General features: G+C 31.6%; 12 protein-coding genes, 1 long non-coding RNA gene, 4 other non-coding genes and 2 pseudogenes across 24 annotated transcripts in view; 6 read left to right on the plus strand and 13 right to left on the minus strand.

The window, feature by feature from the left end:
• The window catches only part of LOC114395315 (protein TPX2-like), a 3260-nt gene extending 1786 nt beyond the window's left edge, over window positions 1–1474 (plus strand). For 2 of the 6 annotated variants that reach the window (XM_028357056.1, XM_028357059.1), the window contains 6 exons: window positions 41–76; window positions 165–200; window positions 289–387; window positions 470–529; window positions 633–727; window positions 1024–1474. In XM_028357056.1, coding sequence (XP_028212857.1) covers window positions 41–76; window positions 165–200; window positions 289–387; window positions 470–529; window positions 633–727; window positions 1024–1153 — 456 coding nt within the window. In that variant the 3' untranslated portion in view covers window positions 1154–1474. The remainder of the gene's footprint in view (window positions 1–40; window positions 77–164; window positions 201–288; window positions 388–469; window positions 530–632; window positions 728–1023) is intronic. The other 4 variants (XM_028357058.1, XM_028357061.1, XM_028357057.1 and 1 more) reach the window with 2 other exon arrangements.
• Window positions 1475–2085: 611 nt separating this feature from the next.
• LOC114396228 lies at window positions 2086–4173 on the plus strand (annotated as a pseudogene).
• A 1796-nt stretch (window positions 4174–5969) lies between these two features.
• Window positions 5970–14861, minus strand: LOC114397625 (serine/threonine-protein kinase rio2-like). Its single transcript, XM_028359760.1, has 13 exons — window positions 14669–14861; window positions 14517–14563; window positions 14372–14442; window positions 14142–14255; window positions 13871–14046; window positions 13680–13768; window positions 13414–13531; window positions 13224–13297; window positions 12324–12371; window positions 10261–10429; window positions 9884–10000; window positions 6979–7065; window positions 5970–6425 (listed from the first exon to the last, which is right to left on the minus strand). Exons 1-13 carry the CDS (start codon window positions 14750–14752, stop codon window positions 6237–6239), a joined length of 1383 nt encoding a protein of 460 aa, XP_028215561.1. The 5' UTR covers window positions 14753–14861; the 3' UTR covers window positions 5970–6236.
• An 11491-nt stretch (window positions 14862–26352) lies between these two features.
• On the minus strand, window positions 26353–29069 carry LOC114395915. Its single transcript, XR_003663148.1, has 3 exons — window positions 27346–29069; window positions 27155–27264; window positions 26353–26632 (listed from the first exon to the last, which is right to left on the minus strand). It is a non-coding gene; the product is annotated as an uncharacterized LOC114395915 (long non-coding RNA).
• Window positions 29070–33275: 4206 nt separating this feature from the next.
• LOC114395124 (L-type lectin-domain containing receptor kinase VIII.1-like) lies at window positions 33276–35946 on the plus strand. The gene has a single exon (XM_028356831.1). The coding sequence runs from the start codon at window positions 33660–33662 to the stop codon at window positions 35715–35717; it is 2058 nt and encodes a 685-aa protein (XP_028212632.1). The 5' UTR covers window positions 33276–33659; the 3' UTR covers window positions 35718–35946.
• A 2271-nt stretch (window positions 35947–38217) lies between these two features.
• Window positions 38218–48935, minus strand: LOC114395982 (glutamate decarboxylase 4-like). The gene is made up of 7 exons (XM_028357862.1): window positions 48780–48935; window positions 48086–48290; window positions 41937–42137; window positions 41621–41835; window positions 40152–40405; window positions 39961–40013; window positions 38218–38951 (listed from the first exon to the last, which is right to left on the minus strand). The coding sequence occupies exons 1-7, from the start codon at window positions 48863–48865 to the stop codon at window positions 38454–38456; spliced, it is 1512 nt and encodes a 503-aa protein (XP_028213663.1). The 5' UTR covers window positions 48866–48935; the 3' UTR covers window positions 38218–38453.
• A 7653-nt stretch (window positions 48936–56588) lies between these two features.
• On the plus strand, window positions 56589–58329 carry LOC114395236 (glutathione S-transferase F11-like). Its single transcript, XM_028356958.1, has 3 exons — window positions 56589–56819; window positions 57046–57094; window positions 57626–58329. Exons 1-3 carry the CDS (start codon window positions 56673–56675, stop codon window positions 58069–58071), a joined length of 642 nt encoding a protein of 213 aa, XP_028212759.1. The 5' UTR covers window positions 56589–56672; the 3' UTR covers window positions 58072–58329.
• A 603-nt stretch (window positions 58330–58932) lies between these two features.
• LOC114397808 lies at window positions 58933–59039 on the minus strand. Its single transcript, XR_003663431.1, has one exon. It is a non-coding gene; the product is annotated as a small nucleolar RNA snoR100 (small nucleolar RNA).
• A 534-nt stretch (window positions 59040–59573) lies between these two features.
• Window positions 59574–59668, minus strand: LOC114397801. The gene has a single exon (XR_003663424.1). It is a non-coding gene; the product is annotated as a small nucleolar RNA Z103 (small nucleolar RNA).
• Window positions 59669–60011: 343 nt separating this feature from the next.
• On the minus strand, window positions 60012–60105 carry LOC114397800. The gene has a single exon (XR_003663423.1). It is a non-coding gene; the product is annotated as a small nucleolar RNA Z103 (small nucleolar RNA).
• A 142-nt stretch (window positions 60106–60247) lies between these two features.
• LOC114397802 lies at window positions 60248–60359 on the minus strand. Its single transcript, XR_003663425.1, has one exon. It is a non-coding gene; the product is annotated as a small nucleolar RNA Z103 (small nucleolar RNA).
• A 5507-nt stretch (window positions 60360–65866) lies between these two features.
• On the plus strand, window positions 65867–70626 carry LOC114394565 (annotated as a pseudogene).
• A 2645-nt stretch (window positions 70627–73271) lies between these two features.
• On the minus strand, window positions 73272–75062 carry LOC114396231. The gene is made up of 5 exons (XM_028358134.1): window positions 74922–75062; window positions 74355–74558; window positions 73694–73873; window positions 73477–73583; window positions 73272–73401 (listed from the first exon to the last, which is right to left on the minus strand). The coding sequence occupies exons 1-5, from the start codon at window positions 75060–75062 to the stop codon at window positions 73272–73274; spliced, it is 762 nt and encodes a 253-aa protein (XP_028213935.1).
• A 2275-nt stretch (window positions 75063–77337) lies between these two features.
• Window positions 77338–84090, minus strand: LOC114395069. Its single transcript, XM_028356766.1, has 11 exons — window positions 83767–84090; window positions 82886–82988; window positions 82629–82642; window positions 82284–82502; window positions 80891–80962; window positions 79590–79676; window positions 79245–79283; window positions 78887–78985; window positions 78289–78454; window positions 77817–77926; window positions 77338–77731 (listed from the first exon to the last, which is right to left on the minus strand). Exons 1-11 carry the CDS (start codon window positions 84085–84087, stop codon window positions 77645–77647), a joined length of 1317 nt encoding a protein of 438 aa, XP_028212567.1. The 5' UTR covers window positions 84088–84090; the 3' UTR covers window positions 77338–77644.
• A 4455-nt stretch (window positions 84091–88545) lies between these two features.
• LOC114396232 (uncharacterized mitochondrial protein AtMg00810-like) lies at window positions 88546–89823 on the plus strand. The gene has a single exon (XM_028358135.1). The coding sequence runs from the start codon at window positions 88546–88548 to the stop codon at window positions 89821–89823; it is 1278 nt and encodes a 425-aa protein (XP_028213936.1).
• A 2507-nt stretch (window positions 89824–92330) lies between these two features.
• LOC114395992 (NAC domain-containing protein 86-like) lies at window positions 92331–97160 on the minus strand. Of its 2 annotated transcripts, XM_028357872.1 has the most exons (7): window positions 97074–97160; window positions 96649–96942; window positions 95637–95914; window positions 94846–95217; window positions 93808–94278; window positions 93281–93362; window positions 92331–93174 (listed from the first exon to the last, which is right to left on the minus strand). In XM_028357872.1, the coding sequence occupies exons 2-7, from the start codon at window positions 96809–96811 to the stop codon at window positions 92504–92506; spliced, it is 2037 nt and encodes a 678-aa protein (XP_028213673.1). In that variant the 5' UTR covers window positions 96812–96942; window positions 97074–97160; the 3' UTR covers window positions 92331–92503. The 2 variants fall into 2 exon arrangements, with proteins under 2 accessions (XP_028213673.1, XP_028213674.1); XM_028357873.1 differs by lacking the exon at window positions 97074–97160 and having other exon boundaries at window positions 96649–96982.
• Window positions 97161–102180: 5020 nt separating this feature from the next.
• Window positions 102181–113885, minus strand: LOC114394521 (PH, RCC1 and FYVE domains-containing protein 1-like). 2 transcript variants are annotated; one of them, XM_028356126.1, is made up of 10 exons: window positions 113663–113885; window positions 109782–109918; window positions 108741–108827; window positions 108169–108258; window positions 107960–108046; window positions 107669–107863; window positions 104740–106821; window positions 103992–104138; window positions 102885–103225; window positions 102181–102565 (listed from the first exon to the last, which is right to left on the minus strand). In XM_028356126.1, the coding sequence occupies exons 2-10, from the start codon at window positions 109836–109838 to the stop codon at window positions 102439–102441; spliced, it is 3213 nt and encodes a 1070-aa protein (XP_028211927.1). In that variant the 5' UTR covers window positions 109839–109918; window positions 113663–113885; the 3' UTR covers window positions 102181–102438. The 2 variants fall into 2 exon arrangements, with proteins under 2 accessions (XP_028211927.1, XP_028211926.1); XM_028356125.1 differs by having other exon boundaries at window positions 109782–110010.
• Window positions 113886–134198: 20313 nt separating this feature from the next.
• Window positions 134199–137064, minus strand: LOC114395722 (expansin-A13-like). The gene is made up of 2 exons (XM_028357561.1): window positions 136394–137064; window positions 134199–134705 (listed from the first exon to the last, which is right to left on the minus strand). The coding sequence occupies exons 1-2, from the start codon at window positions 136927–136929 to the stop codon at window positions 134396–134398; spliced, it is 846 nt and encodes a 281-aa protein (XP_028213362.1). The 5' UTR covers window positions 136930–137064; the 3' UTR covers window positions 134199–134395.
• A 1593-nt stretch (window positions 137065–138657) lies between these two features.
• On the minus strand, window positions 138658–142054 carry LOC114397599 (protein REVEILLE 1-like). Its single transcript, XM_028359714.1, has 6 exons — window positions 141221–142054; window positions 140490–140624; window positions 140268–140379; window positions 140052–140113; window positions 139475–139867; window positions 138658–139366 (listed from the first exon to the last, which is right to left on the minus strand). The coding sequence occupies exons 1-6, from the start codon at window positions 141230–141232 to the stop codon at window positions 138995–138997; spliced, it is 1086 nt and encodes a 361-aa protein (XP_028215515.1). The 5' UTR covers window positions 141233–142054; the 3' UTR covers window positions 138658–138994.
• Window positions 142055–144179: the final 2125 nt, after the last annotated feature.

Below are 144179 nucleotides of genomic sequence, written 5' to 3' on the forward strand. Positions count from 1 at the left end.
CTTATTTCAAATTTGGTGAGCCATTTTTCTTTATGTCTAGGCTTCACGAAGGTCTCCACCCAAAGAAAGTAACATGGTATAGTATATACGAATTAGTATGTAAATTTCTACTGAATGTATATTTCTGTTTTCAAATTTGGTGAGCCATTTCTCTCTTCGTCTAGGCTTCAAGAAGGTCTCCACCCAAAGAAAGTAACATGGTATAATATATACGAGTTAGTATGTAAATTTCTACATTATGAAATTCTTTTCTTTCAAATTTGGTAAGCCATTTTTGTTTATGCATAGGCTTCACCAAGGTCTCCACCCAGAGAAAATACTAAGCCACAAGAATTTAAACTCCACACCCAAGAAAGAGCTGTCAAGCGTGCAATGTTCAATTATGCTGTAAGAAATTGTGAACAACCAGTGCTGATATTAGCAATTAGCTTTTTAAGATTAACGATGGTGGTTTTGCATGTATGCACAGGTGACGACAAAATTCTATATCATGGAGCTGCAAAAGAAACAAGAGGAAAAGCTGCAAAAGGTAGGCACATAATAATGATGATAAATTGGTCTATTTTTGAGCACGAGAGTAACATTTGAGTGAACTTCATCTTTATGAAATTAATTGAGTTAATCTGGAGCAGTTGATTGAAGAGGAAGAGGTTCGTTTGCTGAGGAAGGAAATGGTTCCAAGAGCTCAATTGATGCCTTATTTTGATAAGCCATTCTTCCCACAAAGGTAAAGGACAATGGATGAAAATGACAAGGATATATATATATATATATATATAAGAGCTATGTAAGATTGGAACAGAATTTAATTTCTACATACGTTAGTCTAAAGTTTTACGTTGTCAATCAATCAGAAATAATTATAAGTGGTGTAACTTTTACACCATCTATGCATGACTAAATAATAGATTAAGAGTTTATCTATGAGGAATTCAACTATACACTAACTTGGTTAATGACTAAAAGAATAAAAGTATTAATAATGGGAAATGTAAAGAACTACATATAAAATTTGACATGCAGATCAAGCAGGAGTATTCCAAGAGAGTCATGCCTCCACATGATGAGCAGCAAGTGTTGGAGCTGCTCGGTTGGCAATGAAATCTACAACTTGCACCACTATGGTCATCAAACTCTCAAGCCCATTAAGTAGAAAGCTTTGAGGGAAGGAGCATGTAAAATGTACACTATCCATGTATTCATTCATCCTTGTATTTCAAGCATGTTGTACACTATCCATAGGGAAACTTAGAGTTTTGTACTATACCATGGGACAACCTAGCTCCTTGATTAGGCGGGCGGGGAGATGTTTTGATGATGTTTTCTTTGTCACAAATAAAGATCAACCGTGTATTTTTGGTGTGTCTTTTGATCTTGGGTGTTTCCACACCAATGCCTTGTACCATTTTTTCCATACCAATGCCTTGTACCATTTGGAAATCAATAGAATAGAATTATCACTTTGCATGTGAAACTATTAGAATTTTTGAGATTTTTCCTTTATCTTTAAAATTAATGTGTTTTCTCATTTTGGGTTGCTTGTAAAGTTGGTTTAACAGTTGCTTATACTCAAGCAAACGAAACTGCAACTCATGTGCTTGCTTCATAACTTTTTAATGAGTGCTTTTTCTTTTGCCCCATACCTTCGTATAGCGAAGAGTGGGCAATGGGGTACGAAGTTTTTTTTTTTCTTTTGCCCAATGAAGGACTTCTTAGTTTGCTTAAATAGGCTCTCATTTTATATGTTGCATTACTGAAATATATCAAGTCAGTTTGCTATCTTTCGTATGAGGTTTCTAGTTTATAATTCGCAACTGATATGATTCTGTTCAGTATGATAGTTTATAGCTTCCATCTGATAGCATAGTCTGATCAGACCGTTGTACAGTTGATAGCTATTTTCGCTCAATCTGAAAGTAGTTTTGCTTCAGTCTGATAGCATTTTCGTTTCAGACTTACATCCTTCTTTCATATGCCATATTCCAAAATGGTATCTAGAGTTTAAATGATCTTTAAGGGACTATGAAGGAGTGAAAAACCAGAAAAAATCATTGAGATAGCCCACACAAACTTCCAAACACAAAAATGGCTTCAAGCAGTAGTTCTTTATCTCCACCTCCTATATTTGCAAGTGAAAACTTTCATCTGGGGGCCGCGAAAATAAGGACTTAGAGCTCAAAGTTTTTGGGATATAGTTGAAAATTGAAGTAACCCAACTCTATCACCAGAAAACCCAACAGTAGCTCAAATAAGAAGTCACAATGATGAAATGGCAAAGGAAAGCAAAGCACTTGTCATTATACAGGCAGAACTACATGATGACATTTTTATGAAGATCCGAACTCTTGAGACTGCAAAAGAGGCATGGGATCAGTTGAAGGAGGAGTTCCAAGGGAATGAAAGAGGAAAAAGAATGCAAGGGCTGAACTTGAGAAGGGAGCTTGAAGCAGTCAAGATGAAAGAAAGAGAATCTGCCAAAGAGTTCAGTGTCAGACTTTGAAGGTGGTTACATGAATCAGATTAGTTGGAGAGGAGCTAAGTGATAAATGTGTAGTGGAGAAAATCCTAGTGTGTCTTCCAGAGATGTTTGAGTAAAAAATCTCCTCTCTAGAAGAAAATAAAGATTTTTCTCAAATATCTATTGTAGAGCTTATGAATGCTCTGCAAGCCACTAAACATGAGATCTTTGAGAATGGAAGGTGCTCTTGTGACACACACCAAAGGCAAAGCCCAAGGGTGGAGTAGCTCTGGGGAAAATCTATTTGGTGGAAAGAAAAGAAAATGAGAAAGAAGGCAATAAGAAAGGAGGAGGTTGAAAGGACAAGTATCCACCATGCCCTCACTGTAAGAAGAAGAATCATACAAAAAATATTTGCTGGTTCAGGCCTGGAGTTAAATGTAGGGCCTGCAATCAGCTTGGTCATGTGGAGAAGGTATGCAAAAATAAAGCAAACCAGCAGGGGCAGTCAGCTCAAGTTGTTGAGCATCACCAACAGACGAAGGAGAAGTTGTTTGTTATTTAACAAGCAAAAGCAAAGAAGAATGACTAATTGATAGTGGATGCACAAATCATATGACCCACGATGCCATCTTTAAGGAGCTAGATCAAACTTACTTCTCCAAAGTCACCATAGGCAATGGAGATCATGTTGATGTCAAAGGCAAAAAGGAGTTGTTGTTGTTGAAACTCCTTCGGGTATCAAATATGTCACCGATGTTTTATTTGTGCCCGAGTTAAGCCAAAGCCTTTTGAGTGTATGTCAAATGCTAGAAAGGAATTATTCATTGGGTTTTGAAGATATAAAGTGTTATATAAGTCTGATTGGGAGTTTGGTTGTATTTGTGTGCCACCAGACCAGACTTAATGTTTGCTACAAGCTTATTGTCCAAATTCATGAAATCTCCAACTCAAGTTCATCTTGGTGCAGCAAAGCGAGTCTTGAGGTACATAAGTGGAATTACAAACTATGGTCTTTGGTTTCGGAAAGATGAAAGTGAAGAACTTCAAGGCTATGCAGACAGTGATTGGGTCGGATGTTCAGACGATGCAGAAAGTACCTCGGGCTATGTTTTCTCATTTGGAAGTGGCACTTTATCATGGGGTTTAAAGAAACAAGATGTGATTGCTGAAGCTGGGCATATTTCAGCAGGAGCAGTATCAAATCAAGCCATTTGGTTGAGAAATTTTTTATCTAACGTTAGACAGGTTCAAAGTGAAGCAACCATTTTGAGGGTCGACAACAAGTCAGCTATTGTTATAGCTAAAAATCCTGTTCAGCATGGAAGGACTAACCACATCAATGTTAAGTATCATGCCATTTGAGAAGCAGAGGAATCAAAGAAAGTTAAGTTAGAGCATTGCAGTTCAAAAGATCAACTTGCAGACATCATGACCAAAGCTCTACCAAAGGGCAAGTTTGAAAAGTTAAGATCAAGGCTTGGGAGTGTTGGAGAAAAATCTCAAGGAGGAGTGTTAGAATTTGAGATTTTTCCTTTATCCTTAATATTAATGTATTTGCTCATTTTGGGTTGCCTGTAAAGTTGGTTTAACAGTTGCTTGTACTCAAGCAAACTGAAACTGCAGCTCATGTTGTTTGCTTCATAACTTTGTAATGAGTTCCTTTTGTTTTTCCCAATGAGGGGCTTCTAAGTTTGCGTATATAAGCCCTCATTGTATCACTCTAAATATGTTGCATTACTAAAATATATCAAATCATTTCGTGTAAGATTTCTGGTTTATAATTCATAACTTTTATGTTTTTGTTCAATCTGATAGTTTATAGCTTTTGTCTGATAGCATAGTCTGATCAGACCGTTGTACAGTCTGATAGTTATTTTCACTTAATATGAAAGCTGTTTTGCTTCAGTCTGATAGCATTTTCGTTTCAGACTTACATCCTTCTTCTCATGTCATATTTTAACAGAAACACTCCTATGCATTGCCATTAACCCTTTAGTATTATTCTATTATTTTGACGCATCTAATTCTAGAGTCAGGTCCTTTATTTATAATTGAGATAGATTGACCCTTAAACTATCACATAAATATTTTGTTATCACAAACAATTTCTCTACTAATTGTTTTTTATACACATTGCCATATTTAAAGGAATTAAATGGAAAGTAGTGAGTGTCAAGCAAACTTTCAACTTAGTACGTAGCATATAATTAAATTAATTATCTAATTATTTCGAATTTCTCTTGTGCTTTAAAATCATATTATCCATCTACTCAATGGTATATGCATGTCAATTTTCAAGTGGCTAATTTGAAACTACAACAAACTCAGGTTTAACATAGCTTTAATTAATATATAAATTAAAAAAACTATGGTATCACGTCACTCGCTTGACAGGAAAAAAAAAAAACTCAGTCAACCAATTGAATTTGACAGTTGGACCAAAATTTTAAATTTTAAGAAATTGTTGATTAAATAAAATAGGGACATCAAAATTATATTTCAGTATAAAAAATTATTATTGAACCATCGTGATTGATTTTTTATCACTATAGTTGCAATAATTGGTTCTTGAGTTTATATAATCAATTTTCGGCAATGTGGTCCACTTCATTCTGTACATTTGCTCAATGTGTTTGCATTTTGTCCATATCACTCATCATACACATCTTTTTTTAGAAATTATTTATATAAAATATATAAATGTGTGCATGTCAGCTTATAGATATGTAATCTGCGAAGAGTGAAATTTGAGGCACATTACTTTAGCCTTCAAATTGCTCTTAAAAGGGCAACAACACGATCCTATGGTCAGTAAATTATAAAAAGAACTAGATACAAAGGGTTAGACTGGGACCGACATCCTCTACCATTAAGAAATTTGTCTCATATTATAAATAGATCATAAAAAAATTGTACACGACCGAGTAATTGGTTTATTGAACAAAATTAATCAAAATTCCAGAGAAGGAAATACTGGTCAAACCAAGTATCATTTTACAGTTCTTGAGGGTTTGATAAGTTCACATCTATGTTAACTGAATCCTTGAGTGAAATCACATAGTAGCAGACATCTTTGCGGCTGTGTTTAATTTATTTAAGTCCTTTGAATAGTCCAAGGTGAAAAACCAAAGGATTAGTGAGAGCATAATCACTGGCACCATCTTTAGGTTGGATAGTATCAATTAAATCCACATCTGCTTCACCAAAAAAAAATTAAATCGACATTTCCTTGGAGATGGAAAGATTGCTAATTTTAAATACTATCAGCCCAAATTCTTGTTTCACCTATGATTCTCTATTCTCTCCTTTCTTTCTTTTTTTCACTAATAACAAAGATGATTTTTTGTTCTTTTTTAATAAATAAAAAAATACTTGCCTAATTAGGTGTTTTCAACAACAAAACTACATTTAAAAATGAAAAGGCACGGACTAGATAGGTGTAGTCTCCTGCTGCAAGAATCAGGCTTTAAATAATAACAATTAATAGCAGTTTGAAAAGTCAAATATAAAAAAATGGGGCAATGACAAAATTTTCCAATATAGAGAAGGCAAAATTTTCATTCCAAATAAATATCGGAAATAATATGATTATCCTCCGCAGGAAAAGGGGGTCGAGACAATAACCTATTTGCTTTCCTATTTCTCAACTTTACACATGTTTGAACTTTTGAACAGATAAAGGCCACCTACAATTGCCTACCTATCTGATAGATGTCACCGTTGAAACTATATATAAAGTCCTTTTCAGTTCACTCCACAACAAGGCCTCATATTTTCACCAGCTGCTCAACTGTTTCTGGATTTTAGAATTGTGAGATGATCTACCACCTTTGTCTTTGTAGGAATTTCTGGCTGCAACAGTCTTTCGTCCCTTATGAGCTTTCGCTATGGCATGTCGTCGTTGCTTACTCAAGTTCTTAACGAGTTCAGCTTCATTTTGCAATGTATCTTCATTGCTTTCCCCCTGTGAATCAAAATTACTTCTACTGAGGCTTCATGCAAACGCCAAATAACAAGGTTTCTATATAGAAAAATAAAAAGCTCCGTTGTGCCCTTTAGATTTTGACAGAAAATAGATCTTAACGAAAAACTAAATCAAATTTATAATGGTCTACCACTACCCTTCTGAACTAAACCAAGGAACCATGCAAGGTACCCTCCACATCACAGTTTTACCAATTTCTTATAAATATATGCCTGTAACTTTTTAAAGAAGCAATACAAGGAAATAATGTTCTACACTAAACGAAGTTACAGTAATAAAATGAGCATATGACTGAAAAATCTAGATTCGGATTTACCATATAAGTCACATCAAGATTAGAGAAATGCACTAGAACTCTAGAAGAGCATAGGCATAACATACATACACGCTATCTCCCAAAAAAAAATCATCATGGCTCAGCCTTTACGACAATAAATTCTTTGAATTGAATATTATGCAGAGGGAAAAGAAAGCTGCACAAACATAGCATTGGGATAACCACCCACAATAAAAAGAATCAAACATTGCTTACATTGTCACTTGCATCTTCCTTTTCAGATCCACTGCTTTCACGTGCTTCACAAATCTCCTCTTTCCCTTGACTTTCGGATCCCTCATTCTGGTTAAAACATAATGACAAATCCTTCAATAAGATTGCAGAAAACAGAATTTCACAACTAATCTGAAAAAATTATGACAGAATATATATGCCCACCAGCCAACGGACGAACTAAAAAAACAAACTTCAGATGACCTGTTGGATATTAAAATTTACATATCACAGCTCACTTATCATATTACAGAAGATACCATATTTAGTCTTACAATCAGAACAATGAAAATATCAAGCTCAACCATCTCAAGCCCAGAAAGTAAGTTTGATATTCTTCCTATGTTCAGCACAGGTTTGCTAAACAAATACCCATAACCTTCCATCAGCATAAAGTATATGTTGTGCATCCATGTATTAGAGTCAAGGGTAACAACAGTTTGATTAGGGGTGGCAAATGAATCTAGTTATCCACTATCCATCCACAATAAATCCACCCATTACAAAAAAAAAAGGATGGATCCAAATCCATCCATTTAATTTTATGGATGGTTAATGATCCATCCACTTATTTTCAAAATCCAATGGATTCTCTAATCAATGATAGAATAAAAACATTTAAACAGATTACATGTTGCACATAAAAGGATTAAGGATGACTAACCTCCCGCCATTGTGCTTTCTATCTCAGCAGCATGCACAGAAATGTTAGACTTACTTTGAATTTTAAAATTAAAATATTAAGTGATCCTAATATTTCTTAACCACTACTCCTTCTGTTATTCTCACTAATGTATTTGGTCATGTTATTTTCTAATAACAGTTCTGTTAGTGGGATGTAACCGTTATCTACATATCCTGATTATTAGGGGTTAGTTTCAATGATGAATAGAACTGACTCTATAAAAGCCAGAGTCCCCAGTCTAAACATATCATCAGAAAATGCCCACTTCCATCGTGTGAGAGGTGTTAAAGGCCGGAAGCACAAGTAAGGTGGAAGCATTTTGTGCATGAGTTTATGTTGAGAGCTGCTGATATAAAAAGCGTAATGGCTGGAGGTTAGTGATCCTTAATCCATTTATGAGCAAAATGCAATCTGTTTAAACGTTTTTATTCTATCAAATGAATCCATTTATCCACTATCCATCCAATCCATCCACAATAAATTCATCCAATCCATCCATTACAAAAAAAATTAAACAAATGGATGGATCCAAATACATCCATTTAATTTTATGGATAGTTAAATGATCCATCCACTTATTTTCAAAATCAAATGGATTCTCTAATCAATACTTAATGGATCAAAATTGATCCAACTTAATAATAAAATAAATTGTGGGCAATTTTCAACTGTCGGCTAGGATTTCTTTCAGTCGTTATCGGCTGCAACTATTTTTTGGCAGATATCGGCCTGGGTTTTTTGGCCAATGATGTTTTTTCACCGACATCGGTCGAGGCTATTTTCGACAAACGTCGGCCGATGAAATTTTTTGGACAATGTCAGCTAGGGTTTTTTCAGCCGACTTTGGTCAGAGCTATTTTTTTGCTGATGTTGCCAACTTTTTTCAGCTGACGTCGGCTGATATTTTTTTCCTACGTTAGTCGATGGTATTTTTCGGACGATGTCAGCCAGCAAACATCATCGGCTGACGTTGGCCAAAAAATAATCTCAACTAACGTTGGCCAGAAAAATTCTTAGTTGACATCAACCAAAAAAAGTCATGGTTGATGTCGACCAAAAAACCCTAGTTGGCGCTGGCCAAAAAGTAGCCCGATCGATGTCAACAGGAAAACCCCTAACTGATGTCGACCAAAAAATTACACCAACTAACATTGACCAAAAAACCCTAGCAAACCTCGACCAAAAACATATTCTTTGCCAACATCGGCCAAAAAATAGTCCAAGCCAACGTCAATAGTTGATGTCGGCCAAAAAACATCGCCGGCTGAAAAATAGTCTTGGTTGATGTCGGCAAAAAATTAGCCTCAATCGTAGTCAGTCGAAAACAAAATCAGTCGACTTTTGTTGGAGCTATTATTATTTTAGAAAGTATTGTGATGTTTTTAAAATATATTATTTCTAAACTAAAACTAACTAAGTTTTAAAATATTTTTTTTTTGTGTGGATGGATTGGATGGATATCCATCCATGAAAAAAGTGTTAATGGATGGATCGGAGAGATTTTTTTATCAAATGGATCAGATCCATTAAATAATATTTAATGGATCATTTTGATTTGATCCATTAGGATACGAATTAGGATTGATCCGATCCATCCATTTGTCACCCCTAAGTTTGATTTCAGAAGGTCCTTATCCTTTACTTCATAATTATATAACCTATTCTACCAGTTCTCCATAGATGGGATGCAAGGTAAAAAACCTGGCTGTCATGGTTTTTTCTCAAGTTGTCCCATCACCTAAGTGATTTATATGTTGATGTGTAATGTTTACAAATCATGGTTCAATTAATTTGAACTCTTGTCTTTCATTTGCAGAAAAAACAGATCTCCTTATCAATCTCTGTCTTTATCTTCTTCACTGCTATATATCACATACTTTTTTTTTTGCCAGACCTTGGTTTGTAGATATGTTACTTTTATTTTCACAACACATTGGACACACGCATAATGCGTATTTTATTCGTCTGATTCTCAGATAATATTATTATATTATAGATATTGGCACCATCCACTCTAACCAATGCTGATGAAACCAGCTTCCCTATTTCCACCAGGCTTTCACGGATATATACCTAAGCATCAATAATGTAATAATAAAATCTTCCTTTCTGTTCCTATTACCATTGAACTCAATCCAATTCAATCATTCAATCTTAGGTTCAATCCTCAGTGCTTCAGTACATAAAAAATAAAGACATTACCTGTTCTGACAAATGTGAAGAATCATCATCTACAGTGTCTGCTTCATTCAGGTCTTCCACCAAGTCAACCCCTTCACTATCTGAATTTGTATCACTTTCTGCCCCACCTTCAATGAACTGCACATAGATTTGAAGACCTTTGAGTCTGAACCAAATATAAGATGCGCTTGACAGTCTATAATTATAACTAAAAACAGACAATTCTAATCCCCATGTGTGATGATGATATTATGCTTCACCAAATGGAGATTCCATGGTTGGTGTTGGCAGCTAAGCCAAAAGCCGTGGAAAATATAAAAAGAAAAGCTATGTTGCCTTTTGAAACACGATCTCCATTTTTTTTCCCCATCCCACATAGAACAAGAAAAACACTATACCCTCTGAATATCTTCTTCATTCTTTCTAGTAAAGCCACTGGCAGCAAGCTCCCTATCTAGAAAACCAGCACTTCTTTCTATTGAAGAAAAACTTGGCTTTCCAGCTTCATCTCTCCCTTCATCAGAACCATCAATATCATCTATGCTTTCTTGAAAAGAAAGATTGAACCTGAAACAGAGAAGAGGGACTAAATATGAAGATAACTAATTTACAGCCACATACTAAATCTAAAATCATTCGACAAGTTCAGCAATCAAAGATATATCAGCCATTCAATGATTCAATCAAAAACAGGAGATGAAACATGCATAAGAGTACTATCTATGTACCAAAAACAAATGAAAAAAAATTACTAAACTCTTCAGGTAAACTAAACTACTAAAGACATAAAACATATAAAAGAAATATAAGGCATAGATAAAGTAAAATATCATAAAAAAAAAGTCAAACTTATTAGTATTACTAAAAGAAATACCAAGACAAGAATTTATTATTTGATTAAGTAAGCAGCATGAAAAAGGCAAGGAAACTCTAAGTTCTAATGAACAAACTTCACTTTGTTTGAAAAACAAGTGTTGCAAATATTTCTTCACCAAGGTGAGTGACTTAAAATGTGCTTCTTTTTCTTTCTTTGCTAACTTGGGAGAATGAGAAAATAGCATTAGCATGGCAGGGGGGATAGAATCCCCGACCCAACATCAGGCCTTCTATCTTCTTTTCTATTTCTAGGGTGACTCTTAAGATGGGTTCAGTCTGGCTGATTGACAACTTTTAATCAAAATTGATTATTCAGATAAACAAATCTGAAATCACTACCGATATATCATCACACAATATTTCAAATTTTCAAGTTTTTCAGATGACTTTAATGCTAGCTACATTCATTGTAATATTAAAGCTGTACGCAAAATAGAGGAAAAAGGAATCAGATAAATACATCTCCCGAGTCAGAACAGAATAGTTCATAGTAACAACTAAAAACTGCAAATTCGGTTTAAATATGTTTTCGGTCCCATAAGTTTGCACTTTTCCACTTTTGGTCCCTGTAAGTTTATTTTTCTAATTTTAGTCAATGCAACCTTTTCCAATTTTGGTCCCTGTAAGATATTTATTATTTTGCTCATTTTTAGTCTCTGTAAGTTTGTGTTTTTCCAATTTTGATCTATCTAAGATTCTAATTTTTTCATTTATAGTCTCCATAAGTTTGCACTTCCAAGGACCAAAATTGGAAAAATGCAAACTTACAAGGACTAAAAATGAGCAAAATATCTTACATAGATCAAAATTGAAAATGCACAAACTTACAAGGATTAAATTAGAAAAATGAACTTACAAGGACCAAAAATGAAAAAGCGTTAACTTACTGGGACCAAAAACATATTTAAGCCTATTAATTATATAACATTGAGATAGATGCAAGTTAGACTCAAAAGATTCAAGAGCATGACCTTAGAGGAATGGCATTATTTAAGCCAAAATGAAGGGCATGACCTTAGAGGAAGCTCTTTGTTTGGTGAAAGAATGAGATAATGGAAGGCATACTTTAAATGAAATAACCCTGAGAATCATGAGTCCAAGTCCGCTGAAAATGTCTTTGATATCTTTTACTAAATGCACTTTCTAACAAGCTATGCCAACTTGTGATAACAGACACACCTAGTTACTTAGTAATATCATTTCTTTGACATCTTTTATTAAATGCACTTTCTAACAAGTTAAGCCCACAGGTTGGGCAAGCGACATGAGAATATCATTTCTATTTTTTCCTAACATCATTTTGAGTTACCAAGACAACAATAAATTAAAAATAAGGGTCTTGCTAAGCAATGCCCTTGGGACATTAGTTAAGGAACAAAAAGAAGAAGTATTAATTGTATAAAACATAAGAGAGGGTAAAATAAAGTTATGGGGAGCGCAATTTTGCATATTCCAATAAAAAATCTTTCTCCTTTTAGTTTCTTAACCAATACCCTAATGGCACTAGTTAGCATTTACCTAAAAATAATATGCAAAAGCAACTCTAGAGTTGACAAATACATGATGCAGAAAATAAAAAACCTACCTTTTCCTGAAAAACTTAAAGATGCATTCAACATCACGGTCAAAGTACCTGAAAACAAGGATAAATAATATGCTGTTAGGCCAGAAATAAAACATATGTGGCTTTTCCATTAATACCTTATATTTAAGGCGTACAACTTATGCATTTCTGTTACTAATTATAAATTTTCATTTTTATATTTATACTATGAATATTGATTTTAAACATAAAAAATATGAAACTTATATGCCCACATACTACTTTCAATTTATAATATAAAACCTTGTACATGTAAATTTAAGGTATTAATCCACAAAAAATATTTTCATTTAAAAAAAAAAGTTATATAAGCATATGCTAACTCAAATTGTTGTGCCAAAATTAACAGTTAGTTAATTATATTCTAACTCATAATTAGTTAACAGCTGAGTCATTGTTGACTCAGTGTAACAGTTAGTTAGTTGTACAGACAATTAGTTAGTTAGCAGCTAAGTCATTGCTGACTCAGCATAACAGTTAGTTAGTTAAACTAACTGTTATGTGGTTAGAATTCTCTATAAATATGCTGTTGTGCATTCAGTTGTAACTAACCAATTTCATAATACAATAACAGTTTCTTAGCTTTCAGTTTTATCTCTTTCTCTTTCACTGATATGAATTTCTTCAAGAAACATTCCTTTTTGGGGGAGGGGGGTAAACTACAGGAGAAAGATTCATCACTTATGTGCTATATGTTAGCCTAATAAATTCTCAATGAAGTGTGATTACAATGCAAATGACATGCAAATTTTGTAAACTTTATTAGCAAAAAACAAAACACAACAAAGTGAAGTGCCAAAGTGACAGGCTTGGCTAGGAATCGTGATAACAAGTCAAAAGAAAATTATGAGAAAGACTATCATACAAGGAGGAGAATCTTACATCTGTGCATTACGGTGTGACACAGATACCATTTGTGGAAAATCAATCATTGTAATTTTTTCATCATCATTAATCTACAAGGAATAGAATTCAGAGTGTAAACTAGAAGCAAAAGCCAACACAATAACTGATTTCATGAAATAAAAATTAGAATTCCTTTAATCATTTATGCTGGCATGTTAAAGCATACCATGATGTTAAATTCATTGAAATCACAATGAATGAGACCATGCTCTGCCAACCGAACGACCTGACCAAGAATTGCCTCAAAAACTGTCTCTGGATTCAGTAACTGCTTAACCTGAACACTACATTTGAAAATCAGGCAATTGTTAGCAAAACCAGAAAAAAAAAGTGAAAGAAATACTACAAACAAGAAAGCCAGCTTAATAACAACGGATAAAAGGAGAAAACTTTAAAATTTAAATGTTAGCAAAATTAAAGAAGGAAACTTACAGAGGATAACCTTGGACGAGTGACATGACTACACAATGTCTATTGCTTTCTATTGCATTTGGAACAGGGAAGCCATGTGTTTCCAAAGCCTACTCAAGCAAATCATGAGTCACCAGCAAATCAAACAAAAAATATAATAATTCAAGTATACAGCTACATAGACTAAAAAGGAGAGGAAGGTGAAACAAAACCTTCATGAAAGCAAATTCTTTAAGTGCAGCGAGGCGAGACAAATAGAGCCAATTATAACTACTGCGATGTCTCAAGTAGTCACGCTTAGATTTGACGGCTCGGAAAGAGACTCTTCCAAGCCTATGCAACTTCATAGCCAGAACTGTTCCGTCTTCACGGGCAACCTCAAATATATCTAGCAGAGCACAAACACCAACATAAATAGCAGAAAAACGTGTGAAATGTGATTGAACAAAGGGCACCCAATCAGAAGAACATCAACTAAAATACCAGATTCCTTTCCAACACCAATCTGGCGTCCAACAGCTACAAACACTCCTTTGTTCACCATAGTCTTAATGGCAAGAAAATCATAACCAAGGTAGGTAAGGCGGAACCCATCATCTAAAATCAAATTAAGCTCTCACATATTAGAGGGTCATTCAAATGAACTTCTATATATTTATATTAGATTTTCCTTTTTACTAAATATAATAATAAACAGATTAGAAGGTACTAACATTTAGAAGAGTCGTGATGCAACAACTTGTGTTTGAGCAAGTTTTTCAAAACCTTGTACGTGCCTCCATGCCTACAAACAGTAACATAAAAATTAGTAACAACGATAAAAATAAAAAGTGAATATGGAAGTGGGTTGAAAGTTACTTGAGACGCGCAATTCGGTCGATGAGTTCGGTGGGTACGATTTCATGCTGCAACAGAGGGAGGAATCTCATTAATTTCAGCTCAAGAATTCAGAAAATAATAATAATTATAATAAAATTGGAATTTAAAAGGAGGGGAAAAGAAAAACGCACATTCCGCATCCCCAATTCAACGGCTGTGAGAACCCTAAAATCATCTTTGGAGAGATATCTCAAGACATCTACGTCGAGCTTCATTCTTAATTAGATTGGTGAGAAAGTGTGGGGAATGAATAAATCTAATGCAGAGGACTTACAATATATTCGTGAGGGTTAGATGAATCTAATGGTGAATAAAACCAGTTCACCATAAACCACCCACATAGCTGGACCACACAAACATCTTTCTACAATTCATAGTAGTCATTTATAAGAATGTAAATCTATACATATTTTTTTTTGGCGTCATAATATTTTTTTTAATACATTGATGACAATAAATTTAAAACTCCTAATACGAATTATCAAGTTCTCTAAAGTATCATATTATCGTCTAGTTTAAACGCTCCTTAAAATAATAAAATTATATATATAATCTTCAAGTATTAAATATTTGTCAAATGAATCTAATTTAGTTAATTAAATGAGTATTATAAATTTTTTAATATCATATTTTAATCTATAAAAAAGGTATTAAATATTTATAAATTTAATTTTTATGTTGATATATACCAACGTTTAGTAGCTAATAATTTGAAAAATCATTTAGTATAATTTTTAATACTTAAGAGGTTATTTATATGATTTATATATTTTAGGAACTAATTAAGATAGAGAATAATATTTTAGGATGATCTATTTACAAATTATCCCATCTCCTCAGCTACGCAAATCCCAGCCTAATTGGTAGGTGGATACTAAAACGATTCGTCTCTTCCCAAACACTAGAAATCGTGATTCGAAGCTAACGGCTAGGGTGAAACATTTTCAATATTCTTATATTATATTTGTTTCATTTTAAAAAAAATCAAAAAAAATATTTAAAAGATATTGAATTTGTTATTTATGTTTAATATTAAAATCATAATTAAAAATAATTTAAATTAAGATTAGATTGCTAAAATTATTTTATAAAATTGTTAATCCGACTCTTTTATATGATCCTTAAAACTAAAATGAGATTATTAAAATTAAAATTAGATTGGTGAAAAAATAAATTTTTAATATTATTATATTATATTTGTCTCATTTTAAAAAAAATCAAAATAAATATTTAAAAGATATTGAATTTGTTATTTATGTTCAATATTGAAATCATAATTAAAAATAATTTAAATTTTTTAGTTACAATAAATATTTAAACGGAAATTTTTAATAATTAAAATTTATTATAAAAATATTGAAACATAATTTTTAACTGTATAATAAATTTATTAGTTATAAAAATTATGAGACCAAAATTTAAAATATGATATGATTTTTTGTTTAAGATAATGATTGAAATAAAATTTAAAAATATATTTCTATTTTTTTAATAATTTAAAATTTAAGATTAGATTACTAAAATTAAGATACATTTTTTTAATATATATATATATATATATATATATATATATATATATATATATATATTAGTTATTACTAATATTAGATTAGATTGCTAAAATTAATATTAGATTGGTGAAACAATTAATTTTTAATATTGTAAATTTTAAATATGATAAGATTTTTAGTTTAAGATAATGATTTAAAATAAAATTTGAAAATATATTTGATTTAATAGTTATAAAAAATATTGAAACCAAAATTTAAAATATGATACAATGGTTAGTTTAAGATAATGATTGAAATCAAATTTAAAAATATATTTGATATAGTAGTTATAAAAAATATTGAAACCAAAATTTAAAATTTAAAATATGATAAGATTGCTAGTTTAAGATAATGATTGAAATAAAATTTAAAAATATATTAAATGTGTTAATTATAAAAAATATGGAAACCAAACTTTAAGATATAATAAGATTGTTAGTTTAAGGTAATGATTGAAAATAAATTTTAAAATATATTTGATTTTATAGTTATAAAAAATATTGATAACATAATGTGTCATTTTTGTAGTCATTTTTATTTATAATTTGTATATGTAAACAAGTTAATTATTATATAAAAAATAATCATCACAAAGTTTATTATGTAAATTTACATATACATTAAATATAAATTAGAAATTTTAATGTTATATATAACGACACTATTTATTTATAATATAATGTATTTATTAGCTCAGTTGATTTGAGTATTATATTAATAATGCAGATGAAGGTTGTTCGATCCCTTGGAAAATCAACCAAAAATCACTGTATACTTCTAACAAATTCACGTACACAATCGGAGACCAAATATGCTTTCAAAATGTCCTTAACGGAAGCAACTTACACTAAGTTATAGAAAATTTGCGAATAAAAAATGGTGCTGCAAAAATGAAAAAATGCAACTACTATTTATAACTGAAAATACCATAAGGGTATTTTCGGTGTTTTGGAAAGTTGTTGGGTGCCCCAAGCAACTCCCTTTCAGTAATTACCATATACACTTCCTAATTTTCTCAAGTTCAAACTTCATGGGAGGGTGGATTGGAGGTTAAAATCTTTAACGCACCCTAATTTTTACTTGGTGCACCCTTAAAATTTGTAAGGTTTCCATTTTACCCTTTTCATCCCACTCACTCTTTTCTCGTCTCTATCTTCCTCTTCACCTTAGGCAACACTTGTGTGGTCGTGGTCGAGAGACTAGGACAGTGGCGACTCTAATCATGTCACGATGATAATTTTTCAAGGACAGTGGCATTGCTAAAACATGAAGTGATGTATATTATAGATTGAGCAATTCGTGATAAATTTCTATTACGAATTGCTTAATGTGTAATGCATTTTTTGTATTACAGATTAATCAACCACCGTTGAACTAGAAGATTTGAGTGAAAAATTATTATCTTGAAAGTTGAAAGTTATGTATTCTATTGTATCACTTAACTATGTTTCTCTTAGTATATTTTAATAGTGTATTTTATTTTCTGTGTGTGTATATATGTGTATGTATGTATGTATAGGGGATGTTTCAAATGAGAAAGAATGAGAAGAACTAATAAAATCCATCAAATTAAGATTAGAAGAAAAAAATAGACATTTGAGATTAAAAATACTTTAAAAATTGAATTAGTTAATGTATCAATCAAAATTCTAAATGATTTACCTAACAAAAAATAAATCTATAAAAGATCTCAATTATCACATATTAAAATATTCCAATTAACTCATTTGTTGCCACCATTGCCATGACGGTTGTTGTTTCTGACACGATGACACTCATAGTGTCAATGATAACAACAACAATTATAATGACAATGACACATGGTAGTCATGATGGTGACACTGACGACGATTATTGTAATGACAATCATGATGTTGATGGTGATAAGTTGACGAACAAGACTCACATGATAATTAAAATATTTTAATGGGTAATAATTAAGATCTTTTTATAGATTTTGATTTGATTTTTTTCAAATGAATTTTTTAGAGATTTTATTTTTACATAGACTTTAATTCAGAATTTTTAACTATTTTTTCAAATTATATTGGTATAATTTGATAACTATTACATTATTCTATATTTTTAAACGAAATAATATTTTCTTAAAATTCACTATTAAGTTGAAAGTTTCTTTCACATAGATCATAGAATTTTCAAAATATACTAAAATATAAATTAATTGATTACTTTCTTATTCAATTTTGATAAAATTTAACACAAATAATCCTAATAATATGTAAATATAACTCAACGGTTGGATTAATAAAAATCATATTATATATCAAATTATAAAAATAATATAATAATTATGAAAATTACATGTGCGTGCGTATGTGCACGTGCGCGCCCAACAAGAAAAGCAAATTTTTGGTTTGCATGAGCCCTGCAAGAAAAGTTAATTTTTGGTTTGCACTAGCATTTTTATTTTCTTATTGTAGAGGGTAACATTCCTCTCGGGGAGGATGTTCCTCGAATGTACGTTTTGTTCATATCGATCCTAAGCGACCTCGGAAACAAATCTCGTCGTGTCATAGGGTTCTTGAGGTCTGGAGGCGGTTGATTTTCTCTTTCTAGAGACCATCTGCATCAAAAGAATCACAGGGAAGAAAATTAGACAGATTTTATTCAAGACTGAAAGCAGAAAAATAAAACAGAAATAGAGATTGAGCGCTTAGCGAGACTGACTCGCTTAAAGCGCCTTAAGAAAATAACATGATACACTTAGCGCGAAGGACACGCTTAGCACGACTACTGAAAAATAAAGACTCTAGCTAAGCGAGATACCCTCGCTTAGCTAAAACAACACAATGGCTAAGCGAGCATGACTCATGCAGACAGAGAAGAAATTGCGCTTAACGAGCCATATAAACAAAATTTCAGAACTTCTAATTTGCCTTGGGCCTAACGAGACAGACTCGTTTAGCCCAGGCTTATTTGACTTCAAAGGCATGGTGGCTTAACGAGCGTGGCTCGCTTAGTTGCAAACAAAATACCAAAAACCTCTAAGACTCGGACCTAACTAAACTAACTCGTTTAGCGCCGCATGCCGGCTTAGTGAGTTCATTCGAACTCAGAAATTAAAACTTGCAATTTAAATACTTACTAAGCTTGAGTGCAGTGGCTTAGCGAGTTCATACATATGAACATAAATTCAAACATAAATGATGAACACACTTAGTGGAACAGGGTCGGCTTAGCAAGTTCATCAAAAAACCTAGAAATTCATCCAAAATTGATGAACTCGCTTAGCGAGTACATCGAAGTTTCAAAAAAAAATTCAGGAATACTACAAACAAGAAAGCCAACTTAATAACAACGGATAAGGAAACTTACAGAGGGTAACCTTAGACGAGTGACATGACTACACAATGTCTATTGCTTTCTATTGCATTTGGAACAGGGAAGCAATGTGTTTCCAAAGCCTGCTCAAGCAAATCATGAGTCACCAGCAAATCAAACAAAAAATATAATAATTCAAGTATACAGCTACATAGACTAAAAAGGAGAGGAAGGTGAAACAAAACCTTCATGAAAGCAAATTCTTTAAGTGCAGTGAGGCGAGACAAATAGAGCCAATTATAACTACTGTGATGTCTCAAGTAGTCACGCTTAGATTTGACACCAACATAATTAGCAGAAAACATGTGAAATGTGATTGAACAAAAAACACCCAATCAGAAGAACATCAACTAAAATACCAGATTCCTTTCCAACGCCAATTTGGCAACCAACAGCTACAAACACTCCTTTGTTCACCATAGTCTTAATGGCAAGAAAATCATAACCAAGGTAGGTAAGGCGGAACCCATAATCTAAAATCAAATTAAGCACTCACATATTAGAGGGTCATTCAAATGAACTTCTATATATTTATATTAGATTTTCCTTTTTACGAAATATAATAATAAACAGATTAGAAGGTACTAACATTTATAAGAGTCGTGATGCAACAACTTGTGTTTGAGCAAGTTTTTCAAAAAATTAGATAAGATGTTGTAGTTCTTTATATATAGAGACTAGAGAGAGAGAGAAAAAAGACTATATATTCACCGTGTAAAATAATTTATAATTTGATTAACAGTGTAAAATAATTATTGAACTCTTTTTAATAAACATGTTCTTCTTAGCCAAATTAGCATGGGACAAGAGGCAATTGAATGAAGATGATTACCACGTGTCTCAAATTTTTTATATAGGAAATAGTAAGTGAGGTTACCTTTTTATAAAGAGTTACAACTCGTATTTTTTTATGAAATGCTTGTAATAGTGTCACTCATTATAAATTTATTTAACTATAAGTTAAAATATTAAAATACATTTATAAATGAATTTTAAATCTTTTATCATAAAAATTAAAGGGATATAACTGAGTTATTTAAACAGAGTGTATTAGTGATTATAAATCTTTCAATATATCTGTTTATGATTTCTAAGACAAAAGAAATAAAAATCATTCATGACAAAGTGAATACTCCAAAATATGTTGCCATATCATTCAAGTAATATTTATAAATCAATGAAAAAACAACAATTTAGAAAATAATTTATTTTAGCGTTTCTTTGATTATGTGGCAATATTTTTCATCAAAATAAAATTTGATAATGCAGCACCTTTTTTGTTGATTTTATCTGCATAAAAATGGCATATTACAGGGTCACATTGACGCAAAATAGACAATTGCGGCATCAATTTCAAGTTTCAACAGTGAAGCAGTAACATAATGCCCTTGTATTGTATTTTCCAGAAGTGAGCTTTTATTTATTTTTATTTATTCAACGTTTCAAATATTGTACTCATGAACTTATTTTTGTGTTGGACAAATAAAAAGGAATCACATTTCTTCCATCTCATTACACTTTTGCAAGTTGCAGTCTAATGAAAGTGCCATTAAAAGCCTCTTCAAAAGAAGGTAGAATTCAGATTTATTTAATTATTAGCTAAATAAAAGTCCATGAACGTGTTGCTCCTTTTTTGGTCAAACTGAAATCTATGAATTGATAGACATAATGAAAATGAATCCTGGACATTTCACGGAACAAATGAATGAAAGAACTTTTTGTTGGCACCAAGACCAAAAAAAGTTCCATGTTCATCAGCTTCATGGGCTCTATATGATGCGTACAGAGCTTATGAGTTATGGCTAGTCACATTGTTCAAGCCCACTTCTAAAGCTGCTTGTAAACAATATAAAATATAAAATAATGTTACTTTGGATTAGATTGATTTTGGAAAAAAAATTGGATTTAATTACTTTGATTTTCTTAGTTTTCAGGTTTGATATGAAATTTAAATCTATTTTTTTTCATCCATTTGGTGGTTCAGACTTCAGAGTTTTGGTGGACCCAAGTTTGAGCATGCTCTGAAGCATGTAGTTCAATTGTTTTTCATTGACATTTTTTTTTGTTTGCTTTCTTGGTGATTATGATTCATCCCTCGTGCTTTAGAGTCACACAGGAACCTGATACAACTTTTAAAGTACAGTATTAGTCTAATTGTATTTAACAAACTAGACATACCTTTTTCATTTCATGCTATTATTTAAATCAAAGAATCCATTGGATTTGTCTCATAAACTTAAATTTAATCTAATCGAATTTAAAGTGGTCTGAATTAAATCGGTTTTTTATTTTAATTTTACTTTTACTTTTATTTTTTGAGAAGGTATTGACATCTAATAAAATAGTGAAAGATAATTAAAAAACATCATCTGTAAGACATTATATAGCTAATAATAATATAAATATTCATATATAGACTATTAAAAATAAATTTACAGAATTTAATAATTATATATATAGAGAGAGAAAATAAAATAAAATCAACAATAAGTTGATAGAAAATGAGATAAATAAAAACATAAAATGGATGAAAAAACAAGTTGTAAAAAAAATTAAAATTGTAATGAAAAATTATGATACGCTACTAGTAGAATATTGCATCTCATGATATGGATAAAGCAAATTAATAAAAGAAGCCAAAGGACTGTGTTAGAGTCCTTTATGTTTTCTCTCTAGTTAGCATGGGGATTAAAGCCAATTAATTAAAGACACCATGTAGGACTGAATTAGAGTCCTTTATGTTTTCTTTCTAGTTGGAATGTAAATTGGAGTGATATTTTAATATTGTTTTGAGTTAAAGAACCGTAAAGTATGCGAGTTAAAGCCAAAACTCCAAAAATTCAGCCCCACTTTTGCAAAACTTTTTGGGCAGTTATGGTGGAATGAACATACATGAGAAATATAATAATGCCAAACATTGAAAATTAGTGACTTCTGTTATGAAAAAAAGAGAGAAAAAAATAATGTCTTTGACTTTTTCTACAAAAGATTAACAAACGGATTATTTGTCTCATTACTATTAATTATTATAATGGTTGAAAAAAAAGTTTCTTGTACATCAATTCTCAACGCAGTATTCATTCATTTTTCCATTTTCAAACCATCTCATTCAAAGCAACATCTCTTTAAGCAAACTGCTTGTGTTTTGAGCACTAAACTGTTTCAATTGTGAATTTATAATGTTGAAGCTATGATCTGCACATAAAAAATGAAATACCAACCAGTCATGCCTAATTAAAACATGGTTTAAACGAGTTGATAAAAGACGAAAATTCAATCCAATTGCAATTCTGTAAACTAAAACAAAGTTAAATTGAATATTGTTGGAGAAATAATTCTTTAACTGTATTATTATATTCGGAGTCGACAGTGGAATTAGCAAATTGTATTCTTAAGAAAAAATGCATTCAGAAATGTATCTTTAAGATAATAATAATCAATGTCATAGTTTTTTTAAAAGCAGGTTTTGCTAAACAATATCTATTGAGTATTGATTAAGAAATTAAAAGATAAAAATATTTATTGTATAAATTATAGAAGAGTAAAAGATCATAGGAAGCTTAATTTTTTGTCTTCCAATAAAAACATGTTTTTAGAGCTATGATTAACATTTGTCAAAACAAAATTAATGCAAAAATAAGAATTTTGATATGTTGGTAAGTCGACTTTTGCCTCAAACATAATTTTGAAATGAATTTCTAAACATGCTCTAAAAAATAACAAAAAAATAATATATTCTAAAAATTATAGGAGAGTCTAAGATTATAAGAAACACAATTTTTTGCCTTCCAATAAAAACATGCTCTTAGAGCACTAATTAACATTTATCAAAGCAAAATTAATACAAAAATAAGAATTTTGATACGTTGGTATGCTGACTTTTACCTCAAACATAATTTTAGTACGAATTTCTAAACATGCTCTAAAAATAACAACAAAAAAAAAATCACTGATGTGAGTGTAAGTGTTCATAGTTTTATATATACTGGTTATAACCGATATTGATCTGAAACTTAGAAAAAAATATTAATGTTATTCCAAATGATATTTGGAGTTAAGGAAACAGGACACTAATATCTAATGATGGTGGTGACCCATTCAATTAAGGTACAACAACTTAGTCATTCAAAAGGAGCAACTTGGACAGGGTGAAGCACATGGTGCCACAATGTTGAAATCTAATAGTTTCCGGGACATGGCCAATGGGTAACATGAACATTATGGGAGTTTTTTTCCCACCCATAGGTTGTTGGTTGTAAATCCTAGCCATATATTTTTTTTTCATTATTATTAATAGATGGAATATTTTATAAATTGGATAAATGGTTGAGTTGGTGAAATCATGAAACACTTAATTATGATTTACTAGATGCACGTTTTGATTAATATACATGTTATTTTATTGAAAAAAACAAAATTCACTTCAATAATTTTTATATTTCAAGGATTAGTCTTATAATTTTTTTACTATAATAATATGTTTTCAGCAACAAAAAAAATGAAACGGTCATTCCTTGCCGTTGTGTCTTTTTCTTAGATTTGAGACACCGAATCACATATTTAACGTTGATATACACTTGCTTAATTGTTCATCGATGCAAAACTAAAATCCAACCATTCATAATTAACTGTGTCTTTGGATAGGTGATGTGTAGCTTGGATACAAATTACTTGAGATAAATAATAAATGTTTGTGTTATATTTTAAGTAAATTCCACATTGAACTAAACATGTTATAAATTTTTAACGTTATATAATATATTAATCAAATGACTATTTTTTTTAAGGATTTTGATTGGTTATGCCTATTTTTAGTAAAGTCTGTTTTCTTAATTCTTTTCTTTTTTTTAAAAGACCCGAGTTTAGTTTTACTTGTATAAGTGAATCTATGTAATTTTTATTTAATTTTTAATTGATTTTTGACTATTTTTTTTTGTTTTTACCAAAAATAACTCCAACCAAAAGTCCACCATTTACATGATTAATAATTAAACATCTGATAATATAATTAAGAAACTTAACTATTGCTTATTCACCAGCTATACTAGATCACAATTTTCCGCTCCATTCATTTTGAGTTATGTGAACTACTACTAATACCTTAATTGATTCTCTATCCAATTGATTGAACCCGGGGGATTCAATCTGATTTTTAAAACTATAATTAAATGGTCAGCTAAATTTGGTTGAACACACAATACTCCATTTTTTTTTTCTTTGGTGAGATTGAAGTCAAGATCCTCATTATAGTGCCCGTGAAGAAGAGTACTAATGTTTCTAGAGAGTATAGTTGTTTATTTCTTTAAAACACAACATGACGGGGATGTGCCTCACGTTAACGTTGACTTTTGATGACAATGCCAAAATATCTGAAATTTGGATTTTTTTGCTATGCTTTTGTTTCACTATTTTCTTTTCGCTTCCTTTGTTTGTTTGAAGGTATATCCTCTAAAAATACTTTAAAATTATTAATATAAACAATTTAATTGGAGTTTGTAGTCTGTATAATAATGTAGGATTGTTTGTTGATTCATACATATATGTTAATAATTTGGAAGAAGAAGGAAGGGAGAGGAAAGATATCAAAGTATTACATTTTTATCGTAAAACTACGTACTATCCTATTATCATATAAGTACTTTTCAATAATAATAATAATAATAACTACTTTTAAATTCATATTTTTATTAACAAATTCTCATTTTTTATTTGAGAATGATTATGTCATTCTTTATATATATGTTTTCTTTTTCTTTAAACATGAATCACATAAAAACATATGCAATTTTGTTATATTTACTATTGCAAAAAAGATGATTCTACATCTATTAAATGATTCTTTTAGACGGTTTTGAACCGTCTTTGTAACGAAAAACATTGAAAATTAAATTTTTTTATGACAGTTCTTAAATAATCGTCTTAAAAAAACTGCACATTCTAAGATGGTTTTCAGGAAAATAACCGTCTTAGAATGAAAATCGTCTTAAAATATAATTTTTTTAAAAAAAAATTTACGATCCTAAGACGGTTTTTTTTTTAAAACCGTCTTAAACTATCTACAATTTAAAACAGTTTTGAACCGTCTTAAATGATCCGTTTACAGACGATTTTGAACCGTCTTTGTAACGAATGACGTTGAAAATTAAAATTTTCTACGACGGTTCTTAAATAACTATCTTAGAAATACTGCATATTCTAAGACGATTCTCAAAAAAATAACTGTCTTAGAATATAATTTTTTTAAAAAAATTTACGATTCTAAGATGGTTTTTCTGAAAAACCGTCTTAGAATATTTACAATTTAAAACGGTTTTTTCAGAAAGAACCGTCTTAAAATATATTTTTTATAAAAAAAAATTTAAAAACCCCAACAGCATATTCAATTCCATTTGGCCCCAAATTTTAGTTTCAATGCAGGTTGCTACTCACTTTTAATTTATTTACCCTTTTATTACATAGAACATTCTTTCCTACCCTACCCGTTGCTATCATAGTACCATTCACTATCAAATTTATTTACTTCATATATCATATATCCCTAAACTATCCAATCCTAAAAAGCACCAAGTATATCTCATTTATTTGGGGAAGGGAGCAATTGAAGATTCCACCAAGTATTTGCAAAGTGCCAAATTAACAATAATAATCTTATCCTACTAGATGAGGTCAACTATGCATAGATCAACAATGTCATTAAACCCAATTAAAGACCAAATCTTCTAAGATTTTAATTAATAAACATGTGCAAATAAATAAAACGATCAATCCAATGTATGCATAGCGGGTTTATCATTGAGTGCTTGTTTTTATCAAATGAGAAGAAGATATAACACCTCGGCAAGTATGAAACAAAGTAAATTAAATATGTTTTCTTGCTTTATACTAAAATATATATAATGAATTTTAAGAAGATAAAACCCCTTTACACTTGAAAAGGTCAAGCTTGACACAAATAGAATGTGTATAAAAAGCTTATGCTCAAACAAAAAAATAAATTTCTACCCAAATAGACATCGTCACAATATAACAGGAGTAGTTTAAACTAATAACCCACCAAAAGACAGTTTAATTTAAGTGGGATTAAACTAGATTTCTAGTTATTTAGATTAACTACAGTTCAATACAAAGATGTTGCTTAATACTTACATCTTTAGGAGGAAACACTTCAATTCTGGACTCCATTCTTGAATTTATTGCTTCAAGCTTCATTGACAAAAATTGTGACAAAAAGGTAAAATTATATATATATATATATATATATATATATATATATATATATATATATATATATATATATATATAACAACATATAACAACACAATTCACACTTCTGCTTGCCACTGAAGCAATTGGATATAATTAATTATCTAATCAAGGACCAATGTTTTCCCAATAACCTGAATAAAAAAAAGTGCCTCGATTTATGATTTCCTTGAAAACACAGTATAACATCACCTATGAGGAACAATTTTCAAACTTATTATGAATAGGGTCATCTTAATAGAGACTTACATACATCCACAGATGGCTTTGTTCTTTTCATTTAACAAGTAACATTTTTTTTCAGCCTTCCATGTTTCAAAATGGAATCCAAAATTCTATGGAAAAAGAAAAGAACAAAATCAATCAATGTTTGTGCAAACTGCCAAGCATACATATTGAAACATTCAAGCAGTGCAAAGGGGTAATCAAGTCCAAATTTGAGTACTAAAGCAAGGTACTAACCGATAATCCAACAGCAACACTAAGAAGTGCTATTTTATTAGTTCTTGCATGTAGGTTGATAAAGACATTAAATGTGCAACTTCTATCTTCACTTGTCCCAAAAACAGAGCCTATAAAAGGAAATAGGAATCATATCATGTTAAGTTGAACTTTGATTGTAAACATAGTAACTACCAAATTTAACTACTAACCTAAAAATTGACCATTAACAAACACATGGACAACATGGCCTGCAGAATGCACAATAATGCTGGGTTTGTTCCTTCCTCTAAGAAAGGATTTTGATGAACTTATGTCAACACTGTGGCATGCAAACCAGAAAATAGTTAGATTTCAACTGCTGAGAACTAAGAAGAGAATAAGAACTTATGTCTTAATTAAATTTAAATGGGAACAAAACTAATATATAAAACAAAAAAGATTAAAAAATGTGTTTAATCGCCCCTATGAGCATTTCAATCTTTTTTGCATAACATTGACAAATATGCTTGACGAGTGGCTAGATTCAATCTTATGCATCATCATTCACACAATATGAATTTAATTAAGAACGAAGAAAGTGTATTTCTGCATTTGCATTGCATTGATCCCGCAAGTTTCTCAAAATTTAAGCATGTATAACTTTCCCATATAAATATTAGCTTGATCTCTCTGCATATAATATTCTCGCTTAGTCATAAATCACACATACACACTATACTACTTAGACTGTACAAATCAAAATCTGATGTCTTTGTCTCAGTGTGTGTGTGTGTACACACACACACACACACACACACACACATATGAAACTTGGACTTGAAGAACTTCCAAACCTATAACGCCATACAGAACAATACAAAATTACAATAAAGTATAGTAACATATGCATACTTAGTGCCTTTGGATCTTTGAATTTTGCTCCCTTTAGAAATACCATAACAGTCAAATGCAATTAGAATTTAGTACAAGCTAAAGCAAAAATGAACAAAAGCATTTGGATACACTGAAAAGGAATTAGAAACCAATGTAGTATTTGATCCATCAACTCCAAACACTCCTCCACCATTCTTACAAACAACATCATCGCCTCAAAACCTTGCTCGTTTTGACATAACCCAGCCAGAATCGTGTTATAAGACACAAAATTCTTCTCTGGCATTTCATCGAACACCTTCAAGGCCAAATTGACCAACCCAAACTCCATATACGCCATGACCATCTCAGTCCAAGTTATAACATCCTTGACTTTCATCCCCTCAAGCAACCACTCCACATCATCAACATTTCCAACCCTAACTTAATAGCGTGTGCGTGAACCAGTTGACCTTCCATCAACAACGTAGACGCGATGGGAAGTATGGATAAAGTGAAGTCATTGACTCTAAACGCGTCTGTGGCCTGCATGTTACGAAACAAGTGAAACGCGGTGTCGTATAAGGAGTCCTGAAGCGCAGTAGAGATATAGGTGTTCCTCAAAGCAATGTCCCTGTGTGGTATTTGGTTGAAAGAGGCATACTTGGCATAGAGAGAGACGAGGGCATTGGCAACGAAGGGGGAGTCGAAGTGCACCATTTTGAGTACGGCGGCGTGAACTTGGAGGCCAAAATGGAAGTGGTGGAGGAGTGAAGAGTAGGTGTATGTGTACTCGTTGGGGGGGGGGGAGGTGGGAGCCAGTGGTCATGCGGAGGAAGAGATGGAGCGCGTGGTGCTTGGAGAGGAAGGAGATGAGGGTGGCGAGAGATAGGGTTGAAAGGCAGGGGCACAAAAAGGATAGCTAGGGCCGAAGGGCATGAGTCAAAAACTTATGTTTTCACTTAACGACGGTGCTAGTTAAAAAGCGTATTAAATTAGTTGGCACATGGTATTCCAAGACGGTTGTGATAAAAACTACGTCGAACTCTTCATTCAAATACACGTTTTTTCAGTTGTGTGGTTTCTATGACGATCTTTAATGTAACCGTTATTATAGACCTCATTCAGGAGCGCTTATATTTACGATAATGCCACTGTACTTTTTTCTAAGATGATTTTCTCACGACCGTCGTAGAAAGGGTGTCGTAAAAAAACTTATTTTTAGCAGTGATTCTTATATTATTTTATCTTGTTAATGCATTAAAATATGTTAAAAGACTATCTCTCTCTCTCTTTATATATATATATATATATATATATATATATATATGTGGTGTAAATTGAGAAACGCAAGAAAGGAATGCAAATGAAGGTATTTTTGAAAAATAAGGGTGTGTTTGGTTTGTATTTTCATTTTCTGAAAACTATTTCAAAAGATTAAAATTCTGAAATCATGTTTGGTTTGACTTTTTATTTTATGCTTTCAAGAAATAAAAAACACTGAAAATGCGTTTTCAAAAGGAAATGTATTTTTAGATTTGCTTAAAATTATTGCTACCGCATTTTCATTTTATCCAAAATGAGATTCCTGATTTCAATTGAAAACGAGATTTTATTGTTTCCAGATTTTGGTTCGTTTCAAAAAATATTTTTACTGAAAATGAAAATAGAAATCCAACCAAACACATTTTCATTATCATTTTTTATTTTGAGTGAAAATAAAAATAGAAAACAATCAAACCAAACAATCTGGATTCAAAAAAGAGACTAACCATCACAATAGATGACGACAATTTCATCTTTTAATTGAGAAACGATTCTCTCCCTTCATTTTTCATCCAATCTTTGGACAAACCCAATTCTAACATGAGATCCACGTTAACTTTTCATTTGTCTCTTTGAATATGTTAAGTTACAAAAGATAAAACATGTGATTTTTTAAAACTTTTCCTTCCTCATTTATTCCAACTTTCAATTTCTATTGAAACAAAAAGATTTAAATACTTTTTAGTTCTGGTAATTTAGTTCTTTTTTGTTTTAAGTTTTTTTTAATTTTTTTTTTAGTCTTTATAAATTATATTTATTTTATTTTTTATTCTTATAATATTTTAAATAATATTTTTTTCATTATCCAAAACATTATCTACGACTGAAAACAAAACAAAGATAATTTATAAAAATAAAAAATATAAAAAACACTAAATCACAAGAGCTAAAAAAATATTAAAAAAAACAATGAAAGTGTGTTTGTAGGGAAACACTTGTCACTATCATTTATTTCATAGGCGATCACTGTGTAAAAAAATTGGTAAACAGTGTTCTACTTTTTTCAATTAATTAATTTGAATTTTTAATACCATTGTTACTTAAAATATTTTTCCTAATTATGATCACATTATAATTATTTAATAGTTAATTATTACAATAGAAATATTTTTTAAAAATAAGTGAAATAAAAAACTCCATTTACTATATGTGAATATGCTTTATAATAAAATTATATAAATATTTTAAATTATATAAATTTGGTGTTTTGATCTTTTATTTCATTTTTCTCTTTTAAATAATACCTTAATTTACTGGTGAGTGCTATGTCGTGATGAATATATATTTAGAATCAAAACTTAGACACAACTTAAAAAATAATAATAAAGTTTATATCTAAATCGTAATTTAGAGCTTTCCAAACTCAAAATTAAACATGCATGTTAGCAAGAATTTTCAAACACTAGACCTCTTGAATCAGTTGAGTGCATTTGCACATACGTTGCCTTCAGCTTTTATTTAATATAAATAGTACTACTGTATTGTGTCATTATACTCCTTATGCCATACAATATATTTTCTTTTTCTTTTTTAATTTACTTTTACTTTTTTGCTGAATTATATTGATACAAATGATACAACAAATTTACAAAGACAATTTTTTGCATAGTAATTATTACCTTTTAGTTTTCAAAATGTTACTTATATAATATTGATTCTTATTTTTTCATAAGAGAATTTCCTTCTTTTTCTTTTTCTTTTTTAATTTTTTTGATTGCAACAACGATGCATATACAACACGCTTTATGAATGTGATCACTCTATGCCTACGACTCACAGATTACTCATGCTAAACTTTATTCATAAAAATATAATTAACATTGTATTAGGACATCTTCAAACATAATATTTTATGAGCTGTTCAACTTAAGGATGCATAGCTTAATAAATTTCACATTGGAGCAAATGAATTGGTGCTCCTTAAATAAGCATCAAGCTAACAATAAACTTAAGCCTCACAACCAAATCACTTTGAAGTTCACAATACAACTTGGAAACAAAATTACAAAAAAAGAAAGAAAGAAAAGTCACACTAAAAATCAAATGCATTGATTTGCGTTGGAGAAAATATCAAGTCACACCATCAAACGTACTCAATTTACACCGAAGATGGTCACAATAGAAAGACTATCATGGAGTGTGAGAGTAAGGCAAAAAGTGACATTACAAGGCGGAGAGAGAGCAAAAATGTTGAGAAAAAGGGACATTACAATTAAGTGAAAAAAAAAATGACTTTGGAGCAAAAGAGAGTGTGTAAGACGAGTATGGAAGGAGAAAAGAATAATGAAAGTTGGAATGCTCTGGAAGAGTAAGCGTTGAAAAATGATGATTGTTCTATACAACTGGGGCCCATTTAAATAATGCACCTTTGAAGAAAAAAAATTGGATTGCTTTTGTGTATACGTGATCTATAGAACCATTGAAGTTCTAATAAGTAACTCAAGAAAGGTTCTACCAACTTAAGATTTTTTTTTTAAAATTGATATTTTAAAAATATTTTTTCCCACAAATCATAAATGTTTTTCACTAACAACAATTTTATTCAAATTAAACAAACACTAAATATTTATTCACTCAAAACATTCAAATTATATTATTTATATGAATACGCGATTTATAAGGCCTACCAAAATTCAAACAAACAATTGAAGTAATATTCTACCACTACAACATCATTCATGTTGAATTTTACTTTTAAATTGACATTTTTAATTCACAAACCATAAATTTTTTTCATCACAACATATTTGTTTAGATTAGGTAGGACTATTTGGAGTATCAAATTTTTTTTCCTTCAAAACATTCAAGTGGGATTCCTTTACTATTAGGTATGACTATTATGAACATCAAAACTTACTTTCAAGTTTTCGTTTCAAGTTGATAACAAATATGTTCAAACTAGATAGGACTTATGAGCATCAAAATTTTTTCTCTCAACACATTCAAACTAGATTGTTTATATCTATACATGATTTAGAAGATCCACCAAAATTCAAATATGTAACTCAAGTAAGGCTCCTCTAATTCCACCATTATAACAACATTCATATTGAATTTATGAATATTACTTTTAAGTTGACATTTTAATTTTTTTTCACATATCATAAATATTTTTCATTGACAACAATTTTGTTCAAACTAAATAGGACTATTATGAACACCAAAATTGTTTTCCCTTAAAACATTCAAATTGGATTTGTTTATATATATATATATATATATATATATATATATATATATATATATATATATATGGGGTTTACATGACCCATTGAAATTTGAATAAACAACACAAGTAACGTTTCACCATTACAATACCATTCATATTAAATTTATGGTTTTTGCTTTGACATTTTAAAAATTTATTTTTTTCATGGATCATAATTGTTTTTCACCACCAACAATTTTATTCAAACTAACTAGGACAACTATGAAAAATTTTCTCTCTCAGAACATTTAAACCAAATTGCTTATATATATATATGTGGTTTATAATTTCACCAAAATTTAAATAAATAACTCAAATAAGATTACTTGTTACAATAATATTCATACTAAATTTATAAATTTTACTTTCAGGTTGACATTTTAAAAACTTAATTTTTCATTGATGATAAATGTTTTTGACCAAGAATAATTTTGTTCAAACTAAATAAAACTGTTAAGAAAACATTTAATGTAATTACTAACTACATATTCAATACTCAAGTACAACTCTACATCAATAGTACTACTAAGTAAGGACTAGTATTAATCAAGTTAAAACTTCTTTTTATTACCAAAGAAGACTGACCCAGAATCCAACCATTTCCTCAGTCATCATTTCCATGTATGATATATATCAGTCACCAAACCATGCAGTAGAAGTCTTTTAAAACCACACGTAAATTAGCCAAAGACATTTGTCCTTTCTTCGAATTGTTTAAAGAAATGTAACCCACTATATATTCTACACAATTTTTCCAGTTTACTTTTTTAATTATGACGGTGAAACACATAACCGTTACGAGAGTGTGAAAGTGCAGACCCACCACCCCCAACACACACTGTCTGCTCCAGTCTCCCTCCCCCCTTTGAATTTTCTGCCATTATTATTCCTTTGTTTCCTTCTTCCGTTTTACACTTCCCCCCATACTTGGCTTCTGCATTCATAAAACCAATCAATTAAACACAACATAACAAAAACTTACTTTAAAAAGGCACTCAACAACAATATTACTCTTACTCCCACCTCGTGAAGGTAAAATAAAATCCAACATCAGCAGCAACAACAAAATGAAAAACAAACTACCTTAACCATTCCAACATTACTTTCACTGTTTCCTCGGTATCACCGAATCAGAACATGAACATCCATCTCCATTTCCCAATGTCACCACTTCAAACATCCTTCTTCGTCTTCTTCCTATGTTTTCTCAATGCCTCTTCTTCTATTTTCGCCACCACCCAATTTGACTTTGGGACTTTAACTATGAGCACTTTGAAGCTTCTCGGCGATGCCCATTTGAACAACAACACCGTCAGCCTCACCGGCGACCCCGCCGTCCCCAACTCCGCCGCCGGAAGAGCCCTTTACTCCGCCCCTGTCAGATTCCGGCAACCGGGAACCCCTTCTCCGGCGAGCTTCTCCACCTTCTTCTCCTTCTCCGTCACCAACCTCAACCCCTCCTCCGTCGGCGGCGGCCTCGCCTTCGTTATCTCGCCGGACTCCTCCGCCGTCGGCGACCCCGGCGGCTTCCTCGGCCTCCAAACCGCCGGCGGCGGAAACTTCCTCGCCGTGGAATTCGACACCCTGATGGACGTGGAGTTCAGCGACATCAATGGAAACCACGTCGGATTAGACCTAAATAGCGTCGTTTCGACGCAAGTTAGCGACTTGGGAGGCATCGGAGTGGATCTCAAAAGCGGTGACTCGGTGAACGCGTGGATCGAGTACGACGGAAACGCCAAAGGGTTGCGCGTTTGGGTCTCGTACTCGAACGTTCGGCCAAAAGATCCGATTTTGAAGGTGGATCTCGATGTGGGTATGTACGTTAACGATTTCATGTATGTGGGGTTTTCTGGGTCTACCCAAGGTAGCACCGAGGTTCACAGTGTTGAGTGGTGGAGTTTTAACTCCTCCTTTGATTCCGCGGCGGCTCCTGCCGCCTCGTCAGCACCCTCCGCCACGTCAGAGCAAAAGGAGAGTAGGTCGTCTAGGAAGAGTACTGTGGGGGCAGTTGCTGGGGTTGTCACTGCTGGTGCTTTTGTTCTTGCTCTCTTTGCTGGTGCATTGATTTGGGTGTATTCTAAGAAGGTTAAGTATGTGAAGAAGCTCGATCATTCTATTGAGTCGGAGATTATTAGAATGCCTAAGGAGTTTAGCTACAAGGAGCTTAAATTGGCCACTAAGGGGTTCAGTGCTAATAGGGTCATTGGTCATGGTGCTTTTGGGACTGTGTACAAGGGTGTGTTGCCTGAGAGTGGTGACATTGTTGCGGTGAAGAGGTGTAACCATAGTGGCCAGGGGAAGAATGAGTTTCTGTCTGAGTTGTCTATAATTGGAAGTCTTAGGCATAGGAATTTGGTTCACCTTCAAGGTTGGTGCCATGAGAAAGGTGAGATTTTGTTGGTGTATGACTTGATGCCAAATGGGAGTCTGGATAAGGCTTTGCATGAGTCTAGAATGCCGTTGTCTTGGCCTCACAGGCTCAAAATTTTGTTAGGTGTGTCGTCTGTTTTGGCCTACTTGCATCATGAGTGCGAAAACCAGGTAATTCATAGGGACATTAAGACTAGTAACATTATGTTAGATGAAGGGTTCATTGCTAGGTTAGGCGATTTTGGTTTAGCGAGGCAAACGGAGCATGACAAGTCTCCTGATGCCACTGTGGCTGCCGGGACAATGGGGTACCTTGCACCTGAGTACGTGCTTACTGGTAGAGCCACGGAGAAAACTGATGTGTTTAGCTATGGTGCTGTGGTTCTTGAGGTGGCCAGTGGGAGGAGGCCTATTGAGAAAGATGCTCCTGCTGCTGGGAATGGTAAAGTTGGAATTAGCAGCAATTTGGTGGAATGGGTTTGGAGTTTGCATCAAGAAGGTAAGTTGCTAACAGCGGCTGATCCGAGACTTGAAGGTGAGTTTGAGGAAGGGGAGATGAGGAAGGTACTCTTGGTTGGATTAGCTTGCTCACACCCTGATTCAATGGCAAGACCTACTATGAGGGGTGTGGTTCAGATGCTGCTGGGTGAGGCTGAAGTGCCTATTGTCCCTAGAGCCAAGCCATCTACTAGTTACAGTACTTCTCAACTCTTAATGAACTTGCAAGATAGTGAATCTGAGTGTAATAATGGTATGATCACCATCTCTACCTCTTCATCAGAGAGCAGCTTCAATGGCAGAGATAGTCTGATGGAAGTCTAGAGCTGAGATCTTGTCATTTTTTTAATTATTTACTCAAATTGTAGATAGAGTGGTATGTATTCTTTTGATCATGTATTTAAACGCCAATAACATTACGATTAAAGGCCTTGAGAAAGGAAAGAATTTTGGGGAATATGCAATTTTGCCTCTGGCATTTAAGTTTATGGTAGAGTGCTTCTGTTGTACATTTTTATACAGATTAAATTAAAATGATCTTGGTGCGGAGAAATGCAAGATGCTGGTGTTGAGTTTGAGTGTTACATGCAATCTAGGGAAGGTCGTGGATTTGCATATATTGTTGTTTCACTTCTAATTCGTGTGTAGTGGTTTAGAGCTAGTTGGAGTTAACTAACTGATGCTAAATACCATTTTCTTTGGACAATTAGATTTCACCTACCATGGTATAATGATGAAAACAGCAATTTCTCTAAAGCTTTCTCCCTTTCTTTTAGAAATCCAGGCTTCGTACTGTATCTTACACTCATAACAAATGGCAATTTTATTCCCTTTTCCGTTTTGGTGTAACATAGCTTTTTAGTATAATGTTGTGGCACCAAGTCTTTTTTGTATCATTTTGTTAATTTGCTGAATTCATTTTTAAAATTTTATGGAAAGACAGATATTTGTTTGATAACATTTTTTACCCTGGGTGCTTGACTGATAGCTTATGCATATAGCTGAATATATATTATTACATCTGAACTCCAGATGCCATACACAACAATTTAGAGTAAGCAACCATCATTTAACAACAATTTAGAGTAAGGAACCATCATTTAGTTTTTAATATCAACAACGTAATTTATTCCTAGTGTCTTCCATGTGATATTTTCTTGCATCAGCTTTGTTTCTAGCCTCACACTCGAAGGTGTTCTTGTTTAGGTTGCTATCTATGCTTCTCTTTGTGATTACAACTCATCAGGGCTGCAAGTCTGTCACATTGACCTTTCTTGCAATTTTTTTGATGGTGACATTGAAGCTGTATTGTTGATATTTGTAAATGGGTGTGAGAATCATTTACTACTTCAGTCCTTTTTAAAACTTTTATATTTGTTTGGTATGATGGACAGCTGGACTTGAAGGCTCAAGTTGGGTAGTGATCATTGTGTTAGTGAAGACCTAGATTAGATCTATCTCCCTTGTAAGGATTCTATGGAAAATTTCGAAAACCAATGAGTGACGCCACTTTTCTAATACTTCAAGTGGAAGTTTAGCCTGGATTTTATTTCAACAGAATACTTAATTTTGGTTGAAATTGTTAGTGCTTCTTTCCTTTGGCATGGCTTGTATTTTTTTTTTTACATAATTACTCATGTAGTTTTGGTTCAGGTAGTAGATAGGGAAATCATCCTCAAGATGAGACTCCAACATTATTCTAGCTCCGATTTGCTAGTAAAATTTATTTAGATTGCATTTCAACCAACCATTGTTATGTTCGGCATGACTTATATGTGAGATCGCACACTTCTATTTTATATTCAAATAATAAAGAAATGTACCCCTGGTATGCAGGTTATAGTTACTCTTCTTAGGCATGTTGAGATCATATTCAAGATATACGAAAAGCTACCTTATCCAAGAGATAAAATTTAGGAGTGTGTTTGGTAAATCATTTTATAGTATGTTTGGGGGGTGGCCGCACAGTAAAAAAATAATTAATTATGAACCCACGGTAGAGCCAAAGCAACATATAGTTGCTTCAAAATTTTCTCGATTATGCCACGATTTTGAGCCCCATAATCGATTCTCAATGGTATCCAACCATACACTTAGCAGCTTTCTAGTTCTAAAACGGTTCTTAAATAATAATAACCGGTTGCTTAATTTTATTACACCGTTAGAGAAGTATTGTGTCTGGTGCTTCATAGGTAGCTGGTGCTTATAGAAGCATCGCTTCCTAATTCTTGTAGTGTGCCATAAATGTCAGAAAAAAGTAATTTTTGTTATTAAATAAAATGAAAAGTCACCTTTTTTTTTTCTTTCAAAAAAAGTATCAGCTTAAAGAAAAGACAATGCATGCCACTTATCGGTGGAACCATTTAGTTAATTTTGTAGAGAGATTAAGTTCTTATGAATAGCTTAAATTGAAAAAGGTAAGAATGAGTAATGTGTGCAAATGAGACTTACTAAAAGAACCCAAATGAAGATCCTGCATTGGACATGATCTTATAAGATACTTTGACAAGTTTATAAGCTAGTCAGACCAATATAAGTTTTGATTTTTTCAGTCTGATTTTCTCACAGCTTTGTACGACCCGCAGCCTCTTGAATCACCTAAACCCATTGCTCCTTCTGAATTTGTTGTTTTTCCATTCCTAAAATTGATCCTCAAATACAAATTGCTGAAATTAGAGATCCAAAACGGGCCAACACTTTTTGAATACTCAACCTTTTGGGTAGGTTGGGGTTTTGACCAATTTAACAGGCAGGGTGGTTGACTTTAGTAACTATGGCAAATGGGTCTGATTAGAATTAAGCATAATTTAAACTTGGACCAAAATTGAACATATCATAGGGGAGATAAATATAATTCATGATTCAGAGAAAATAGTCAAAATACAGTGAATCATACTTGTACAAACGAAAACACAATTTAATATTTGCCTCTCATCAATAAACAACTGAAACAGATAAATAGCTTGACTCAATCAAAAGTACTTACTGCCCAAATTATATATATAATAAAGAAGTACAATAAGGCAGAGGCATAGGCACAACACCCCCTTGAAGCTAACACTAACAAACACCATTCATCTTGTCATTGTTCTTCTTCCTCTCCAACACAAACTTCTTCCAAATGGCAGTGATTTCCCTCTGAGTCTCCATAGGATTCTTCTTAGCAACCACTACCTTGCCATTTTCTTCTGCACTGAGTGTCACAGTGGTGCTGCTGATGACCCTTGCAGGAAGTGAATCAAGCTCATGCAGCACCTTCTCCACATCGGACACGAGACGCTCCGCGAGGGTCCTTGAGAAGTCCTCCCTGATGACAACACGAAGCACTGTGACATGTTGAGCATCTGGGGGCATGGTGTATGCTGGCACTATCCACCCAAAGCGCCTTAAAAAGTCTGAGATTTGGAATTCGTCAAAGTGGGTGTGGTCTTTCAGTGTGAAAGCCACCAAAGGCACACCATTGTCTTTGGACACAATTGAAAATCGCCCTGTTTTCTCGAGTCCCTCTTTCAGCACCAGCATGTTGTCCCTGCAGTTTTCCATCACGTTTCTATATCCCTGCAATCACATTTTATGTAAAGAAATCACATCATCAAGCTATGTCAATCTTCCTTCAAATGATACTCTCTCTTGACTCATATCTATATATATATATATATAAAAGTAAAAAAATGATTTTATATATCACTTAAATGTATATAAATAATTTTATCTTATTTAACTAATTTTATCTTATTTAATGTTATTATTTTTAAAATATTTTTCATTTAATTCTAATCCTATTTTCAATGACTTTTTTATTCATGATATAAAGTTATAATGAAAGACATTTTAAAAATAACTTATTTTTTTTACTTAAAGATTAGTAAAAGTAAATTATGTTAATTACTTTTTTTAATTAATATGAAATTATTTTTACTTATATATATGATGAGAAATGCAACAGAGTCTCTAATAATACACTCCTTGCACATTTTTTTTTATCGTTGTAGGAGTTTATTTTTCATACACTTTTATTGTAAAAAGTTTTACATTATCCATAAATCAGAAATTATCCTCAAAAATAATTTTTGAAAGTTGCTTTTATAAAAGTTATCAAATGTGACTGATTTATGATTAAATGATACAGTAATTTTATGTACTTTCTAATAATACACTGTTTCTTGCATATTCTTTACCAGTGATAGAGATATAATAAGAGTTTATTTTGTATGTCTTGTTAGTGTATAAAGTCTTATATTTTCTATTAATTAAAAATCATCTTTAAAATAACTTTAAAGATATTGTAATTATTAATAAACTTATTATATATATAAACTTGTGACTAAATAAAAATGTAATTTTACACTATAAGCGCATTTCAATCAAAATACTAGGATTCACAAAATTATAAGCAAGATTCCTTAAATAAGAAGTATGACTCATGTCATTTTGGGTCTCTCAATGAATCTCTTCTAATAATAAACAACGTGTTAAAAAAATATTAGAAAGTACTATATTCAATATTTAAAGTAGTTAGAGTAACACGGCTGCAATTATAATTGGGTCTCTTGGTTGATCTTATTACCTCAAAACCAAGGCGAATTAGTTGGTAGTATTGAGCAATGACTTGGCTAGAACCTGCATGCATTTGATATTTTGTGAAACAATGAGTACATACTCGTGCATAAACCAATGAAGGTGTTTGATAGAAAGTGTAAGTAAATAGGGGTTGTTTTTAGTAGTAGACAAAAACTGAGGAATTAAAATATGTGTTACCTTTGGAGAAGTTAAGGGTGAAGGTGGGTTGATCAGCCCCAAGATAGTTGATGTGAAAGATGAGTTCCTCAGGCAAGTCCTGCTTGCTTCTCCAGATAACCCAACCGATTCCAGCATAGACCAAACCATACTTGTGCCCACTAACATTGATGCTCTTCACTAGTTGTAACCGGAAGTCCCACTCAAGCTCTGGGTAAATAAATGGGGCTATGAACCCACCGCTGGCTGCATCAACATGAATAGGAGTGTCCCACCTACCAAACAATTCATAAGCTCTGGAATTTCAAAATAATTCTAAATCTTCATTTAATATCCACATACTAATCTTCTTAGGATAAATTTATTGTTCTTAATTAAACTAATCTCTTTTTTAATCATTAGTGATGAATTAGGTAATTAAATTTTAGAAATAAGACTAATGCTAATCAGGGTCCCAACCATATTGGTTAAAAAACTTAAAATAGAAATATTTTAATTGAAAAGCGGAAAATTACACAGCCAAGTGGCGGAGGAAGGGGGAGATAGAGGGGCCATGGTTTCCCCTAAATTTTTCAAAAATGTATTTAATATATTATAAAAAAAATATTATGGCCTTTCTATAATTTTACATTTTTTTTAACAAATGATATGTGAAAATCATCATATTAATTGACACTTAGGGAGAAAAATGAAGAAAAGAGAGAAATTATAGACATTAATGAAATATTTGTAACATTAAAGTGTTCATATATAATTATTTAAAATTATTCTATACACCTAATTTATCTTTTTTCTCCTGTACTACTTCTAGTAATATATATATATATATAGAGAGAGAGAGCGAGAAAACTAAATAACTAATAAATAAAGAACATTAAAAATAGTTAAGTTAGTTAATTTTAATTAAAAATGTTATAAATTTAAGTTTTATTCTAAAAATACCTATATAATTCAATAGTTTAAGTAGTAGTTATATTTAATAAAATTACTAAATAATTTTTTCTGCCTAACTTAAATTTCTAATAATTTAATAAACTTGTCATCATATTTGTTTGTTTCTTATATAAACGTATAATTAATATATTCAAAAATGAGTCTTTATTTTTTATAATAACAAGAAAAAAATGTATTTATTTGTTTCTTATATTTATATAAATCATCAAATTAGCTAGATAGTAATGTTTTTGTGCTCAATATTTTCTATATATGTAAAATTATTAAAAAAAAAAATTTGTTCCTCTCAAACCAAATTCTTGACTATACTTGTTCATGATCTTTTTTATACTCATCTATGATTTAGATGATAAATAATTTTTTCCACTAGTTTCTTAACCAATGTTGTAAGAGCATTGGTTAATAATGCCATGAAAACGGGGTATAATACTACTATAGAATATTTAAATGAAGATATTCAATCAAAGCATGGATGGTGTATAAAAGTAAGGAACATTTAGTAGAGGGAGAGGAAAGAAAGAAAGAAAGAGGCACACCCAGTTATTTTGTTCTTTTCAATTAGGAGATCATTTAAGCGTTTGACATCTTCAAACTCTCCATTTAGTGTGGAACCAAGGATAGCAGCAACACAAATAGTGTTCTCATCCACCAATTCCACGGCCTTTTCAGGGTCCATTACATAATAATCATCACGGAGCTTCACCTCCTTTAACTCCACCTCAAAGTACCTTGCAAATTTCTCCCAGCAAACCTTCACAAACACGCAATCAATTAAAACTCTGATTAATTTCATACTACTCAATATACAATGCTCTTGAAAAATTAAAAAAAAGTGTTTTGAAGTGTATATACCTGAACGTTGGCTCCAGTGACAATGTTGGGTTTGTCATAAGGCTTTCCCTCTTGTTTCCTTCTGTTTTGCCACTTTCTTTTGAATGCCAATCCAGCCAACATAATGGCCTCTGATGAGCCAACCGTGCCAACACCAACTGCTGCCTCAGTCTCTTCTAGTGGTGCATTGAAAAGATGAGCTATCATGTTAACACATCGATTCTGCATGCATACAATACAAGTAATTAAGAAATTAATAGTACGTCAATACCTTTCCAAGAAAATATGACTGAATAATGAACATTGTTATGATATATCAAATATCAGCAGAAAAGTCTTTCTCAATATATCAATATGAGGATATGCATGTAAATATTATTAAATAATCTTACAACCCGAGTCATTTTATTTCATTATTTGGGGTCTTAGTCAACCCGAGTTTGAATTTAAAAAAAATGATCCTACAAATTTTTTGTGTCGCATGGGGACAAGAATAAACCTTTCCCAACCCATCCCTTGCTTACCCATTTGTATCTCCTCAAAAGTTTTTTGGAATAAGATATTCCCTCTCGTCATATGTACATAAAACTCTTTTATTTACTTCACCAAAAAATAAGAAACTCAATTAATTTAATCAATAATATTAAATCCATCGATAATTTACATAAATTTTTAAATTACTTTAAAAATTGTTGATGCATAATTTCTAGAACTCTTTTTACTTAAAATGTATTTTAATTAAATAATGACTTTTAAATTGTATAGGAAGAGGCAAAGTAAATAAAAGAGATAATTGTATCTATAATAATCTTCTCCCATTGTTATGAGAGAGTCTAAGAAATTAATTTACGGTATTTATTGTTTATTAATCAGGACAAAGTTATCGAGTAATTAAGGACATTTGTTAAAAAAGAAAAAATCATAAAATATAAAATTTATAGGAAGCATTATAAAAAGGACTAAGACAAATTTATCAAAAAAATCTTTGAAAAGAGTATTTGTCTGCATCACAGACTCACAGTTTTCAAAATTCGATTGGATCGGCTGGTTTAATTGGTTGAAGCACTAGTCCAAATAATCCAAGAAATTGGTTGAGAAAAAAAAAGTTAGCCAAAGTCAATATAAAAGAAGACAGTTTTGATTATTTTTAATCCTAAAAATAATTTTAAATAAATGATCATATTAGTTAATTATATATATTATAAGTATTTATCTTATAATATTATTACAGGATTAATTTAAATTTTACTTAATTTTATTTTCTAAAATTTTATACAAATTTTCAATTTGATATATTACAAAGTACTATATATATAATTATTGTCAAATTGATCTGATTTTAACTACAATTTAATTAATAAATTGTGAATTAATACCTTTATTTGATGGTCTCATTAAAAATATAGGTTTGAATGGAAAGACAAAAATAATGTTCAGGAGCTTTTGAAGAGGAAGACTTCCATGAGTTTTCTGAAGACTTCTATTAGTCTCTTTTGGTGCTGACATAGAAAAATGACCCATTATACTTATTTGGGTCCACTGCGGTTCTCTTTAAAGAAAACCATTGAATTTACTGAATGTTTTGTTTTGTGGTTCCACAGTACTATGTGCCTTTGTGGTTCTTCTTTATTTACATGGTTTCTGGTCCTCCAAGGTACTTTTTCTAGCCATCGATTATGGTTGTCCTCTTTCCTCATTAGTTTTTTAGTTTTTGATAGATCTTTCCTTATTAGTTATTGAGTAATACGTGCATTATTAATTTGTTTTCTGGACATCGATTATGGTTGTCCTCTTCCCTTATTACAAAGCACTTATATATGCACCTTATTACATTTTTCACTTTATTACATGCTTCTTTCTATTTCCCTTATGCTTTAAAATTAATGTATAATAATTAAAATACAAAAAATTCTCTTATTTTAGCCAATATATATTCAAAGTTACGCACTGCCTTTTCATTATGACAACTCAGATGGACATATTATTGTTAGCAAATGATATGTTACTGGGAAACAAAAAAGCTAGGCATGCTATTAGGTATTCATGTAACTTGCTTTTATTACGGGGTTAATCAAGTTTTTAATTCCTATTTTTTTATATTTTTATTTTTTAAACAAAAATTTAACCGGTTAAGATCTTTTAATTTTTTTTCATTAAAGATTTTAGTCTTTAAATTTTTGTTTAACAGGTTAAGATTTCCAAACTTTTAAAAATTTTAATTTTAGTCTCTAAACAAAAATTTGAACTCATTATTTTTATTTATTTAATAAGATTTTTTAGGAACTAAAAATCAAATTTCTCAAAAGTTTAAAGTCTAAAATCATTACTGAAAAAAGTTTAGAAGTCTTTATCTGTCAAACTTTGTTTAGGAACTAAAATTTAAATTTCAAAAATATTAAAAGACTTTATCAATCACACTTTTATTTAACAACTAAAAATTGAATTTTAAAAAAAATTAAGAAATAAAAACTTAATTAATCCTTCATTTTAAATAAACAAGCATGCAAGTAGTAATATTTTATTCTTGTAATAGATCCAAAAGTTATTGACCCCCTTTTGCATTCGTTATAGGTTGATTAAGTGTTAGTTTTTTTTATTCATAAAAATCAAAAGTAAATAAATAAAAATTTATAATAATTCACGCATTTTATTCAATTAATTAAATAAAATCTATTTTAATGTTTCTCCCTTTATTCTTAATTATAATATTTAGTTACTTATTTCATCATAATTAAAAATATGATTAATTTAATCAACATAAGTAAATATATTTTAAATTTATATATTTTAAATTATCTTTATTATTAATATTTCTCTCTCTTTTTCTTCTTGTTATTAACCAGTACAATAATGTATCTAAATAGATACACTTTTTATTTTAAAATAGTAGTCATTTAATTAAAGTTTTCTGTAGAACTAAAGAGTTATATTAAGTATTCTTTTTTTAAATAAATTCTTTTTTATAGACCAGAGGTATGAGGTATCCTTTATAGCCAATTATATTTGAGGTAGAATTTGAAATTTATAATTAAACTGGAACAATTATGCATCAATTGATTTATATGTTTAGCAGTAAAATTTTTTTATTAAGTGTTATTATTATCTTCATTTTCTATTTTACTTAATGAAAACATTAAAAGATAAAAAAAAAAGTAGGCATTAATAAACTTTATACTTCAAAATTCAATTGAAAAATAGTTAAGATAAAATTTACTTGAAAACGAAAGAATAAGTATTCACAAAATTCCAACATAAAACACATAATTTGATCGATGTGGATATGTCAGTAACAGACCCGCATTGAGGCACATGCTATAAAATCTAACGATCCGAAGCCGCGCGAAAGCAGAAATAAATAAATTTGGAAAATATTATCATTGTAAATCTATCATTGAAATTATGACTTTGTTAATAATTATTTGAAAATTATATTTAAATATCAGCATTGTTTTAATTATGACTTAATTTTAAATAATATAATTTGTACATGGTCAAATGTAACTTTTAAAATATTTATTATTAAATAGTAATAATACAAAAATCTTTTTAGTGTAAGTACTATAATCTAAATAAATTCGCAAATCAATTGTTTTAAGCTGAAGGAATTGTCTAGATTTTTTTATGTGAATATTCTTACTGGAAAGTTTAGAATTAATCTGAGGATGTTAAGATTTATTTAAGAAGTTAATATCTTTTCTCTTTTAAGAATTTTACGTACGAAGCATTGGATCTCATGTGCTTCTCATCCCCTTTCCCAGGATAATCATCGTTATTACATTTTCAGTAACCAGACGTGAAGGCACAATCATTACTCTGAGTAATAATTATGTCCACTTCAAAATGGAGTTGGATGGAATTACGGAAAACAAAGTAAGAAAAGATTAAGAGAAAATTAAGTGATGGATATAATATTCTAATGAAAAGATTAAAAGGAGAAAATAATGCAAATAATATGAAAGTGTAAATAGATAGTAGATGATTATAGTTTTTTATATTTTGTTGACAAGTTTTATCAAACATATTTTTAATAGTATATTCTTTTATTATCAGTTAAGATTTATTTAAAAAAGAAGAAGACATTAATCAGGATAGGCGACAAATACAAAAGGAAACGAATAACCATAGAAGGCCGTACCAAACCAGATGGATAGGTTCCAATTGAATATTGTTACAACTTACGACAAATCATTAAAAAGAAGTATCAGGGTTCTAAGGAAATTAAGGCCCACGAGTTTTGTATATATTAGTGTACAATAATGAATTTCTCCTTGTCAACAAAAAGAATGATACATCTCTTAGACAGAATACTGGAATTTACAAATACATTACACTGTAAATTTATTATTGCATACTTCAAATATATAGAAGAGAAAAAATTATGATAATTTCTTTGAAAGTCATATTAATTAACCGTGAATTATGATTGGATAAAATTATTTTTATCATATTAAGAAATTTAGCTGACTTGCTTGATTTGAATTAATAAAAAACAAAACTAACCGCGTGTAAACAAAAATTGATATACTTACTCAGATTTGGAAATCAGTTTTTTTTTTTTTACTAATAGTAAATGTACACATTTATTAAAGGAAGACAATGACATATTATTATGCAACTTGAAGTTTGAAAGTAGGCATGACAGGGATGATAACAGGCATGACTCTTTATTTTCTCGCCCCACTCCTAAAACCCAATCAGGATGTGGATCTCTGTCCTCCACGCGGTCGGGTTTATTCTGCCAGTCTCATTTTCGATATATTTATAAAATTTTATAAAAAAATATAATTTTTTATAAAATAAAAAATATAATTTTTAAATTATATATGATAACATAAAATCTAAGTTTAATGTTTTAGTGTGTGATATATATGTAATGATATTTTTGTAAATTAATTATTAACGAGATAGATTTGAGAACGGATTCGAATTGAGTATTAATAATCTTATTCTCGATCTTAAATCCAACTTTAACTATCACAGAAAATCTGAATCCAATCTTGATCAATTTAAATTTTCTCCCTCAAAATCGGGATGAGCCAGGACAGGTCCCACGGGTTCAGACCCATTGCCATCGTTAATAATGCGTGATTGTTGCATATGATGGAGGAGGGAAACCCTAATTAACTAAGAGCTACGGCATTCGGAAAATCAGTCAAGAGAGGGCCAGAAAAAGACTGGTACTAACATTTGTAAATGCTTAGACGAAATGGTTTGATACTTTGAATAAGTCCACAGAAGAATGGTAGATGTAAATTTTGGTTTTGAAGTTAAGCAAAATTAATCTTAATATAATTAACTTTATTTTGTTAAATAAATTAAATTTTATATTTAAATTATTATAATTTATTATTTTATATTAAAATGTGTGTTTCAATATATAAAATAAACTGATTATGATGTATGTTACATCAAGATCTATTTTCCTGAAGTCAGGAACTCTTTTAAATTAGAGTTATTGATGAAAAAAATAATAGTCAATATCATGTGTACATGCATAACAAATTATAAATGTATTAAAATATTATTTGTTAATTTCTTCATCAACTTTTAAAATTGCTTATTTATTTTCTGTTTTAGAATAATCAAATCTGCACCACAAACACTTTATTAAAATGTGTGTTTTAATATATAAAATAAACTGATTATGATGTATGTTAGATGAAAATCTATTTTCCTAAAGCCAGCAACTCTTTTTAGAGAATTATTGATGAAAAAGATTAATAATTAATACCACGTGTACATGCCTAACAAATATTATAAATGTATTAAAATATTATTTGTTAATTTTTTTTCTTCAACTTTTAAAATTGCTTGTTTATTTTTGCTATTTTAGAATAACCAACTAAATCTGCACAGCAAACACCTTTTCATTTTTTTTATTAGAATAAAGTTAAAAAGAAATAATTTTCAAAAGTTGAGAAGAAAAGTTAGATGAAAACAAATTACTTGGATTGATATTTTCTTACAAACGTCATACGAAACTTAACCACCCCACTAAATCAGACCCGACAATTTCTTAATTTGGATAGGAATTTATATTTTAATCTTCCTTTTATTTCTTACTACTGTAAGGCAACATTCCAAGAAGGAAAAATAAAATAAAAAAAAGAGAAAGAGAAGATGAAGAAGGAAGATAGTATCGATATATTGATATTGGTAGGGTTAGTTACCTGTAGCTCAGTGGTGACAGGGTACTCGTCCATGTCAACATAGTTCTTATTAATGGCAGCCATGATGAGTTTATCACACTCTGGCTCCATCCAAGTCGTCACAAATGATGCCAAATTCAACCTTGGGTTCCCATCCAACATCAACTCGTCGTTTATGATCTGGTATGCTGCCTCCTTCGGTATCGACTCCTCCGCCATCTTGAACCTATCAATATCCAATCAAATACTTACTCATCCATAAGATAAATATAACCCTTCACACAGGAGATATATGGTGGGAGAAAGAAAAACAAAAACAAAAGTTAAGTGTTTGATCCCTTTCAACAAAAATTAATATTTTAACAGATTAATATTTATAGATAAAAAATAATTAATCCATTAACTTGAGATTGATTCTGATGTCAAGAAAAAATCTGGATCTAACTCAATCTTAAAAGCTAACTCATAGAGTTAGAGTTGTCCTCACCTTATATGCTTTGCCACTATTTCTAGTCGATGTGAGATTTGAGTTTTTTTTTCTAATTTCAAGTTTATTTATCTAATTATTTATCACCTACTTTACATTGACGCGTTAATGTAAATCTCTTAATTTTCCAACAATGCCTTAATTGATTAATAAACTGACAAGAACAAGACAACATCAATAGATAAAAATATATAGTATGAAGATTAATTATATAAATCCCATGCATACCTGGGAAGCGAAGTTCTGACATAGCGAGAAGCGAAGGTTGAGTGGACAGAGACGTCGGATTCGGAGGCGGTTTTGGAGAGAACCATGGTGGAGAGATGATAGAAGAAACTTAGAAAGAGTGAGCTTAGGAATGGTGGATGGAATGCAACATAGAGAGGATTTTTGTGGCTAGATATTTAAATAGGATAAGTAGGTGTAGTGTGAAAAATGTGATTAAATCCAATCACGAGACGACAAATCAAATGTAGGGTATAAGGTCATTCGTGTGAATTATGGATATTGTTCCAAAGGTTTATTCAGATGTAGTTTATTTTATCTTATCTAAAAGGTAATTATACTGTGATTTCTCTTTAAAATATTTTGTTTTCCAGTGTTATAAAACTTAATATTTTACTAGTGCTGTTTTTCTTTGCTGTGTTTTACTCAACTCAAGTATTTTAAATTAATTTGATATGTTTTCCTAATAAAACTATTATTTTTTCCTCATTGTTTAATTCAAAATCATTGTTTAATAGTAGTTTTTTATTTATTTTGAATATCATAACTATCTTAACTATTTAGAAAAAAAAATGTAAATTTAAAATATTTCATTATATGGATAATTTACGATTTTAATATGCATCAAGTGTGTGCTAGTTTCTTCTTCTTCTTGAATAAAAAAAATATAATATTGTATTTAATAACATTGAATATTATTGTAAAATACATACACGTTAAAATTGATTTTTAATATTTATTTTTCATAATTTTTTTGTGTGTAAAATTTTGAAGTTAAAAAAATAAAGATTATAATATTTTTTTCTATTTACCCAAATATGATGATAGCTTTTCTTAAAAAGAAAATGTTATACAAAATATTAAAATAGCTTTCATAAAAAAAATCATAATTAAGAAAGGATTAATAGTTTCTTAACACATTTTAAGTGATTTGGAGTATGTTTAGATTGCCATAACGACATTCTCAACCTATATTTTCAAAAGAAACACCTTTGATGCATATGTAATAAAGTAACATTGGACTTTCCACCACGGCAAGTCCATTTGAAAATACAAACATATGCTTAGTTTGGAATGAACATGATATTTACTACCATCAAGAAAAATATTTATAATTTATTATGTATAATTTACTATCAAATTTATTTGATTTTACGAATTTAGTTTTATATATTAATAAAAAAATTACAGTCAACTAATTAAAAACTGCCTTATATATAATCTATAAAATATTTAATTATTATAAAATTGATAATTTTACTTTTTTTTCGATAGAATTGATAATTTTACTACATACTAGTATCAAATAACTTTATACTAATTGTGTATTTAAATTAAATTCTAATTTTATTTTGAAGTACATTTTGTCACGTACTCTCTTTCTCTCATATCAAGTTAACATATTATGAGACACCCATGATGGGTTTTTTTCTTCTTTCCTCCACGCGGATTTCTCGTCAAATCATGTGAGTCTTCTTTTAGTCTTTTAGGGGCAGTTTGGTTTTCCTCAAGAAAAATAAATAGAAGAAAATTAAAAAGAAATGTTTAAATTAAAATAAAAAGAAAAAGATATGAGATCTATATAAAATTTTGAATTTTTTTTTCTCTTTTTCTTCCCATTTGAACACAACCTTATCACGTTGAGATAACTATTTTAATTTGATGTTTATATAACTAATATGACTAATAACATTTCAGATGAAATATTTTCGATGGATATTTCCATCGAGAATCTTTGACAAACAATAAAAATCTGTCAGTTAAAATTTTCTATGATTATTTTTTTGACGGATTTGTGAGAATTTCGATAAATTATGATTATTAGAAATATTTTTTTAGTGATTGTTTGAATTACTTTAAAATAATTATTTTAACAATTAATAAATTTATTATATATAATAAATTATGACAAAATATCTGTATAAAACTTTTTATATGGTGATTGTATAACCTTTTTTTTTCATTATTTATTATATTTTTTAAGTATAAATTACACATTTTTATTTCCATTACACGAATTCATTCATACGACTCAATTAATAACTTATTTGACTCGTAATTCTTTAACCTAATAATTCTAGCGAATCAATCTATAAATTATACATATTCGTACAATTGAAATAATAACTAAATAATTTGACCTGTAATCTGTTAACCTATTTACCTTTCATCTTTGATTTCGGTAGTTTAAATCTATATTTGGAACTCTAAGTCATTTACTAAATGGATCGATCTAGAAGACTACATCAGAAGAGGATTTATAATAAATAATAATATTTAAGAAAATTTTATTTTATATATAATTAAATTATTACATAAGAAGTTGTAATCTATATCCTAGATGCTCCCAACATTTGAGGGGAATTTTGTGGCCATCATTAAGATAGTGTAAAGATAGTTTTTCCACTTGCAAAAGCAGTGATGATGAAACTTTAGATATCAAAATGAGATATAGAATCGAAGGAGAGTCGCTTTCAGAGCTTCTAATGCATCAAGTCACATCTGCCAACTGTTTACTAATGTCATGCATTACTCAATAGTTTTTATTATATAGTGGGTGCGAAGATTTTTAACTTTGGTGTCCAATTATTCGTTTCTCATCATCTTCAAAACTTAAGCCTTTGATAGTGCAAGGTTACCAGCATTAAATGACTTCATATAACATGCCAAACTATGTTATCTTTCGACTCAGTCTTCCTTATTTAAGACGGTACCAAAAGGCTAAGATTCTTTTGGTTCTTGGAGAATTTTCAAATTTGACGCGTTCGTTAGAACTTATAAGTGCATTTAATTTCATATCTTCCTATGCAAGACTATTCCTCAGGATAATGCTTCCATATCTGTTCTCAGTTTAGTAACAAAAATCCTATTGTTTTCCAACTTTCACACAATTTTATCTATTGCCATTATAGCTAGCATTTGGATATGGCCTACATCTTTTTCCATTATATCTTTTTGACATGATTTCTTTTAACATGTTCTTTATTATTGAAGAATATGATCCACTAAAGTAGATGACAAGAGACATGCCTAACCTACAAAAGAGAGAATGTTGAATTGGTAGCAATTTTATTTCAGAAAGATCAGTATTTCAGAAAATCATCTCCAAACATTCTTTAAGAAATTAATAAAATATTTAACAATTTTATTTGGGGAGGATACAAATTATTCATATCATTCTCGTTCCCCATCCCCTGTGTGTTTTGGAAATGTTAGGACTATTCTTGAATTGAATTTGTTTAAAAGAGCCACTAAATACTATCCATCCCAAGAATTTATGTGATCCAATACACTTGTTTCAGACATACTGTTTGGCCCCAACAAAATTACTATTAGTTCCTACCAGACCCTTGTAATGAAGAAAATATTCCATCATTTTTTTCTCTTTTTTTTTCTTCATTCATTCTTTTCCTCTTTCCCTCTCTTTACTCCTTGTCTCATGTATCTCTCCCTTGTGCAAAGTATTTTATTTTCCTTGTTTGTAAACAATAGAATCATAATTCTATTGTACATTTCTTTAAGGAAAAGTTTGTATAAACATGGGTTGATCGGATCATGTATCTTGGAAACACAATAATAAATAGGTACATAAATTTGTTGACACTAGTTATTTTTAACATTTCATTTTGTTAATCGTAGTATTTTTAATATTTCTTTTTGTTACATAATAGGGTTGAGGCACACATGTGAGAATGAAGAACTTGCTTCTTGATAACATGAGAGATTTGTATAGTAATTTGGGATGAAATAAATAACATGTTTGTCTTACAACATACGATGATTAAGACTTCATTGTAGAAAAACATAAATGTGGTTGAACACAGTTTAATACCGAGGTATATATGAAGTTACACCGCTTTGTATCAAGAGAAACATAATACATCATTTTCCATGAGTTGCAACAAGTTGACACCGTAAGTATTGATAGTTTTACTTGTGGCTATACACTCAGAGCTACTCACGGTCTACTATGTGCTTGTGAACTTATTGAATTTATCAGTATATATGGCTTCATTCCCTTGAAGTCCATTCTTATGTACATCGAAAGATGTTATCCATTTGTAGTTCAAACGACACAAGTGACTCTTAAGGTGAAATCACCTTAAAGACCAAAGTTTGTGAACTTGCAGTTCCGAATACCACTTTGATGTGTCCCCATTCAACGAAGATAAACACAAAGGATGCATCACAGTTTGTGAAATCTACCAAACATGAACCTTCAACATGGGAGCACGTCGATGAAATGAACACAATGGTTGGTAGTTTGGGAACTCCAAGTGTGGTTCACAAGGCTGGTTGTGACAACAAGAAGAAAAAATGGATCATTATATGGATGAATTTCGTGATGAATTGCAATAATACATTATGAAGATTAATGATATTACATCAGATGGAAACTGTGGCTACAAGACAATTGAAGCTTTGTTAGGCCTGGTGAGGAGTTCTAGTTTCTTGTTTGCCAATATTTGATTTGGAAACTTCAAACATGACACTCTTTTAATGTTTAATTATTTGGCTAAGAAGAAACACTGTTGGAATTAATAACCTCTTTGTATGTTAAACATGGCCCAATACTCATTTCAAAAGGGATGACTATTCCCGACATGAGTTATGTCATTGCTAGTCGGTATGATGTTATATTGGTCCACTTATCTAGGCTACAGAGTTGGACCTTCTTTCCACTTAGGAGTCTCGCACCAATGGCATCTTGTCTCATTGCAATTTTTTTGTTAATGGAAATTACTTTGTGTAGGTATATATTATCCACTAAATAGGGGTGGGTAAGCGGGCCGGCCCCCGCATAAGCTCGCATTGACAGCAGACCGAGTCAGTCCGCCCCGTATTCTTATACGGACCTAATAAATTGGTCTGCCCCTGCCCCGTGAACCCCGCGGGTCAAACGGGCCGGTCCGCGGGCCTAGTTTTAAAAGAATTTCAATTTCAATAAAAATACAACGCAATCAAATTAAGTTCAACACAAATGTAAATAAAATATCAACAATTAGTCAATTACATAAATAAAATAAATAATATTTTAACAAAAGAAAATCCAAACAATAAATCTAAAATATGAAACTTAAATATCTCCAACAACAAATAATTCCATATTTAAAGTAGCTTGAGCCTTCTCTATCTCTACATCTTCATATTCTTTTCTTAAAACTCAAAATGATAATAAATATTAGAATCAACTCAAGTGATTAAAAGACAACAATTATTACACATTATTTACCTTGCTCATCAAATCCTATTAACCAATTTTTAGTACATATCAAGCCTTGCACATTATTACCAAGAAGCCTAGTTCGATATTTGTTAAGCTCTCGTGAGCCAATACTAAATGCCGATTTGGAAGCTATAGTTGTAATTTAGATGCTCAAAATATCACAAGTCAACAATGAAAAATTTGGATTAAGCGAGATTCTTAAGGTGTTGTAGTTGGTGGGATTCTCAATCCATGGATTAAGTGGGCTTACGGGCAACCCGCGGGTCAAACCCGCACAGTCCGCGGGTTAAGTGTGGCGGGCCCAAAAATATTGCATAACCATGGACTATTTAAAAAAATCGATCCGTTACCGTGCAGACTGCGGGCTAGTCCATGGACCTGAGTCTGTTTACCCACCCCTACCACTAAAAATACCATTTACTTTTGTAATCTAATATTGATTTATTTATAACTTTGTTTTTTGTATGATCATGTAGCTTTTTTAAAAGGATAATTGTTCCTTGTCTCCTGTTGTACCACAATGGAGAAGATACTGCACACCCGAAGCCCGTTCATGGCAAAAGGTTGACATGAAACTCGTGCGAGCTTTCAACTCAATACAATTTTATTCAGCTAGACGATTTCAATATATGGTAGACATTTCTATGTATTGAAATAATTTTAAACGTTGAATGTGTATTCAATTAATTTTATGGATGTATATCTCAACAAGTAGTAGGCATTTCTATGAAATTTGATTTAATACACAAGTTATTTCTATTTATCAAACTATTAAAAAAACAAATAAAAATACAATGGAAGTATGATACCATTGCATAATATACAACAAAATCATATTTTCGTTGTACATTGCACAACGAAATCGCGATTCCTTTGCACAATGTTTTTCGCACCCCCATTAGTACAACACAAGTGTATTTCTGTTGGGCATTGTGGGGTGCATATTTTTAAATTTTGGAATGCTGGTAGGGGCCAATTGGCAATCTTGTTGGAGTTTATAACAACCCCCTACTACCCACTATACTAACTAGCTTGGAACCATGCATATATACTTTGGGATTGGAAACTAAACAAAGTTTGTCTTGTGCTATTGCTTCCTACACCTCCTTAATAGTTTCATGCACTTTTTCCAAAATATTTTTTTATACCTTTTTTGAATTGGTCATTCTGAAAGGCAAAAAGGAGTACAAGAAACAACTAGAAAGTGCAGGAAGCAATAGCCTTTTCCCTTATAGACATGTGCTTAATAGACTAGCTTTTGGTATCCAAATTCTAATGCATTCAAATGGGCTAACCAACATATTAGGACCATTAACTCCACCACTTTGTTCAACATATTTAAAGACGGTTACTTCTTGCATCTCCATATTTTGCTTCATGTATCCCATCACATTTTGGATTGGACTTTCCTGAATGTAACAAGGTGTAGGAAGTAAAATATGCAGGTGTAGGAAGTTTTAGTCATGTGAAAATAATCTCGAACAAAAATTAAATTTCTAGGCTTTGTGGTTGGTTTAAGTGGTATTGAACTCTGATATCTTAAGTAAAGTCTAGAGTTTGAATCTTGTGAATAAAAAAATGTGATTGAAAGGAGAGATACCACTAAAGTTGATTAACCTAATTCTTCAACATAGATTAATCATTAATAAAACTAGGGAGTAATCCACGTCAATACAACAATGTCACCTAAAAAATATTACACTTTTTGGCAATGTTTTATTTTACCAACTTGGTGGTTAAAAATTTAATAATATTTTATTTTATCAAAAGGTTTTTAATTTTCATATTCTTCAACAATTGAACACAATCCAACCACAATTTCAACACCACAATGAAATCTAGAGTGTAAAATGAGAGAATAACTCTAGTAAAAAAAATAATTCCAAGCACACAAATTTAATCCAACAACTCAACATCAAGTTACCAACATTTAATGTCGAATTTATCTTATAATTATAGAAAAACCAAAATATATCATATATTTTATTACGGAAGAGAAGCTTAAATTATGAAATAAAAAATATAATTTTAATCTCCATGATGAGTGTAGTTTACTAAAAAAAATTAGGAATGCTATTTATTTATATTTTCTTAAACAAAAGTATAATGCTGAAATAGAAAAAAAAATTGTGATTTAAACCCTCCATAATTAGGTTTGAGATTTACTTATAAATATTTCTCATCCGTATAATAAAATATAAAAAAATAAATTATATAGTGACAATATAAAATAATTTTATACTAATTAATATTTAATTACAATATCATCACATTATAAATTTATTAATTTTTACATTAATTATCTTATAAGTCATCCCTATAATAATTTTTAAGTTAGTTGAAAGTGTAATTATTTTAGTCTTTCAACTCATGAAAATATTGGTCAAGAGAGTAGTGTAAAGTGAGAGGGTAAAACAAGATTGCCTAAAGTAAACAGGGGGACGAAGAAGTCATCACGTGGCAACCCCCATGCTGCTGGTTGCAGCATGCGGTTGGTGGACAGTTAAGTATAGAAGGCATTTCTAGCAATAGTTAGTTATTACTTATGCTTTCCGCTATATATATTCAGCAGTGGGGGAACCCAATTAAGATGCCAAAATCACTCTATTTGAGCACCAACTTCAAATTCAATTATCATAACAAAATATAATTAATTTAGGCACAGAAACATGGTGGTGAAGGTCTATGGTCCTGCAAGTGCAGCCTGCCCTCAAAGGGTGTTGGTTTGCCTCTTAGAGAAAGGGGTAGAGTTTGAACTTGTGCATGTTGATCTTGATCAAGGAGAGCATAAGAAACCTGAATTTCTTCTCAGACAGGTGGACTCAACATATACCTTAATTTGGTTAATTAAGTTCTAAGCGGCACACACACAAAGTTTCAATTTAATGAATTATTTCTTACCTTTTGTCATTAATTTCTGTGTTTATACTTTGTAGGATTGAAGTTCATTTTGTATTCTGAGATTTTCTTGCACAAGAATTTTTCATGTAACGAATTGAGCTATTTGTCCTTGATAATTAAGGGGATTTACATTTTTTGCAGCCCTTTGGTCAAGTTCCAGCTGTAGAGGATGGTGATTGCAGGCTCTTTGGTAAGAAATTAAAGCACCAAAAAATGAAAATGTTTTTGGCTTTAGCAATTTCTGTTACTCCCTTTTTAATGTTGTTCCAAATTTGATGTTTTTCTCTTCTATTATTATTAGTAAATTCTTACGTTTATCATATAAAGAAATAACTCATTTTAACCTGGCCTTTTGTATTATATATTCATCCTAATTTAATGATTATAATAGATTTTTCTTATTCCATTTATTTTTTCACCTGGCCTTTTGTTCCCTTTCAATTTGATCTAAATAGAAAAGCAACAGAATTTATTTCGATATATTTTACTTCACAGTTCACTCTATGTCTCATTGTATTTCATTGCTTTTTTCATTAAATATTCAATAGTCTTAAAAAAATTTGAGTTCAAAATCTAATTAAATCCCATAAAAAATTAGATGAATCGTATTTTGAAACACGACTTTATAGTGTGAAGTCTTGTATTGACTATTGGTTTCAATTAATGTCATGGGAGTCGTTAATTCCATACCTCAATTTTTATCTTATTATTTATTATGCAGAATCCAGGGCTATTATAAGGTATTTTGCATCAAAATATGCTGACCGTGGCCCTGACCTATTGGGTAAAACCTTAGAGGAGAGGGCACTGGTGGAGCAGTGGCTTGAAGTAGAGGCAAGCAACTTCAACAATTTGTGCTTCAATATCATGTTTCAGCTGGTGATCCTACCAAAGATGGGTAAGCCTGGGGACTTGGCCTTGGCTCACAAATGTGAGCAAGATATAGAAAAGGTGCTTGATGTGTATGAAACTAGGCTCTCTCAAAGCACATATCTTGCTGGAGATAATTTCACTTTGGCTGATCTTAGCCACCTTCCAGGGCTTGAACATCTCATTGAGGAAGCTAAATTGGGACACTTGGTCACTGAGAGGAAGAATGTGAATGCTTGGTGGGAGAAAATTTCAAGTAGACCAGCTTGGAAGAAGTTAAAGGATTTGATTCACTAATTAAGAGAGTGACCAAATAATAATTAAAGAATGGAGGTGTTTCATGTTCTTATTATAAAAAACCAAAACCTCTATTTTAGTTTAGGCTGCAACAAATTCATGGCGTGGAGAAAAATAATTTATCTTTTTTTTTTATGTATGAGGAAAAAAATTTCTTATGTAACTTTTTTGAATAAAAGTTACTCCTTCCTTCCGTTTCTTTATGTGTCATTTAAGTAAAAACATAAAAGGCCAATAAATTTTATATGTTTAGAACTTCAATAATTTACAACTTTATTATGAAGAAGTCAGTACGTATTTTGTCGCAAGTTTCACTTCTTAAAGGAAAATCAGTCTACTGTAACTTTTGTTTAATTATTGAAAGAGTTAAATGTATAACACTAGGTGTTTGGAACTTTTGTATTTGGAATTTCGGATTTAAGAGAAGCATGACCTTTTCTTTGTTAATTTAAGAAAACCTTTATATATACCATTGTATCTCAAATGCAAGAGATACTGCATCAAATTGTCTCAAGAGAAAGCTTTCATTTGTACCTTGTTATTTTAAGAAAACCTTTATTTGGTTCAATTGTGATGGTGCCATGATAACTTGTTCTGTTTGGGTCACAATGTCTATTTTTGTATTATGACATTTTTATTTCTAGTAGGATTACCTTGGTTTTGACCTTCTTTATTTTTATTTATGTAAACTTACAATTTTAATGTACCTGCAATTCTTGTCACAGGTCTGATAGAATGACTGCCCTATTATCCTCATATATGAATTTGTAATTAGCAAGGAAGCGATTCCCATCTACTTACCATTCCAATGTTTACTGAAAAGCAAAAAAATTCAAAACCACTTAAACCAATGAAAATTGGAACTGTAGGTCGCAACCAGGCCCTCTAATCATTAATTTCATCAAAGAGAGCAGACATGTTGACCTAAAATTTTAATTTCCGTGCACACAACCATGCTGCCTTCATTATATGATCCAGAGCATCGGCTTATTGTGCACGGATTCATATCCCATACTCCCTTAAAATATAAGCAATCAAAATCTAAATAAACAAATCTCAATTAACCATAGCTTATTATGGACTTTCAAATGAACACAAATACTGTCATGACAAGTACGTGTAACAAAAGAGCCAAACTTGCAATCTACATGTGATGCAGCACAAGCATTAAACTCTTGTTCATCGTCGATCTCACTGGGGAAATAATCATCAATTCCATCTTGCAATGAAACACATTACATCTTCCTACTTTCATTCGTTTATTTTTTAAAGTATAACTAAAAAATGAAAAACTTTATTTGGAATTTGCGATCACAACTAAATATGATTAAAACGCCCAACTTGAATCATCCTAAGAATTTGTATTCATAAATCTAATACCTAGAACTGAATTTCACACTAATCCTCGAACTGTTTTAAATAATTGGGCATAAAACATAGATGATAGGACATTCAAGAATCTATATGAAGCCCCCTAAAGTGCATACAAGCAAGGTGGACAGGTGGATCAGATTTATTTGGCTTGGTTTCTCAAAAGAGAAAAAGTCGCACAGTATGTTCAGCTTCGATCATCTGGGGAAATAATCATCACATCCATTTTGCAATACAATCCATTAATAGACAAACTAATACTAAAACCACACACCAAATTCCAACAAATAATTATCAAATAAAAGTACACATTTTCCTATTAATCCGACTAAAATAAAAGTTCTAAAAACATTCTAAAAAATCAAATTGGGTTGGCAGGGATATTTGGAATTTGCAATCATTATCATATGATTAAAACGACAAACTTGAATCACCCTAAGTTTATAATCACAAATCTATCACCTAGAACAGAAATAAAGATGCACAATAAGTGACAATAAAACAGAGATGATAACCCGTTACGAAATCTCTATGAACCCTCCTATACTGCATAGAAAAAATATGCATAGACGGATCAGATTTATTTGGCTTGGTTTCTCAAAAGAGAAAAATCGCACAGTATGTTCAGCGTCGATCATCTGGGGAAATAATCATCACATCCATCTTGCAGTGCAACCAATTACTAGACACCAATACCCAAAATAAACACAAAATTCCAATAAGCAATTATCAAATCAAACTTCACGTGTTCCTATTAATCCAACTATTAATTAAAACCTCTATATTCTAACAAGTGAGTTGGTAGGGAGATCAGAATCCTGGCTTGGAATTTCAATCCTCCAAAAGAAGATTGAATTACGTGAATAGCAAAGTTAGAATCAACTTCGATCATATGGGGAAAGTGTCATCACATCTTTTCCAACTCTACCACTATCCACATCGAAATTCAAATTTAAAAACACACAAACAAAACAGGCATCATTAACCTATTTCTTATCACCATACCTAAAAAAATAGAAGAAAAAAATAGAAACAAAGAAGTAAAATTGAGGGCTTTTTTAAACTAGCAGAGAATTTTCCTACTCTGCAATGGAAACTGAAATAAAAACAGTACAAAAGAGATTGCAGAAAGGGATTGCTATAGCGTCAGCTCATACACAGTACCCATTAGATTCAGAGCACAGGTAATCAGTAAATTGACGCGAGAATCGCCACAAATGAGGCATACCCAAAACGCAAAAACGAACCCTACAACAAAAACACTCTAAGATTGATACTTGGAGAGAAGAGTGGCGAATGAATAGAGAAACGATGAAGGGGGTTTATAAAGGGATGAATGAAAGAAGGTGCGCCGTAGAAACCCTAATTTAGGGTTTCATAGATTTTGAAAGAGGTTAGCAGAGGTGACCCAGTGGGCCTATTTCAGTCCATTACTGACCAGCCCACATATCACATTAGTCGGAATAAAAAATTAATTTTTTTATGAGTGGGAACCGAATAAAAAAATGATATTAAAATATATATTTTTTTTTTCAAAAAAAAGTTTCAGAAAATAATCTGCTCTTGTTTTTTTAAAAATATTTTATATTTTGTTTTGAAAAAATATTTCAAAAGAGTAATTTTAACATTAATACTTTCTTTTGGTTTTTAAAATTAAAAACTAAAATATCTCTATATTGTTTTTGTTTTCCAGTTTCAATTTTTTGTTATCTATATTCTTTATATATATATATATATATATATATATATATATATAATTTTATCTTTCCAATTCCCACTTTTACATTCCAAATTCAATTTTTTAAAACTATTTTATAAATACTTTTTAAAAATTAAAATAATATAGAAAAAAAACAATATTTTATAGTTCGTATTCATGAACCATAGATAATTATAAAGGAGCAAATATCTTCTTAATAATAATTGTGACTTGCTTTTTTAAACAACAACTTAAGTATTTTTATCCACACGTTTTTCCAAACTCAACTAAAATATTCTTTGAACACAAATTTTTTTGAGATTTTTTAAGAAAAAAGATTAAAGAGGTAATGCTTACATACTCACTTTGTCTTAACAAGACGAATATATAAATTTAGTACAAGTATTTTATTTTTACTTATAAACACTTGACAATAATTTACAATACAATCAAGATATTAGAGATTTCATGTTCACGTTGACTTGAATGTTACAGGGTTGTCAATAACTTGATTATAAACATCCTGAGTTATTTATATGACTGAGAAAGTTTTCGTTTATGATCATTAAGGATTCTTCATTCTTTAGAAAATAAACTTTTGAAACATTAAATGTTGTATTTAATGACTTTTGGGGAGGTTTTTATCATGGGATCTTACATATATTCTTGTATTTTCTAGGAGGAGGGAAGGAAAAAGAGATTGCGGATTTAAGTCATCTACTAACAAAAAATAACAATTCTATCCATTCACATTGTCCATTGCAAAGGTTCTTCCTCAACTCTTGCACCTCTATAGTGGGGCCAATTTAGGGGTGGGAATAGGCCAGGCCAGGCCAGGCTTTGAAAGGCCTGAGCCTAGCCTACGATGGATCTTTGAGGCCTGAGCCTGGCCTATAGCCTATCATAGACTTTTTATTTTGGCTCGGCCTGGCCTGATAGTCTTTTTAAAAGCCTTCTTCACAGTAAATATTTAATATTTTTATGGAAGTCAATAAAAATAATAAGGAACATAAAAGGACACATAACTCATACCTGATTTGTAATTACATTTTTACTTAATTATAGGAATAAAAGTTATCAAGGTAATCAAAGTCTGATAGTTTTAAAAAAATTAATTGTATCTAAAATATATATATATATTCTTAGCTATTCTTAGCCGGTCCCAAGCCCGGATAAAAGGAGAGGGTTGTGTTAGGCTTTCGACAGCCAACGTTAAACTTTGTCGAATCTCTATGACATGGATCAATTACGTAATAATGTGAATGCTAGGTCGTTGCCCGGAAGCAACGCGCTGTATGGCTCGAGTACAGTGTCAAAAGAGCAAGGGCCGCTGCATCGCCGCCCGGATGTAGTGAAAAGTAAGCAAGGGTTCCCACATTTTCGTGAACGGGTGTGGGTAAAGAAGCTAGTTCATGACAGGAGGATTCGCTTTGGTACATGGAATATAGGCACACTTACTGGAAAATCTATGGAAATAGTGGATGTTATGGTGAGGAGGAAGATCAATTTTATGTGCCTACAAGAAACTAAGTGGACAGGTGAAAAAGCGAAAGAATTAGACAACTCGGGATTTAAGCTGTGGTATACGGGAAAAATCAGATCAAGAAATGGGGTAGGGATTATTGTGGACAAGGAGTGGAAGAAAGATGTCGTGGATGTAAGAAGAATAGGAGATCGTATCATAGTCTTAAAATTGGTAGTGGGACAGGACACCTTTAATGTTATTAGTGGGTACGCACCTTAGGTTGGGTTAGCAGAACACTTTAAGGTAAAATTTTGGGAGGATCTAGAAGGGGTACTTCAGGATATACCCCAAGGAGAGAAAGTTTTCCTAGGAGGGGATCTCAATGGACATGTAGGTAGCGTGACTAGAGGTTTTGAGGGGGTGCATGGGGGTTTTGGCCTAGGGGAGATGAATGGGGAGGGTAAATCCATCTTGGAGTTTTCGGAGGCTTTGGATCTTTCTATAGCCAATACATGGTTTAAGAAAAGAGAGGAACATCTTATCACTTACAAAAGTGGAGGGACATGTTCTCAGATAGATTTCTTCCTTATCAGGAAGTCTGATAGGAAGTATTGCTTGAACTGTAAAGTTATCCCGGGAGAGAGCTTGACTACCCAACATAGAGTTTTGGTTATGGATGTAAGAATTAGAGATAGGGCAAAGAGAAGAAGTCCTCTGGTAGCACCAAGGATCAAATGGTGGCACTTGAAGGGTGAGAAACAAGGAATATTCCAACAAAAGATATGGGAGGGTTGGTGTGGACAATCACAAGGAAGTGCAAATGATATGTGGAACAAGATGTCCCAAGAGATTATTAAAGTGGCTAAAGAGACGTTGGGTGAATCTAGAGGTTTTGGACCTAGGGGTAAAGAATCGTGGTGGTGGAATGAAAATGTTCAGAGCAAAGTTAGAGTAAAAAAGGAGTGTTTCAAGGAGTGGTCTAGGTGTAGAAATTCTGAAACTTGGGATAAGTATAAGATAGCTAGAAATGAAACCAAAAAGGCGGTGAGTGAGGCAAGAGCCCAAGCTTTTGACGGACTATACCAAGCTCTAGGAACCAGGGACAGAGAGAGATCTATATATAGGCTTGCTAAGGGTAGAGAGAGGAAGACTAGAGATTTGGATCAAGTAAAGTGTGTTAAGGATGAAGAAGGCAAAGTCTTAGTGCATGAAAAAGATATCAAGGAAAGGTGGAAGGCGTATTTCCACAACTTATTTAATGATGGATATGGATATGACTCTAGCAGTCTAGACACAAGAGAAGAGGACCGGAACTATAAGTACTATCGTCGGATTCAGAAACAGGAAGTAAAGGAAGCGTTGAAAAGAATGAGTAATGGTAAGGCGGTGGGGCCAGACAACATACCTATTGAAGTGTGGAAAACTCTTGGAGATAGAGGTCTTGAGTGGCTCACCGAACTCTTTAACGAAATTATGAGGTCAAAACGCATGCCGGAGGAATGGAGGAGAAGCACGTTAGTGCCAATCTATAAGAACAAGGGGGATATACAAAATTGTGCAAATTATAGGGGAATCAAGCTCATGAGTCATACCATGAAATTATGGGAAAGAGTGATCGAACGGAGATTAAGAAAGGAGACTCAAGTTACTGAGAATCAATTTGGTTTCATGCCGGGAAGGTCGACCATGGAAGCGTTTTATTTATTACGGCGGGTGATGGAGCAATATCGCATGGCCCAACAAGACTTGCACTTGATTTTTATTGACTTGGAGAAAGCGTATGATAGAGTGCCTAGAGAGATTTTGTGGAAAGCTCTAGAGAAGAAAGGGGTTAGGGTTGCATATATTCGAGCTATCCAAGATATGTATGATAGGGTATCGACTAGTGTTAGGACACAGGGTGGAGAGTCAGACGATTTTCCCATCACAATTGGTTTACATCAAGGGTCAACCCTTAGCCCCTACCTTTTTACCTTAATTCTGGATGTCCTCACGGAACAAATCCAAGAGATAGCGCCGAGATGCATGCTTTTTGCAGATGACATAGTCCTCCTTGGAGAGTCGAGGGAGGAGTTGAATGAGAGGTTGGAAACTTGGAGACGAGCTCTAGAAACACATGGCTTTCGCCTAAGCAGAAGCAAATCAGAGTATATGGAATGTAAGTTCAACAAAAGAAGGAGGGTTTCTAACTCAGAGGTGAAAATAGGAGACCATATTATCCCTCAAGTCACACGGTTTAAATATCTTGGGTCTGTAATACAGGATGATGGGGAAATTGAAGGGGATGTGAATCATCGCATTCAAGCAGGATGGATGAAATGGAGAAAAGCATCGGGGGTGTTATGTGATGCAAAGGTACCGATCAAGCTAAAGGGAAAGTTTTATCGGACTGCGGTAAGACCGGCGATTTTGTACGGAACAGAATGTTGGGCGGTCAAGAGCCAACATGAGAATAAAGTAGGTGTAGCGGAGATGAGGATGTTGCGATGGATGTGTGGTAAGACTCGACAGGATAAAATTAGAAACGAAGCTATTAGAGAGAGGGTTGGAGTAGCGCCTATTGTAGAGAAGATGGTGAAAAATAGACTTAGGTGGTTTGGGCATGTCGAGAGAAGACCGGTAGACTCTGTAGTGAGGAGAGTAGACCAGATGGAGAGAAGACAAACAATTCGAGGCAGAGGAAGACCCAAAAAGACTATAAGAGAGGTTATCAAAAAGGATCTCGAAATTAATGGTTTGGATAGAAGTATGGTACTTGATAGAACATTATGGCGGAAGTTGATCCATGTAGCCGACCCCACCTAGTGGGATAAGGCGTTGTTGTTGTTGTTGTTGTTGTTGTTGTATATATAGACCGGCCTATCAGGCTTATAAGGCTTTTTAATAAGCCTAAGCCTAGTCTATTTAATTTAATAGGCTTTTAAAAAAGCCTGAGCCTAGCCTTTTAATTAAATAGGCCAGTTCAGGCCAGGCTTTATGTAGGCCAGGCCGTAGGCCCCTGAAAGCCGGTCTGGCCTATTCCCACCCCTAAGCCAATTACACCCCAAAAAGTTATGTCACGACTCATAAATCATAATAATAATGTACCCGCAAATAGCTAAGCATATAAATTGAGAATGAGACACATCTCCATATATAGAGCAAACAACCACATACCACCTTCCTTCATGAGTTTCCAAACCTTAATTCCTTCATTTTCATTATCTCTTGAAATGGCTTCTTCACCGCTCTTGAGAGGCAAAGAATTCGTAACCAGTGGCATGCCTGATGATGCAATGAGGCGAAGTAGGTACCATGTGAAGAGGTGCTTTGCTAAGTACATTGAGAAGGGGAGAAGGACCATAAAACTTCATAACTTGATGGAAGAAATGGAGCATGTCATAGATGACAACAATGAGAGGAATCAATTGTTGGAGGGGAACCTTGGCTTCTTATTGAGTTGTACACAGGTTTTTACTTTGCTTTTTTTAATTCACCTTGTGAATGCTATTATGTGACATTATTATTAGCCTCTGGATTTTAATGTTGGACACTTGATACTTTCAGGAAGTTGCTGTTGATCCGCCTTATGTTACCTTTGCAGTAAGGCCAAATCCTGGAGTTTGGGAATTTGTAAGAGTGAGCTCAGAGGATCTTTCAGTTGAACCTATATCCTCTACAGATTACCTCAAATTCAAGAAAAGTGTATATGACGAAGAATGATATGTCATGTTTCTTCACGTTTATAAGTTTCAACCGTTTTTGCCTTTTACCTTCTAAACAACTTCTCTCACCATCCCCCTTCTGCCCTCATTTGCATTTATCTTCTTAGCAATGCTTACTCACCCCAATTCAGATAATGTCTTATCTTTAATCAAAACAATAGTTAATTTATAGAGATTCACTTGTTATTGTTATACAAGACAATCTAGTAACAATTTTTCTTCTTTTTGTGTAGTGGCATAATAGCAATTTATGAACTTAAAAAGTTTCTGTCATTTCTCATCAATGATTATCTATTTCCACTTTTCCCTTATATGAATATTAAAGCTACACAACCGAAATTCCCTCTACCCTGACAACCAACAGAAATGTAGCTTTCCTTCTTTAAAAAGACGTGAAAACTAAGCAGAAAACTTCTATAGCATTCCAAAATTGGTCCAGCTCAATATTTACGGACAACAAATAATAAAATGTAACAAAATTCTTAAGCAAAAATTTACAAGGATTGAGGGGGGAAATAGAAAATTTAGTCTCATAGGTTATTAGCTTAGAAATCATAATTTATTTATACTGTTACTAACTTAAAGCTTCAGTAAAAAAAAAAAAAAAAATTTAAAGCTAGTACGCGATAATTCATGTATCACAGCAAGTAATAAATTGATGTTATTATCATATCATATTAATATACTTTGTTTTCTTTCAAGTGTAGGACTAGAGAAGCACTGGCCCAATTTAACAAAATATATCAACTCAAGTGTTCAATAGTTGTACCTTGCCACATGAAAGTAGTCTACAACAGCTAGATATATTTTATATTTCGGCAACATTGTTTTGATCATGAACTTGGGTCTGTGCTGCAGGGCAAATGATGAAAACTCATTTGAAGCAGATTTTGGAGCATTTGATTTCCCTATTCGAAACTTAACCCTGCCTTCTTCAATTGGAAATGGACTCCATTTCGTTTCAAAGTTGTTAACTTCAAGGTTTAGCGGGAAACTGACCAAAACACAACCTATAGTGGACTACTTAGTATCACTAAATCATCAAGGAGAAGTAAGCGGAATAACAACATCAAACTTGATAAAACATTACCAGCAACTTTCTTTTTTCCTTTAAACATACTTTTGAACATTAATAATCCCTTTTGTCATCTATAATGGTAGAGCCTGATGATCAGTGACACCCTCAGCTCTGCTGCAAAGCTTCAGCTGGCACTGATGGTGACTGATGGACATCTCTCAGCACTTCCAAAGGATGCCCCTTATCAGGATTTTGAGCCTAAGTAAACCCCTTCACATTTCTTAAAAAGTGTACTATATTTGTACTCACTAATTTAATATATCAATACCATTTTCACTCATAGGCTCAAGGAGTGGGGTTTTTGAGAGTGGATGGGGAGATACTGCAGGAAGAGTGAAGGAGACAATGGGAACTCTGTCAGAAATACTCCAAGCTCCAGATGCAGTGAACCTGGAGAAGTTTTTTAGCAGAGTTCCTACAATTTTCAATGTTGTGATATTCTCTATTCATGGTTATTTTGGACAGGCAGATGTTCTTGGCTTGCCAGACACTGGTGGACAGGTAACATTTCTAAATACTAGTTATTAATTGAAAATCTTGGGAATGCTCTTCATCTTTTGCAATTTGGAACAGGTAGTTTACATATTGGATCAAGTTAGAGCTCTTGAAGCCGAGTTGTTGCTCAGAATTAAGCAACAAGGCCTAAATGTAAAGCCCCAGATTCTTGTGGTAAGCTATCATACAAAAAAGTGATCCCTTTCTGTTTATGTACAACTTGCTTTTTAATAGAATTATGCAAGTATATTATTGGCCATGACAGGTGACAAGGCTCATCCCAGATGCTGAAGGAACCGAGTGCAATCAGGAGTTGGAACCAATCATTGATACCAAACATTCCAACATTCTACGTGTTCCTTTTTACACATAAAGGAATCTTGCGTCAATGGGTTTCTCGCTTTGACATTTATCCATATCTTGAGAGGTTTACTAAGGTATATATATGTGCTATAAGAACCTTTACTTGGTAGCTTTTATCTGTATTGAATTTTCCATCTGATCAGTTTACGGTTCATGTTAATAGGATGCGACAGCCAAGATTCTCAACCTCATGGAAGGAAAACCAGATCTTATTATTGGAAATTACACTGATGGGAATTTGGTAGCATCTCTTATGGCTAACAAACTTAGGATAACTCAGGTTACTACCCTATTATTGAAATTTTCCTATTCAGTAACTTTTGTGGCTGTAAGGATATCCTTTTTTGCTGCATAAATTAATTCCCCAGGTTGCTTGGAAACCAGGGAACTATCGCACATGCTTTAGAGAAGACTAAGTATGAAGATTCAGATGTCAAGTGGAAAGAGTTAGATCCCAAGTATCACTTCTCATGTCAATTCATGGCTGATAAAATTGCAATGAATGAATCAGATTTCATCATAACCAGCACCTATCAGGAAATTGCTGGAAGGTTAGATGTCATATTAAAAGAAAATATAAAAAATGACATCCTTTCTTTCTATTACTTGGAAATTGGAATTTTGTCTGGCAGACTCAAGAAATTTACTTACATAGTTTATAAAGCAGTACCGATATCAAAATTGACAGAAAAAAGAAAATTAATAAATAAAGAAGAAAAATCAATTGAAGTTTGTAACATACTAAGTTCTGAAAGTTCTTGTTTGCAGCAAAGATAGACCAGGACAATATGAAAGTCATGCTGCATTTACACTCCCAGGGCTGTGTAGGGTTGTTTCAGGGATAAATGTATTTGATCCCAAGTTCAACATAGCTGCACCTGGAGCTGACCAGTCTGTCTATTTCCCTTACACAGACAAAGACAGAAGACTCACTCAATTCTATCCTTCCATTGAAGACCTATTGTATAGTAAAGTTGATACCAATGAGCATATGTAAGAGACTTAGTTGCTGTTTTTTTTGTGGTTAATGTTTAGAAAAGAATGACTATATTCTTCCAAAATTGTTAGTTTTCTCTGCTGAATATCTCCTTGAAACAGTGGATATCTAGAAAACAGGAGAAAACCCATCACCTTCTCAATGGCAAGGTTTGATGTTGTGAAGAACTTAACCGGGTTAGTTGAGTGGTATGGGAAGAACCAAAGACTAAGAAAGATGGTGAACCTTGTCATAGTTGGAGGCTTCTTTGACCCTTTGAAATCCAAAGACAGAGAGGAAATGGCAGAGATAAGAAAGATGCATGATTTGGTAGAGAAGTACCAACTCAAGGGTCAATTCAGATGGATTGCTGCACAAACTGATCGGTATTGCAATGGAGAGCTCTACCGCTTCATTGCTGACGCAACGGGAGCTTTTGTGCAGCCTGCTTTGTATGAAGCATTTGGTCTCACTGTCATTGAAGCTATGAGCTGTGGTTTTCCTACTTTTGCTACCAACCAAGGAGGTCCAGCAGAAATCATTGTTGACGGGATCTCTGGCTTCCACATTGATCCCCACAATGGAGAAGAATCTAGCAACAAAATTGCTGATTTCTTTGAAAAATGCTTACAAGATTCAACACATTGGAACAAAATTTCTGCAGCCGGATTGCAGCGGATAAATGAATGGTAAACATGCAACATCAATTTCATAGATTAGAACCATTATTGTTTGACATTTAGATTACTATTACACAAACTAAAAATCTATAATGCATTGCTAGCAACTTTCAGTCAAATTCCCTTTTCATGACTTTGTTTTGTAACTATACATGGAAGATCTATGCAAACAAGATGTTGAATATGGGGAGCATTTATACCTTCTGGAGGTGGGTTAACAATGAACAAAAAGAGGCAAAGCAAAGATACATCAAGATGTTCTACAACCTTATGTACAAGAATTTGGTAAGTCAACATATTTTGTTGTTAGATGCATATACAGAACAATCATTGTCATGCAATAAGAATGACTACCACTTTTGATGTGTCAATGTCACAGGTGAAGACAATACCTGTTCCAAATCATGAACCTCAATAACCACAACCAGTAGTGTCCAAGAAGCAAAGTGTCAGAAAACAAGGCACAAGGTATGCCGCACCATCAATAAAGATACTGAAATGTTGAACTTTGTTATGAATGGGAAGCTACGTGCGCAGCCTATAAGGAAAGCATGCAACCTGCTGCATGAAGCATTCACAGCGAGGAAGTTAGTTAGGAAGTGCCAATGCTGTTAGGATTCTGTTAGAAGTTTCTGTTAGAGGGTTCTATATTCTGTTAAGAACCTTGCCTTATAAATAGCTTGTAATAAGGTGTTCAAAGGAATGAGAATATACGCTACTTTCATCTTCTTCTCTGCAATTTCTGGGAGGCACTTGGTCCTCGAAATCCAAGTATAATATTGGTGTTTTTGTTGAGAGTCCATGGCTGCCTTCCATGGCTGTCATACCCATCTCCACACACCTTCGTTGTCGCACACCCTTCATTCCTTTGTACATCCAGCTCAATCCCTTGGGATTGATTTTGAGAGTACCTACAAATGTTTGCTGAACTTGTTCGATCCTGAGAGAACCCTTCCTTCATTTCAGAAACCACCATACAAGCTTCCATGGCTGCTGTCCATGGCTGCCACTCGCCGTACGGAGCTTCCACCTTCCACTACCACCACCCTTTCCCTAGTCATTCTTTCCACACAGCCAACCACCAGCAACCATGTCCACAACACCCATTCCCTTCCATGTCCAACACAAGCAAGCACGAAGGATCTTTGACTCACCTTGAGGCTGTCCTCACTCGTCTTGACGAGAGCATGCACTCCATGAATCTAAAGATAGATGAACTCCTGAACCGTTCTCCCCCTGCCACTCCGATCTCAAATGCAAACCCAATACCAGTTCCGCACCCCCACCACGCTGCTCCTGCAAACAATCACAGGATCAACTTAGAAGGACCATGGACCGACGGCACAACACCACACCTTCAAGAAGAGAAGCTTTCAGAATGCTGTCCGCGGACTCCGTCTCCGCCACCACCTCCACCGCCGGCTCCGTCACCACCTCCGCCACCACCTCCGCCGCCACCTCCACTGGTCGCACTCATACAGCCGCCCCCCACAACCTTGCCCGGTCCGCTTCCCATTGTGATTGTTTCCTTCATGGCCAACAGCAACCCTCACATGTTATCATCATTCTCGGAGTCCGCAAGGAGCACTTCAGCTGTGGAAAGGAGCTCGACCACTCCTTCCCCCTCACTTTTTACACTGCAAAATGGTTTGACTTCCGCAACACTAACCTCCATCTGCTCATTTCTTCACCCATTTTAATTTGGGATCCTGGTTCGAATGTTGAAGCCATGGTGGTAGCCCCAACACCTCGAGGACAAGGTGTTTTTAATGAGCCGGGGAATGTTATGAATGGGAAGCTACGTGCGCAGCCCATAAGGAAAGCATGCAACCTGCTGCATGAAGCATTCACAGCGAGGAAGTTAGTTAGGAAGTGCCAATGCTGTTAGGATTCTGTTAAAAGTTTCTGTTAGAGGGTTCTATATTCTATATTCTGTTAAGAACCTTGCCTTATAAATAGCTTGTAATAAGGTGTTCAAAGGAATGAGAATATACGCTACTTTCATCTTCTTCTTCTCTGCAATTTCTGGGAGGCACTTGGTCCTCGAAATCCAAGTATAACAAACTTCCTCTAACATCTGTTTTTCTTCTCCTTTTTTTTTTCTTTTTTCATTTCTTGCTGCAGCAAACGTTCCCAGTCTGGATTGCAAAGGTAAGATTTAACTAATTGTCTTGGATTAGCTCATGATTTTCACATGTGTATGAACTTAAGAAATTCTTGCTTCATTTCAGCTTATTTGGAGCTTAATGGCCTTAAGTCCCGATCACAAAGCAGTAAGCAAGTCAATTGCTAGGGTATATCATGGGACACGACTCAACAGTGATCCTTCTTAGATCTTTTACTCCATGTGTATATCCTTTGTTCTTAAAAAAAAATGTTTTGCTACAAAATGACAACTATTTCTATGTGATCAATATGATTTATGAGGAAATCAGAGAGCTGTAGCTCCAGCAATAATCTTGTATGTTACCTTTTCTTTTTTACTTAAGAAAGATACTAATATATTTGGTAAGGTGTTTGAGGAAATTGTAAGTTCTTTTAACTAGCTTATAGGCTTGTTTAATACGAAGTTAGCAATTTATTTTTCATAAGTTACTTTAAGAGTTCCTAAAATTTGGTGATAGCTATCACCTCACCAATCCCTCCTTTACTTGTTATTACATAATCCACATAAGTAAATAGAACGTCATCTAATACAAAAATGAAATAATAGAATGCCGCCTCTTCCTTTGTATGTTATTGGAACAGTGTTGAAATTTATGCTTGCAGAGTGAATGAATTGTTGGCATGTATCTAGTGGGGTGTACACTATATATATATATATATATATATAACAAGGGGAAACAATAGATGACCCGTGAAACCATTTTTTATTTATTTTTGTCATCCTTTTCTAAATAAAAGATACTACTTACAAAATTAAAATCCTAATTAAAAGAAACTATCTACTTAAGTCTAGTCTACACCAATAGTAACTCTTCGATAGCTGCAAGGACATCAAGATTTGCATTCATGATGACTCTAAGTTCGCCCAAAGTCATTGGAATTTATAGTTTGCCAACCATGTAAGTCTTGCGTGGTTCTTGTTTATGAAGCTCGACACGACTAATGTCTATGATATAAATATGAAGATACCCCAAACATATAATGTCTAGAATATAAATATGAAGATACCCCAAACATATAAAGAGATAGAATCTAATAAAATAAAATATGAATAATATATGATATATTTATTTTTTAAAATTAATATTCTATGTTTTTTTAAGTGTATGAATTGTATAAAATTATCCACTTAAGTGTTCAAGACAACAAAAAATCATTTTAAAATTGAAAACTTAATAAGAAGTGTTTGACAATTGGTATGAATCAAAAAAAGGGAGAACTTAATCTTGAAGAAGGTATTTGGCGGCTCAACTCTAATAACCGATTATCAGATTGTATGAGCTTCTGGTAATTTTTGCTAAGATCTCCCAAAGCAAACCCAAGGTAATGTCTCCTGTTCAACATGAATAGTTAATTATAACGATAATCATTACAATAAATAAATAAACAAATAAATGTAAATACATACCGGTATTTCAAAGCATGACCTCCAGTGAAGTCTTTTGATGGCTCCCATTGAGGATGACTTCGTGGATTTGGATCAATGTGGCGAAAGAATGGTGGTGCCTTAGCCAGCTGATGAAAAAAAAAATAGTCCGATGAAGTCAGACAAAGTTTTTTTTTTTGGATAAATATTAATTATTAATTTATTAATTTTTATTAAGTCAAAAATAAAAAAAATATACCTCAATTTGAAGAATTTCAGACTTGTTTTCTTCTACAATGGCTTGCATGCCCATAATGTTTTGCCATGGTACTTCAATCTTGTACTTAATCCGACCATCTATATCAAATATTTCCCACGCAAGTTTTTTTGTAGCATAGTAAAATCCAACCATCAAAGTACCTTTATGTGTAGCCAAAAACTGTACATGCATGTACATTTATGCATGAAATTTAATTTTATTAAATATAATTATACAAGGAATTGAGTATTATTTTTAATAGGTTAAATTACTCATTTGTTTTATATAGTTTCATGGTTTTTATTTTTTTAGTCCCTATAATTTAAAAGTGATCTTTTTAGTCATTATAGTTTAGATTTTAATTCTTTTTTAATCCATGTAATTTAAAAGTTAGTTTATAATTTTTTTTAGTTCCTATAATTTAAAAATTATAAAGACTAAAAAAGTAAGAATCATGAAACTATAGGAATTAAAAAGTTTACTTTGAAAACTATAGAAACTAAAAGATAATTAAAATGTAAATTATAGAGACTAAAAAAATTACTTTCAAATTATAGAAATTAAAAAAAAGTAAGAATGATAAAAATATAAGTACCAAATGAGTAATTTAACCTTTTTAATAAAACCCAAATTTATTTCTGCATTCAGTATCATAACTTGCCTTATATTCTCCAATCTTAAGACTAGTAGCAGGAAAAAAGTCAGCCGGTAAATTATTGGCCATTAATGGTGCACTGTTTCTTGTTCTTTCATAACTAGCATTCATAGTATCTCGTATTGATTTGATTGTTGTCTCGTGTAGTCTCAATCCCAGTGGTGGCGGTTTGTTGATATTCTCCTTCAACCTGGAGATGAACAACCGTCTCTGCACAACATGTTATTCAAAGTAAATAAGTTTAATCATATCACATATTTTGAATATATATATATAAATTTTATTCTAATTAAAATTCATATCAATAAACATCAAATACATAAAATGCAATGTTTCAAATATAGATAATTGTTTTGTAAAGACATAGATAACAACGATAATTGATGAATAGCTTTTTTTCTTACTAACTACAACGATAGTATGTGAAATGTGTCTCTAAAAAAATAAATATTGAGAATGTATAATTAAAAAAAGTTGAGGGGAATGAGAATCTAATTTTCTGAATTGTTCGTATATTGGCTCTAGAGAAAGTTGCGTGGAATGAAAAAATTGGAACAAAAGAGCTATATATACTGTTAGTGATGCGTTCTGTGCATAATCTGCAGTAGCAGCAGTGCCATTATTCAAGCTTTGAAACTGCCGGTATGAATGGCTTCGTCGTGGATTGGTTTCGTTATTGGCTAATTCGTCAGAACGTGGCCTCTTCTTGTCCATGTTAGACCTGTGATTTAGGTCAAAAAACATTAGTTTACATAATTAACTAACAAGAGAAAGGGATAGAATCGAAAACATAAAGTTTTAAGTTTTTGGTAAAAACAAGTTGTGAAAGAATCGAAGGAAGTGATGAAGAGCGTGCGGTGTTGCCTGCTCAGAATTCCGCCGGCGATGGTTCGATCTTCTGCTGTAACTTTAACTTCACGTCAACCTTGCTCAATTCAATAGTTTTAAGAAAATGCAGTTCAGATAATAATACTAATTAAATAATAATTCATTCAAATTGGCAATCATAATAGAATAAGATAAAATCTCTAAGTATAATCTCAGGATAAGATAGAATATGATATGATAATTTTTAATCAATTGTTAATTAAATGTATTGATACGATAGAATTAGGGAGAGAGAATTGCTAGTAATACTTCCAAACACTTTTGAATATTTTTTTTTATTGCTTGAAATTTATTCAAAAGAAATAAAAAATTATTAGGTCTCATTTTTTATTTAATAAGTTTTATTTATGATTTTATAGTTTTTAATAAATAATATAATATGTTGTGTTAAAAAAAACAAATAATATAACATGTGAAAAGAAATGTATCCAAGAGTATGTTGTTAGTATTTTAGATTATGTGTATGATTTTTGTTTATAAATTTTTTAAACTATTTGATACTTCATTAAATAAATTTAATTTAGTGTATAATATGCTTTTAAAAATACACATAGATGTCAATTATAAGATTAAATAACTACAAATGTATGATTTATCTAAAATTTGGTATACTGATCATTGAGATGATATAAAAATATTGAATGCTTGAATTAATAAAATGTCATATATAACTGAAGTTATTGGAGAGACTAACTTTAAATTTTTTAGAAACAAACACTTTTCTTATACCAAACATCTTCACGTAGACATTAACCACTTGTAAAATAAAATTAACAATATTCATGTGTTTTTATGGATAAATGTTATTTTTATTAGTTATTGTTAAGAATGTGATTGGGGTTGAACTTACATATTCGTAACCATTACGTCAACCTAGCTTGTTTCTTCATGATATATATATATATATATATATAAATTTTATAAAAGACAATTATGATTGAAATTCTTTCAATTTACTAATTTTATTAAGTAAAAATAGAGAAAACTAATAAAATAAGAGATTATGTAGTTACCCATAATAGTATTGTTCTTACTTCTGCATTGGTTGCTTTGCTTTACTGTTCTCACTAACAACAATAATGGTATATAATTCTATATTAAATGAGAGTGTTTAATTTATGATGTGATGAAGTTAATCATTTTAAATCTTCAATAAATTATATAATTAAAGTTAATATCTTTAAAATCATCAAAATATTATTTTAAAATAATTAACAACTATGTCTATTTGATAAAAATTATACTATTTCAATAAATTTAAAATAAATTTTAATTGTGATAATAAATACATTTAAAAATTACTACATATTAACATTATATTAATAATAAATAAAATAAAAAGATAAATTTTAATAATTTTATAATATTATATATTCACATTTATTATTCTTAGATTATTTTTTAATTCTTTAAAAAAATATTATTTTTGAATTTATACTTTTCATATAAAAAAATAGACTAAATAAAAAATAAATGTTTAATCATATTTTTCTCTCCCTTATTTCATATTAATTGTATAAAATTACTCAAATCATTATTATGATTTTTTTTTCTAAATCGTTATTATGATTATGTGCTACAAAACTATATTCAGGTAAAATTTCGAATGTAGGTTTACGTTCCATGAATAAAAGTTCTTTCTTTTTATTTGGAGAAATAAAATATAAACATACCCTCGTGTTTTTTCAATAAAAAAATAAGGCATGATCGAAGCAAACTTCAAGTAAGGATGAAATTCAGAGACACAATTACTTGGAGAACTTTATAAATAATTGAGACGACGAACTAATTATCCTATTCCAAAAAATAAATAAGGGATAGACATATAGACATGAATCAGAGAAATTATTGTAAGATGTGAAATTATATATATATATATATATATATATATATATATATATATATATATATATATATATATATATATTATTGACAGATGTTAATTTTTTAATTTTTTTAAAAATATCAGTAAAAGATATTATATTATATGATTTCCAACAACCTGTATGCAATATTTAACCATATATATTTTTATTTATGAAAAAGTTAATAATGTATTACTTGGAGATTTGTCAGAATATGATGCCATATCATACAATAATTTCTCCATTTGCTAATTGATATTATTTATTAAGGAATGGAATCCTTTCTGTAACCCAAGGAGATGAAATGTTTGTTCAAATACATATAGTTAAATTGTCACCAGAAAGAGGTAGCTGTGTTAAATTCTCATGTGTATCAAACTATAGATACTCGTTGCTGACTGCAAGTGACAAATAATAATAACAAAAATAAAATACAAAGTATAGATCCTAAATTCAAAAATTGGGATTAGAAAAAAAAAAACAAAATAGTGTTGACCGTTGATTTTTTATAACACAATACCTATTTTTGAACTAGAAAGATAATCATCCACATGCTACTATGGTAGGCTCCATTGCTGTGGATGTGTCCCTGTCACACATTTCAAGACCAATATTTATAGGTACTTCTGCCTGCAAGATGAATTAACATGAGATGTTGAAAATACAACAAAACATCTTGCAATTTCTTTAACTTTAAGATGCAGTGAGAACATACCTTTGCAATGTTCCTAAAATAGGTAGTTGTGTAATTTCCAGTGGGAAATAAAACTTCAATAAGATCTGCTAGTGCCAATTGAGGTTGGGACACTGCTCCATTATACCAGTCTTCACATGCAGAATATTCACACAATATATGATACATAAATATTAATGAAAAGTAAGTTATCAATATCAAGTAGCACAAGCTTCATGCAAAAATAGAAAATGAACTCGATGATCAATTGGATTTTCTAAACTACCATGATAAGACTAAAGAGGGATTTCTTTTTCTTAGTTATTAAATTAAGGAATAAATATTGAGTGGGTACTTTACTAGAAAAATCATGTAGCAAACATCTTTCAAATTCCATGGAAGTTAAATTAAATGGCTAGTGAATTTGTCATATGAGTCATTAAAATTCAACACACTTGTGTATATGTAAGAGACACAGGCATTTGATAAATGCATTTTGGATTTACATACTTACCAAGAGCTACAGAATTATAAACCCTTTTGTCATATCTCCATAGACTTGTGTTTGAAATAAAAGAAAAACAAGAACGATCTTCAACGTTTAGATTTTGGATAAATGTTGAAAAGGTGTAGTTGACTGGATCAGATGTTAGTGTTTCATCAATGACTACTTCCACGGTCTGCATGAGAAATAATATTTAATCAACAAAAATTAATAAATAAAGAAATTTAAGGCAATGAAGAAAACCCTCTGATTCAATTCTTGGAATTAGTTTCAATTCCAACAAATTAGAATGTAGGTCTATGTTAAAAGCATCATGCATCATGTTAATGGACTATTCCATTAGTATAGAAAATAGATTTACACTATATGTATATTATGCTGTTAACTAATATGGAGACAATCCTAATCCTAATGCTTTACATTATTTTCCTGTTAGCATATGACATTTTTTTTATTGATGTAGCTTAGAAAACTCTGCTTCAATAAGTATTCAAGAAGTTCTACTAAGTACAAGCTTTACATAATGTGGATTTTCAATAATATTAGTTACTCAATGTTCTGATACTGCATTTAATTTTCTCATTTAATGTAGTATAATTCAACTTACACATAGGATGGCATGAAATTCCTCCAAGTCATCAGGATCAGAGACATTGTAAGTGTTCTTGTTGGCACCCAAAATCTCTCCGCCTGCATCTTGCACGTACTGTTTGCAAAGTTTGACAACATAAATTTAGAAAGTGATAACCAGAAAAAACAAAAAGTATAAGTGCCAGATTAACTAAGATGCAATAAGAAAGTGATTGGAAAAGATGAAGTATGAGCAGTATAATAGTGCAAATTTACAACTCAAGCATGCATTTAATCAATGGGCACTGGTTGCTAATAATAATGAAGAAAATAGTTATAGTTTAGAAACATCACTCATGCCACGTTTAATTTCCCTAACAGCTATGGTTTCATACCTTCAATTGATACTTTTCCTGTGTAAAAGACCAAAGACCCTGAAATGATGACATTTCAGATGTTAAAAAAGCATTTTTATCGATAAACAAAAGGCTAACAGTTGTGCATCAGTAGTTGGCTCCAGATGATTTGAACAGAAAAAAAGCAACAATTTTGAAAGGGCTAATAGAGGTTAGAGGGTCTATTGATATTGTTTAGATGCTAAAACAACATCAGAACAATACATCAAACAGACAATATAATGTGCAGATTTAAACAAAGCTCCAGGAAATGTACATGAAACATTGTATTTAAAAAGTGGGAAAGAATTATGTAATGGGATGTGTGCTTTTGAAGATACATACATTTTTATACCTCATCCAAGCTACCGTTGGCTTGAATGTTGTCCTACTTGTAGCAATTTTAGCCAAGCACAAATAGTTTGCCTTAACCTATAAGATAGCAAATCACTTTTGTTAGACTAACATATATCACAAAATCTAATCAGTTATTAGCACAGAAAATTATGAAAAGATGGTTGAGTAATCTCCAAATGCAACTTTTAGCTCATGCACACAAACTTATGGCACAAGCGCAAATAGTTTTTTGTCTTAACCTATAAGATAGTAAATCACTTGGTCTAACTAACATGTATCACAAAATCTAATCAGTTATTAGCAGAGAAAATTATGAAAAGATAGGTGAGTAATCTCCAAATGCAACTTTTAGCTTATGCACACAAACTTATGAAGTTTAAAGTAAACTTATAGTAGAAGTAGAGGCATGCTGCCACACAAACTTATGAATTACTGTTAAAACATTTAGAAGAAAGGAAACACATGGTTTGGTGGTTGTTGAACATTATTGATTGCCATTTGTTGATGCGTTCCACATTTAAATTTATGCGCTCAGTATGTAATGTGTGAATGAATTCTAATGATTTAACTAATGAAAGTTTTCAGCTCAGTTTTATCCCAGAGAAACTGGTCCCACATTTTCATGTTCAGAAATCTATGGTGAGATGTTCAAAAGACGAAAGAAGTTGGAAATTTACATGTTTGATATATGGACCAAACTGTTTGCACAAGCACCTATAATGCCACAAAAGTGGAATAAGTTATGGTGGGTGTGTTTGATAATGTAGTTAAATTCAACTATGTTTATCTTGTGCTTTTTTGCTAAAATACTAATTATGTGGCCATTTTTCAACTATATGATTCTCAATCTAATTCTTCTGCCCTTGCACAAATAAATGCATTTTCTATGCTTTTGTCTTCATATGGATTTATTTAAATTGATAGTAATAGGCTAGTAGCTCACAAGCTACATTTTAACAAATAGAAATACAACAAATCAGTAGTTTCACCCAAAACTACAACCGGCAAAGTAATATAGACTGAAACAAATAAGGACTAGGAAACAAACTGAATTTAATCCTAAAAGTTAGTTGACTTTTGTTCATTAATTCTTAGTATCTAATCTCAACAGCTTAGGTATAGCAAGACCCCAAGTAGAGATTTCTAAGGAAAAGATCTAGTATAGGTCTTGGACTGAACAAGAAGAAGAACCTACAAGGTTACGAAATAATAATGATAGTAGAAGTTGCTGAAAATATATTCAATCATATAATAATATAGTTATGCCTTGGACTGAGTGGTGTGCTTACTGCTGTATAGACTTGATTGGCTCTAGCTTCAACATTTGCAAAAGCTCCCATGAATTTTATCCATTCTGCTCTCTATCAAAGTAAATGCAGTAATCCAAGCACATAAATGAGTGTATAGATTAATATGCAACTTAAATAATTTATGAATCTTTCAAGTAGGTTCTTAATCAGTAATCAGATAAAATTAGCTGGCAAAACTGGATTAAATACACCATTCTTCTGGAAATCCTTCATGGTACTATTTATCATATGATATAGTGCAAGAAAAATAAGGATGAATGACAACAAATGCTCCCAAAGTGCTACTTGGTAACAGATAATATAGAGTTAGTTATGTAGTTGTAACTTGTAACTGAATCGTCCATGTATTAGCTGGCAGTAGTTCTGTTAGGTTCCTATCCAACTAGTCAGTGTATTTGCAGCTCCTTTCCAGTAGCTTCTCTTGTTATAAACATATGACAAGCTCTTTATACCTGCATTTTATTAATTTTTCAATATCAATGACATACTGTTGCACTTTTACTCTCCTTTATGGTGGAAAAATTTATCTAATGAATGCCAAAGAATTAAGATTATAGAGTTAAGACTAAGCTTTGCAAACTGTGACATTGCTCAATCAAAGCTTGGATGGGAAAGGTTGACTGGTTCTTGAAGTAACTATACTATAAACATATGAAGCATAAGCAAATGTTGGTTTTAGAAACATTCAGGTAATCTATGTCCATAACACTACCTTGACCATGTTGGGAAATCAACGTTCCGATACCACTGTTGGGTAATTAACGCTCCCGTCCATACCCATAAAGGAGCATGAGAACACACACAAAGATTACACCGTAGAAAAAATAATAACAAACATAAGAATTTAACGTGATTCGACACTTCTTATCTACATTCACGGAATCGACTCAAAAAGTAGTTTACTATCACAAAAATGATTACAATATTATAATCCACCCCAAATAGTGGATCACTCTACAAACCCGAGTACCCTACTTAATGGTTACAAGAAATTATAACACTCTTACACAAAGACGTTTTTTTCTCAACAAAGTGACTTTGTTTCACAATCTCTCTTCTCACACTCTCTCTTCATGTGTTGTATTTCTCTACTTAATCTCTTCTCTATTTATAGTGAAGATTGTCACCAACTATAATAAATAAGTTCTCTTGAAAGTTGAAACAAAAACAACTTCCAATGCATCCATTCAATTAAGGTTCATTTAATAAAATACAATCTTCCACTTTGCATTTAAGTCACTTAAACTTTAGTGATAAAAATTTAATTCCCAATATACATACACCTTATCTTTTGGCTTGGAACTCATAACATATGTTCTGATCCTTTCGGCTTTTGGAAATTTATACGGGGAGTTAATTTTAAGTCGCTTACCTGCAAAGGGATATCCTCTATAAATGGAACAAAAGTTGCAAAATTGCAAGCTGGCTGCTGATCAGTGTCACTAAGAAAGTATGAAGAGAACTCTGCAAGCTTTTGGTAATCACTATTATTGAACAATTCTATCTGTCCTCCTTCGTACAGTTTCAACACACATGGAGAAGCCACATAGTCTGAGGTTATGCCTTTCAAGCTCTCCACTAAACCTAAAAGCTGCTCAAAACAAGAATATGAAGAAATAAGAAGGCAAAGAGGGAATGCAAACCCTTCTATCTTGATCTTGGCAAAACACAACAAAACCTTTTAATATGTAAACTTGCAGTAGTAAGGGATTCTCACCTCTAAGAAGGAGACTTGAGTTCCAATCCCCAGATGAAAAGAAAAAGTTTGTCAGAGAACACAGGTGAAAGATACAATAACAGTATAAATTTGCTGGTCAAGAAAAAGAATGACTAAATTGAATTGCCAAATCATTTGGTTTAGCATTGGCACGTTGAGCTGATTTCTAAATTGCTTTGGTGATTAAATGTATGACTTACGGTATTATATGCTATAGATTCTTGATTCCAGAGAACAAGAGAATATGCACGGCATACCCGGAAAATAAGTTGTATCGACAGAATAGTTTGACAATGGTATGACAAATGACTTGATTCTTGATGTGCAATATTTAGTCCTTGATGCAATCCTTGAATTATTCTGGGAGAATTGATGGAAGATAATTGAGTAGGCTAGAAACACAGCTTAGCAGGAAAAATTCGGCAAACATGAAACTAATTAGAAAAATAGCAATTTGTATGTTTGATTCCTTCTAGCATACATTCCCAACAGAAGAAACGACAGAGTCAATTTAAGTAAACAGAACGTGATGTCTTCCTTTAAAGGTTACTAACTTACTATTACTATGAACTGTTATACTAATATAAGATCTATTTTAAAATTCCCCCATCTTTGATTAGAAATGACTTTGGCACTTAGCTAATACAGGTAGCTACTGTCCCTAATCAAAGTTTTTAAGAAATATAGTATGAGCAGATAGATAGGTTGATCATACAAATGTATTAAGCATAACGATCAGTTTGTTGTCTTTTGTCTTAAAAATTGATCAATTTGTTATCTTCACATAAGACATCATTATCTCTTTTTTCAATTGGAGAAAATGCTAAAGATAGTCATATTATTTTGATATCAGGTATAAAGCCATAACTCATGAATAATAATTTCTAAAATTATATTGAATCAACTTATAAAAATGTCATACACCCCCCCCCCCCCCCCCCCCCCCCCTTAATTTTCTAACACTTAAGTAGGCTAAAAAATAAAAATAAAGTCCCTATCATTTTTCCATTTCATTATTTGCTTACATAAACAAAAAACCAAAGAAAACCTTAGGACCTATGGCTATTAGTACCCTGCCTTACTTAAGAATTCAAAGATAGTAAAAAAAAGAAAAAAAAAAGTATATCTCCATACTCACCTGGAGAAGAAGGTAGCTCTGGCCATCAGCAGAATTCTTAATGACTTTGAAGGTCTGGCCATAGTAAATATGGAAGTTTCCAGCATCTTCCACCTTTGAAAAGTTACCTACTTTCACTGCTGGGGTGGCTCCATGGACACATCCACAGTTAAATAACCAAACCAATGCTAAGAAGGAGAAGGCTTGTAGCCAAGAACAAGAAGGAGCTGAATCCATGAGCTGAAAGAGGGACCTCTTGTTGCTATATATATATATATAACAAGAGGAAACAGTAAGTGACCCGTGAACCCATCTTTGGGTTATTTTTGTCATCTTCTTCATCACACCTTGTTGTTGGTTCCTACTTAGTTACATCTTTTTCTTTTGTCACTTTCTTTGATACCCTGATGAATGTGAGTGATATAGAGGTAATAAATCATCCATGTGCTGTGCACTCACCTTTGTTCAGCCACTACCCATCTCATTTCCACGTTCAAAATCATTCATTCACACCTTGCAGCTTGCACAGGAACAATTTTTATTTTTTTATATCACACCACCGTTAATTCTAGCTATTTTAATTTTTTTCAACCAATCACTCATATGAAATTAGTTACCTTTTGGAAGTTTTTAACCTAAAAGAACATGGGCATATAAAAAAGTTGTCATATGGCTCGCTCATGGAAAAAATTATTATAAAGTTGTTATTTTGCGACATCCTTATTACATGCATTGATAAAATATAGTTTGGAAATGGCTGTAAAATTATAATTTCTTCAATGTCTATTGCCTAGTGAACAAAAATTCTCTTTTACCAACAAAGATTTTAGAATTGAAAGGGCACTATAAAGGGATTCAAGGTTTCCAACAAATATTAGAAAATGATATCCTTAATCAGGTCATTATGATTATTTGTAATTACTTGATTATCATATTAGTTTGTCAAAACTGTTATTTTACGTCTTTATATGAAGTGGAAATTTGTTTTATACAAATAAACGTATAACTGATTTATGGCATCATATGGTACATGAATTCAAATTTACCTAATGAAAAAAAACTTTTTTTTGTCGTTGCAATCATTTAGTTGATTTAGTCAAAATTTAATTTTCTCAACGAATAATTCTTTCACAGTATGTATAAAAGGCTTCATGATTAACCAGGGATTAATTATAAACGATTAATTTGTTAAAATTAAAATTGAATATTTCGGATAATACTTAAATTTAATTTCCGGTAAAAATAATTTTTACTTATTTTTAAATAAATTCTAAATTAGTCAGAATATTTTTTTAATCATGATAAACTGAAAGATTAAAAAAAAAACTTATGATTGGACGTATGTAGATGATCAATCGTCTCGTAATAGCTAGCTTCGCGGATCATGTAGAAATTGACAATTAACTTCGTATTTGGTGATAAAATCCAACAGAAAAAGATATATGGGCATTGGGTGTTGGGGCTTACAGAATACTACTATTATTCAATTAACGAAGGCTGAATTAAACTAACAATAAAGGATTTGGTTTCTTAAAATGAGTGCACTTTTAGGGGTAAAATAATAATAATAATAATTAAAAATTAACAGTTGAAATTATATTAATTTTAAATTTTATTATAATTTTTAATTATTTTTTAATCAATAATTATTTCATCCATCTTAGTGATGGTCCTTCCTCTGTGTCTATTACCCTATCCTTGACGAAACCAACTATGAGTCCTGGTCTCATACTGTATGGTCTTCATCTCCAAAAACAAAATGGCATTCCTCCTTGGCACAATCCTGATCCCTTCAGTCAAAGAACTTCTTTACTCAGCTTGGGAGAGATGCAACACTCTCATCATGTCCTGGCTTTTGAATTCACTTTCCCCCTCCATTGCTCAAAGCGTCATCTTCCTTGAATATGATACCGACATTTGGAACGACCTTCGTGAATGTTTTTCACAGGGAGATCTTCTCCGCATTGCAGAGCTCCAGGAAGAAATATATGGTCTTTCTCAAGGTAACCGTCTTCTCTCTGACTTTTACACTGCCTTGAAAACCCTCTGGGAGGAACTGGATAATTATCGTCCTTTTGTTACCTGTTCTTGTGAGGCCAAGAAATGCCATCAGCAGGATTTTGTCATTAGATTCTTGAAAGGATTGGATGAATGTTTTTTTGTTGTACGTTCCCAAATCTTGTTTATGGATCCCCTTCCGACGGTCAATCGAGTTTTCTCCATGGTGGTTCAACATGAATGTCAGCTTAGTGTCGTTCCTCCTTCCTCTGTTGAACCCAATAGCTTTGTCAATGCTTCCAATGGTTTTGGTAAAGGTCGCAGTGTGTCTAGTTCGTTGTCCACCAACAAAAATGCTTCCAATAAAAAGTGTTCTTACTGCCACCGCACCGGACACACTATTAACGTCTGTTGGGGGAAGCACGACTATCCATCGGGTCATCCTCACTACCTTGGCCGCCCACGGTTCAACAACCGTGACTCCTCTTCTTCTGCCAATAGCACTGCTTCAGTCGACCCAGTGGAGAGACCGACTGCCTCTTCATGCCCTATTACTTTGACCCAAGCCCAATATCAATCTCTAATGGCCTTGATTCAACAACCCAACTCTGCTTCTAATGCTACAGGGAACAACCTTGTCCAGCCTAATAGCGCCAATCTCATTCAAGTTCCTTTTAATAAAAAAAATGGTTCTGACTTTAGTGGTATATCATTTATTTTTTGCAACAATACACACTTCACACACAATACTTCTTCCACCACCCGTAAACATAGTGTGCCCTGGATCATAGATTCAGGAGCCACAGATCACATTGCATCTTCTTTAAAGTGTTTTTCAAGTTATTCTAAAATAAATCCTATTCAAATTAATTTTCCAAATAAATCCATTGTCACTGCTTATATTTCTAGAACAATTATATTTTCTCCAAATTTCATTCTTCACGATGTCCTCTTTGTTCTTGAATTTCATTTCAATCTCTTGTCTACATCTAAGTTGCTTAAGACTCGTAAATTTACTCTTATCTTTGATGATTTCTTTTGCACTATACAGGACAAGCATTCGCTGCAGATGATTGGTTTGGCTAATCTAGAGCAAGGTCTTTACCAATTAAATATCAACAAAGAAGCCAAGATCTCCCAACCAAAAAAATCTCCATCAACAATAATATTGTCCACACCATCTCCTATTCTAACCTATGACATTTTAGACTAGGGCACCTTTCGGGAAATCGTTTAAATATGTTACATGAACAACTTCCTTTTATTCCAAGTCATGTTAATGAGAATTGTGACATTTGTCATTTTGCTAAACAAAGATAATTGTCTTACAATCTTAGTACTAGTAGAGCTTTAAAGATTTTTTATTTAGTCCATATGGACATTTGGGGTCCTTTTTCCAAAGCTTCAATTCATGGAGAAAAATATTTTTTGACCATTTTAGATGATTTTAGTATATATACTTGGGTAGTGTTATTAAAGTCAAAATCTGAAGTTAAAATGCATGTCCAAAATTTTATTGCTTTAATAGAAAATCAATTTGATTCCAAAATAAAGTGCATTCGTTCAGATAATGGACCTGGATTTTTTCTTAAAGATTTGTTTGCCACCAAGGGTATCATTCATCACACTAGTTGTGTTTGCACCCCTCAACAAAATGGGTGTGTAGAAAGAAAACATCAACACATTCTTAACATTGCACATGCCCTTATGTTTCAATCTCAATTACCTAAATATTTGTGGTCTTATGCCATAAAACATTCAGTCTTCCTTATCAACAGAATACCTTCTCCAGTCACTAATAAACAAACACCTTATGAGCTTTTGCATAATCGTAAACCAGATTTTTCAATGCTTAAAGTTTTTGGGTCTTTATGTTATTCTTCAACCAACGAACCACATAAAAAATTTGATCCTAGATCTGGACATGGTGTTTTTCTTGGATTTCAAACTAGAACAAAAGGGCACGTCATTTTAGATTTCCAATCAAGAGAAATTTTTGTCTCGAGAAATGTTATATTTTATGAAACAATATTTCCTTTTGTTCAAAATAATCAGGTTCCCAAGGAGGCCCAACGTGATCCTCTACCTATGCCAACTAATGCCCAAAACCTTCATGAAGAAAACCCAATACAAATGCCCAATCTGGATTTAACTCCTACTTACACCACCCAACAACCCAACTTTATCCCATCTCCAAACCGACATTTACCATCATTTTTTTCACCTTCGCTGCAATCACAACTTCCTTCAACATCTCCACAATTAAGTTCTCATCAATTTAGGACACCTGGTTCCCCTTCTTTCACCATTGACACTCATTTGCACCATAGCCCCACTCCTACATCTACTCCCTTTGTCCCAAGACGCTCTTCTCGACCTATCAAACCCAATGTTTGCCTTGCAGACTATATCTGTAGCATCGAGACGCAACCAAATCAATCATCATCAACATGCTTGTATCCCCTCCAATCTGTTTTGTCTTATTCCAACATCTCTGAGTCTGAGCGTCACTATATAATGAATCTATCTTCTGGGATTGAACCTCAAAGTTATCAGGAAGCAATTTTGAGTCCCTATTGGGTTGAAGCCATGAAAGATGAAATTGAGGCTTTAAAACTCAACAACACCTGGGAAATTTTTGATACTCTAGCTGGTGTTAAACCCATAGGATGAAAATGGGTCTACAAAATTAAGAGAAAATTAGATGGAAGCGTGGAACGGTACAAAGCACGATTGGTTGCAAAGGGTTTCTCTCAAGTGGAAGGAATTGATTTCTTTGAAACATTCTCTCCCGTGGTAAAAATGACCACTATTCGTGTCATCCTCACTCTTGCTTCTGCAAATAAATGGCAGCTTCAACAACTCGATGTGAGTAATGCTTTACTCCACGGTGACTTGTCTGAAGAGGTTTATATGACAATTCCTCAAGGATTGCAAGGACATGGCTCTTCTCAATGTTGTAAACTCAAAAAATCTCTATATGGTCTCAAGCAAGCTAGCCGCAAATGGTATGAAAAGCTTTCTGATCTTCTTATTTCATCCGGTTACCAACAATCACATGCAGATCATAGTTTATTTATCAAACACAATGGATATAAATTTACAACTTTGTTGATCTATGTGGATGACATTGTTTTAAGTGGGAATTTTGCTGCTGAAATGGCCCAAATCAAAAATATTCTTCATTCAAATTTTCGAGTTAAGGATTTAGGAGCATTGAAATACTTTATGGGTTTAGAAATAAATCACTCTGCTGATGGCATATATGTATCACAATGTAAATACTATCTTGAGTTGCTTGTTGATTTTGGAATGATGGGTTGCAAACCTTGTTCAACACCTATGGACAGTTCATTGCGGCTGCATCAAGATGATTCTAGTGATCTTCTTGATGATCCTTTATCCTATAGGCATCTTGTTGGTCATCTAATTTATCTCTCCACAACCCGTCCTGACATTGTTTTTGCAACCCAACAACTCAGCCAATTCATGGCTCATCCCACAAAGTCTCATCTTGGTGCTGCAAGGAGAGTCTTGAGATACCTGAAGGGTTCTCCAAGCAAAGGTCTTCAATTCAAGAGGGACATTCTTATACATTTAATTGGCTTTAGCGATTCAGATTGGGCGACTTGTGTTGACACCCGCAAATCAATCACAGGTTATTGTTTCTTCGTTGGGAACTCTCTAGTGTCATGGAAAACAAAAAAGCAAAATACAGCGTCTTGTTCGTCTTCGGAAGCGAAGTATCATGCTCTTTCTACAAGTACATGTGAACTACAGTGGCTCACATATCTTCTCAATGATTTTAGAATATGTTGTTCCAAACCTACAACATTATATTGCGACGACCAAAGTGCACTTTACATTGCATCAAGTCCAGTGTTTCATGAGAGAACAAAACACTTGGAAATTGACTGCCATCTTATTCGAGAAAAGGCTCAAGCAGGTCTAATGCGGTTGCTGCCAGTTCCATCCTCTCATCAGCTTGCTGACATGTTCACTAAGGCATTACCACCTCATCTCTTCAAGTCAAATGTATCCAAGCTGGAGTTAATTGATCTTTATACACCTCCAGCTTGAGGGAGGCTAACAGAACAATGGCCCAAAACCCGTATAGTCCAATAGCTCTCATTCTTGTAAATATCTCTTTATGTACACATTTTTCTATTATGATCCTAGAGTAGATTCTAGAATAGTATGAGCTGTAATTTGTTAGGCAAAAATGATATTTTTTGGCCTTATTCCTTTAGGATAATATGTGTATATAAAATTGTATCTTTTTGTTGAAATCAATATACATAATTCATTACCTCAGTCCCCTGAATATCTTCTCTCTTGTCCTTATTTGTTTTAATTATAAAAGTAAACAATGCGTTTGCAATGATAATAATATAAAGAATTTTTGTACGGTTAACTAATCAGAAATGAAATGTATAATAAGTTTATTTATTTATAGTTAAACTTTTTTATAATATAAATAAACTTTTTGTACTTTTGATGCATACGTTTTATTAGTTTGATGTTCTCGAATAATTGTAGCTTATTATTTTTTCTTTTCAAAAATTATTATCATTGTTTTGAAAATCGGTCATCACCCGATTCGACTAGAAATCAATCATGTGTCTAATATAATCTAATATTTCTTGAAAATTGATGTATCATAAAAATTAGTTAAAGAACTGGTTAGAAACTAATAAATTTGGTGGTTAACCTATTTTAATTTAAAACTATTTTTAAGAAAAAACTTTCAAAACAACTTAGTTTTGATTTTTAAAAAAAGAAAAAAATATTATAACTTATAATACTTTTGAATGAAATTTTTTATTATTATTATGAATATATGTATTTTTTTTGTTTAATATTATTAAAATATCAAAAAAATATTTTATTAAAATCAATTTCATCCCGTTAAATTATTGATTCTTGAATAAGTATTTTTTATCGGTTGATGACTAGACCGATGCTATGAACATTGATTGTAATAGACAGAATCAAGTGATAGAAGGGACGAGACCATGCTTATGTAATATTTTTGGAGTTTTCTTTTTGGTCTACTATTTATTATAATAGGAAAAAATCAATAATAATTAAAATGATTATTATACACCTAATAAAAATTTATTCACACCTAATTAAAAAGAGAAAAAAATATAAATATACAATGAGAGCTAGTTTGATGCGATAAAAGAAAAGAGAAATAATAATGAGTGATAATAAGGTATTTGGAAAAGTAGTTTTTAAAAATTGCCGTTCTTTCAAATAATACTGCAACTCACTAGGGTCAGTTTTTTTTTTGTGAAAAACTAGGGTTAGTTTAGTGATGAAGAGATTAATTAATTTTTATGAGATTTTGGATTAAAACTTTATTGTTTTTATATGCTAGCAATGTTTTTTATTTTGTACCATCTTGTCTTGATGCTCTTATTTGGAACAAAATGAAATAAGCAAGTTTTTGTCAAGAAAAAATTAAACTTTATTGTTGTTAATGTAAAAAAAATATCAATAATACTATTGTTGGTAGATTATATTCATCATAATAATACTAATAAGTAATTTAGTCTTTATATTATATAAAACAAATGTTTCTTTTATATAATTAAAATTTATAATAAATAAATATATTTGTTCTAATATTTTAGTTTATGAGATACACATGTTAAAATGTTTATTTTATATAACCAAAATTTATAATAAATAAATATTTTGAATACATAAATTATATTACAATTAAAATTTGTAACAAATAAATATTATAAAATATAGATTATATTTAGATTTATGATAAACAATTTATATTATGATATTTGTCTGTCTAGAGAAATTTTTATATCTTTCGCTCTCAAGTGAATTTTTTTCTATTCTTTGTATATGAGATTTGTTCTTGAGAAGGTTTCTCAAGATTTGTGTTATGTTGTAGGTTTCTACATTGTATAAGGATATTGTTGTAGGTTTTAAGAATTAATAGTGACATATATGGTCTCCATATTGCTTGTGAGTTTGTTTGTAATATTGTGTTGATTAATGTAAATCCAAACTTAGGTTGTTTGGATAAATTGGATGTAGATCAAAAGTTATAATTAAATAAATATAAAAATTATTGTACAATTTTTTTTTCTCCTTCATCTTTTTACTTTCTTGTATTGGTTCTTTATATTTTTTAGTTCATTTGATTTCATACTTCAATTTATCTTGAGTAAAATTGAACCTAGGAATTAAGTATATAGCTAGGTAAATCATAGAGCATCACATACCAACCAAATCAATTCAAGTGATATTCTGATTTTGGATATATCAAAGAAGTTTTCTGAAAATAGTTTTTCGATTAAAGAGTTATTCAGAAGAAAAAATAGTCTCCAATTCACTCCCCCTCACCCCCCATCATTATATTAAACTTTGAAAAGAATAAATAAGGGAGGTGAGTGTTTACCTTTTTTTAAAAAAAAATAGGCGAGTGTTTACTTAAAAACTAGGGGACGTGTATGTGACATTGAATGAAACTTCAAGGAATTAGGTAAGTATCATTTCTCCTTGATTCCTTTTAATATTTGATTGATAATTCATGGATTAAATAAAAAATGAAAGTGAACAATTCTATTAATCCCAATTGAATACAATTAATTCTTAATCAAGTAACATGTGTAACCAAGTAAAATACAAGTATGTGGATACATCAATCCCCTGGGAGAAGCATGAGAATTTAATGTGATCCTTCTAATTAAGTTAGAAACTAAAAACAAAATAAAATTAGGGTATATGATGTCTAAGAGTCAACTATAACATGGTTAGCCCACATGGTACAAAGAGCCAATGATATGGTGAGGAAAATGCCTATCTTCTTCAAGACCACACTAAATCCTTTCCCGCATTTAATACCAACAGACCAAAAATTTTCTTGTTCATTCCATATGATGTTCTCAGCTGGTTGTCTCATAATTTTCTTCATGGAGTTAGCACCATCAAAGCATTTGGGGTCCGATTTCAAATCTTCCACTTGTTCCTTCAAAAACACACAATGCATCAACAAAAGTGCAAAGAGGAACACAAGGGCACTTGCTATTGTGTTTGATGACTTTGTCAGCTTCCCCATCACATAGGCCTTGAACTTTCTAAAGAAAGGGGGCCCTTGGTTAACCATTACTGCATTCTCTATAGATTGATCTTCAGCCATTAATGGATTGAGTTGAACTTTGACGGTTTGTGAAGGAGCTATTTGATGAAAGAATGTGTCAGCTACTTGGCGAGTGGAGACAAACATTCCATGACTGACTTTTGTTTCCTCAACAACCTCAAAGTTTGTAGAATTTGAATAATTAATGTTACCCTCATCTATGAAGTTCTCATTGTGGTCGTCACCATTGATGAACCCCATTGAGAAATCGTCAATGTCAGTGTCATTGAGTTCTTTGTTGTTATTGTGTTGCTCAGATCCTACTGCAAATAAAGGACGATAATGTTAATTTTGTTACTCAATACTATATATTGATAATTTTGTTCATGACCAATGTCATTAGAGAAAGCAATTATGTATAGTAAATACCTTGCACCTCGTTTTCTTCCCTGTTAGTTTGGAAGTTTGAGATATGCTCAATCGGCACAATCTTTTGCTCCTCCATAAAGCCCTGTGTCAAATAAGGCAAAGAGAAATTGATGTACAGCAAACATTCTTTTATACAAACATATGTAGAATGAAGAGATAAAAAGAGAATTGAAAAATAAATGATAATATATTATTGATATTATGGAGAAAGATATTATTATAAGAAGTATAATTCTTATGCAAATAATCATATAAACTCCAGCATTTAATTTAAATATTAGCAACTAGTCAACTATTGTATCTTTTGGGGTCTAGTCCATGCCAGCAACATCAGTGTTCCAAATTTAAATGATATTTATATGCAATTTTGTCTAATAGTATATTAATTTAAAACCCATTTTTAATTTGTGTGCATACCTTAAGCCAATAATGAATTAATGTCTAAGATTGATATATACGATCATAAATATGCCAGAATTATGCATGCTTCTAACTAACTAAAAATTAACATTAATTACACAACATACCTTTTCCATATTTTTGCTGGACATTCCAACCCATCTTAAGTTCTCCACCATCCTCTCTGTCTTGAATCCATCATCAAGATCCCCGATCTCTATTGATCTTGCGTTAGGGTCTTCCCATGCTTTGTCAACAAATCCCATGGTGTTCATATCATTCACACGATTGTAATTGTTGCCAACCATAAAAGTAAAATCACTTTCATGAGGTGCAGCATAGTTATTTTCATTGGCACCCAATGCCTGTGAATGTGATGAGTAGTTGGACTGATTTATTAACTCATGGGAAGCATGAGCAACTGAAAGAATTTCCTGCAAGATATCTGTTTCATTATTTCTGCTTCCTCCACACATATTGGAACCCGAGGCTTGTGCCATCTTCAGCTCGGAAATGCCAACTTGAGGGAAGTCCTGCACCTCCAAAGGAGGCATGGTAAACCTATGTTGCATCCTTGCACACTCTAGTGCTATATCCACCTGCAAATCAAACCATGTGCACACAAGGCCGCATAATTAACGAATTTAATAGACATGCATTCTCAATGTAAAACACCATCAATTGAATTAGAAAATATTCTTAATATGACTTTTATGTTACTGTAATTTATGATTTGATAACAAGGTATAAATTTTTTTTACAATGTCGGTACATATATTATTTATGCATAATTAAAGGGAAAATATAATTTTTTATTCATAAGGTTGTGCTTGTAAATGGACAAGGTAAATTAAGTTTAATGATCCTCTTGTAACTTATCCAACTGCTTTCAATTTTGAATTAAAGTAAAAAATATATTAAATTTTTTTTTCTTAATTTAATTATGATTTTTTTTAACTTATTAACCATAATTTTGACTGTGGTTATAGTATTTTTCATTTTTTAATCCAAATTGTAGGGGAGCTTAGTGATACAAACGAAAATAAATTATAATGGAATATAATTAGTTGGAAAAGAGTGAAACAATAAGGGAACGATATATAAAGTGTAATATGCCCTAAGATTTTATTTAATTATGTCTACAATTATAGGTATGTAGTAGGTACCTTTGATGGAGGGTAACTCATAGATCCATAATTGGGAAATGAAGAAGCAGATGTTGGAAGATTGGGTAAGTCTTCTGCTAAGAAGTGTGACCATGTCCCAATGTTATTATCCCTTGTCCCACCATTGATATTGATATTGAGAGCAGACCCAATATTTATGTTTGGGGATGGGCATGTATCCCACGGCATCAAATAATTTGAGCTCTCTAAAACTTCACCTCTTCCTTCTGAGTATAGCTCAATGTCAATGCTTGATGATTGATCACTTGTAATCTGATTTACATGGCTAGGAACATTAACATAGTGCTGATCTCCAACCTTTGGGGGAATCACTGCAGTCTTCTTGCACACACGGCAAAGAGCATATGCATCCTGAAATCACACATGTCAAAATAAAAACAATTAAAACTTAACCTCTAGAATTTAAAAATTAAATAATTAATCTCGACTTCTGAAATGACAATTTGTGTAGAATTATTTCGTAAAAATTAGTGTTTATACAATTCAGTTTCAAAATCTATCAACTTCGTGACAATAATTGTCTCTCAAATCTGGTTAACTTCAGTTTAAAAGAACTAATTTACCATAAAGTTGACAAATCGGAAGATAATTGTATATATAGACAAATTTACAAAAGAAAAAAAAAATAAATCCAAGCTATTACTTTTGATAAAATTGTACTATTTAGTCATATGTTCTGTAATTAAAGAAATATACATGCATGTAATATATCCGAGTGTAAGAAAAGGAATAATGGAAGAGAAAGGAAACGAGAAAGAAGATGAACCTACCTGCAAGCCTGAATTAGTTTCGCACTGAGTCTCATCAAGACGATACTCATGCATAACCCAACCTGTGCGACATCCATGTGGTGCCCTACCTCTATAGTAAACTAGGGTTTTCTTCATCCCTATTGCACGGCTCTCAGAGTTCACCTTACGGTCCTTCCCTGTGGCCTTCCAATACCCAGATTTGGTTGCACGATTGGTCCTTGATCCATTTGGGTACTTCCTATCTCTAGGGCTGAAGAAATACCACTCCAAATCTTTACCCGGTAACAATGACTTCCCTATATATATATAATATATGTAATGTAAGTAACAATAACATTAACATTAACATTAATACATGTTCATTAATTTCAAACTTGCATTGGTTACCATGAAAAAAAGTACTAAATGAGTTTATAAAAAGTAATGAAAATTAGCAACTCTAGATATATATACATTGTAATTCTCTTTTTTCTTTTGTTGACTGTTTTTGGCTTGGGAATCCCACTATTCCCTCATTACTATGTCTTGACGTTCACAACAGTATAGGATTATAGGAAGTAGTACCAACCCTATATTTGAAGGGTCTATATCCCCGTACAACGTACGTAAACATCATATCCCTAGATATTTTATGCGGAAGCAGAAAAATATACTTGACCAATAAAGCACGTATGTGTTTCGAATTCATGCATGATTGGGTGAAGACCGCAACCAAATAGTACTAGTATACTGTCTAAAGAAGCGTGCCCCCCACTTTTTTAAGATTCTTTTGCATAGCCATTAACCAATAATGATTCGTCAATAAAAAACAAATTATAGGTGTTTTAAACATGGGTATGCTAAAGTTAATTAGTATATTCAAAAATTCAATTCAACAAACTAATCTTAAAATTTCTATACATCTTTTTTGTTCGATTGAAGAATGAGCAATCAATCCAATTAGATATGTAATTAATATCCATGCATGACATGATGAAAAATTATTGTGTCATGTGTGTGTGGAAGTGTTAAGTGTTGATTAATTAATTACCTGGCAAGTCCCATGGTTCACACTTATAAAGATCAACTTCATGGATGATCTCTAACTCAATCTTACGACCATTTATCTTTCTTTTGAGGTAATAAGAAACGAGTTCCTCGTCGGTGGGGTGGAACCTAAACCCAGGAGGCAATGAAACAGGAGCCATATTCATATATATAAATCTTAATCAAGCTGAAATAAACTATGGAGCTATATATATATAGTTGCCTCGTGACCGTAATAAAAACTGGGGCACAAGGCCTCAATTTCAAGCCCAGATCACCAATTCTACAAATCAAAACCCTGCCATATAAAACAAAAACAAAAACAAAAAACCTTATTAGCTAGCAAACCCAAACAAACATAAATTTCTTTATTTAGTGCATGTATATAGAAAAACATATATAGTTATAAGGAAGATGGATATATGAGACCTTAATTGGGGAGGAAGAAGATCCAAAGAGAGAGGAAGAAGATGAGAGAAAGTTTTGGGAGGGAGAGAGAGTGGAATGTTGGGGTTGCTTGGGGTTTTGATAAAGGGGACAAAAAGAGAAGGAGAGAGAAGATTGGAAAAACGAAAAAGCAAAATTCGGAGCTGTCTCTCTCTTTCTTTTTTCTCTTTGAAGTACTTTTCGTTTGTTTTTTGATCAAATGGATGATTCCTCTTATCTTTGGCTTGAAGCTTGAATTAAGGATTATTACATTTCTCTTAACATTATTATAAACGTCCCTTGTGTTCTCCAATGATCCTATGCTTCCTGCTTGTTCTTTCTTAGATTCTGACATGACAATACATATGAATGGATGTAATTCAAACCTTTATTCCTTGAATTAAGAATCTGTACATTCACGTGAGGAAACTGTACCCAACGAACTTTGGCGGCTATTCCCAACTGAACTAACGACCCTTTCACACTTTCCTTTTGTTTCCAGATTCATTCTTTTGAACTTCATAAGTGCCCTTCCTTTTCTTTCCCCTTCTCTTCAACTTTTCTTTTACTTAGATTTTATGTTATAAATATATATAACGCTTGAAGAATGAAAACTTTGATTTTAAGGTTTGGAATTCGAGTCTCAATTCGTTGAGTCAGAGAATAATGATGATGTTATGACTGACTACATGAATATGTTGATTAGGGTTAATTTCCATATCAAATGTTCACAACGTGTGTGTTTGGGCTAATTATAATATGCAAAAATTCAATGATCTTCTACCATATGCAAAAACATGTTGAGTTCTGAATATTTGGGGATAAAAAAGATAGGAGTATTTTGACTAGTATATTTAATCTTGCAAAACATGCTGAGTTAATGAGTTCTGAATATTTGCAAAAAATGATTAATACCACATTATAGCTCCCTTCGATTCTTCAATATTTGAAAACATTTTTCACACTTAACAGTTAACACTATCAACTAATTGTTAGTCTAATTACATTTGAACAAGGAATTTTACATGTGAGAAAAACATAAAAAGAATATTATTGTTTACTTGTAAATTAAATAAAAATAACTCCAAAATCGTACTAAACCTTAAACTCAAATCATATAAATTAAATGGACTTGATAATGCAAGTCTATTTGTTTTTAGAAAGAATACATTAGTAAATTATAACTATAACTAATCTTAAAATATATTTTGATATAACTTATTAACCTCGTATTCCTTTATAAAGAATAGATACATATTAACAAATTCTTATGAGGTTTACTAAATTACAATCACTTTTTAAAAAAAAGAATGTGTTAGCAAACTAGAACTACATTTCTTCTTAAATTATATTTGGGTGTAAATTGTTAACTCCTAAAAAAATAAGTGAGTTTACGTTAACAAATTTTTAAATTAAATTCAATTTTTGAAACCAAACTAATCCCAACTGAACTAATTCTTTTATCGTAAATATACTTTAATTGGTATTTTCAATTTAAGGGGTTTTATAGTTTTTTTCATGATAAATTTATATATTGTTTTATCAAAACTTATGATTTCTTATATTTTTAATAAATATTTGAAAGTATATATAAACTAATAAACTGTTTAATTCAAAACAAACTAAATTTTGATTCAAATTTATTAAAAAAACTCAAAATTAAATCAAACCAATTAATTTTGATTGATTGATTTATATATTTTTCAAAATCAAAGCAAACTAATTCAATTCATGTAGACGGTACACCTCTAGAAGAGACCGGGCCACAAATAATAGCTTTTGCGATCAGCTGGGTGTTGTCTCTTTTTGAACAGAATCAAGTTATTTATCTTTGTCTGTTCTTTCCATTAAAAAACTAATTATTTTGATTGATTTTCATTTTTCAAAATCAAAGCAAAAACTAATTCACGACACCTCTAGAAGAGACAAGGCTGCAAATATTAGCTTTTATGATACATATATACTGGCGATCTGGGTGTTTCCTCCCTTGAACTGCAGAATCAAATTATTAATTATTTGTCTTTTCCATTAAAAAACTAATTATTTTGATTTTCTTTTCAAAATCAAAGCAAAAGCTAATTCATGTACACCTCTAGAAAAGACCAGGCCACAAATATTAGCTTTTATGATACATACCGGCAATCTGGGTGTTGTTTTTTCTCGTGAACAGAATCAAATTATTTGTCTTTTCTATTCTTTCCATTAAAAAAACTAACATTTTGGTAAATAAAAAAGTATCCCTTAAAAATATTTTTTTATTAAAATAATATTATTTTTCTTTAAGAAAAAGAAAGAAAAGAAAATGAGTAACTCAGGTGTGAACAACCCCGCCCCCTAAAACAAAATAATTCATTAGTTACTAATAATTACTAGTAATTATATTATGACCTCATTAATTAATACTTTTAAGTAAAAACATCAACCCTGTTTTGGATGAATCCTGTCGTATATACCGGAGTTTTTATCTAAATTAATTATGCATAGACCTCCCATTTAGTTAATCTTATAATTAATTCAATCACTTAATAGTCATGATTGAAGTAGTGAGAAGTAACTAATTAATTGTTAAATATAATAAAAAAAAATAATTAGACATTTAATTAAACGAGATACCCAAGATATAGGGACAGTTTATTTGAAATTATAATAATCAATTTTAAAATAAATGTCTTTCAAAAAAACTTTTTAATAGACCGAGATAGAATTTGTTTTTTAAATTTAAATAAAAATAAAAATAAAACTAGAAAATACTTATTTTATTAAAATAAATATTTTTTAAAAAAATTAAACGAACCATAAAGAAGTGACATGCATGAGATATTAAGTTAAATATTATCGATGTTAGGATGAAGGGATGGATGATGATAGCCAACAGGTTATTCAAAAGCGGGACCCATGTGGGACCAGCCTTTGCCACGTGAAGCAAAAAAAGCATCCACGTGGCATGGTGGGATCACTTGTAAGTTATCTCATGCTAATTGCCAAAGTTCCCTAACAAATGTCTATCTCATGCTTTCCCTTTCATCAATCCATCTTTTGGTGCTTTTCTCCTTTATGAGTTTCAAATATAACACTATCCAATTTTCTGATTTGGGAAAAAGGGGTGATGAAGATTTATGCTAATTAGGCTAGCTGAAACATGCATAGAAATAGAAGTAGCTTCTTTGCTACCAAGTCACATTCACACCCTCCCTTTATTCTTTAGATTTGTCCTATTCACCATGAACAAATTCTTATTAAGGAATCTCTTCACGATATGTACAAAAAGCCTCTCTTGTGGCCCTAACCAGAGATCGAAGCCCAATTAAACACTTGGAGGCTACATTTAAGATCGCACTCCAAACTTGGACAGATAACCCAAATGTTGCTCGACCCTTATGAAGAACTCGCTTTTGGAACATTTTTTAATAACCCTACTGTTGATCTTTTTTTTAATATATATATATATTTGAAATTCAGTTTAGGGATTTTTTTGTGTCAACTTAAAAAAAAAAAAGTTGGAAACATTTTTTTTAATTTTCAAAATTTCAATTTCTCACCAGGTTATAATTTACTTAGAATTAAAATGATCTTTAGTTATATGTTCAAGTTACAAGAACTTTAAGAAAATGTCAATTTGAATTTGAAGTTGAAGCCAGATAAGCAAGGTAAAAGAAGAAAATGATTAAGTGTCAAAGAGGTGAAGACCAAGTCAAGTGACAGATTATGAATCATTATAAAAGTTAGTTGGATCAAGAATATGTTAAGATCTTATATAGTCAATCTTAAACATGTGTTTGTGATAGTGATTAGTAAAGATAAAAAAAAATATGATAAATAAAACACTTTTTCATGTCATTTTTTATTGTTAAACACCCCCCAACAAAATACCCTATAGCACCTACACACTTATACATTGAAAATAACTACTACTTTTCAACCAAGTTTAAATACAAATATTTACATTTTTATTCTTCCTTCTTTATCTCTGACTTGTCTTTCGGTTTTTACATTTCCAGCATTTTATTAATTTCTTGTACTTCTACTTCTTCATTTTTCTTTTCGAATTTCATTTTAACTGTTTTACGTTTGATGTTATTTAGCTTTTACTTGTAATATATTTTCTTTGCATTTTAGAATTCCATTTAGTATTTTCAAAGTTACATTCTTACCTTTTTTTATTATAAAAAATCAAATTATTTACATTTTCTACCCATTTACTTTACATTGTTCCTTCACATTTAAAGACGCGTGTCTTAAGAATTATGCATTTATTCAAGTTTCAAGTAATTAACATTTTCGAAATTACTTCTTTTTTTATTATTTGTTTTCACATTTTCAATTTAAGTTTTTTCTTTTTAACTCATGCATTTACATTTGCACTTATTGCTGGTATTTTAACTTCTACTCAGTTGATTCAGTAGCGTACATAAATTGTTGTATACTATCTTATACTTGAATTTAAATCTTTCCAACAAATAAAAAAAAATCTACTCAAAGATTGCATTTCTATTCAAGATACACTTGGTAAGTTTGCTATCTCTTCGACAACAATAGTAATTCAATTTAGATATGCTTATTCAATTTTAATTTCTCCTAAAGAATTATATTTTTTTTAATTAGGATAAAGGTTTAATTGCCTAAAAAATTGGATTTAAATAAATTAACAATTCCATTAGACAATTAATACCTTATTAGAAATTCTTTATGAAATTGAATGAAACTTAATCTCTAATGTTTTTATCATTAGAACTAAACTCGTTTTCTTTGCACTCTTGTTTTTCATTTCTTAAAAGAAAATCTAAAAATAAATATTTGTTTTTCTTTAAAACATTAATTACTATTTTTTCTAAAATTTAAAATTCAAATCTTTTTTGTGGTTCCTATTTTTTTTATTTATTTTGAAGTGTGAGTCACTCTTCGATTTCTAAGAACAATGCTTAGACTTATCTCATTTTAATTATTAAATTGTAACTAAGCAGTATACTTTTACCGAGATCCCATCAATTATTGTTTTTCAATGATGGTGGAGTTGAAGTACATTTCTGTAACTTGTTTTTATGCATAGTTTTGTGCTATTTGTAGGATAACTTTTTTGCCCATTCCATATTTGGAAAATTGAAATACAGTATTAGAAGTGGAACTTGGACAACTTTATAATGCTAAAATAAAATAGAAAAAAATATAATTAAGAGACCCATTGTTATTTGTGACTGTACACCGGAATGAACGCCCCCGAGATACTCATGAAGAAAAAAAGACACGCTATTATTTGTGACTGTACACTTGATCTTTCCTTTCAGGCCTAAAGCTAGCCAACATCATGTCCTCTCCTTCCCACTAAGAACTATAGGTGAAAACTGCTAAAGATGAATGGCATGAAAAAAAATTAGCCTTTCACCTGACTTTGGCTAGTGTTATTATTTATATATCCTTCAATCCCATACTTGTGATACACCGTGCCTTGATTCTCTTCCCACCATTTTTCAGCTTCCTTTTCTGAGAATCGCTTTCGACTGCAAATCACACATGCTATGGTCATTCAAACAAGACATTATGATAAAAAGGAGTAACCATAACAAAACACCTAAACAATCTTAAAGCTACTCCCGATAGTGGGGTCATTGGTCTGTTTAGATCTAAGTCAGAAGTGTTTTTGAAAGTTTCTTTATTGAAAATATAGAGCTTTTTTCAATAGAGAAACTCTACTTCTAACCTTGTATCTAAACAAATTTTATGAGATGTTATCAAGTGTTTAAAAGAAAGTATGTGCAAAAACATATCATTACTTAGTTAATTTGTTGTGGGTAAGGACTAGATAAGAATAGACATTACCTAAATCTCACTCGCTTAAGGCCTTTTTTCCCACATTGCAAAGTTGTAAATGTGATGTAAACACCGGGCTCATATTGTTCTACCCATTCAGCCTTCAAGCCATCAATATTGTCCTGTTGAGATTCTGCTCTATTAGAATTATCAATTTTGGGGAACAAACTTCTCCCAAATTTGGATTTTAATGTGTCAGAGAATACTATAGGGGAATTGGATAGACTATCCACATTAACATCACGTGGACTCTTCATTTCTGTATGTATGGGTGCCACATTGGGCACAAATTCATTCGGCCCAGCTTTTCCTTCTTGTCCAACGTTATCTTTTCCTGATATTGTATGAAGCTGCAATGGTGATAGATACAATGATCACCAATTATTGTGTACAAGGAACGCAAAGTCAAATTATAAAGATTACATACCATTTCATATCATGCACGAATTTCATATCCTAACTTTAGTGCCATTATGTTATATAGCGTCAACGATAGGGCAATGGTAGTAGCATTATTAATATGGTCAAATGTGACCAATATTCCTATATTTTTATATTGATGAATTTGATTTTCAAACTTTAAAAATAATATGAATTCAGTTTTTCTCCTCTAAGAATTTATCATGTTTTTTAAAGACAGGAGTGATTAGATTCACATTTTTTAAAAAATTTGAGAATTAAATTTATCAATATGAAAATACATTGATTTTAATACGTTTAATAAAAAATATAAGGATTAAAATCACATTTTTCCTTTAACTTAAATAAGGACAATTTGACCTACAAAATAGGCAATTCATAGAGAAATTTTTTAGAGACCTTTTAACCAAATTGTGCTAGAAGTTCTAATAATGATTTCATTATCACATACGCACGTTTCATGAAAGTCGTTTCTACTATGAAACCCTGTTTCACCAAGACCAAGTTCTAAAGCTTGAATCTCGTATATGATACAGTTGATTGATATAGTAATATAATAACTTCAATTGTCTTTTATTTATGGCATCTCGCTCCCGTAAGCATAACGTACAAATTCAATTGAATAAGGTTTAAAATTCTAGCATTCCAACTTAAACTTAATTCAAATAATTATAATGATGATAATAAAGAACTTACCCTTAGTGCTAAAGCTTTTATGACCTCTTTTGCTGCCTTGCACTTAGCAGCTTCCTCTCTTGCTACAAACCAACTCTCCTCAATTTTTTGTTGACACTCTTGTATTTTATGGTTTTTGAGCTCACACTGCTCTTCAAGTCTCTTAGCCTATCCAATAATATGAAATAGTAGCATAAGAAAGTGAACGTACAATCAATACATTACAAAAGTGAATGCAACTCGCAAATGAGTGGAAAAAGTTTAATTTACAATTTAAGGATATAGGGAACTCGGAATGAGAGGAATGTTGCACCCTAAAAGCTAAAATGTGACAACAGTTATACCAAAGGAAATTAAAAAAATTAATACAAATGCTTAAAATGGAAGAAATTCAAAGTGTAGTAGTTCCTTTTAAGAATATTCTTCAACAACATAAGGATTGGAAGAAAAATAAACATGTAGAGTGTGCCAGAAAGGCATTAAAAACATGATTCAATAGGTTGGAGGTGAAGCAAAAGGCAAACTTTTTGTTGAATTATGTATATATACAAATAGACTGATAAATTGGCAACAACAAAAAAAAGATAATTGTGATCTAAATAAGGACAATGATTTTATGGTGAATTACAAAAAAATTCAATAAAAGAAAAAAAAACTTATCAGGGAACATAATATAATATTATAGTTTTTGCGCATGCAAGGACAACATTGCAACAAAAACATGATTAAACTAAAGCAATTTAAAGTTGCTATTATGTGAAGTCAATACCTCGGCTCTCAGCCTATGAACTTCTTCAAGGAGCACCTTGTCAGACTTTGTTGCATCTGTCTCTACATTGGAGAAGTTATATGTTGTAGATTCCACATTAAAGGGAGAAACTGTGGCTAATTTATTTTTGGATGAAGAAACATGAGCAACTGGATTTTCTGTAGAATTTATTTTAAATATGGCAGGGCAAGGAACTTGCCCCCACTGTGGCATTCCACCTAGCATAGGAGAACTATCTTCTACATCCTGCTGACTTTCTTGATTGCTTTTCCAATCCTTACGTCCACTTGGCATGCTTTTCCTGTAGCATGATTGACCAAGTGATAACAAAGGACCTTGTGTCACAGTTGTCTCTCCCCTATCTTCAGTCACATCAGCAATTTTGTGTTGATGCTTCAACAATTGCTGAGAGTTGTGATTTCTGGACTTTGATGCCATTACAGGATGTGTACCCCCTTGCCGTTTATCGAAACACTGATCACAAACTCGAAAAGCCTTGCTCTTACTAGGGGCTAGAGGTGCATTTGTAATCTTTTTACTACTACAAGCACGACAGAACAAAAGACCACAGCTATAGCAGTTGTGCTTCTTCCTTGTGAACCCAAATGGCAACCTACAACCAGTACAAGTTGACTGGTCACTAATAGAAATAGGTTTGTGTAAACTGATTGCAGCTGTGAAGCTTGGACCACAAGTGATAGTATTTACCTGTCTGTCTCTTAGAGCCTCAACAAAACAAGGTGTGTATCTGTCTTCAGTATCACCTAGCCCCAGTTGGCCATTTTCACCTCTGCCCCATGTGTAGACACTCCCCCCAGAAGTCAAAACAGCAACATGGTATGAACCGGTTGATATCACCTTAACAAACTCTTGTTTGAGTTGTCCTTCAACCATGACTGCTTTATCCCTGGCATGTGGATTTCCTAGTTGTCCATATTTGGCACTTCCCATTGCAAAAACCTTGCCCATGTTAGTGAGTGCTACAGTCAACATTCTTCCACATGACACTTGAACAAAATCATAGTCAACAAGTTGTGTAACACGTGTTGGTACAAGCTTGCTTCCATTATCAACATGACCAAGCCTCCCTTCATCTCCATCACCCCATGTAAACAACTTACCACTAGCACTATTGTACCTGAAACGGTCAAACATGACTTCAACAATAGCAGCCGTATGCCATGATCCACAAGCAGCAGACCTCACCCGTAGACCACTAAGAGATTCAACTTCTTTTGGACTTGAATAGCTCCGAAGATCGCCATGGCCAAGAACCCCAAATGTACCATCTCCATAAGTAAATAACCTCCCACAACTAGAGACAATTGCAGTATGCCATTCCCCACAGGCAACACTTGAGATACTAATACCATCTAAGGATCCACCAAGTTTTTGTGGTATCCACTGACTTCTAGTTCTCCCTTCAATCAATAAATCTGCACAACAAACATCATTCCCCCAAGTATATACTTCGCCAGAATCTGTCAAAGCACAGGTATGATACTCACCACAAGCAACATTTTTTACATGAAGACCATTAAGAGAATCAACTATTTTGGGGGAGCTAATGTCCATATCAATTTTTTGCCCCAGTCTTCCCCACTTACCGTGACCCCAGCAAAACACTTCCCCTTGTTTTGTAGCTAAGGCAGCATGTTTTCCTCCTAAAGCTATGTTATGAACATCTAACATTGCAGTGGATTCTAGTAACTTTGGCACTAAAGAATAAATTCTAGGCTGAACAAACCTTTCATTCACAATCCCTACAAGACATCCAATCCCTCCACCCCATATCATTACATCTTTCAACACATTATTTTTTCCTACATGTGGGGAAGTGGAATGCATCAGATACCTATAGGACAAATTCTTCTTGTGCTCCTTATCAATGCGGGTTGACTCAATGTTGCTATGATTATCAGGATCAATGTATGGAGAACTTGGCACTGAATTATCTGTTACGCCATGAGTGTTGGAAAGGAAAGATGACGATGAATAAAAGTTATCAGAGGTACATGACAAGCCATCAGAAAAGCACCTTTCAGAAAGTGACAAAGTGGGACTTGCACATACGCTATGTACCTTCAAAATAATAACAACAAAGTAAGTTTTAATTTTTTATTTTTTTTGGAGAGAAAGTGATATCTAAGTTATTCACATTAACAAGGCAAAGAGAAATAAACACATGCAAATTGCTTGTAGTATGATATAATTATTGAACCTTCATCATTCCGTGCTTAGCTTAAGTAATAAGCTTTTTTATAGTCTAAAGTCGTTTATGCCAAAAATTAGAAAATTAAAATCATTTGAAGATTAGTGATGATGATGTTTTCTCTATCATCGAACGAATGATCAATTTGGTCTAAAATGAAGAACCTAGACAAGAATGAAGGAGACAATGTCGATTATGCCAATCGTACAAATGAGAATGTATGTTTTTAGAAATTTGAACACATCTATAGTGGCATGCATCCCCTTCATTGTTGCTTCTCTTTTTCTTGATGTACATGGACATAGAACCTAATGAAAATTATGCTAATCAATTCTAACTAATGCCAAAATTTTCTTCGATAAAATACAGCACGTCTTTTTTGAACCTAAATATTCAGAAATGAGATATCTTATATTTTATCCTTCCCAACCTTCAGAACAGTAAAGATTGGGCAATAACATAAGCTAACTAAATATAATTTTAAAGCAGAGGTGAAAGAAACATTTTCATTGCTTTAATAAACTTAAAACCTTATAATTCATAGCACATGAAAATAACTACAAAAGAAAATGACATATAGTTTTATTATGAAAAATTGAAAATTAGATTTTACTTTCTGATAAACCCCTCATGTTAGATTATTCTACACGTGAGATAACTACAAAAGATATCTCATTAATTATATACAGAAAACCTAACAAAGAAGATGTATGAAACCTGAGTAAACTGAGAGGTATCGTCCAGAAGGCCAAGATTTTTCTTTCTTCTTAAGATTCCAGCTGGACTACTAGCACAACTCTGCACCCCTTTGCAACTTCTTAAACTACTAAAAGCTCTAGGATGCTGACACCTAGAAATCACAGCTTTCAATCCAACAAACCAAGAAGCAGCTTGGGCTTTGTCCTTGCATATCTATAGTTCAAAAGAAATAAATGTCTAGTCAAGCTATAAATATGGGAAAACAAATGCAGTTATATGTAATGTGTTAATCACAATTCACAATATTACCAGATCAAGAGAACGTTCACCATTAGCATAGATTAGTGAAAATGAATGACACTCCTTTTCGGACTCATTTTGCTTCTGGGACCTTATCTGTAAATGGTGAGCTATTTATTAGACCATACATGATTTTTGCTATTTCCATTTCTCTTTCAAACTGTCAAATTCACTTGGACAATGCATCAAGTGTGAACACATGAAAGTTTGTTACGTACATGTTCCTGCCCTTGAACGATTTTGGTAACTACACTCAATCGCAAGTGCTTTTCCTGCTGTCCTGAGTACCAAATCAAATTTCTCTCATCCTAGAATCGGAGGAGAGGAAGATATATTTTGGTAACTTGATCATAATGCAATGAAGAAAATAAGGCCAATTAATGAAATTTCAAAACCCAGTGATGTTTATCATTTCAACTTCATGCAACAAAAAAACAACTGATCTAATTTTTCTTAATTGGTATTCAACAGAAGTCAAATTTAATTTTCCTATAGAAAAGTTCATCAAGAAAACAAAAAACATTAGTACTCCATCGAAGACTAACTTGCTTCTTTTTTTTAGAATAATATAGATATAAAATAATATTTGAAATTTAAAGCCAGTATTTTTGAGAAAGAAAAAAAAATAATAGTTTGAAACATCCACGGGTATGGTGCTTCTAAATTCAATACTCATAAGAAATTTGGAGGACAAAATGTACTAAGAAACGTGGTCCATAAGCAAGTTTCATACTCAAGAAATGGTCATAAGAACCACCTAAAATAATTTGTCGTCTCGCTTATGGCCTACCTGAGAAAGTCTGAAAGGACAGAGCTTCGGCTTTCCTCTACGACGACACTTAAGTAAATATGCACCCTTCTTGATAGATACAATTGCCTGAACAAAAAGACAAACCAAATTTTCAGTGTTGGAAAAAAGGAAAACTGGTTGTCTAGAAGATAAGGTAAACAAACCGTAGAAAAAGATTGGACAAATATAGAAACTAAATCAAAACATCAATTACATTAGCTATTTCAAGACAAACACCATAACACCCACATCAGTGTGTGCATATCACCATTATAGGTATGTGTGCATACTCAAAAGAAAACAAGTAGAGAGAAACAACAATTAAGATCATAAACACATTAATTTGTGTTCAAAGATTCTTATGGTCTAAAAATATTACTCTAAAACGAAAGATGATGAATTCCAGCCTAAATAGTCTTCAACATAAAATTACAAGAATGTAATCATGTAATAATAAAATTGGCAAGTTGTGACCACTAATCCCTCGTCTTGTATGTTTTTTAGAACAAATAGTTTGAAGGGACAACCAATTCAACACTGAATTTTTACCAACGAGAATGAAACAATTAAAAATCAACAATAGTAGATGAATGTGTACTAGGTGATGTGTGTTGAAAAAATAAAAAGTTGAAGTATAACTAAGATTTATATATTAGAAATTCGACTCGTGGCATTGTCATAAACAAATGAATTATTCACAAAGAAAGGGGGAGTGGTTCTAAATTTTGAACTAAAACTAGAATTTAGAAGGGGGAAAAAACATAACAATTTATTCACATTTTTAAGGAAACTACACTTTCAACCATAAGGTCAAACAACTAAAAAATCACTATTAAAAAGGAGAATATGCATGTTTTATTAGCAATGAAACCTAGGAATCATTTCAAAACCACAACAATTTGAAAGACTGGAAATAAGAGAAAAAAGTGAGAACATGTGAACAACACTAGAGAGATCATGACTTTGAAATAGTGACAAAAGAAGGAGGTGAAGAATTGACATAAAAACTGGAAATAGAAAAAAGAAATAAAAAAACATGACCTGTTCAATAGCTCTGTCAAATGGGACTGCTGCCAAGGACTCTTCTTCCATTGTCATGTTGTAATTTCATGGAAGAGAAAATGGCAGACAAGGGACACAGAAAAGAGTCCTTCCTTGGTTTTCACAATAAGTGGAACCTTATCATTAACAGCAAAATGATTGATGAGAGGTAAGAATGCAGAAGAAGATGCTCTCTCTCTCTTTCTCTTTCTTTTTCTCTCTGAAGTGTCTGAATGAACAGAAGAACATAACATAAGAAACAACTCAGACAAAAGTATTATTATGATCAGTCAATGCCGTAATGTACTCTACTCATTGGTAACTAATTATTATTTGGACAAAAACGTTAAACAACCACTTATATTTTGATAGTATTACACAATTTCCTTTTAATGACTAATCATTCACTTCATAGAAAAAAAAAAAGAAAGATAAAAAGAATAAATTCAACGTGTTGGTGCGGTCAAAAGATTTTAAGATTAACTAAGTCCGAGATTTTAGGTTTGGTATATTCATGCATATAAAATAAAATCTTAAAAATTACTAGTAATGCATTAGTGAAGATTGTGTTACAAATGTATTAAAAACAATAGGAGGATTCCCTTTCAAAAAAAAAAAGTAATAGTAGGATTCATTAATAATATTTTTAATAAAAATTATAATTTTAAAATACTAATTAACATTTCTTATAAAAATTAAAAAATCATTAAGATGTTCTTACCTTTAGTATTAAACCATATTTCAATATATTAGTTTCTCATTTATTTAATAATAATAATCACTGCATATGTTAAGTTAAGGTTTGTATTTGGACAATTCGAGCTAATTGATGTAAATCATGCTAACTAATTGCGCAATATTAAAAAAAATACAACTACCACTTGTCGTCAATACACAAATTCAATGTTTTAGGTTACCACTCAAAAATTTGCTGCATCAACTAAATGAAAAAAGAAACACAATTATACAAACACATGTAATTGAGTAATTGAATTCCGACACTCGCGCAAGATGACAAGAATTATCTATTCACGGTGTAAATCAAATTGATCCTTTTTTTTATTTAATGGTGCATTCCCTCCAAAATTGAATAATGAAATCCAGATATATAGTAATTTATGTCCTACAAAACTAATTGAAAACTTAACTATTAATTTAAAACTGGAAGCTGACTATCTAAACAAACTATTCACGATGTAAAATTAATTAGTAAGCGTTAATCTCTCACACTTCCTTTTAGCAAATATATTCAATTGTAAGCTTGTCTCGAGTGACAAAGAATAATATAATTTTTAATTGTTACATATAAAATAATAAAATATTTAACAAGCAACACATTCATCTCCGTAACCAAGTAAAGGAAAAGATATGCTTGTGCGTGCACACCAACCTACCCTTCTCCTATTCTCCATGCATGTATCCCCCCAAGACTCTAGCCACACTTTTAATATATTTGGAAGTGCATGTGCATATTATGACCTGTATACAGATATAACACTACGTAACGAAGGAAATGGATATCTTCATAGATTGTAGGCGGCTATGAGAAGAGAATATTTCGTTCCTAAGCAATGAATTAATGAATTGTGTATAGTTCAAAATAAAATATATGCCTATTTTCCTATGTTGTTATAATATATGGTTAACCTACATGTTCGCGCATGGTCGTTTTCAACCCTCTTTTTCATAGAAGACGACGAAATTACTTGACTTTAGTTTTAGTGTTCTTGGAATTGATAAAGAATTCACTTCTTTTCAGTTATAAGGTTTATTTTAATGCATTTATTTCTATAAATTCGATGTATTATATGTCATATATCTCGACATAGTGCTAACTATAGGATACTCCTATTTTAATAACGCTAGACAATGTGCAAGTAAGTGCATTAGTTTAGTGTATGTTTATGTCGGGCTGGCAATTGGTTCCATTGTATTAACTTGTAGGTGTATAAATTATTTAATAAATTTTAATTATATGTTTGGATTATTATTTTCTAATTGGATAAAAATTAATCAAAACATAAAACAAGTTCAAGGAAAATTAGAAGAAAAAATAATCAGGAACCTGCAGATTAATTAAACTTTTTTTTACAAGTCTTTCATGTTTTTATTGTGTAACTTTCATCACACGTAAATTAAATATATACAGAAATTTAGAATGTATAAACAAAACAAAATTAGAATCAAAAGATAAATCCATATAATGCTTCGAATTTTTCATATTATTTTCTTTATTGTTTTTCTAGTTAAGAAACCAAAAATTTGTTGCACAAACTAGGCCATTTTCAAACGAAAAGGACCTTATGCAAAAAGCAGGATCCGTACAAACCAAAAAAAGCAAAGGCGGGGCTGACCCAGTTCGCCCTTGTAACTTCAGGAAAAATAAAAATAAAAACAATAACAAATAACTCGCATGTAAACAGGTGTAATGCACTTTTTTTTTTAGTAAAAAAAGAATGCTAGAGAAAAAAATAATTTTAATTTTTTTAACATAAAAAAATACATTAAAAAATAAATAAAAATGCAAATTGTCCGGTGTCCTCATATTATATATATAGATGATTTAAATATATTATTGGTTTTTGTAAATAAGTATTTTTTATTTATAATTTCTATAAGTTTATTTTTCTAATTTTAATTTCTATAAATGACATTTTTTCAATTTTGATTTTAGTAAGATATTTTTTAAGTAAAAAAGGAATGGTAGAGAAAAAAAATAATAGAATAAAATATATAATTTTTTAAAATTAAAAAATAAATAAAAATGCAAATTATCCGGTGTCGTCGTTATATATATATATATATATAGATGACTTAATCATGTTATCGTTATCTCTATAAATTTATTTTTTTTTTAATTTTAATTTTTGTAAATAATTTTTTTAATTTTGATTTTAATAAATTTTTTATTCATTTTTGTTCTTTTGTAAAATTGTATTTATTTTAATTTTAGTTTTTAAATATTTTCATTTTTTTATTTATAATCTCATAAATTTATGTTTAAAGGAATGAAAATAAAAAAAAACACAAATTTATAGAACTAAAAATAAATAAAATATCTTAAAAAATTAAAATTAAAATGGCAAAAATTTATGAAAACTAAAATTAAAAAAATAAGTTTATTAAAAAAATACTAATTTACATATACTAAAAACATGTTCAAGTGAACATTGATTTACACGAGCCGTTAAGTTTTGTAAGATCAATTAATTATAATTAAAGGAGTAATTTGATATTAAATTGTAATTTTCTATGACGCTACATCTTCTTAATTACTATACCCGGGCCCGCCGCTGGGAGCAGCTGCGGACGGAGGAGCGGCCGCGGAGAGAGCGAAACCGTGTAATTACGATGCTCTCTGTAATTCGTTCATTCGAGAGGTCTTAGGTTTACCTACTTCCGCCGTAGAAGACGACGGCGACGGCCGTGAAACGCACCGCCGCCGGCGGAGATGAAGGAAGAGCAGTTGTTGCTGTGATGTGACCCGAGGGAGTGAAATTACTATAATGCCCTCTCTACGAATTTTGTTTCTGACAAACTGGCTTGAGAGAGGAGAGAGTGTCTCACACCACAGCCAGTGTCGAGAGAGAGAAAAAAAAGGACGAAATAGAAGAAAGGAAAGGAAGAGTGTGTGCAAGTGAAAAACGCTGCCGTATCGAATCATTCAAACTAATCACTCATCCACGTTTTATGAAAATTTTCAGATCAAAATGTATCATAGCTAGTTTGTTTGTTAGTTTCACGTTTTAGATGTGATTTTCAATTAATTAATAATGGGAAATGTGTGTGGTGAGTGAGAGTTGGAGGCAGAATCAGAGGAAGAAAATTCAGATATAGCAAACAAGAATCAAAATTTTGAGGGAGAGAAAGAGAGAAGGTACCGAGAATTTGGGTTTGTTTCCAATGGCGAATGATGAAGGGATGGTAAGTGGCTTCCTTGGTAGACAATGTGAACGAGGACACTCTGTCTCTCTGAGTCTTCCCTTTTTTCTTTGATGCCTTAACTTTCTGTTTGTTGGTTTTCACTCAGACTCTTTATCATTGTTCATGTCCAAATATATAGTGGACTCCTTTCAGGATATAGACAAATTGCTCAAGACTATTTCTCTTTCACTACACATAAATATTTCACTTTTCTTGCTATTGGTTAATTACTCATCACTCCATCATTTTTTATGTTAATATATCTAACTCTTTATTTTACCCACGTGTAAGATAGGACATATTTACCCACTCTCTTTCCAATTTTATCTTATTTTATTTTCATTTATAATACTCAAATCTGAATATTATTTGAGAGGTTCAAAATTAAATAGCATGTTGCATGTTTGGCTTCGTCATGATTTGCACTCGCTGTGATGTTCTGAAATAATAAGTTATCAAAGCATTATTTCTTTCTACATTAATTACTTTTGTGTGTTGTTTTTTATTACCGAATGTATTTTGGTATTTTAGTCAAAGTTATTTGTTAAGCACTTATGTAAAATTGTTCCACTTTATTTAGTAGTCTCTGAGTTAGAGTTAAATATTTGAAAAAAATAAATAGATTTGTCGCTCATAATATCCTCAAACATGATTGTCTTGCATAATAAATATATGTGATTTAGATATAAAAAAAATTGTTGAATAAAAATAATTTTTTTTACTACAAAATACTCACATCATTTCGTTAAAAATCACAACATGAATTGTGGACTAACAAAAAATAAAAAACGTCCATGCCAACGAGTGAGTCATTGGATTAGCTCACTCTTGCATGAATATAAATAAAATATTTAGTACACTAAAGTTTTATTTTTGTTAAAATATCTTATTTTTCATTTCTTAACAAATATTCTTCGATATTTATCAATCTACGTCACTTTTATTTTATTATGAATTTGTGACGTCGATTTTTTTCTAATCAATGAACAAAATGAAGGCATTCCAACGTGGAGAACTTCTTAAATTCGCTGCTATTCTAAAGGGACAAAAAGTAAAATATATGTATATTTGGATTAAAATTGAGAGAACTCAAAAATGCTATTACTTCTAAAGCAACAAATTTCCCTAAAAACAGTAGATAATTCACCAATGTGCAAACTGAGCAACTTCACTTCACTTTTTCATGGCATTTCTCATTCAAAGGATTCCTTATCTCTCAATGATTGAACACCCAATGCCTTTTGACTGTTGACAATTGTAATAATTCTAACTCCTTGAGGATTCTTCGTTATGATGAATGTTTTGGACTAATGTCTATAAACTCCGTGTTTAGTTTTCAAAATTGTAGCTTCAAACATGTCAATTTATCATTATTGTGTTTCTAAAACACTCCCAAAAATGTGAAAATAAGAGCTTGCATATATAGTCTATCTTCATTAACCAAAAGATATTAGTATCTAAACAGTAAATTATCTAAAAGCAACTTTAATTTATGTCTTTTTAAAAGGATGGCTCTTTTAAGAAGAATCTTGCTGACGCTTAAAGTCTAAGATAGAGACAAAATGGTCTTTCTATTTTTCTTTTCAACGCAGATAACAACATTATGCATTGATATTATTCCATTCCATGGTTCTTATTTCTTAAATACTGTTCATCATCGCATCTTGCCAACTAATACGATCAAAAAATTAATAAAAATTCTACAATCATCACCACATGAAATTCAATACATTATTTGTAGCCAATATCTATCACAAAACGTGTATAGAAGCACATTCCAAGTCATTAAAGAAATATGTTTATTCAATGAGATGTTAAAAAAAAAGCTAAAAAATGTTATCACGTTGAAGATGTCACATTAACTAATTAATGATATAACCAAATTAAAATATAAATAAAGATAATCTTCACCTTATATATTAAACTTTCAAGATTAAGTTAGATTTAAAATCAAATTTTAAGACATGTTATATATAGAAACACACTCCAAGCCATTAAAGAAATAAATTAATTCAATGAGATGCTAAAAGGAAAGTTAGAAAAAGGTTATCAAGTTGAAGATGCCACGTCAACTAATTAATGATATAACCAAATTAAAGTATAAGTAATCATAATTTTTACCTTATAAATCAGATTTTTAAGATTAAATTAGATTTAAATTCAAATTTTAAGGCATGTTTATAAGTTTAAAATATTTATCAATTTTATTAATAAATTTATAAAAAAAATCTTATTGATCAATTTTAGTAAAACTTTTACTTTTAATCATATTTTTTTCATTCCCAAGATACTAACATGAAATCTTGATTTATGATCTACTCAAATTTTACTCTTACCAACTTAATGTCAATGAAAATATAGTAAAAATAATGAAATAAGATTAAATTTTATTCTGATTCTTATAGGCGAATCAAACCTTGAAACTTGAAAGCATTATTAATTAGTTCTACAAATAAAGAAATGCAATTAAAGCACTAATAAATAAAACGGAGAAATGCCATTAGTCATTTACCATGTTCTTTTGTAGCTTCTTTTGAAACTCTGTTTACCTTTTTTTATCTTTTGTTTATTCGAAATGATTTGTCTTCACATGGCATGACGAAGCCACGAGACAACCGCTGGATGCCAGTTTCTTCGTTTTTGGTTAAAAAGAAAATGAAAGAAGACAGTAAATTACATAATCCCAAAGCATTACTGTGTGAATCTCTTGGCTCCAAATGCAACTAAAAGATTATTAATAAATTAATTAATTAATCAATGAAGAAATAATCTTAAAAGGTAGCTTCCCCTTTTGAGGAGGAGTGGTCCATGCAGGACATAAAGACAAGTTTGTCCAACTGCAACCAACACAACAGCAAGATGTAATAGAATTATACAACATAGTGTTTGACGCATAATGCTTATATATCTTATTTTTTATATCACTACAATTTCGTTATGCATAAAATTATTATAGAATTTGTTACGGGCTAACCAATTAAATTAAAATCAAAATTAATTATTCACAATTTCTTACATGAGATTATATATATATATATATATATATATATATATATATAAAAGAAAACTCATGTGAATTTAACTAAGATGTATGAATTATATAAGCAATATTCAGTACAATGATTATTTAATTTATTTCAAGGTAAAAGTAAAGCACGTGTGCAAAGGGATAGCTTCAACTTTCAATACCCTAAGTAATGATTAGTCATACTCAAAGAACATGAAAAATCTAACAAGACAAAAAATTTTAAATAATTATTCGCTCGAAAATTATCTCTATGTCATGTTTTATTCACATGAATAAATCTCTTACAAGAATTACCTGAAAATCTAACCTGTTTAACTTGTGAGTTGAATAGGTCGAGGCAAAAATAATATTAATTTAAATAGTTAGTGTTTTTCCAACCCAAATCATATAAATTCATTTCATAAATAAAAAAATTGTGTCATTTCAAGAATCAAAAATAAATATTGTACGAAGTTTACAATAAATTTACTTACTATACTCGATTAAATTTTTTTATAACAACTTACACATCTATCCATATACTTACATCGCATGAGTGGTTTTTTTAGTTGGGACATTATTTTAACATTAAATTAAATCGACATTAATACATAAATAAAAAATAAAGAGTTGAAATTAAATACAAAATTAACTATGCACTTTAGATTCATGTTATTAACTATGCACTAAATTCATGTTATTAGCAATTTTGAAAATAAATAAACAATCGAACGAATGAACCAACAAATAAATAAGTTTAATCCACTTAGATTCTGAATTAAATATAATGAGCTCTAAATATGTACAATATTAAATGGATCAATAACTTTTTTTAAAAATTCAATCATTTTATTAAGTTTAATTATCGCTCAACTTTTATGTTAAATTCACTCTAAAAATAACGTTAGTACATCTCAATTAAATTTTTTACTTTTGAAGCCAACTCGGTAATTAATTTTAGCATGATAAACATGCCGAGCCGACAAATATGACCATCGTTGTTCGTATAGCTTTATGTAGTATACCATCAGGTACGAAGATTTCAAAGTGGGGCCACATATTCGCGTCAAAAGTGAAAAAAGTGGGGTCATATATTAATAAAAGTCATAAAATAATTCAAATTTTGTATGAGTGAATTATTTCAATATTGTTTGAGTAAATAATTTAACTATTTATTGAATAAATTTGCATGCACAATGATCAGGACATTGTAACGGAGAGAGACTCGATGAAATAGATGAAGATGCAAACCACCTATTATGAAGAAGTTTCACTTAACCTTAGGACCTTTCCTGTGCAGCTTAGGTTGAAGGTAAAGAAGGCCTCTTCTATAAAAATAATTATTTATAGTATTTATTAAAATAAGTTAAAAAAATTATATATAAAAAGTTATCAATCACATTAAATTTTCAAGCATCCCTCACTCAATATCAATAACTGTATGTAAAAATGAGATGCATTCATATATGCACCGGTTTTCACTATTTTTAATTCTCTTAATTTTTTTTTGTTTTGCAAAAACTTTTTTTTTTTTTAGTAAGAAGTGCATACATACCCAGTCAAAAAAACAGAGAGAGAAGTGTATCCGTACTAACAATAAGATACTTGGTAATATAGGAATATAAATAAAGCTTAAGACTTTTGGTTTTTAGTTTTTAGGTGTTTGTTTATAAGAAGCTTTTTAAAATCATAAGAAGCTGAAGATAATTTTAAAAATAGATTCAAATTACAAGTTGTTTTAAATAGCTTCTAAAAAATCAACTGCTTTTTTTTATAAAAAAATCATAATTATTGTAAAAATGCATAAATTTATGTTTTTTTCTCCTAAGGTTCAAATATATTTTCGATCTTTAATAGATATCTAATTTTTGTATTTGCTCCTTAAATTTTTTTTGTGTTGAATTCCTAATAAAATAATCATTTTTTTTATCCTTTACATTTTTTTAGTCATTGGAAAATTAACAAATTTTCTATTTTCTCTTTGATAAAATATTTTAATTTATTATTAGTCAGGACTACAAAAATCAATAATTTATCAAAGAACAAACACAAAATTAGCTAATTTATCAAGGACTAAAATAAAATTATTATTTTATTAGAAATTTAACACAGAACAAAAATATATTAAAGAGTAAATATAAAAATCAAATATTTATCAAAAATAAAAATATATTTAAGTCTTATTGTAAATATCAAAATGTTAAGATTTGATCTCTATAAAATGTTGAGTAGATTTTCCTCCTCTTAAAATTTAAATTTATTATTTTTTGGTTTGAGTGTGGGTTAGGTATGCATCAGTGCATCATTGGTCCCATAAGCATACCCTCTTATTGCGATTTCTGGGGGGTTATGAAACCCCCACAAAATGCAAAAGCCGTCACAAATTTTCTGAACCCCTTTCTCTAACCTCTTCATCTTCTTTGAAATTTTTGAACCCCAATGGCTATAACAAACACACACACAGAGAGAGAAACAATGTATGGATCTACTAAGAGAGAAGGCAATCTGACCATATCAAGCCTCGGAGAAGGCAACAAAGTGGTGGCGGTTGTTGGCTGCATCGACGATCAAGTTCAGTGATCGTTGGAGGGGTGGGTATCTTGTTCTTGGTGTTTGAGGAGTGTGCCAAGGTGAGCGTCGACATAGTGGGAGAACACGTGGAGGGCGTGCAACTCATCGTGACCTTCAAGATTGTTGGAGTACAAGTGCGAGGTGAAATCTCACATTCAGTAGAAGGGGAAAAGTTGAACACCATATAAGTGAGGAGAAGACCCATAAACCTAAGTCTTAAGGTTTTGGGTTAAAGTGTGGTGTCAAGTTCTCTTATGTGGTTGCTTATGGCTCATTCATGTAAATCTCCTCGGTGTTTACTCCCCTCGAATTCCCCAACAAAGATCACACAACCACCACCACCACCACACTGTGACGATACACTGTTAGTCATTATTTACGACTAACTTTTGTATTAAATAGTTACATGAAATTAGCATATTTCCTCTAATTTATGATTCTTTTTGTAGGAATTGTACATATTTTCATGTTTAGTTTGATTTTATATAGTAGATACTCTCATTTTGTGAATTAATATTGAAACCACTTCAGTTTTAGGCTAAAAGAAGAGAAGGTTTAAGCAGTTGATGTCTCGCTAAGAGAGGCATATGCGCTTAGCGAGTGACATCCGCTAAGCGAGGCATGCAGCTCGCTTAGCGTGTTGGAAAATCCTAGAAGAGGATCAGTCAGAGATGTGTTCGCCCAATGCGCCGCAAGCTCGCCTAGAGAGTCATTTGTCTCTTCTCACGCTCAGCGCGCCCAGCTCGCTAAGCCAAAATTCACTAACTCTCGCTTAGCGAGCCAATCTTGCTAAGCGAGCCTTCAGAAACTGAAATGTCCAAGTAACTTTTAAAACACTGAAGTTGGCGGAAACTAAAAGGGGGTCGAAAAACACAACCAAGGGAGAAGCTAGAGCGACAAAAACGTAACCACCAAAAGAGTTTAGGTTAGAGGAGTGAGATTAGGATTCTAGAGGTTGAAGGAGACATCCTCAACCCTTCTTAGCCATTTTTCTTCACTCAAAAATTTGTTCTTCTTTGGATTGAAAGCTCATTACTTGTAATGGAAGGCTAAACCTCTTAGTTGGGAAGTTTTGTTGAACCTTTGATGTAAAATTCTTTTACTATCTATTTAATGTTGTTTTTATGTGTTCATTGCTTCTATCCATGCTTATTTTTACATGCTTGTAGCTTGATCACACATTTGTATGAATAGTTAGGATTTTTAGCATTGGAAAGTGCTTTAAAGCCTTAAAACTTGATAGAGCAAGCTAAAAAACTGTATGTTTAGGAATAGAGTGCAGCGATCTAGTCCATATTATGTTGTAGACTTAATGCAATTCTTTTAGGCTGAGTTTGTTGAGGGATCAAGGACGAAGTTTAAAGAGAGTTAGGCCCATTCACTCGAAGGATCTTGATTTAGGTAATTTCTCAGCATAAGAACACTAAGATAATATTAAATAGAGAAAAACACATAATGACATCAAGAAAAATTCAGTAGAACGACCCAACGTTTTTTACTTGACTGTTTTACTTCTCAAATCTTTAGATATTTAGTTTATAGTGAAATAGATTTTTCGAACAAAAATCCAACTTGATATTTACATGCTTTCGGTGTACACAAAATGTTTGCTCACTAAATATACATTTTCTGAGTTAAACAAATTTCCTGTGGACTCAACACTCGGTCTTACCATTTTATATATTACTTGTGCGACTCCGTACACTTGTCGAATAACATCACATGAGTGGAACATGCACCACTGAACGACTACATCTAGTCTCGACAAGCAGATCTATATCTTGACGGCATGAGATCATTGTTACGTGAGGTCTGCGTGTGTGCGAGTTGTAGCCCGCTAACGATGAAACCCTTGATGCACCTCTTCTTGAGTTGTCGCATCATGTACACATGCCACAATGCAAGAAGGTGCATCCTATTCACACATGAAATAATTAAGATTTTATTCAATTTTAAGTGTACCATATATATATATATAATACAACAAAATAATAAATTTTAAATTATTTATTATATTAAATTAAAATATTTTATAATTTGAATTTAAATTATAATAATTTACAACTAATTAGTGTATCGTATCAATAATCTTAACACATCCCGTACTTGTGCATCTCCTCCACCGTTCACCTGCAGAGAGGCATCTCCTTCATTTCGAATCAAGAATTGAAGACACTAGTAATTAATTCATGTTGTGGGTGTATTGGAAGAATACGTGTTCCGTGTATTGGGAGAATATGAAAAGGGGAACTTTGGTTTGGAATGGTCTGCTTCAAATTGTTTGAAATTCAGACGACATTCTTTTGTTCTTCTGAGTTCTTTTTTCATCACTCACAAAGGTTTTCTTTTATGTCTGTTTGTTGTAGGGGATGAGCAGCTGAAGAACACATAGTTTGGATTTCGATTTTATTTGCTTTGCTTGATCTTAGGTGCTGGGATTGATTGATAGCATGAAAAATAATGACTTTTCGTTTCTGATATGCATCTGCACTTCTATGTAGTTGGAATGGGCTTTCAAATTTCAAAATTTGTGGCAGCTTTTTTGCATTTTATTGCTATCTTTAACCTTTAAAAAAATTGTATTTTAAAATTTAAATTAAAAATATAGATTCGAATATATCTAGAATAAAAAGTAACAGATTTCAATTTTTTAGAAATAAAAAAATTATTCAAAATTTTTATATTTGTAAAAATGAAAAACATATTTTAACAAAAAAAAAAACAGTAACAACTAGGTTATTTTTTATACTAAAATCACATTTTTTTTAATCTTAAACAAAATAGTCCTTATACTAGCATATTTAATTATACTCAGTTCAAATTTAATCATTTTTTACTTTAATAAATGGCTTTGTTTTATATTATTAAATATGTGTCACAACATATATATTAGAAAAATTGTATGATATGCCTTTTTTTTTACTTTGTTAATAAATGCCTTTGTTTTGAGTATACTTGTCAATTCTTAGGCTCTTAACCTCGATATGCAAATACTAACTGGAGTGTGAAATTCTTTGTAAGTACACTCTAAATATTTGACTCATGCATATTTCACATATACCAACAAAGGTTACCATCCAAAAAAATTTGCAATTAAAGAAAAATAATAATGAATCACATACATAACTATTTTAACATATACTTATAAGATGATATAGTATAAGAGGAGAGAGGGTAAATTTTTTCATACCTAGAAATTATGAATAAATAAAATTTATTTGGTTGAACATTGTGAATATTTAGAGAAGTTTTCTAAGAATAAAAGAGTTACATATATTTTTATCGATTATTTTAATTATTTATCACACTATATAATTTTAATAAATAATAACATGATGTTTTTACTATAGTAAGAAAAATTAAACTCGAAAAAATAATATTCTTATCTCTTCTCATGAAAAAGTTTTCGTGAGAAACTAATTAAAAAACATTTCCAAAAAGTATCATTTTGCATGATTGTTATCTTTTTTAAAATACATATCAAATATGGAAAACTCAATTTTTCAACCAATAATTCTCTGGAAAAATTTCTCTCCTATCAAACGCTCCCTAAGAGAAAAAAAAAGATTATATGCATTATTGTCAATCATAAAATATTATATATAATAAGTTTATTAACTTTTACAATAATTATCTTTTAAATATTATATTAACATTGATTTATTATTAAGATTAAAAAAATATCATTAGTGTACCATCATTAAATTCTTACACATAAGTGAGATAATATCATACATAAAATCTATAAGCATTACTTCAATTTGTTCATAAATAAAAATTACTTTGATCAAGGGAGTCTAACTGATTGATCACATAGTTAATAAGTTATTATAAATTCTCATCGATAAAAAAATGGATTTGGTCTTGCCTTGAAAATACTTTAAACTTAGACCAAATCACACTGAAACTTATTTTTTTTCTGACACAACCACAATGAGCTTAATAAATAAAATCTCGCTTATTTTTATCACGAATTTAGGTTATGTTTAATATATAAATAAACTTCATTTGAAAAAAAAAATTAGTTAGGAGTAAGATCAATGTATGTCATTTTGTATATTGAACCATCATCATTTTCGTATTTTTTAAAACTTTTAAGTTAAAATTAGGTTTTGGACAGGTGCTTGAACCCTCCAAGAAATTATACATTTATAATCTTTAATTATATTATTTTTTAGCTAGACTGGAGTATTTATTTAATTATATCTCTAAATGATGATAGTGCATGCATCTACGCTTCATGTTTGTTCTCTTTGTGCTCTTATCACAACCATGAGACTGAGTTCTACAATTAATTCACTATTCCACAAGTATAATTTCAGGGCATTATACACAAGCATTGTTTCCTTCTTCCACGAAAGTGCTCTAAAGTAAAACGTACGTGGACCATTTGCACAGTCGAGTAGGTGATTGGTTAAGTGCCAGTTTGGTTTAAGGTCAAATAGAAATGGCCATCGATAGTATTGAAGAGAATCAATTTTCACAGTGCGTTTAGGTATTGCTTTGTGGCAGAGAAAATTTACTTTCAAGTGGGTGGAATTAAGGTTGAGATAAATGAACGTTTTTTTCCCCCGTCTAAAACACAATTTATGAATGTATGATTCATCAATTATATTTTGTTGACAAAATCAACCTTTATATCGTCCTCAAAAGTTATTAGTAGAAGTAATTTGATATTTGATTCCTTTAATCAAGATTTGAAATTCAATTTCGGATAATATTTTTTATTAATAAAAACTTTGTACATGTCAATCTATATGAAATTTTTAGATATGTTAATTCTGTTGACTTTGGTATTGTTTGAATAAAATTTTCTAAGTATTTATAGGAGAATAATTAAATAAGATATAAAAAATATTTTTTTATAAACTAAAATTAATTTGTATAAAATAATATCAACTTTTGAAGAAATTAATATAAAATAGTTCATACAAATTAATTTCTACAAAAATTAATTTTACAGAGATTTTTATTTTATTTTTTCTTCTTATTTTTTTTTCTTATATGTCTTTATAGAGAAAGTTTGTACAGGACCTTTTAAAAAATACTTTAAAAGTCACCTCTAATATAATTTGTGATTATTTCGTTTACATTTTAAAAGTAATTTCACTTTTTTATTAAAATAAAATTATTTTTTCTCAACTTGCTTTTTTAAAATATCATATTTAAACCTTTTTGGCCCTTGGTAGCTTCGTTGGTTCCAAAAGAAAAAGGTGGAGTGAACAGGATACTTTTTTCATTCGGTACACCCTATATGACCATCTATGACCTATGAAGGTCACACACATTAGCAACCACACTAGACAAAGTCGCATAGCGTCTTCTTTCTTTTAATAATAATGAAAAATAATAATAATAATAATAATAATAAAGTTTTATTTCTACATTGTTTTTATAATTCTTCTCCAACTGTTTTTGCTGGAGAAACCATAAGAATATTGTCAACTCAATGCAAGGATGACTTATGAATTGGACAATACTCTTTTTAACGATTAGACATGTCCTCCTTCTCAACCTAGGGCATAGGCGGTTAAACCCTGTTTTAACCATTACCAACCCTCCAATGGCTAGGTCTTCTAATCTTCATCAATTGTGTCTATTCTACATGACATTTTAAAAGACTACAGTACGAACAAAACTCATCACTCATGTCTAATAATTTTGTTGGTTTTTGAATTATTAACCTCTAACTAAATTAAAGTTCATCTCAATCATTTACATAATATTAATTGACATTAGAGATTGGTATTGATTACCAAGATAAAATGTCAGTTTTTATTTGAGAATAACATCAAAATACTTATGACACTGTTCCTAACTTTTGCACCTACAGTACAACCTACGTATGCCAAATATTAAGGGCAAATTAAGAACCGAGAGTTGAAGCATGGTATTCATGACTCTTACAATATGTGTGGTTGGGTACAATTATAAACGAAAGAAAAGGGATAAAAAAAAGAAGAAGTGGTAAGCTTCTATTCTCTTATTTAAGAAAAAATTGTGAGTCCATACAAAAAAATTCAGTCTTTTCAAATTTGGAAAGAAAGACAATTAAAAAAAATTATAAGGAATAATCATGTCATTTTATACACGTTTATTTATTTCCTTCTCCTTCCTTCATAGATAAAAAAGTGAAAAGAATTTTTTTTAACTTGCTTTTATTTCATTTTCATTTCTACCAAACAACTTAAAAATCAACTTATATTTTTTTTCCTTATCACTTTTTTTAAACTTTCTACTTTTTACTTTTTTCTCTAAATCAAACATACGATTAGTATCCATTTGTATTAAAACATGTGACAAAATAACAAATTTGTTGAACAAGAAATCAACGAAGTCATTGGTTTTTTTTTTTTTTTTTACCAAAATGAGTTAAAAATAAAATCTAATTACGGGAATGGATGGGTCAAAAAAGTATTTTCCAAATTGAATAATTTTTACCATGTAGGAATATAAGAGTTGTCACCCTAAGTGACTCCTTGTGCTTTTTGTTTAAATTGTAATGAGAGGTGCTACCCTAATACATTCCATTCTGTCAAATGTTGAATATTTGTTTAATGACTAAATCTTATATCACATTTTCACTTAATTTAGCATAATACATGTTTAATGACTAAATCACATGTAATACTTTCACTTAGTATTTTGAAACTTTCATTAAGTTTTAGGGACAAAAATAGAATAATATTGAGCAATTACATTGATACTCCTATAATTTTTGTGAAATTTATATGATATCTTCTTTGCTATATTTTTTTACAAAGGCACACAATTTTATGTGTTTCTTGAATAATAGAGATGGTCAATGTCAGAATAAATGAAATACTAATGAGTAAAAAAAAAGTTTATAATTTTAAATTCTCCTGTAACTTTTTTTAAAAGTTTTTTACTCACTAAAATAATAGGAGATTTTTTAAGGAGATGTCGTAGAAGGAGTATAATCATTAAACGGGTATTTTGTGTTGGTTTGACCGACCTTAAATTCAGTAAAAATGTGACATAAGATTTAGTTATTAAATAGGTATTAAGTAGCGGTTTGGTCGATGTTATATATTTGACAAGATGGAACATACTAGGATGACACTTCCTCTTACAGGATAAACAAAAAAACATAAGGTGTCACTCAAGATAACGCCTCCTCTATTTTTATGTGACAAAATCATTCATTTTAGTAAATATTTTTTTAACCAAAAATGATTAGTTTTATTGTTAACACTTTTGGTCAAAAAGCCTAAAGTCACCTAAGAAACATGTTACAAGTTTTAACTTGAGGTAGTAGCTGTGAAATAGCTGGCAATGTAAGTTGTCACAATAGGAATAAATGTGATAAGGTAATTCTGAAAACTATAATGTCACGGTCACAAACAATTACGATCAAAACCTTACATGTTATAAGATAGTGCAAGTGGATCCAACTTGAATCCCATGCAATATAGATTTTTTTTTATAGGAGAATGCAATTAGGGAGAGGGGAAATTATGTCAAACAAATGCAGAAAAGGAGAAGGGTCACTCTGTCTGAGGGGGACATCATGGAATGGTCTTAAAATTTTGTTAACGTGACCAAAAATGGACATGTAAGTGATAGGCAAGCACGTGCCTTTGTTGTCTTTTTGTCATGTGTCCTCTTAGGGTGGACTGTTTTATGTGTCTTTGTTGGTAAACATAACAAGCAATTCAAGACATCGCAGTGATTACTTGGATCACGAACTCCACCATAAATCCAACTTAGGGATCTTTCATGAATTGACATACCCATTTGCCCTTCATAAATTAAAAATCCTCAATTAGGATTTTGTCGGTCACAAACAACCCCTCTTTGTGTGTGTGAATGTAAAGGAGTCCCTGCATTGTTACACATATATCTTCTTTTTCTATTTGTTGTTGGTTTTTCTTTCCTTGTGCTAAGTAAAATGTTTTAATCAATTTAGACTATATGCTTTGACATGATTAGTAGATAATCTTATCCTTTAAGTATGTAGTCATGGGATTAATTCTTGACTTGTGTATATGAAAAATCATTCGTTGTAAAATGTCAATTCCTTAAATGGATTTTAATGCCTTGAGAGATTAATCATTGACTTTCAGCCAATAAATATCATGTTCAAACACAAAATAAAATCCAATCTAGACCATATGTTTTGGACCAGCTGTCATAAGGACATAAAGTAAATAAATAAATAAAAATGTATAGAACAAAATAAGGGGCTAGGGAGATTTCAGTTTCAGTAGCCCCTACATTCAAGACTTTATCCTAATTATTGATATACACTATAAAACAAGATGAAAGGTTCAACATCCATTAGTTGCTCGCTAATTCAGATGGAGAAGAAAACGACTACAATGTTCAAAATCAATTAGGTAGATGAATAGGACCTTTCATTGGAGATAAGTTTGGCAGGGGGGAAATTATTCAAAATGTGAAAGCGAATGGCAACTACCTTGAAATAATTGGAACAGTGCAACTATGCAATTGAATTTGGATATAATTATGCTAATCATTAATGGTACAAACTACAAAGGAGAGTGGTTTGACTCGTTAATCAAAAGTGTTTCCTCTGAGACCAGCCTACCCACTAAAATTGAATGGATATATGCACTTGATAATATATTATGCATGCATTTGTTTTGGACACTTTATAAGTACCAAGTCTAAAACTGCTCATGGATTAGTCTTAATTATAACATCTAGTGGATTAACGTCTGTGTTTATCCTTGTCCTTACATTGATCCATTATTTAAGATTCAATTAATGCTTAACAAATCAAACGTATCCCCAACTTTGACAAGAACCTCACTTCATCTAACCAATTAGTTAATCTTTCTTAACCTTATGACTATGTCTATTATATTACCCTATATGACATGTTACTTCTGTCCGTGGTTGTTGATGATATTATGTGCTAAAGTAGTATTGACTGGTCACAACAAAAGTTGAAATCTTTTATTGTTGTCACTTGTCAGTGATGAAATGCCAAGAAAAATCTGCCAACACTGCCTAACACAAACAGAAGAAGCGTCAAGGGCAATCACACGAATGCTTATTGTTCACTCTCCATTGTGGTTGTTTCTTTTTTTCAACCTTTCACACCAACTGTTGCGCGTAGCCTATGAAATTGGTTTCAACAAAAGTACTTTGAAAGGGATGGAGGGAGGCATTAGAGCTAAGCAAATTAATTAGTTCACCAAATTTTCCCTAGATTTCAAGTTAATATGGATCATGTGAATGACCACATTGTAAAGAACATTTGTTGAGAGAATGACATGTTGAAATAAGGTACATATCTAATCTAAGGGCATGTGGATATGTTTTTGAATTTCAATGGCCTCAAAGGGCAATTTCATACCCTGAACACATGTAATGATAATGTAGACTACCACATGATTTTGGAAGATGTTACAAGACATTATAGCTTGTCACAACTATAAGATAGTCAGGGACATGCTACAAAGCTGCTTATAAGCCTCCACCATATGGCCTTTGTACTTTACTGCAAGCAGGGTTGTGTGATCGATCCCCTTGTCAGTTCTCAAGCAAGTCCTTGGTGGGTTCCATTTCATTGGACTTGTCTGCTGCAGCCAGACATGATATGATTTCACCCTATGGACCATTTTCTATGCTTTTCTTAGCTTTTCCCTGCACCTAGCTTCTTTCCTTCTTTCCAAAAGCAAAAAGACTAAAAATCCATTCAAATTCTTCATCAATTGCTATTTCCTTAACCGTTTAGTTTATTTGTTTCCACGTTTAAAGGTTGATTAGTTGGCACCATATGCAAGTCCATCAGATCACCTGAATAAAATAAAATAAAAATATATATTATCAATTAGTTAATTAAGGAACTGTAAATCTAAACAAATTCAAGTTCAACATCATTTTTTTTAACCTATCCTCCATTCGAAGCAATCTTGCTTGAGCCAAGCCAAATTACTATAGGGGGCAGAGTTAGACAAGCATGCCCGAGCCACCTGCTGCTCGAACTCAAGAACACTAATTATGTTAAGTTGATTCACACAAGATGATTTTCAACTCTAAAGTATATTATAAGAGTTTTAATTTTTACTTAAAAAAATTATATTATCAAGCATTAAGGAATCATCATTGATATGACTTTTAAGATAATTAATCAATATAAAAATTAACAAATTTATCATGAAATATAACAGTTAACAGTTTGTAGTTGAATAATAATATAAAAATCTTTTACTTGCTCAATGTATACACTATTTACGCATATTATAATGTTGTTGGTTGCTAAAAATTTCAGAGGTTGATGAAAAGAAAAATCCGTGGTACTGAAAATAAGTTTTAATTTTTTCATTAATGCGCGTGCCAAACGTTTTTACTGTTCATATTATAGTGGTAGGAACTTAGATGATGTGTTCTTAAAAGTTTGCACTCACACAGTGGCACAGTGCTAATATATAACAATAGTGATAGTATTATTATTAATTACCAGCTCTCAAAATTTCGATATGGTTGGGTAGAAAGAAATTTAATCATTTTTGCATTCTGATATTGCCTAGAGCACGTGCATTTGAAAGTAGTATACCTACACAAAACATTGTTGTTGAATTTTAAGTTTACGTTATTTACACATTACCAAATATATGTTACCTTTTTAATTTTGGATGAATGATGTAATTGGACCACCCTAATTTTAACTGAACTGAATCTGTTCCGCCGCGCCCACTTATCTTTTTTCAGTGTGGTCCAAAATACAGATTAGCTCACAAAGCTATGTGTTCACTTTGGGTAGATGAAAATTTTAAAATGTATATTTATTTCTACCTATGTTAGTATATACCTAATATTTCTATCTAAATTAATTTGACTTCTATTTGTAGAATGAAAATAAGTATCAGCAGAATTGCATGTCTAAATATACTTTTCTATTAAAATTATGATTGGGAATGCATTAAAAGGAGGAATAGCCAGGATGCTTACAGGAAGGAAATGAAGACAAGGAGTGAGAAATTAATACCTTTCTCCTAATCAAGATAATGTACATGATAATATGGGATCAAATCAATCAATCCAATTATTTGTTTGGGAACTAAACTGGTTTATCTCTTAAACAGTTATTTGCTTAACTTTATTGTCATGATCAATTAAATACTTCAATTTTAAAACCTACTACTTTGAGTGATTCAGACTTTGTTTATTGTGGATAGAAAGTTCAAGATAGTTGAAATTGGGAATCGACAAATCCAAGTCAAGTGGTATCACAAAAAAATATCCAACTCAAGTGGACTGAGCCCACTCAAGTGGACTGAGCCCACTCAAGATACATGCCTTTGTTTTAGAATACTTCAATTTAAGATATTACTTGATGAAATTTAAATTCCTTACCATTCTATCCAAAAGGCATTATATTTTATTTTAAAATTTATATATAATATATAAAAATTAGAATACAAGTTGCAGTGTTACTATCTTAACTCTCAAGTCAGTTTAAACTTCAACTTCGTGTTCTTAACTCAGCTTTTTGCTTAAGTTGTGTTCATATGAACTAACCTTTTAGTTTTCATTTGTTTAAATCTTTTAATGTGTGCACTTTAAGAGATTAGCATAAATAAGCTACTAAATAACATTTATGTAAAATATCAATTTAGATAAGTATCATACATTTCGTATTCTTTTATCAAAATTTATTCCAAAACAACAATAACGAAATCTGCCAACATATTAGATAAGAGAAAAATACAAAAATAAAAATAAAATAGAACGTTGGTACCATCATGTGTCTATATCTAATTTAACTATCAAATTTGTGAGGATATGTATGCTTAGCAATGTTAACATAAAACTATCATTTCGTTAAGATTGTCTAGGTTAGCATTGAGTCAAATAATATATCTGACTCTTACTACATCAAAAGTTTCTATTCAAACTTTTAAAAAATCACCTATTGTTGAACTTATTACAGTGTTGGTTTCTGCGTTGATTTCTTGTGATACCCCAAGTGTTTGGCGAAGTTTTCTCATTCTGTTTCCTTCTCTCTTTTTCGTCTTGTAGTTACCTTTTTCTTGGTGGTTGACTAATTTGGTCTTGAAGATATTGGTTGTAATTAACCTGATTGAAATCCAACTGCTTTGTGTTTAAGCCCGCCATGAAGCGTTTAGTGTGTAAGCCCAGTTCTAAGCCCGCTATGAACCGTTTAGGGTTTAAGCTCAGACCAAAGCCCACCACCGTTGGTGATAGTAACTTGGTATTCTTTTGCTATTGGAGAGTTGATATTGGCCCTCCAAATTTGCTATTGGTCACATGAAAAAGATCAAAATACCCTTTCTCCTTCTTATTGGCACCCACCATTCCCCACCACCCTTTCTTCATTTCTTTCTTCCTTCCTTCATTCCTTTCCTTTTTCCCTTTCTTCATTTCTCCTTTCCTCCTCGCTTCCCTCCTTGCCTCACAAAGCCCTCCCTATTTACAGTATTTTTTGTGTATCTGTCAACATAATGAAATCATAATCCCATTGTATTGTACTATGGGAGCATGAAAAAAAAAATACAATAAAAGTATGATTCTATTGTGCAATGTACAACGAAATCATAATTTTATTATACATTTTTTCGTACCCCCACTTGCACAATGGAATCATGCAATATTTTCACAACCACAGTGTATAGCAAAAACACACTTCCTCTGCATTAGTGTCGGTGCGGAAAAATGTGCAATGAAAGTGTGACTGTTGTGCATTATACAACAAAATGATACTTCTATTGTATGATGTTTTTCACACCCCTACTAGTGCAATGAAAGTCTGTTTCCGCTATATAAAGTGGGAAAGGGTACTATTGGAATTTTTGAATATTGGTAAGGGCCAAAAGTAATGTTGTCGGGCCAATAGCAACTCCTTTGTTACTGTTGGGTTATTAGGCTTTGGGCTGGTAGATGCATAAAGACCTAACTTGATCTTATCAACAAAAAAAAAAAGATTCAATCTTCGTAGCTGTACATCAAAAAAATATATTAAAAAAATGAATTGGTGAAAATATTAGGATGGCAAGTGGTAACACTTGATACTATTATACTTGTAATAATACTTAAGAAGCTTTCTATTAAGGCCTGGAATCACACTGAAAAACAAAATTACGGACTGGGGGACTATAGCTAATTTTCCCTTTTTTTTTTCATTCATTTGATGTAATTTTGTTGATTAACATGCGTATTTTATTTTTGTCCAAACAAACGCTAAGAATCAAAATTTTGGAGTAACTGCATAGCAATTTTTAACAGCTGTGGTGAAGCAGTAACTACCTTTTTTCTTCTTTTTTTTTGCAACCAAAGTGGTATATGAGATTACTTATTTGACACTAAATTAATATCTCATCGGATTGGATCATTTTGGAATAAAGGGATACCTCCAATCCATACTGAAGTTGGAGATTGAACCCCAACCTTAATTAAGGAATCAAGTGTTGTGCCAACAATTTTTGGTAGCAGTAACATACCTTTATGTCAATGAAGTCAGTCCAAAATAGTCGTAAGTAGTGGATTGTAATTTGTAAGGCCAGACCTCTTCAATGTAGTTAACAAATAACACAATGATGGCTCATGATGCAAGAAAACAGGAACTTTTTTACGAATAGAATTTGGATTTGATAAGGAGAAGCTCACTCTTGCCACCAAGTTAACAAATTTGCCTCCTCCTTGTTCTCATAATGTACCCCTTTTTCTTCTTCCAAGGCTAGTTTTACTCTCCCACAATATGGGCTTGCCCAAAAATGCAAAATGAACAATATCCTTTCTATTATGATTTTAGATGATGTGATGCTAGTTTCAATTTTATAGAAAATTTAGTTTAGTTTTATTAGATGAAACATTGAAAATTGACGAGCAAAGGAGGTGTTCTTGGTTTACCCATCCCAAAGTTTCTACAATCTTCGTGTCAATTTCCATGGGGCTTCATTGAAGTTTGATGTAGAATATAGGGAGAGCAAATTATACACAAGTCAGCCAAAGGAATAATAGTTGAGCATATTTTGTTTTGTGGAGGGCTTCTTTAATTAATAATATTATGTGGACAAGTGCACAGTATATATCATCAATGACATTTATACTTGTCCCTTTTTTTTTTTGTCTTCTTCTATCTTTTTAGTGTCTATTGGTATATGTTTCAGCAATCAGCATTCGGAGACCCACTTACCCTGTTGGATTTATAGGCTGGAGTCAGTGTACTGATGATGGCATGCATTACAGGCTATTGTTTCCTGCACTTCCTATGTTGCTTTGTGCACTTCCTTTTTTCCTTTCGGAATATGCATTCCAGAATGTAAAATTACATCTTGGAATACACTTTCTTTTTGGCTTATGGAATAACCGTTCTAGAAGGTTAAAAATCATTCCGGAAAGAGTGCCGGAAGCAATAGACTGCATTATAATGGAGTTGTTTATGAAGCTGCGATCCATATTTTGTTAAATGCGTTGCTTATTGAATCTCATCAAAGCTTTGAGAAGTTTGTACCACTGATTCCTTCTAGTTTTGATCAGTTTATATGAAGTAGTAAGATGTTTCTACGAATTTAATAATTAGACCTCGGATTCTTCAATCATTTTTTTTTTGGCTATGACATGTAACATACGAAATTGTTTTTGCTTCTCTTCTTTTGTTCCACTGTAAGCAAATAACTCATGTTTATGTATTCTATAGTCACTTGAATTGGTCCATAATTCACATATCCGATTTTCATGTTGAAGAAGCGCAAGATTCCGTGCAAAAAATTCTTAGATGCTTTCAAGCACAATATAATTGTCATTCGTTTCTTACTTTTTTAATATAAGCATCCCTTAGGCTAGTTAGAAGCCTAGAATGAAGTGGCTTGTAGCTATGCGATTTTCACAAGTATGAAAATATTTTCAGAAGCTATGATGAGTTGGTGATATAAGCCGCATTCTCAAAATTGATCAAAATGTAGGAAAATATTCCGTGATTCCATAAAATTTATCAAATATTTTAGCATCTTGAAAGAATTACTCAAATGATTGCTTATAACTTCTTTGATTTCATGACCCTACTAGCCTGTGCTTGACAATCCCAATTATCACAAAACTTTTATGGGAGGAGAAAGGAAGGAGAATGGTCCCTCCAAACAAGTTATAATTGTATTTGTCAAGACTCAAATTGCTTGCCTTCAAAAGATTGTCCAAAGCTCCAATCCTTGGGAGCAACATTGTAAGATGTAAGAGTTATCCCATCACTACTTGTAACCTCAAAGGAAAGAGGTTGGTTCTGTAGCAATGCATTAATATGCCAATTCTGACCCCAATTCCTACCCATTGGAAGCCAACCAGTTCTTGAACCCTTAACCTTCACAGCAGCAATGTCTCCAATTCCAGCCACATTACTAATCAGTACCGAAATGAATATTCCAGAACCAGTAATTGTAAACCGGATTCCCCCTTCCCTTGCACACTTTATCCTACTCCAAACACAAATGCAACAATAAAAGCAAAGAGTTTAATACACATATAGTATCATACTGTACCAAAAAAATATTGGTGTAGAAGTTTTTACTCTCAATCAATGGAATCATCATTGTTAAAATAGTTACTATTATAAATGTTAATAAACTCCTTATATGTGACCGTTTATAATTACATGACACTCTTCTAGTATACATTATTAATTCAAAGAATAAATAGTTAACGCACTAGTATAAAGCGTTTTTATACTTTGAATCAATTAGGAATTGTTATATATGATCATTTTTATTTACTTTTTTACTAATTACTCTAAAAATCATCTTAAGCAGAATTTTTAATTAGTTGAAAGTGTAAAAAAATTTATACTCTTATTCAAAGATAAATGGCCGAATTGAGCCAGCAAAAAAAAAAAAAAAAGATAAATGGCCGAGTTTCCAAGTGTAATATGTTAGAACTACAAGTATTATGATACAAAAAATTTATACTCTTATTAAATTTGAATTTGGCTCCCCTTAGTTGGAAGGAAGATTATGATATAAAAATAAATTGTACCACTCGTACACATATTATTTATTTAGAATGAAACCCATGTAAGCTATTCTCGTGAACATGCTAGGTATCCACTTTTAAGTGAAAAAGGCGTAGAAATAGACTATCAATCACTTATTTAATAACTTAATTAATTTAATAATAAAATAAATGTTAATTAATATCCTTAAAATATTTATAAAATAATTAAAAATAAAATATTTTTATTGTGAAAATTATAAGAAAACGTAAAAAATATTTTTATTGGTTACCAAGACCCTACCGTAAACTTACAATAAACAAATATTAAAGAAGTAACTGTGTTTATAGTCTCTTTTTAGAAAACCATATAAAGGCCGGCTCTTTATTGACAAAAGTTCATCATAAAAGTCCATTTACTTTTTTCTTTTTTGTTAGAGACCCATAAACCTCTGTAGGAGGCAATGTATTTTTTTTTTTTCAGAATAATCTCGGCAAGAAACACTCAGAAAAATTAACTATTACTCAAAACAAATGGAATTACATAAGTACTCTCTTGGTTAAACTTGAACTCTAGAACATTAATTAAATTAAAAAATTATCAACTAATTCACATATTCAGGGGTAATACTCGTTTATTTTAAGAAAATATTTTTTTTAATTACAAAATAGTAGCCCATAATTTCTTTGCATTTTCAGTATAGCTTTACTTTTGTGACTAATAAAATAGTAGCTTTTTTTCCAGCATAACTATTAAAAAAGTAGGTATAAATTTTTAATTAATTAGCATAAAAAGTTAATAAATTTACTGAAAATATCAGGTTGTAATTAGATGAGCGTAACAATTCCTTTCATCGTGAGTGAATAAAACTTTTTTTTTATCTTTTACATTGAGTTTCTTGAAACTCTAAAAAAAAGTATTTTATATATAAGTATACTTTTATATGAGATTTATTTCTTAAAATAAGTTAAAAATTATTTTTTTAAAACAAAAATAATTTAAATAAACACACCAAAAAATAAAAAATAAATAAAAATATTTATTTTATTAAAATAAATATTTATTTTAGCATATAAATTTATAAAATTGATCATTAATTAGTAAAATAAGTAGAAAAAGAGCATTGTAATAAGTAGAAAAGGGAGAAAATGATAGAGTGGGTGAAGGAAGGAGTACCTGCGATACTCCACGGGCATGTTGCCAGTGCCAGTTTTCCAGATTGCGATTTTCTCGAACGCTTCAATGGGGAGAACCAAGTGCTGCTTCGGAGGGTTGCAGTGTCCGGCGACGCTCTCCGCGTCGGAACCGTAGTTCGGGGCGCAGAAATTGGTGGCGGTGACGGCGACCGTCGTGCCGGAGATGCACCACCGCCGGTCGAAGTCGGAATCCTCCTCGCGGCACCGGACCTCGAAGCAGGCGCCGCAGATCTGGCCGCGCCCGAAGAGAGCTTCGCTGAGAGCGGCGGTGGCCATGCCATAACCGCCGTTAAGGAGGTCGCCGTAACCACACGCGCCGCCGACCGCGTCGGTGGCGGCGTAGTGAGTTGCGTGGGCGGGTAACCATTCTTCGGCGCGTGGTTCAGGGTCGGTGTGGGGGGTAGATTCGGAAAATGGCGCGGTAGGGGGTGATGGAGAAGAGTATAAGCAAGTGGCTGGTGAAGAAGTAAGACTGAGGAGTGTGAATAGAAGAATGGTTAGTGTTTGTTGTGACATTGTTTGGCCTTTGTTGTTGTTTCTACAAGCAATGAAGGAAGGAGAAAGGCAAACTAGATATGGTAGTTATGGCAGATGCAAATCATATCTCTTTTTCTTAAACTTTGAGTTGTTTTTTCTCTGGTTGTGTTTTTTTTACAGCATTAACCGTAGATGTTGTTATAAATGTTGCACGTGCCACTGACTATAAATATCACTAAAGATCTCATGATGTATAAACTATACAGTGACATAAAATTTGCTTTAATAACTTTGAGAGTTTGATCCATTTTATTGATTGTCAACTAAGGATTATCTTAGTTTTTTTTTTTAATAATATATATCTTTTATTGAAAATAATTATTTAAACTGAATAGGATTATTATAAACAATAGACTTTATCTTCTTAATAGTTAAGACATGTATTTATTTAAAAATTGAACTGCAACAACTAGTTAAACTAAAAAAAATTGCACATCAATTGATAAATGTATTTGGTGACAAATCCTATCTTAGTTTACACCAACGAGTCTCTCGAACTATTATAATTTTCTAAAGAAGTTTTTTTAAAAAAAATGAATATATTTTTTATTACTAGATTTAGAAAATGCTTTTCTCGAAAAGAGTAATAATGTTACCATTCACGTGTGTGTGCGCTTCGCGAGGGAACTTTCTGTACTGAATTTTTGGCAAGTGGGGGTCCTAATCCTAACATGATGATCCTTCACAACGTGGATTGCCCCTCCCACTGGGATTTTGTTGCTGCTAACTGAACATGAACTTGTTCTTGGTTCTTTTCTTAATTCTCATACATATAGAGGGTGAAAAGTCAATAGACTTTCTTGGTGTCCCTCCCATAAAAGTAGGAAGTATTAGCAAAAGAAATGTAGAAATAAAGCGTATAAGTATAACAATCTCATTAATCTGGCCCAATCTCAAAAATCACTTTTCTATTTGAAAAAATTAAAAGATCTTGGGAGGTCAACCATGATTTTTTTTTTTAATGTAACCTACAACCTTATAATAATTGACCTAAAAGGTCAAGGCCCATGATACCCTTATGGGCTACACTTTGGGTTTGCATATCTATAAAACCCTTGCAGCTGTTGTGGTTGTTGTTTCCTGTACCCTTATTATTGTTTTCTGTATTTTCCATTGAATTTCGGAAAATTCATTTTGAAATGGACTTTTCAGAAGGAAAAATGCATGAAGCTAATTACATTTCAAAATGAGAAGTGCAGGAAGCAATAGTGAAAGAAGTCCAAAAACTTTTAGCCGGCTTTGGTTCATGTTTCTTTATAGTGCCAGCATTCATTTCTGAATTCCCTTACTTCCCTGAGAAAAATTATAAACCTTACTTACGCGTTTATCTATTTTCACCTACATGTAGCTTCTTAAGAAAGGTCTCATTCAAATTCATTGGACTAACAATTCTTTGACCGAAATATGGTTTTACAATATATGGAAGGATTGAAGATTGATACCAGCATTCTCTTATCAACACATTCTAAACTAATATAGATCTCGCTAAATAAAGTAAGTACCCCCAATAATGTATCTCACTAATTGAAAGATTAGTTTCTAGCTAAAGAATAATACCCAAAAAAAAAATAGCATTTCTGTTCTACATATATTTTATTATTCCCTAAAGCCTACGATTCAATTTATCCCCAAAATATATGTTAGGCCAATGGATCTTCCCGCCTCCGAAATCCACAAAACATGCCTCGTTAGAAAAAATTCCCATCATGGTAGTAAATGCAGAATCTATGAACAAGAACGTTAATAAGCACTGCACAAGTACGTGACTTACACTTTGCATACTCTTAAGGAGCATAAAAAGTTAAAAAAAAAAAAAACAAACAAAAACACTAGATATAATTCACAGTTGAAACTTGAAAGTCAAAAAAATACAAAAGGCAAGTTCACGGATTTGAACAGCTGGAGAATGTGCAGTGTAATGCAACAGAAATGTCAAAATTTTCAGCTCCCTATTTTATGCCAACTCACATCCAGCAGCTAAAACAACCATTACAGCTCATCATCTCAAAGGGAACCCTTTTGAAGAAATATCCAGTGGGGTAAGCTACAAGGAAAGATGGATGCATTGCTCTTCTCTATTATCAGCTGTCACAACAGATATGCATCTTTTATATGGCACAAACCCTTTACCACATGCTTCAGGTCCCACTCTCACCTTTAGCTTGGATACTGCTGATGTTTCACTTGCTGTAGAGTGGCCAAGAAGTTCCAATTTGCCATCATCCCCCATGGAGGAGGAAAGGCATCGCACACGAATGTTTAGAGGTATCGGTTTGCATGCCTCGATTGTTGGAGATGGTTTGCAGGTGTCTGTTACAAATAGAGTCATTCCGAAAAGTTTGAAAGTCCGACCGGAAGATTCTTCTGCTGTGTCATCTTTGATGGAAACACATTCATTTGGAGGAAGCTTGAATTTCTAGACATTGAGATCAATCAAACAATAGTATAAGATCATATATCATATTTGTCAAGATACTCTAGTGATGATATTGTAATCAATAAAATGGAATGGATTGGGAAGTACCATAAGAGGTTTCTCATCATGAGCTGAATCAGTGTCCATCCCAGCTTCCTCAGATGTTGTTTTGGGCTCAGCACGTGTAAAACTGCTTGTATGGATGCCACTAATGGATGACATGGGCGACAAACTTCCATATGGTGTGTCTGAATCAGAGGAGCCAAGGCTGTCTGAACCAACTCCTGATAATACTGATTTTGGAGATTGGTTTTCTTGATCAAAGTCTGATGACTTCAGAGAATTAGACTTCATAAGTTGTTCTGGGATCAAAATTTCTTTATTAGGGGTCTCAACTAGTTTACGAGGGTAAGGATGCACTGGCTTTCGTTTCGGCCTTGGAGGAGGAATTTCAATTGACTCCACTGTGTTTGTATTGTTCCCAGTAGGATCGCGAAGAAGCTGTCATGAAGTTAAGACAAGGTAATTAGAATGAATTCAAGCACAATCAGATGAGCCCTTCAATCCCAAAGAAGGTGGCACTTTGGATACCCTAGGGTCATCAAAATTTTAACTTAGTCTGATGTATGGTTTTTAGTAAGTAGAAAAAATGGCAGAGAATGATTATTAGAATAGAGCAGTAAACCTTAGAAAAAAACTTCTGAGCATGACTTCGAATCTGAACAGCAGTCTTTGTGCCAACATGTTCTGTAGTGAAAATAAAGTATCTCAAAACTTAGGCCAAACACAATCATACTCCTTCGTTACTCATACATGAAGACACACGCGCACACATATTTTCTTTGCTCGAAATTTTAATAGCATTATTGCCTAAGATATGCAGGTTCTTGATTAATAATACCTTCAATACGTCGCCAAGCCCGTCCGTACAGCTTTAAAGCTTCAAGGAACTTCTTATGTTCTTCATCTGTCCATCGCTCTCTCTGTTTGGTGATAGTATAAGGCTTTCTTACCTATTGAAGAAGAGAAAAAGATCGATTAAAACAAAGAAGACACTAACAAGTGAAAAAGAGAACAATTATAATATGCAAGTGCCAATAATACTAAAGAATTCAGGGAGTACCTTCAGAGCATAGTCGTTGCCACAAGAAAACTGGTCACTAAGTTGAATATGTGTGACAGAATGCACTCCAGAACTCAAAGATACTCCACCTCCTATTGGAGGACCACCCTGTGATCTGTTAAATCCATTTTGATCCTACATTCAATTCAAAGAGCAAAGAAATATAATAAATTATAATCATCAAGGGAACATCAAAATTTTCATATATAATGGCCAACCAGACCACAAATTATTTATCCACTAAGGAATCAGACACCTTTCAGGCGAATCTTTCACTCCACATGAAGACAAGTAGCAAAAACACCCAAGAAAATATTTGAAGGAAGAAGAAAAAGAAAACACCAGTGAAACAACTCCTTTGGTAAAGACAAGAACAAGTGTTATTCATAATCCTTAAGCAGGCCCCTTTCTGCTAATAACTGTTTCCCAAAGGGAAGCATTCAAACTTTTTTTTAGGAGTGTAAATTCAACCCTTTTTCTGAAATGTGAAATCTAAAAATATTTGGAATTTGAAATAGGCAAAACCAAAAACCATAAAGGTTTCTCTCTTTTCCACCTTTCTTTAACAAATAGTACTAGGCATGTCCCACCCAAAACGAATACAATCAACATTGAAATTGAACCAAAATCTCAGCTACCCTTTATAGATGACAGTATAGCATAAAAAAAATATCAATCGTCAAAGAATTCACATCAAAGGAAAACATAGCAGAAACTTATATATTACATACTTGAATCGCCATAGCTGCAGAAACAACCTCTTGTCAAGAATCAAGATCTTCTCCTCCCTCTTCACAGAAGTTCCAAACTTCCTCAACTTTGCTTCCCTCCTTACAATCAGATCACAACACCTAAGTACTAAAACTCCTCTTTCTGGATACGAATTCCGAAATCAAGAAAAGTACAACACAAACAAGAAAATCACAAGTTCCACCCTCCTCCCATCTCTCCCTTAGAAAGCTGGAAACAGAATCAAACAACAAATTGTGTACAAAAATGGACCCACCTCGATCCAAAAGTCAAATTTATCATGCAAACTCTGCCTTGATTCTTTACTTCACCAACCATTAATTCACATCTCAGAATCACAAAGCACAAAAAACCCTCTCCATCATCTACAAGATCCCGTGATCACGCACTACCAAAGGTTGATAAGTGATAACCCCCTCCTCGATCAATAACTTGATGGACAAAAATCCAACCACTAGAAGCCTTTCCCAAAAGAAAAAAAAAATTCCAATCTTCTTTTCAAAATATAAAGAGGCTCAAAGCTCATAAGTCATACATACCACTGCTACTTAGCAGCAGCAAAAAAATAGAAGGAATGGAAAATCAACAAAATTATACAAAACCCAGAAAGGAAAAACGGTTAATTTCTGAGGGAAAAAGTGTTATTGTAAAGATGAGAGGTTACAAGAGAAGTATATAGATAGATGAAGAAGTTGGAAGAAGTGAAAGCTCAGACTCCGAAAGTGCTTCTTGTGATTGTTGTGAGGAAAAAAAAGAAGGAAGGAGCAACGACAGGGTGACACGTCAGACGTTGAAGTTCTATTTTCTCGTAGGAAAAATTGAAAAAGTGTTATCGTTCTTTTTTTTTTCTTCTCTTTCTCTTATTCAATCCGACATCGAGAAATCGAAGGAATCTTGTGGCTCACGTCGAGAGTTGTCGTGTACACGTGGCGCGCGGTTGTCGACCCTTGAAAAAGTGGAAGTGTAAGAACTAACTAAGAAACTTTGTGGATAATTTCGAACACGTCAGTCACACTCGCGGGTGAGAGTGAAGCAAAAGGCTACTCGCGAGTTGGGGAATGACACGCGTCCACTTGCACTATGCACAATTAATGCGTGGCCCATGTTTTTTTCCCCAAACTCAAACGGATAAATGCCATTGTTTATTAGTTTCTGTTCTAATATTCTCCCTGTCTTTCCTTTCTATGGATCTAAAAATATCTATTTTATCTGTTTCTTGTTTATTTTTTCATTTGAAAAAATAATACAGTATGTAAATTAAGAAAATAATTAATACTAAATTTTATTTTTAAGTTCTAATGTAGCTTTTGTTATTTTTTATTTATAAAAAGTGTATAAAATATAATAATTGATGTTGTTTTCAATTTATAAATAGAAAGACGAAGAGAGGTCAAATTTTCATTTGCGTAGATAAATAAATAAAAAACAACAAAAATGTTTTTATGAATTCTTTTAAAAAAATATTTATAATTAGAAGAACTAAATAGTTTTATTTTTAAGGTAAGAACTAAATTTTTAGGTGTTGAATTTTTGTTTTAATTTTTTTAAGATACACGTTAAATAAAAATTGTTTTTAGCTTTGTTTTTTAGTATCTTGGCAAATTGTAAATGATCATGTTTGTTATATTTTTTGTTTTTTAAAAAATAGCTAAAATGATCATTTACACTATGTACTTTTTATTACTTTGACTATTGAAATAGTTTCTAGGCATGTACTCATAAAATTTATTCCGATTTCTTCAAAATTATATTTCAGTGTGGCTTTTGCTGCCAAAATTGACTCTCCTGGATGGTGTATCTCAATAAGTTCTAGTTACTTTTTCAAACAAAATGGTCTAGCTACTCATAACTAAAAATGAGTGGCTGGACCTAAAACAAACAAGAAAAAGAAATAGTCGTTTCCCTTTTCAATTCAGCATTATAATTGTAAAGTTCGGAATTTTAGAAAACTGACCAGTTCAACCAGTTTATGACACTAAAAAACACTCAAAAGAACCCTGGTATCTAGTTATAATGCTTTATTTTACAACATGTTAAAGTACTGAAAAGGGTAGAGTGGTCTTGTAGGAATTTAATTGTATTAATTGACTAGGTACTTAAATAAGTTGTTGCCTTCCAAAAATATTGTTTTTTAAAAAATGAGGCACTGAATTTTCCCTTTTAAAGCAAAAGGGTTCACAAAAATCTTATCCTCACCCACAAAATAAGTATAAAAAAATCGCCGCAATTAACATACTAATAAGTATTTTTAAGACAATAATTAAAAATAATACTAAACTAAAAACATTTAATACTTATAAACACTAAACAAATATCATATTATACATTAACGGCAAAACATTACATTTGTATCGGTTAGTATATTTTTATTTAAAAATTATTAATATAAATATTTTTAACAACATGATATACTATATTAACAGATAAACTTATTAATTAATATATATGATATGCATTACATATCATATTATATAACATTACTAATCCATATGATTGATATAATAGTATATGATTTTATTTTATTTACACGCAGGAAAACTATTTATTCAATAAATTTGTATTTAATTTTTTATCATGTATAAATTTTTCTTGAATTAATAACATCACGAGTAAAATTAGCATTTGATAGAAGAATTGAGTTAATTACTCTTATTTTCTAACCAAGAAAAAAAAATTAGTATATAACATTAGTGGTGTGAGAAAGGAAGATTGATGAAGGCATTAGGAAGGGTACAAATGAAATCATAGAGAAGGAATGAATGAATGATTGAAAATAAAATGGCGGTATATTACTATTGAAATAAATAGAAGGATATTTATGAGGTTAAAATATCTAGCGGCTCTGAAAAAACAAGAGTGAGTGTGTGAATGGGACTTTTCACTTTGCGCTTTTCGCCACGTCATGCCCACTTATGGAACGCCGCCACGTGTACAAACAAA

The sequence above is a fragment of the Glycine soja genome, chromosome 18, assembly GCF_004193775.1.
Source record: "Glycine soja cultivar W05 chromosome 18, ASM419377v2, whole genome shotgun sequence".
NCBI classification, from domain to species: Eukaryota; Viridiplantae; Streptophyta; class Magnoliopsida; order Fabales; family Fabaceae; genus Glycine; species Glycine soja.

Coding starts and splice junctions, on each gene's coding strand:
- LOC114397599 (XM_028359714.1), bottom strand. Junction 140,380..140,489: donor GCAACGACTATGCTCTGAAG/GTACTCCCTGAA, acceptor CTTCTTCAATAG/GTAAGAAAGCCTTATACTAT. Junction 139,868..140,051: donor CTCAGAAGTTTTTTTCTAAG/GTTTACTGCTCT, acceptor ACTTCATGACAG/CTTCTTCGCGATCCTACTGG.
- LOC114395992 (XM_028357872.1), bottom strand. CDS start 96,811: ATGAATATGGCTCCTGTTTCATTGCCTCCTGGGTTTAGGTTCCACCCC. Junction 95,915..96,648: donor TGAACCATGGGACTTGCCAG/GTAATTAATTAA, acceptor ATATATATATAG/GGAAGTCATTGTTACCGGGT. Junction 95,218..95,636: donor AAACTAATTCAGGCTTGCAG/GTAGGTTCATCT, acceptor GTGTGATTTCAG/GATGCATATGCTCTTTGCCG.
- LOC114396232 (XM_028358135.1), top strand. CDS start 88,546: ATGACCACTATTCGTGTCATCCTCACTCTTGCTTCTGCAAATAAATGG.
- LOC114394521 (XM_028356126.1), bottom strand. CDS start 109,838: ATGACAATGGAAGAAGAGTCCTTGGCAGCAGTCCCATTTGACAGAGCT. Junction 107,864..107,959: donor GTGAACGTTCTCTTGATCTG/GTAATATTGTGA, acceptor TTTGAACTATAG/ATATGCAAGGACAAAGCCCA. Junction 104,139..104,739: donor TTCATAGGCTGAGAGCCGAG/GTATTGACTTCA, acceptor ATTATTGGATAG/GCTAAGAGACTTGAAGAGCA.
- LOC114395236 (XM_028356958.1), top strand. CDS start 56,673: ATGGTGGTGAAGGTCTATGGTCCTGCAAGTGCAGCCTGCCCTCAAAGG. Junction 56,820..57,045: donor CTGAATTTCTTCTCAGACAG/GTGGACTCAACA, acceptor CATTTTTTGCAG/CCCTTTGGTCAAGTTCCAGC. Junction 57,095..57,625: donor TGGTGATTGCAGGCTCTTTG/GTAAGAAATTAA, acceptor TTTATTATGCAG/AATCCAGGGCTATTATAAGG.
- LOC114395982 (XM_028357862.1), bottom strand. CDS start 48,865: ATGGTTCTCTCCAAAACCGCCTCCGAATCCGACGTCTCTGTCCACTCA. Junction 41,836..41,936: donor TCACTGGAGCCAACGTTCAG/GTATATACACTT, acceptor GTGTTTGTGAAG/GTTTGCTGGGAGAAATTTGC. Junction 40,406..41,620: donor GAAAAGAACAAAATAACTGG/GTGTGCCTCTTT, acceptor ATTGTTTGGTAG/GTGGGACACTCCTATTCATG.
- LOC114397625 (XM_028359760.1), bottom strand. CDS start 14,752: ATGAAGCTCGACGTAGATGTCTTGAGATATCTCTCCAAAGATGATTTT. Junction 14,256..14,371: donor GCATCACGACTCTTCTAAAT/GTTAGTACCTTC, acceptor ATTTGATTTTAG/ATGATGGGTTCCGCCTTACC. Junction 10,001..10,260: donor ATGAAGAAGATATTCAGAGG/GTATAGTGTTTT, acceptor ATCTATGTGCAG/TTCATTGAAGGTGGGGCAGA.
- LOC114395069 (XM_028356766.1), bottom strand. CDS start 84,087: ATGAAGAAGATGACAAAAATAACCCAAAGATGGGTTCACGGGTCACTT. Junction 78,455..78,886: donor AATTTCATGCCATCCTATGT/GTAAGTTGAATT, acceptor TTTCTCATGCAG/ACCGTGGAAGTAGTCATTGA. Junction 77,732..77,816: donor ATTTTAGGAACATTGCAAAG/GTATGTTCTCAC, acceptor TTCATCTTGCAG/GCAGAAGTACCTATAAATAT.
- LOC114396231 (XM_028358134.1), bottom strand. CDS start 75,062: ATGGACAAGAAGAGGCCACGTTCTGACGAATTAGCCAATAACGAAACC. Junction 74,559..74,921: donor CACAGAACGCATCACTAACA/GTATATATAGCT, acceptor CATGTTGTGCAG/AGACGGTTGTTCATCTCCAG. Junction 73,874..74,354: donor TTAAGATTGGAGAATATAAG/GCAAGTTATGAT, acceptor ATGCATGTACAG/TTTTTGGCTACACATAAAGG.
- LOC114395124 (XM_028356831.1), top strand. CDS start 33,660: ATGAACATCCATCTCCATTTCCCAATGTCACCACTTCAAACATCCTTC.
- LOC114395722 (XM_028357561.1), bottom strand. CDS start 136,929: ATGTCACAACAAACACTAACCATTCTTCTATTCACACTCCTCAGTCTT. Junction 134,706..136,393: donor ATGCCCGTGGAGTATCGCAG/GTACTCCTTCCT, acceptor TGTTTGGAGTAG/GATAAAGTGTGCAAGGGAAG.